The 144,179-nt window shown below is 40.5% G+C and overlaps 3 protein-coding genes across 7 annotated transcripts in view; 2 read left to right on the forward strand and 1 right to left on the reverse strand.

Annotated features, from left to right (window-relative positions):
* Nucleotides 1-1,213: 1,213 nt before the first annotated feature.
* On the forward strand, nt 1,214-86,254 carry ASB4 (ankyrin repeat and SOCS box containing 4). Of its 2 annotated transcripts, XR_008717579.1 has the most exons (6): nt 1,214-1,463; nt 12,603-12,902; nt 57,361-57,851; nt 65,037-65,226; nt 78,156-78,269; nt 79,444-79,459. XR_008717579.1 is itself a non-coding variant. In XM_055589764.1 (5 exons), the coding sequence occupies exons 1-5, from the start codon at nt 1,277-1,279 to the stop codon at nt 79,630-79,632; spliced, it is 1,281 nt and encodes a 426-aa protein (XP_055445739.1). In that variant the 5' UTR covers nt 1,214-1,276; the 3' UTR covers nt 79,633-86,254. The 2 variants fall into 2 exon arrangements, 1 of the variants encoding a protein (XP_055445739.1); XM_055589764.1 differs by lacking the exon at nt 65,037-65,226 and having other exon boundaries at nt 79,444-86,254.
* A 10,113-nt stretch (nt 86,255-96,367) lies between these two features.
* Nucleotides 96,368-116,980, forward strand: LOC129658495 (histone H2B type 1-F/J/L-like). Of its 4 annotated transcripts, XM_055589445.1 has the most exons (4): nt 96,368-96,425; nt 100,456-100,500; nt 104,798-105,176; nt 116,744-116,980. In XM_055589445.1, exons 2-4 carry the CDS (start codon nt 100,473-100,475, stop codon nt 116,829-116,831), a joined length of 495 nt encoding a protein of 164 aa, XP_055445420.1. In that variant the 5' UTR covers nt 96,368-96,425; nt 100,456-100,472; the 3' UTR covers nt 116,832-116,980. The 4 variants fall into 4 exon arrangements, 3 of the variants coding, with proteins under 3 accessions (XP_055445420.1, XP_055445422.1, XP_055445421.1); XM_055589447.1 differs by lacking the exon at nt 116,744-116,980 and having other exon boundaries at nt 104,798-105,180; XM_055589446.1 differs by lacking the exons at nt 96,368-96,425; nt 100,456-100,500 and adding an exon at nt 101,771-102,566.
* A 16,466-nt stretch (nt 116,981-133,446) lies between these two features.
* The window catches only part of PDK4 (pyruvate dehydrogenase kinase 4), a 12,997-nt gene continuing 2,264 nt past the window's right edge, over nt 133,447-144,179 (reverse strand). The window contains exons 3-11 of the mRNA XM_055589765.1: nt 143,248-143,319; nt 142,318-142,502; nt 142,058-142,144; nt 141,532-141,609; nt 139,685-139,761; nt 137,589-137,687; nt 137,292-137,402; nt 136,896-137,009; nt 133,447-135,440 (exon numbers count right to left, since the gene is read on the reverse strand). Coding sequence (XP_055445740.1) covers nt 135,297-135,440; nt 136,896-137,009; nt 137,292-137,402; nt 137,589-137,687; nt 139,685-139,761; nt 141,532-141,609; nt 142,058-142,144; nt 142,318-142,502; nt 143,248-143,319 — 967 coding nt within the window. The 3' untranslated portion in view covers nt 133,447-135,296. The remainder of the gene's footprint in view (nt 135,441-136,895; nt 137,010-137,291; nt 137,403-137,588; nt 137,688-139,684; nt 139,762-141,531; nt 141,610-142,057; nt 142,145-142,317; nt 142,503-143,247; nt 143,320-144,179) is intronic.

Raw genomic sequence — 144,179 nt, forward strand, 5'->3', positions numbered from 1 at the left:
TAAAATTTATGTTACTAATTATACTACAGAAAGTTTACACCAGTTCTGACTCCCACAGACAATATATAAAATGTGATTTCTTTGTGTTCAGATTAACACTGTCATAATTTTTCTAATTTGTAGTGATGCATACATTTAAAAATTGAGTGTTTTTCTCTCTTACTTTATGTTTGGAAAATTTTCAAACTCATAGAAAAGTTGAAATAATATAACAGTATCTGAAATATATAATTTTATTATATAATAGTAAAAAAAAAATCATGGTCATCTTAAGTCCCTCATTAGATTTGCCAACTCTTAATTTTTTGCCACTTTTGCTTTTTCTGTCTCTACACACTCATTTCACTTGCTCACTCATGTATCTATGCATGTATGTATGTGTGTATATATACATATATATGCATTTAATTTTATACTTCTGAATTATTTGATAAGAATCTTTAGACACCATGACAGTTTACCCCTTAAGAATAAGAATATTCTTCTACATAACCACAATACTTCTACCACACCTTAAAAAATTAGCAATAACTCTATTATCAAGTAACATTTAGTCCATATAGTCCCACAACCATACCAAGATAATCTTTTCTAACTGATTTTTTAAAAATACAAGATTAAATAAAGTTTACTCACTCATTGCATTTAGCGGCTTTGTCTCTTTAGTCTCTTTTTAACCTAAAATAGTCCCCTACCACCATTACCCTTCCCCGCTTTCTTGCATGATGTTGGAATTTTTAAAGTCTACAGCACTTGATAACCTTCTGTTTGCTTTCAAATGTGTAGGACCGTGCTTGATTTTGCAGGCTCATATTGCAAAATTATTATAGGTTTTCAGAAGCACATGTATCAGCAACTGTAATAAATTTTCATTTGTGGCTATTGGTTAATCATTGACTCTCCAGTTGGGCACCAGATGTTTTTACAAAGGGGGAAAAAAGCATTAAGAGCCTTTAAATCTTACACTATTACTCTGATTGTACAAGAAATAATGATGACATTTCAGTCTCTGAAATACATTGCCAGGATTTCCCTTCATATTGACACGACATGTTATTCAATGAATTAGTAAAGAACCAGTTTAAAAGACCTGCGAGTGCAGTGACAGCCAAGAAGGATATTTTGAAGTTTGAAATGATCCCTATATAAATAGAACGGATCAGCATAACTTTGGGATAAAATTAGCTGAGAGTTTGTGGGCTCTGTAGCATGTGCCTGTTTGGTTGGTGCTGCTTGCCTGATAAAGCACAACAAAGCTTCCAGAGAGACAGGAAGGATGGACGGCGCAGCTGCCCCTATCACGAAATCTGCAGCTGCCAAGTTAGTTAAGAGAAATTTCCTTGAGGCTCTAAAGTCAAATGACTTCGGAAAATTGAAGGCCATTTTAATCCAAAGACAGATAGATGTGGACACAGTTTTTGAAGTTGAAGATGAGAATATGGTTTTGGCATCTTATAAACAAGGTAAAAAATTATAGGTGTAATTGTAAAATCGATAGAAAATGGATTTTTTGTTTTAATGTGCACCATTAGTCATCCAAGGTAAACTGGTAGCTCTTATTGTTTCTTTAAATATATGTTTAAAAATTATTTCTAATATAATAATTTCTTTCTCTTTAAACTAGACCAAATCAGGAGCTGATATATGTATATATGAATATATTGTTTTCTTTACTTTCCTTCTCTTTTCTTTCTATATCCCTGTGCCTGGAATTTGAAATCTTGGATAAAAATATTTAGTAATGCAGTTTTCTTCTATTTCTAGCTTTTCTTCTTCCTATAAGTGCATAAAGCTTCTCTAGATTATGGCTAAATAGATTGCTGAAATCTAATCCAGTCACTATGACTGGCTTGGGAACAGGCTACTAACTTTGTGTTAACAGGGCCCTTAAAGATATATCATCTCTATGTGCACTTGAAGGAAAAAGGATTTTTGCCCCACTTGGAGGGTTAATAAATGGGTAAGGCTACATACACCCTGATGCACCTTTATGATCCTTGTCATTTTAATGAGTTTTCAATTCAAGTAGAAAAGGTAAAACCAGAAAAGCCAAAAAGTTACCTTTTTTTCTGTGAGTATAGTGAAAGCTTAAAATTGTAGATTTACTTATTAAAGAGTACCTACCTTATGACGAACTAAGGATAAGAAAAATTAGAACCAAATTTCTTTTATCAAGGGATTTTCTGGAACCCATGCTTAATAACTCAGAAATAAATTAGAAGTGAGCAGACTCTGATTTCCCAAATCAGCTAGTTAATGGGGGAATTTGAGTAGCGAGGCCATCTGGTGAGCAGACTGCAAACAAACACCATGTTCAACATCACTTCTGTTTAAACAAAATAGAGGATAAGGTCTTGTGTGCAGCATTGAGAGAGAGATAGCAATTGGTTTTTTATGTTTAAAATACTTTCTGTTTGTATATAAATCATCAGCATGATCAATTTTCAGAAATGAATACTAATGGTATATATTTCTATATTAAAACACTGTCAGTTCTGAAGGAAGCATGGAATAGCTGAAGCAAGTTAGGGTTTATAATTTTTACTTGAGGATTTTATTATAAATTGGCATTGCTATTTTGACTGGAAAATAAGGAAGGGGTCTGCGTTTTCAAAAGTGGTTGATAGACGCTCTGTCGAGAAGAAAAAGTGTATACTATATGATTAGATTACTTTCATCTTATGTATTTGTTTAGTGAAAGACTTTCTGAATGCCAAATACATTTTAGGTATTTTTAAAAACTTATATTTAAGCCTAGAGTAAAATAACTTACATCCAAGTCAGCAGGTAATTCGTGTGACCCTGAATTGTGAAAACTGCCTTTCCTTATCTCCTGAGCATGCCAAATTGCGTAGATCATGCAAAGGTTCTGAGGTGATGAGAAAGGGAGTTTTAGAGGCAGTTTACAGAGAAGGATGCTGTTTCTCTTGCTTCCAATGGTGTCATCATCCTTGAACGAGAAAAAAATGCACTTTAAAATCTTTCTGTCCATATGAGCCGACTCTCTATGGTTTTCATAGAACTAAATTTTCATTCGATCTAATGGGTGTTTTCATAGGACTGTGGGGATGGGGCTTTCAATTAGACAGAAAGCAAATTACACTCTCTGGTTTGGGGGAAAAAACCAGAGCCGTTCCATTCCTATGCATGCCAGGTGAATGCAAGAAATGATAGAATTTGTGGTCATATCCTCAGAGTTTATGCAGAAAATCATGAGTGTTTGTGCACATGTGTGCATGTCCACGTGTACCTATAGAAAGAAATCCACTTACTCTCTGTTTAATATGAATATGGGTATAAGACTCTGTCGCTTCAATCTTAATCCCATTTTCTTCAAAGTTTCTTCAGATATTTTCACTTGGCTTCCAGCCTAATTATGAAACCTTTGCTTTTAGTCACGAATGGAAATGAAGCATAGAATCCTAGTTGCTAGCCAAGCAAAGTAGACCTAAGTGGCTATATCAATTTCTAAGTCACAGAGGAATTCTCAAGGACTAGTGTAGTGCTGAACAGGTTACACTGGTCGTTTGTTATTTAGTTAGAATTAGTTCCTTTCTGAATAATTCTGATGAATGAGACCCTTTTCTGTGTGGCCCTGAGTGGTATGTGACTGGATTAAACTTTGTGAGACTTTATTAAATCACAGCAGACTTCTTGGATGTTGAATGCTGTTGAATTGTTATGCGTTAGTTTTTTATTTTTTAAAGCACTTTTGAAAAGTTCTACAACAGAAAAGTGTGCAAATCGTAACTGTGCACTTGATTAATTTTCACAAAATGAACAAACATCTGCAGCCAGCATCCAGATGAAGAAATAGAATGTTACCAGCTTACTCTTAAAGTGTGGCAGTCTTCAGGTTTTAGCTGCTCAGTCACTCAGTCATGTCCGATTCTTTGTGACCCCATGGACTGTAGCCTGCCAGGCTCCCCTGTCCTTGGGATTCTCCAGGCAAGAATACTAGAGTGGATTACCATTTCCTTCTCCACAGCTTTTAGTTATTTTTGGCTTAATTGGCATGACAGTGTATAAAATCTAGAACATAATATGCTTCCTTTAAATTTGGTTTGTGTAACTAGTAATGGAGTCTATACTCAAGGTTTGATTGTCCTGGGGAAGATCAACAGTGGTACAATTAATCCCAAATAATTTTTGTTTCTTTTAGGATATATTGTAGCACTTTACATAAAATTTTTTAAAGTGACCACATTTTTACCTAAATTATGGTATGTTTAAGCCAGTATGAAAATCACTTTACATTTTTTGTAAAGGCAACTCAGAAATCTGTTGGTGAAGAAATCAACTTGGAATCTTAACATTGCAACTCCAGATCCACAATCTAAATGGTATACCAGTAATCAAAAATTGACCTCCTAAGCAAGTGTAAAGTATGGACCTGGTGAGGAAAGTAGAGCAAAGTGTCTGGAAATTCACTTCTGCTGCCCTGTCTCGTTGAGCAGCTTCTCTCACCTGTGAGACTGAGAACAGATTTAGAAGCTAGCTTCTAGCTCCAGATGGTGGATCCCACCTAGCCCCAGCCCCTAGTAATGATTCTTTTAAGAAAGACTGTATTTATTTATTTATGGCTGTGCTAAGTGTTCATTGCCGTACAGGCTTTTCTCTAGTTGCAGCAGGCAGGGGCTCCGCTCTAGGCGCAGTGTGCGGGCTTCTCGTTGCAGTGCGGGCTTCTCTTGTTGTGGAGCATGGGCTCTAGGGCTTGTGGGCCTCAGTACTTGTGGCACATGGGCTCGGGAGTTGTGGCTCGGGGGCTCTAGAGAACAGGCTCAGTAACTGTGGTGCATGGGCTTGGTTGTTCTGCAGCATGTGGGATTTTCCCAGACCAGGGGTGGAACCTATGTCTCTTACATTAGCAAGCAAATTCTTTAGCACTGAGCCACCAGGGAAGCCCAATGATGATTCTTGGAGACATCTCGTTCTATTTTTTCAAGTATTTTAAGCTTCATAATCAAGTCTTCAGATAAAATTATGTTTTATCAATTAAAAATATGTGTCTAACACTTTGTAAAGCAAACATTCTGGTTGGCATTTGCATTATCTCCTGGAGAATGACAGATATATGGGTCTTAAAATGAAAACAAGTAAGCGAAATGACATCTACCAGCTGACCACTTTAAAATGGGAATGATGTGAAGTAAAGTTAAATAACGAACAACTCTTAACTCCCAAATACAATAAACAGTTGAATAGTTAGGAGATGTCAATGATATACTTTATTATGAGTGAAGCACACAACACTCATAGTGAAAACAGGCCTCTAAGAAAACTCAGAGTTATTCTCAGTTGGTGATCTCCATACTGGAAATGTGAATATCCATAAAGCTGTTTCCAGAGATTTTTCTCACCGCATGTTTTGATTCTCCTTCAGGTGTATGAGCCTTGGCTCATTAATGTTACAAGAGGAGTATCATACTTATCTCTTTGGTATGAAATTCCCTAGTCAGCAAGGTTAATCAGAATCCTTTTATTAATCAGTATAATGCACTTTAAGTACTTCATTTATGGCCCACAGTCACAGTTTCTTTGGTTGATAGTCATGCTTTTAATTAAAATAGCCAATGACTGATTTCACCGAAAAACTTTCTGGCAGGTAATCTATCTACTAAGTAGCAAGAGCCTTCCAAATATCTTGAAAGCTCTTATTTTCACTCTGTTAATGAGTAATCTTCTTATCACCTAATTTTCCTGTCTGCTAGAAATTCACTCTCCGGCTTTCTTATTGTCATCCTAGGGTTCTTTTCCTTTCTTAGATGTTCAAACATTTTTCTTTTAAATTTTACATTGCAAGCTTACTTTTTTTTTTTTCCCCCTCTCCAGGGGGAACTCTGAGATTTATCCTGAAAATATTAGCTATTAAAAAATAGCCAGGAATTGTGCTCCAGTCTATAATCCATCAGGACTGTGTAAATACGTGGACAGAGCAGAGCAAATGTCTGCTAATCCAGCCATGAGCATCGTGTGTAACCTTTGGCTGTAATAACAGAGGCTTCTCATGTGTGGGGTTCTTTGGACTCAGATAACATTATAGCTGAAAACTGTGGCAGATCTAGGGCTTAGCTAAAGGTTTACCAGAAATGTGTACATCCTCCCAAACACTGGAGCAGAACCAACCCCCTCTTTCAAAAGATGGCCCAAATATTTCGCTCCTTACCCTCTTTCCTGAGCCAGCAGGTTGTCTACTGAATGACTCTGGTTTCTGATTTAAATTAAACACACATACAAACACACATGTGAGAATTGGTCTGCATAGTTTTGTAGCAACATAACTCCATTCCTTTACAATTTTTGCCTAAAAGTGATATCGGTTTGGAGGTAGACTGCATGTAGCTTTCAGATCATTGATGGCAACTTAGAGATTTGTTGTTGCTGTTCAGTTGCTAAGTCATGTCCGACTTGTTGCAACCCCATGGACTGTAGCACACCACACTTCCCTGTCCTTCACCATCCCCTGGAGTTTGTTCAAACTCATGTCCATGGAGTCAGTGATACCATCCAACCATCTCATCCTCTCTCATCCCCTTCTCCTGCCCTCAGTCTTTCCCAGCACCAGGGTCTTTTCTAGTGAGTCAGCTCTTCGCATCAGGTGGCCCAAGTATTGGAGCTTCAGCATCAGTCCTTCCAATGAATATTCAGGGTTGATTTCTTTTAGGATTGACTGGTTTGAGATTTGGGGAGATTAATTATACAAACATGGGCACTTCCTGCTACTTAATCTCTGCAAGATATTTATCCTCATCTGTAAAGGGGAAGCTTTGTCAAGACACCCTCTTAATCTGCATGCTGATTATCTACAGTGTTATGAAGGGGAAATTATATAAGCAGATTATGTGTCTTAGTCTGGGAAAGGTAAAAAAGTAACTATAGATGCTGTAAATCCAAGTGGGCATGGCCTGTATTTGAGAGTTCTTTCTGGGATTTTTGCCTTGGAGAAAGAATCTGCATTTTCATCTCTTTCCTTCTCAGTTAAGCTCCTTGCTCAGGCAGAGCAAAGCAGAGGGCATCACTGCACATAGACTGCAGACCTGGGGTGAGAACCAAGTGGCTTACATTAAGGGGAGGCAGTACCTTCCTTACCTCTGGCTCTATCAAGGGCTTTGTTCCTGGGTTTTCCTCCCCGCCACCCTCCAACACCTCATCCTGTGTGCAGTCTGAGCATATAGTCAGAGGGCAGCCTGGCCTCTGCAGAGGTGAGCAGAGGGAGCCCTTTGAAAGACAAGTGCTGAGAGTGCATCACATTCTGAATTCTGAAGCCCTAGGACAATTCTGCTGTGGAAAGAAGAGAAAGTGTGAAAGAGACTCTGCCCAGTTAATTAACTGTATTTCCGTCATGCTGTGACCATTGGGGGTCACATTTTGGAGGAGAGATTTTGATCTCTTGACATACCAGCATTGACACCAGGGCGTTAATAAGTGCTGCATCACTGTGGTGTTTGATTATGGCATCACTTCATGTTTGTGAGTGTGGGTATGGGGGAAAGCATACTCCTGTTTGTTGCTACAGTGACCCGTGGCCGCAGCCTCATTGAAAGTGGAGATTGTATGTGGGTGGCCTCTTTGCTGTGGGCTGCTGCTTTCTCTGTAGTGGGCTTTCCTGCTTTGCAAGGGCTTGAATTATCCAGAAACTCTGCCCCACTACGCCCTCCCCCACCAAAGTTCTTCAGTGCAGCTTCAAGATACACTGCGAGGGACCCTGGTCTGCATCTGACAATCTGTCTTCTTCCCAATCTCTCCACTAAGCTCCCCTGGGGTACCAGCTCAGGCATCTTGCTGTCACCCACCTACAGGAACATTCTTAATGCCCAGGTTCCTTTCTAAGAGAGGTGAGTTGTAGGTGCAGTTTGATTCAAGGAGTCAGCTGAATTCCAAGACCTGGCCCTCTCTGAGCCCAATTTACTGGTTAATGGGTATGATTATGGGAGACACAGATGTAACTGACTAGAGGCCAAGGATGGCTGATTCATGTAGTAAACAGGCAGGATAGATTCTCTAGGTGCTATTGGGAATTTAGGGGGAAGAAAAAAAATCAACAAGCAAATGTATTTCCATATCAAAGTGTGACATACTACAGATGAATTCAGAATCTTCTTTCTTTCCTCATGATTTGTGAAGCTGGGTTGGCACTACACCTAGTCTGATTCCACAAAGACAAAGACAGATGGAAACCCTGCATCGCAGATACCCTGAGTCCGTTAGCTTGGACTGAAGCAGGCATCTTATGGCTCTAGCAGGCTGAAAAAGTGGCAGTTTTCTCATCTGCAAAATGAAAGGCTTGGACTGGATAACCTTCCCTCCAGTGCTAACATTCTGTGTTTCTTTGATTTTACATCAAAATGGTGTTTTCTTAATCAGCTCTCTGCTGCTTCCTTTCTGAGATCATTTTTCTTCCCATTGCAGAAGCAAACATGAGTTTCCAACCAGTTGCTGCGTAGAGCTGCCTAATCTTTGCTGCTAATCGGCAGGCAAAACACATTCTGGTTTTCAGATCCAGAACCAGCTTATTTGCAAGAGAGTTAGAAGAGGCTGTCCTTTGCCAATTGCTTGTAGAGGAAATTTGAGTATTAAGATGACTAGGTGAATTGAGAGAGTAACACTGAAACATATACATTACCATATGTAAAATAGACTTGTTGTTAGGTCGCTCAGTTGTGTCTGACCCTTTGCGACCCTGTGGATTGCATGCAGCACGCCAGGCTTCCCTGTCCTTCACCATCTCCAAAGGGAATTTGCTGTATGACACAGGGAACCCAAAGCCAGTGCTCTATGACAACCCAGAGGGGTGGGATGGGGATGGGAGGTGGGAGGTGGGAGGGATGTTCACGAGGGAGGGGACATATGTATACCTATGGCTGATTCACGTTGATGTATGACAGAAACCAACACAATATTGTAAAGCAATTATCCTCCAATTAAAAATAAATAACTTTTTAAAAATGGGGAAAGTTAAATCATGTCATCGGCAAAAAAAATCACAAAAAAAGATGACTAGATATTGGTGTTATGTGATTCATTCCTTATCAAAAGCAGGTTGCATACCATTATAGCTTAATAACTATGCTTGGAGCATGGATTTGGCATACACAATTAAATGGAAATGTATATATGGATACATGCAAATGTATTGTATATACTTATCTGCATATCTATATGTGCATGTCTGTTTGCACACACACACAAACATAGGCACAGGGTTGATCCTTCCCAGCCCAGACTGTCTGTGACACTATTTGCCTCTGCCAGGGAAATTCCATATCACCAAACACCTTCCCTTTTCAGTGTCTGAAATCTGGAATTAGTATCTTAGAACTTAATTCTTTTGTATGAATACAGATTCCTACATAAGTTCAGATAATCCTAAGAAGGTCATACTTTAAACAATCCTCAGTCTATTAGACCTTCGTGTAAATTAACTTTGGATTTCTTTTTAAAGAACATCTTTGGATAAGGGAAGAGATGGAGAAAGAGAAAGTGAAATGATCCTAGAATTTCGAATGAGATGAAGAGATTAAAATGTGTGTGAGAGGGAGTGTGTGTGAGTGTGTGTATGTGTGTGTATGTGTATGTGTCTGTCTAGGTTGGAGGGAAGGCTGTAGAAAAACAAAATGAGCTGAGAGTATTCATTCCCTTAGGATTAATCAGCATTGTACATGACCTCTTTAAATTATTTCCCCCCCCTGGACAGGGGCACCTAGTTTGTTTTAATTTTATTTTTATAAATAGTAGTACACACACAAGGGACTAAATATAAAAGCTCAAAGGGAGCATTCAAGGACAAGTAAATCTATGTTATTGTCCCCCAGCCCAGTTCTTGGAGGCCACCAGTGCAACCAGTTCCTTGTGTTGGGTGTTTATAAATATTTTCTTACATATTAGCATTTATGCACACTCTTCAGCTCCCTGCTTATCTCACTTGATAATGTATCTTGAGATTTTTCCATATCAGTATACATAGGACTGCCCCCTTCTTTATGATAGCTGTATAGTGTTCCACGGTGTGGATGTACATGCTTTATTTAAACAGGTCCTATTGATGAAGATTGAGGCAGTTTCCTATCGCTACCCATTAAGAACAATGCTGTAGTGCACTGTATGTTGTCCTGGGTCAGGTTGCCGAGATCCATAACTCCCAGGAACTTCGTACTCTTCATAAAGAGTTCACTGCAAGTAGTGTTGCTGGGAGTTGTGTAATACAGTGACCCTTATATGGCATTTCACACATGAATGAATGTACTTGCAGGATAAATACCCAGGAGTGGCACATAGGTAGCACTTTCCACTTATATGAGAGAATTTTAATACCTGATCACCAGGCTCACCTTTAATGTGGTCATCATTTCTGAGTGCCTTGCAAATGCTCATTTTTGTTGCCCAGAAGTGCTCACAATATTTTAGATTTATTCTGATTTCATCTATCAGTGAAGAATACAGCTTTTACTTCTTTTGTTCTGGGTGCTACAGTTTTATTAATGTAGTTAAAGATTGTACCTGCTTTTGGGCAGCTTTATCTCAGTGTTGGCTCATTTTGAGATTATTGTCAACTCAAACCCCTAGGTTTTTCCTCAAATAAATTACCATTAAATCATAATCTTCCTATCTTGTACTTGTATAGTGGAATATTTTTACAACCTAAAAGCAAACTTCTGATTTACTGAAGTTAAAATGTATTTTGTTGTTTCAGCCCTAAGTTTCTTCTGAGCTGTCAGGTTATATCTACATCTTCAAATTGCCATGAAATATTTCATCTTTCTGTACCTGTTTTTCATTCCCCACTCATAATGAGCATGATGCCATGGCTCTGGGTATTGACATTGAAAAAAAAATGTTTATAAAGTTATCTCTGATGAGCCTAGAGCCTATTACACAGAAAGAAGTAAGTCAGAAGGAGAAAGACAAATATTGTACATTAACTCACATATCGGAGAAGGCAATGGCACCCCACTCCAGTACTCTTGCCTGGAAAATCCCATGGACAGAGGAGCCTGGTAGGCTGCAGTCCATGGGTCGCTAGGAGTCGGACAGGACTGAGCGACTTCACTTTCACTTTTCACTTTCATGCGTTGGAGAAGGAAATGGCAACCCATTCCAGTGTTCTTGCCTGGAGAATCCCAGGGACAGGGAAGCCTGGTGGGTTGCCGTCTATGGGGTCACACAGAGTCGGACACGACTGAAGCGACTTAGCAGCAGCAGCAGCAGCAACTCACATATATGAAATCTAGAAAGCTGGTACCAATGATCCTGTGTACAGGGCAGCCAAGGAGACACAGACATTAAGAACAGATTTTTGGACTCAGTGGGGGAAGGAGAGGGTGGGATGATTTAAGAGAATAGCACATTACCACGTGTGAAATAGATGGCCAGAGGGAGTGTGATGTGGGAAGCCAGGGCTCTGTGACAATCTGGGGGGATGGGGTGGGGAGAGAGATAGGGGGCTGTTGAGAAGGGAGAGAATACTCGGTATGCCTATGGCCAGTGCCTGTTGATCTATGGCCAAAACCATCGCAATATTGTAAAGTATTATCCTCCAATTTAAATAAATAAATTCAAAAAACATAGACACACAAAGTTATTTGTGTTACAGCTTGTCAAGATGGCAATTTTGGGACACTTGGAATAAAGGACTAGCTCAGTGTTTAGAAGTCAGAGGTAAGAGGGAAAAAGGAAAGAGAAAGAGAAAGAAGAGGTGAGAGAGAGAGAGGAGTTGGGGCGGGGCGGGGTGGGAGAGTTCCAATAACTAATGGGAAAAATTTAAGATCTCAGTTCTAGAAACAACTGTGGTTCTCCTGGCCAGTTAATTTGTGTATATGCTTGTGCTTGCAGGCATCGTTAATTGTGTGACACGTCATGTTTTCCTGTTTATTTTGGCTGTGGGGAAGTTCAGAGGAAAATTTACAGTGTGGTTCTAGTGTATGGAACACAGTTAACACAGTTTATATTTATTTTGGGCACCTATCTGACCCAGGACCTCTTTTTACTTTCCTACCTTATTTTTCCCATTGCTCTTATTTTGTAGATCACTTTTTAAAAATCTTTTGTGTAAAATTTGTAAGCTGCTGTAAATTCTTTAATTCTTCTTTGGAAAGAGGTGTTGTATAAACTGATAGGCAAATAAAATCTTGGTGTGACAAATATTCTAAAGACGTCAAATACATTCACACCTTAGCTTGACAGCAGCAACAACTAGAGGGGAAAAGCACTGTGATGGAATGAAAATTACAAGCTTGTAACAGCTTTGAAATCACTCAAGGTAATGATTGGGAGTTTAAAAAAATTCTTTAATAAGCATCTCATGTAAGATAAAATGCAATCACATAAATGAAGTCTCAAACAGAAATACTTTGGACAGGCAGGAAGGTAAAGTAAACAAAGGAACAAGATAACAGGGAATAGTAAAGACAGTGAGAACTCGAGAGCCCCAGTCCTGTTTAAATAACCCAAAGAGGCTACTAAGCTAAACATTAGCAGATCCAACAGGTGCTAGTTACAAGTTCCAAATAGTTCCCCCAGTTTTATAAATGTGTAGAAGTCCCCACTAAGCAGGGAGATATCCTAGGCTAATCCGAAGCTAAGCTTTCTTTCCCTTTCTTTTTCAGGTTATTGGTTGCCTAGTTACAAATTAAAGTCTTCCTGGGCCACGGGCCTGCATCTCTCTGTCTTGTTTGGTCACGTGGAATGTCTTCTGGTGCTCCTGGACCACAATGCCACGATCAACTGTAGACCCAATGGGAAAACCCCTCTTCACGTGGCTTGTGAAATGGCCAACTTGGATTGTGTTAAGATCCTCTGTGATCGTGGAGCAAAGCTCAATTGCTACTCCTTAAGTGGACACACAGCTTTACACTTCTGTACAACTCCAAACTCCATCCTCTGTGCCAAGCAGCTGGTTTGGAGAGGTAAGCCTATCTGGGTGGCTGACCTTGTCATCTACTTGCGTGGTTATGATTTTGGAAATTGGTGATCCTTACTTATATCAGGCAATGTAATTAATAGTACATATCTCTATGCATAAAGCCTAATCTGGGGGCCCTAGAAATACATAGAGAGATGGATGGTTGTGTTTGCCCAGGTCCTTTAGTGATGATCGCATTGAAATCTTACTACTGTTTTAACTGTAGGAGTCTTGTTAATCTACACACTTATTTAACAAATACTTATTAGCTCCTGTGATGTCAGGTAATGTGCTAATAAGTAAGTAAAAAGAGAAAACAGTTTCTGCTCTCTTGGAGCTTATGTTCTAGTATGGGAAGTGAATATTGAGAAAATAAATTCATAAGTACATAATTATAAATTGGGAAAGGGCAAAACAAGGTGGTATGAAAGAGACTGTCAGGAATAAGCTAGTATAAAATGTATAAAGATTTCTCTAAAGATACAATATGTAAGCTGAAACTTTATAATGAGAAGGAATTGACCTTTAAAAACAAGAACAAAGAAGAAAAGTCTAGGTATAGGAAATAGCAAGTGCAGAGTTGTTAGGGGGGCAAAAACCTTGGAATACTCCAGAAATGGAAGCAGGCCAGTATGGGCCAGAGCATCATGAGTGTGTGGTGGGGCGGGAGAGGCTTGAGGGTAGAGGAAGTGCTACAGCATGACATGGGATATATGAGATTATATACGGCCTGCTGGGGGCCGTGTATGGGGTTCAGAAATGGAGCCGCTGAAAAGTTTAAAGCAAGGCAATGACATAGATTAACTGACATTTAAAGTCATCTGGACTTATTCCGAAGTTGGGTTGGAGAAGGCCAAGAGTGGAAGCAAGAAGACTAGCAAGGAAGCTCTCACAATACTGTGGGTGAGAGGGGATGATGATTTGCACTGAGGGACATAGAAAGATCAGGAAATGGATCTGCAATGTGTTTTAGAGGCAGAATTGGTAGGATTTGGACATGGACTAGATTTAGGTTGCTAGTCAGGGGGTGGTGACAGAAAAAGAAATTTCAAGAATCATTGCCAGGTTTCTGGCTTTAGAAAATGGGTGGATAGTGATGCCATTTTTAAGATGGAGAAACTTGAAGAAGAAATGTATGATATGGGAAGATTGTTATATCTTTAAAAAAAACCCCAGATTTTATGGGATTTCTTTCTTTATTCATGTTTGGCAGCTCCGGGTCTCCATTGCTGCATGCAGGCTCCTCTCCGGTTGTGGTGCCTGAGCCTCGCATTAGCTTCTCTCGGTGTGGAGTGTGGGCTCTCAGGCCACAGGCTTCACTAGCTGCAGCCCTCGGGCTCAGTAGTTGGGATTTGTCGCTTAGTTGCCCAGAAGCATGTGGCATCTTCTTAGACCAGTGATTGAACCCATGTCCCTTGCATTGGCAGGCAAATTCTTAACCACTAAACCACCAGGGAAGTCTCATTATATCATTTTTTTAAAGTCAAATTTACAGAGATAATAATTTATAAGCTGTAAATTCACTGTTTTTGAGAAATAGATAGTCGTGAAGCCATTCACCACAGTTATCTCAGGAAATCCCCTGATGCCCTTGGTAGTTCATTTCCTCACTCTACCCCCACTTCTGGCAACTATTGACCTGTTTTCTGTCCCTTTAACTTCATCCTTTCAGAATGTCATATTAATTAAATTATACAATATTTAACCTTTTGAGTCTAATTTTTCCAGTTTAGCATATGCATTTGAGATTCACCAATGTGATTGCACTCACCAGCAAATCAGACCTTTTTATTGCTGAATAGTATTCCGTGTATAGATGTAACACAGTTTATTGACTCCTCAGAAGAGGGGCATTTGGATTGCTTCTAGTTTTGGTAATTCAGAAAAAAACTGCTATAAACATTTGCATCCACATTCTTGTGTGGACATGTTTCATTTCACTTGGGTAAACACCTAGGAGTGGGGTGATGGGTTGTTATGGTAAGTTTATAAGAAACTACTAAACTGTTTTCCAAGGCACTTGTACCATTTTACATTCCTACCAGCAGTGTATAAGAGTTCCCGTTACTCTCCATCCTTGTCAGAACTTCATCATGTCAGATTTTTTAAAACTGTTTTAGCCATTATAATAAGTATATAATAGCATCTCATGTGGAGAAGGCAATGGCACCCCACTCCAGTACTCTTGCCTGGAAAATCCCATGGACGGAGGAGCCTGGTGGGCTGCACTCCATGGGGTCGCTGAGGGTCGGACACGACTGAGCAACTTCACTTTGACTTTTCACTTTCATGCATTGGAGGAGGAAATGGCAACCCACTCCAGTGTTCTTGCCTGGAGAATCCCAGGGACGGGGGAGCCTGGTGGGCTGCCGTCTATGGGGTTGCACAGAGTTGGACACGACTGAAGCGACTTAGCGGCAGCAGCAGCAGCAGCATCTCATGATTTTAATTTGAATTCCCTTAATGACCAAAGGGGCTTCCCAGGTGGCGCAGTAGTAAAGAATCCTCCTGCCAATGCAGGAGGCACAAGAGATGTGTGTTTGATCCTAGGGTCAGGAAGATCCCCTGGAGGAGGAAATGGCAACCCACTCTAGTATTCTTGCTTGGGAAATCCCATGGACAGAGGAGCCTGGCAGGCTATAGTCCATAGTGTCACAAAAACTCAGACACCACACACACACACACACACACACACACACACTGACCAAACACATTGCATATGTTTTTGTATATTTATCTGCTAGCTAAGTATTCACTTTGACGAAATATCTGCTCAGTTCTTTTTTTTTAATGGGCTGTTTTCTTATTATTGATATGTGGGACTTCTTTTTGTTGTTGTTAGTTTGTTTTTTAATTAATTTGTTTTTTTAATTGAAGGATAATTTCTTTACAGAATTTTGTTGTTTTCTGTCAAACCTCAACATGAATCAGCCATGGGTATACATATATCCCCTCCCTTTTGACCCTCCCTCCCATCTTCCTCCCCATCCCACCCCTCTAGGTTGATACTGAGCCCCTGTTTGAGTTTGCTGAGCCACACAGCACATTCCTGTTGGCTATCTATTTTACATGTGGTAATGTAAGTTTCCATGTTACTCTCTCCATACATCTCACCCTCTCCTCCCCTCTCCCCACATGCATAAGTCTATTCTCTATGTCTGTTTCTCCACTGCTGCCCTGTAAATACATTCTTCAGTACCATTTTTCTAGAGTCTGTATATATGTGTTAGAATACAACATTATTCTTTCTCTTTCTGACTTACTTCACTCTGTATAATAGGCCCTGGGTTCATCCACCTCATTAGAACTAACTCAAATGCATTCCTTTTTATGGCTGATTATTCCATTGTGTATATATTCCACAACTTCTTTATCTATTTATCTGTCGATGGACATCTAGGTTGCTTCCATGTTCTAGCTATTGTAAATAGTGCTGCAATGAACAACTGGATACATGTGTCTTTTTCAATTTTGGTTCCTCAGGGTATATGCCTAGGAGTGGGATTGCTGGGTCATATGGTGGTTTTATTACTAGTTTTTTAAGGAATCTCCATACCGTCTTCCATAATGTGTTGGAGTTCTTTACATATTTTGGATACTAGCCCTTTATAAATATGTGTTTTGCAAATATTTTAATTCACTCTTTGGCTTTTCATTTTCTAATGGTGTTTTTAAAAGAGCAGAACTTTTAAAATTTTGATAAATTCAGTGTTTACATCTTATGGTTTGTGCTTTCTGTGTTCTAGCTAAGAAATGTTTGATTAACCCAAGTAACAGATTTTCTGCTGTGTTTTCTTCTAGAAGTTTTATAATTTTAGGTTTTGCTTTTATGTCTTTGAGTAATTTTGAGTTATTTTTTCACATATGGTGGGAAGTATAGGTTAAAACTCACTGTGTGTGTGTGTGTGTGTGTGTATGGATGGCCAGTTGTTTCAACATCATCTGTGGAAAAGACTATTCTTTCACCATTGAATTGTTTTGATATTTTTCTCATAAGTCAATTGGCCAAATATGTATGGGCCACTGATCTATATATCTATTTTTTTGCTAATCCTCCTCTGACTTGGTTGCTTTATATCTAGTCTAAAAAGCACATAGACTGAGTCCTTCTAGGTTAGTTTTAAACATGAAAGGTTTCAGACCTCTCTGAGACAACAAAGCAAATAAGTCAAGGATGTACTTGATATAAAAGTATAGATTTCAGAAAAGAACTCTGGACTAAAGCATTAGGTTGAGGAACCATTAGCCTATAGATTGTATTTGAAACCAAGAAAATCAATGCACTCACCTGGAAAAATGGGGTAGAAAGATGAAAGAACTTAGGACCAAGCTCTGACAAATTCTTATGTTTAGATGTTAGCAGGATGAAGAGGAGGCAATAAAAGAGAGTGGAATGATTCTACCTTTGATTTCTTTTCCTTGTGATAACCACTTTCCTCTCTCTCTATTTTTTATTTCTAAGAGTGTGTTAAAACATATTCCACACTGGAAAATAAAGAGGGAAATGGATTCGCAAATGAAATTGGAGAAAACCCAAGAGCATTTTTGGCATCAAAGAAACTAAGAAACAGGCAGATTTGGGAATGGAAGAATGGTCTGCTGTACTGATAGCTACTGGGAGGTTTAATTAGGTGTTCATTGGATTAAGAGAGTTATTACTGACAAAAATAGTTTTGGTGAAATGGTAGGTGCAGAAGCCAGATCAGAAGGTATGAATGGGAGGTTAGAAGCTAGAGATGGCATATGCTGACAATTCTTAATTTTGGCTGCAAATGTGAGCATAGGAGTAGCATGATTGCTGACGGGGATTAGGGTGTATCATACTAGACTGTTATCTGCAGTTGAAGATAAAAGGAAATGTGTATATGCTGGAAATGATTTATAGAAAGCAACAGTTGAAGATGCATGAGACGGGATAACTGAAAGGTCTAAATGTTAGAGAAATTGAGATGGTGTGGAATCCAGAGACCGTAGGGCACATCCTCATTTTCAGCGGGCAAGCCAAAGTAAAACATGGCTTTAATGCCAGGGCACTCGCATATTTGGTTGTTGTAAGATGAGGGGGTCCCTTTCTGATGCAAAGTCATCAGCCAAAGTGAGAGTAGAAAGATTGGAAATGTATCAAGAGGGGGAAGATATGGAAAGATCATGGGGAAAGAATGGGAGAACATGCTTGAAGATGTTATGATCTTCTCAACCTGTGAGGATTCAAAGGAAAAAAAAAATCAGCCTGGCATATTCTTCTTCTTGCCTGCCCTGGGAGGAAGGGCCTAGTGCAGAGATGCTCAGAGAAGGACAGGCATCCTTTGGAGCATGGGGCCATCACCAGTTTTCATAGTTACTTGTACATTTATTTTTAGTTTTTATTTTTATCTATATTTTAATCAATTTAAACTTTTAAGCTACTTTCACAAATTTTGGAAAAAAAGTTAAGAAATACATTTATATATGATTTCTTTGGAAGGAATGATACTAAAGCTAAAACTCCAGTACTTTGGCCACCTCATGCAAAGTGTTGACTCATTGGAAAAGACTCTGATGCTGGGGGGGATTGGGGGCAGGAGGAGAAGGGGACGACAGAGGATGAGATGGCTGGATGGCATCTCTGACTTGATGGACGTGAGTCTCAGTGAACTCCGGGAGTTGGTGATGGACAGGGAGGCCTGGCATGCTGCGATTCATGGGGTCGCAAAGAGTGGGACACGACTGAGTGACTGATCTGATCTGATCTGATATATATATATATAATATATTTGTTTAATTATTGACCTTTTATATTGCTGTGTTTTCATCAACTACAGACTAATAGCAAGCTGTCAACACTGTCTCTCCTCTGAGTTATCGACACAGTTATCCCACATGTCCTTTATCCTTGTGGGCAGAAGAAGACCCAACTAGAGAGGTAGGAGGAGACGGAGCCTGGTTTCCTGTAGGCTGAGACAAAGCATTAGATTGATAACAATCTTGGAGAACGAGCGGAAGGAAGTCCATCAAAGATAGCTCCCTCTTTACCACCACTGCATCAAAGGCTGAGCCACAACAAGAAAGATAGATTAGGAAAAACAAAATGTTCAACATGTGTGGCAAATAGATTATAAAATTAAAAAGTAGTCCTACAACTGAGGAAAACATTTGGGACAATGTGACAAAGGACTCATACCCTTAATATATAAAGAAACTTTAAAAATTAAAATTAGGAGAGCAACTAAGAGGAAAAAGAAAACCAAAGGGACCAAGAACGGGAATAGGCATTTCAGAAAAAGACAGGCATATGAACAATAAATAAAGCTGAGACAATAATCATCTGTATTGGTGATCAGTAAAATGTCAATTAAAATAAGAATTGGATGCTTTTGTTTTATTTATTATGTTAACAAAGATACCAGAGATGATAATACGTGTGCTGACAAGCACGTGGGGCAGTGCTCTTACACAGGCTGCTGCTGCTGCTAAGTTACGTCTGTCGTCTGCCTCTGTGCGACCCCATAGACGGCAGCCCACCAGGCTCCTCCGTCCATGGAGTTTTCCAGGCAAGAGTACTGGAGTGGGTTGCCATTGCCTTCTCCGCTTACACAGGCTAAGTGGAGTGAAAACGTGTATGATTGAGGGGAAGATCAAAAACTCACAGCTTTTTCTAACTGAGAAATTCTGCCTCTAGGATTAGGGACTAGTTCAGCACCTTTTGACTCATTGCTCTCATTGATGTAGAGCCTCAGATTCAGACTCTGGATATATCTCCAAACAAAATTATACAGAGTCAAAGAGATAACTGATGAGAAAAAAGACACTTACCATGTAACAGAATTGTGCTCGGTCACATGATCTGTAGTACACTAGAAATTGAGCCTTTCTCCTAATTCTATGAGTCTTCAAAATAGTGTGGTTACAGTGTATATTACTGTATATTTTTTCAATGAAAGCCGTGATTGGTTAAGGAATACATTTAAAATATGCCAGAATTTAAAAAGACATATATTGGCATTTTTTTTAAGATACTTAATGTCTCAAAAAATTTGCCTAATTGTTTTTTTTTCCCTCAGGTAGTCATTTCTATTACTGAAAAACTTAAAAATACTTGCATATGTAATAGAAAAAATTCAGTTCAGTGAGTCGCTCAGTCATGTTTGACTCTTTATGACCTCATGGACTGCAGCATGCCAGGCTTCCCTCTCCATCACCAGCTCCTGGAGCTTGCTCAAACTCATGTCCATGGAGTCAGTGATGCCATCCAATCATCTCATCCTCTGTCATCCCCTTCTCCTGCCTCAATCTTTCCCAGCCTCAGGTTCTATTTCAATGAGTCAGTTCTTTGCAGCAGGTGGCCAAAGTATTGGAGTTTCAGCTTCAGCATAAGTCCTTCCAATGAATATTCAGGACTGATTTCATTCAGGATTGACTGGTTTGATCTCCTTGTTAAGCTGTGTTACTTCCATATCATAAAGACATTTTAAAATGATGTTGTAAAAGAATGTTTATTAACACAGAAAGGTTTTTAAAAATAAGTTCATAAGACAGTATGAACTCCATAAACTTATTTTTCTAAAAATTAGATATGATTATGCATATCAGAAAATAATATCCAAATTATGAGTCAAATTTGGTAGCGTGACTAATGTTTAGCTGTAGCTAAGCCACATCAAAAAAATTGTTTTGTTTGTCAGATTCAAATTCCCATGATAAATATGCTTTAAAGTTGGTACCTGGAAAATATATCAGAACAAAATAAAACTGTAAGTCAGGTAACTGAGAAACATTTCACCCATTTTATGAATGGAGAAACAGAGAAAAGGAGAAGGAAAAGTACTTGGAGGTAGATCTTCTAGTCTGGAAATTCTAGAAAACCTTCAGCATCTTGCAGCCTTTCTTCTGCATTTTAATGTCTTCAGTCTCTTGGGCAGTGCTTGGCACATGGGGAGTACTCAATAAATGGTCTCTGACTCATCTGGGAAGGACTCCAGGAGCCCTGAGTGCACGGAGGGAAACCACGCCCATCTAGTAAATAGAGACTGCTAGGTTCACGGCTAATGAAGTGCTGCTATTGGTCAGTTTTAGCCTTTCAGTCTCTAGAGACATAGACGGAGGGGATGAATTTTCTCTCTCCCAGACTATGTGGTGTAGGCACTTTGAAAAGTCACATACATCACTGTGTAGCTGGACAGAGGGAATTGACACAGCACACAGGCAGGAAAATGAGGCAGGCTAACATTGAACTCGGGACCAGAGAAGTCCATTAGAGGAAAACCAATGCCATGGCAACTGGAAACCCATGTAATTTCATTTGCTATTTAATGGGCTCTTTGTGGAGAAGTGCTCTTTGTGGAAAAGGCTAATTGAGGCCAAAAAATTGCATGCAATTTTCTCTTAAAGGATTTTCCCCGATTTTTTCAATGTTGCAGAGCTGGCTTTGTTCTCAAGCAGGGTTTTGTCTGCTATTTTTCTGTTTGCCTTCCTACTTAATGCCCCCCATCTTCTGGCCTTTGTTTCCTTTGGTATTAGTATAATAGTGTTCATCAGTTGAGAGGGCTTATTTACCTCAGTGAAAATGTCCTTTCTGTGAATCCTGCCTTTCCCTACGAATAAAGAGAGTCAGGTCAGGTTTAGCTGGCTGAAAAGAAGCATATTATTTCTACCTATTCCCTTTCGTAAGAGGAAAATGAAAGCTACTTGCTTTTCTCTGCATGAAGCAAATCCTGACAGTTGGAGGAAAATTTGTTACTGCAGGAAAGCCATAAAAATTCAAATGTTTCCTAGCAGAATGTAGCATGAGGGCAATGTAAAGGAGACCATGCCTTTTATAAGACTGTCCCTGGCTACTTGGTGGGACAGTGACACAAGGTACCCACATTAGGAAATTCCCTATTCAGCGATGTGAACACAGGGCGACAAGATGTCATTGGACCTCACTTTAGTCAAGAAATAGATATGCCTGCTTGACACACACCTTGCTCACTAGTCCGTCACCTCTGTCTTTCCATCTCTCGGGTTACACATTGTAGTAGCAGAAACCTGACCCTCCTGGTCACTTGCAAACAACCTTGGGGACCTTTGTCCCATCTGCTGCATGGTTAGTACCACCTGCACAACATGAATTTAATATTTTCTTTAAATTGACATTATTATTAAGTTTAATTTTAAAGGAACCTTTATATCACTATAAAAATTGATTCATCATTGTAAAAAATAATGCCAAAACCCCTTGCCAAATATAGAGGGTAGTAGTAACAGGGCTTCCCTGGTAGCTTAGATGGTAAAGAATCTGCCTGCAATGTAGGAGTCCTGGGTTCAAACCCTGAGTCTGGAAGATTTCCTGTAGAATGGCATGGCAACCCACTCCAGTATTCTTGCCGAGACAATCGCATGGACAGAGGAGCCTGCCGGGCTACAGTCCATGGGGTGTCAAAGAGTTGGACATGACTGAGTGACTAACACTTTTCCCTTTCTCTTTCAATAGTAACAGTAAATAGTGGGCGATCAAGTTCTTGACCTCTCTCTACCCAGAGACTTTTTCCTCAGCTTGCAGAGAATGGCTTTAAAAAGCCACATCTTCTGGGTGTTGTCTTTCTGGAAGCATTGTCTTCAATCCTCCTGCTCTGAATGAGTGAACTTGAAATTTGTTTGCAGACTGTCTCTCACACCCAGTCAAGCAGCAGCCTTTCCAGCCCAGTAAAGAATGTCCCATGTAAAATCATGGCACATTTGGGAAGACATTGACTTACACAGGGCTTTGTAAAGTTTGTGGTCTATTTAGAAGCAAATTTTAGAAGCCTCCTCTTTAGAATTAGGAGTGAAATAAATTTACTGCTCTCACATCTCAGACCCCTGTCCTAGAGGTCCTAGCTGACACAAAGAGAAAAGAAAACAAGATGTAAGAAAATTGGAAAGCAAGGAAGTAAAACAGCCATTATTTCATACAACATGTTTGTCTAGATTAAAAAAAAAAAGAAAATATAAGATCAAATGGTTAGAATTCATAATTGAGTTTAGAAAGGGTACTGCCTTTGAGATCAATTTACAAAAATCAATCACATTTCTGTACACCAGAATCAAGCAGTGAGAAATTATAAGAAAAGATGTGATTTATAAAATCACAAGAAATTTAAGGGGCCTAGGAAATATATTCAGCAAAAGGTGGAACAAGCATAAAAATTGATTAAAAGACATTAAGAGGATACTACATTTATTATGAAAAATATATTTCTTGATTACTCCCTCCTCAGAGGCAACCACTTTCACTTCTTTTAGCTGATTAGTTTGATATTTATCTCTATATCGCTAAATAAATACCATTTATTTATGCACAAAATTGAAAAGAGTAAGTAGCAACGTAAGCAGTTTTCTGATAGTCTACTGATTTATCATGATGGAAGTTGAGGATCTGGCTCCTTTTTCTCACTGCCCTCCCATACACATACATTTCTTAGTCTCCATTCTCATAATATAATTGCATTATAATATGAGGCTTGTAGTAAACTAGGATAGCCATTTCTTCTTTTTACAGCATTTTGCCCTGGATTTGTGTATTATTTTCTGCATTTGTGCCTTTTTTTTCCTACGAATCATCACTATTTTAACCCCCAAACCTTTTGCCAATTGCTTTAATCTTTTCTGAAAATATTTCAATTCAACGGGTATTTCATCAGTTTTATTTTTTTGTGAAAAAGTTCCTTCTGGAGACAACAGATCTGCTCCAAAGACTGCCATCCTGGATCTCCATTCTTCAATGTCCTGGAGAGTCCCTTTGCCTCTTGCTGTGCTGGATTTCCTGTTTCCTGGATTTTGGGTCTTTCTAGGTCATGGTTTGTTGCCTGTTTGGGTTGAGTACCTCTGTTAGTAGGTTTCTGAGAAAAGGTGCAAGAAACTGCTCATGCATTTATTCCACCCGGACTTGGCACAGAATTCTAAATTGATAATCATTTTCCTTTAGAATGATGAAGGCATTTCTGCATTGCCATTTTATTTCCTCCTAATTTCTTTGCAAAATTCAGACTTAAATTGAAGAAAGTAGGGAAAACCACCACACCATTCAGGTATGAGCTAAATTAAAGCCCTTATGATTATACAGTGGAAGTGACAAATAGACTCAAGGGATTAGATCTGATAGACTGCCTAAGAACTATGGACAGAGGTTCATGACATTGTACAGGAGAACATCCCCAAGAAAAAGAAATACAAAAAAGGCAAAATGGTTGTCTGAGGAGGCCTTACAAATAAGTAGCTGAGAAAAGAAGAGAAGCTAAAGGCAAAGGAGAAAAGGAAAGATATAAGCTTCTGAATGCAGAGTTCCAAAGAATAGCAAGGAGAGATAAGAAAGCCTTCCTCAGAGATCAATTCAAAGAAATAGAGGAAAACAATAGAATAGGAAAGACTAGAGATCTCTTCAAGAAAACTAGAGATAACAAGGGAACATTTCATGCAAAGATGGGCACAATAAAGGACAGAAACAGTATGGACTTAACAGAAGCAGAAGATATTAAGAGGTGGCAAGAATACACATATACACAGATCTATACAAAAAAGATCTTCATGACCCAGATAGCCATGATGGTGTGATCACTGGACTACAGCCAGACATCCTAGAGTGCGAAGTCAAGTGGGCCTTCACTGCAGTTCAGTTCAGTTCAGTCGCTCAGTCGTGTATGACTCTTTGCAACCCCATGGACCGCAGCACGCCAGGCCTCCCTGTCCATCACCAACTCCCGGAGTTTACTCAAACTCATGCCCATTGAGTAGGTGATGCCATCCAACCATCTCATCCTCTGTCATTACCTTCTCCTCCTGCCTTCAATCTTTCCCAGCATCAGGGTCTTTTCAAATGAGTCAGCTCTTCTCATCAGGTGGCCAAAATACTGGAGTTTCAGCTTCAACATCAGTCCTTCCAAGGAACACTCAGGACTGATCTCCTTTAGAATGGACTGGTTGGATCTCCTTGCAGTCCAAGGGACTCTCAAGAGTCTTCTCCAACACCACAGTTTAAAAGCATCAATTCTTCAGAACTCAGATTTCTTTATAGTCCAACTCTCACATCCACACATGACTACTGGAAAAACCATAGCTTTGACTAGATGGACCTTTGTTGGCAAAGTAATGTCTCTGCTTTTTAATATGCTATCTAGGTTGGTCATAATTTTTCTTCCAAGGAGAAAGCATCTTTTAATTTCATGGCAGCAGTCACCATCTGCTGTGATTTTGGAGCCACAAAAAATAAAGTCTGACACTGTTTCTACTGTTTCCCCATCTATTTCCCATGAAGTGATGGGACCAGATGCCATGATAGTTTTCTGCATGTTGAGCTTTAAGCCAACTTTTTCACTCTCCTCTTTCACTTTCATCAAGAGACTCTTTAGTTCTTCTACACTTTCTGCCATAAGGGTGGTGTCATCTGCATATCTGAGGTTATTGATATTTCTCCCGGCAATCTTGATTCCAGCTTGTGCTTCTTCCAGCCCAGCGTTTCTCATGATGTACTCTGCATAGAAGTTAAATAATCAGGGTGGCAACATACAGCCTTGACGTACTCCTTTTCCTATTTGGAACCAGTCTGTTGTTCCATGTCCAGTTCTAACTGTTGCTTTCTGACCTGCATACAGATTTCTCAAGAAGAAGGTCAGGTGGTCTGGTATTCCCCTCTCCTCAGAATTTTTCTCAGTTTATTGTGATCCACACAGTCAAAGCCTTCATAGTCAGTAAAGCAGAAATAGATGTTTTTCTGGAACTATCTTGCTTTTTCAATGATCCAGCAGATGTTGGCAATTTGATCTCTGGTTCCTCTGCCTTTTCTAAAACCAGCTTGAACATCTGGAAGTTCACGGTTCATGTATTGCTGAAGCCCGGCTTGGAGAATTTTGAGCATTACTTTACTAGCATGTGAGATGTGTGCAGTTGTGTAGTAGTTTGAGCATTCTTTGGCTTTGCCTTTTTTGGGACTAGAATGAAAACTGACTTTCATATGAACAGAGTTTTGTTCAGCACAGCCTATGCATAGTACATATTGATTGTTGAATGTTTATTGAATGATCAGTTCAGTTCAGTTGCTCAGTTGTGTCTGACTCTTTGTGACCCCATGAACTGCAGCATACCAGGCCTCCCTGTCCATCACCAACTCCCGGAGTCCACCCAAACCCATGTCCATTGAGTCCGTGATGCCATCCAACCATCTCATCCTCTGTAGCCCCCTTCTCCTCCTGCCCTCAATCTTTCCCAGCATCAGGGTCTTTTCAAATCTTTGCATCAGGTGGCCAAAGTATTGGAGTTTTAGCTTCAATATCAGTCCTTCCCATGAACATCAGTCCTTCCATTGAATGATCAATAAAGAACAAATACTAGAACTAGGAAGGGAGGACAGTGTGATTGAACCAGAGCAAATCCATGACCATTACTGTCAAAATGACTCTGAGTTTATGGTCTGTTGCACTCACTGCTTGTTTTCCCAAATGAAGAGAGCAAGTTGGGATGAAGGGAAAAGTCAGAATTGTCAAGTACCACTGAAAAATCTAGTAAGTTGAGAGTTTAAAAGTTCCTTTGGATTCAGTGACATGCAAGGACTTGGAGATTGTAGCAAGCATTTGAGTGACATATGGATGCAGAAGTTAGGATGGAGGGGATTGATAATAAAAAGGAGTCTGAGTGCGAACAAAACTTTTAAAGAGAGTTTGTGAGGAGGAGGCAAGACGGCAGATAAAGAAGAAGATGGTGCTGAGAAATTTTTTTTTCTAGATGGTAGGAAACAGATCATTTAAAAAACTGATGTCAGAATTCGCTAGTGAATCAGACACTGAGGACAAAGGAGAGAGGAGGGATATTTCATGGTGTGAGAATCCATTAAGTATGGGGAATGAGGTTGGGAACCAGGCAGAGGCATATGACTCTAAAGGGAAGAACACCTCTTCTTGCCTTGTAGTTGGAGGCAAGAAAAGAGAGAGAATGGAAGTTGACATGGGGTAGTCAGGCTTCATGGAAGTTTTCTCTGAAAGGTATCTTTATGTAAAAAAGAGGTGAGGAAATGTAAGAGTGAAGAGAGAGGGGAAAGGGTTGAAAGGTTGAGCAACTTAAAAAGGTTTGAAGTAATTATTATGAAAAGTGGGGGAATAAACTGAGTAGAGAAATACTGACGTGCTGGGCAGTCTCAAGGACCCAGCTGAGTTTTTATGTTTGACCTTAAGGTGATACCAGTCTTGTACAGGTGGCATTGCATCTGTATGGTGTGATTTTTGCCACATAGCTCTTAGCTGCTTGGGTGCAGGTGCTGAGAGTGTAGATAACTGGGTTCACTCAGGATTAAGTTCATTCATAACACCAGGCAGACGCTATGAAGAGTAGGAGGTAGTTTAAGGTTTTGGCAAAAGAGTGATTAAAATGATGGGGAATGGAACTCAGCTGGATAGGAAGGGGTGTGGGGAGGCATGTAAGGAATGTCTAATGGACAAAGAGACCGTGGAGAGGGGTTCCAGTGAAACTAAGATGCAAAGATAGGCAGTTATGATCAGAGAATTGGATTGGGGAATTTGTGATTTTTTTGTGGGCATGCTCAGTTGTGTTTCACTCTTTACAACCCCATGGACTAACCCACCAGGTTCCTCTGTCCATGGAATTTTTCAGACAAGAATACCATAGTGGGTTGCCATTTCCCATGTAGTGGGTTGCCATGGGATCTTCCCGACCCAGGGATCAAACACATGTCTTCTGAATCTCCTGCATCTCCTGCATTGGAAGGCAGATTCTATACCACTGAGCCAACTGGGAATCCGTGGAGACTGAAAAATTTCAGGTAATGACTCAATCCAGGTACGACTATAGGTAGGAGTCACCACATCAGAAAGGAGGAGAAAGTCATAGAAGAGAATGAGATCCAGAAACTGAGAGACAGGGCATTAAATGGTCATCTGAGTGATTGTTAAGACAACCCAGAATTTGTGTGGAGGGGTCATGTGAATTAGGTGCTGAAATCTTCAGAGATTGATGGGGAGATAAATGTATTCAGAAAGGAAGGTAGGTGGTATCGATGAAAAAGCAGGGCCCCAGAGAAGCAGTGGTGTTCCTTTTCTTGGTTTTTGTTTTTTCAAAAGTATTAGAGAATAATTGGAAGCAGCAATGGGGAGTCAGATATATGAAAAAACACCCAGCTATATACTGAAGGCCAGAGTTAACCATCCCGCATGCCTTCTTTCAGCTTGGAACCAGGCAAACCTCCTTTGGTTGCCATGGTGACCAACACCCTGTCTCTGGGCTCATTAATCCTGTGTTCCAAGCTAAGCACTTAGCGATAGGTTCTGAATAAATGCAACAAAGCTCTGCATACTGAAAAGGGCACATTCATGTTAAGCAGGGGAAAAAGGTTTTCAATTTCATTCATTAAACTGGAGTAAATAATTTAATATCTTCGTGCGTCAGTCCTCCTAGCTAATGAATAAGGATAAATGCTTAATGGAAAATCTAGCCTAATAAAGTTAACAGCATCAGCTTTATATAAAAAGGAAATTGATGTTGCTGGTATATATGCATATGAAGGGGAAAATGGAAAGAAAAAAACATATATTAAGTGTCTGTGATGTGGAATGTCAGGTACTTTAAAATAAAATGTCTCATTTAATCCTCTCAACCGCCATGTGAGATTGTTCTTATTATTCATATTATTTTCTTCATTTTATAGATGAGGAGCTGGAAACTCAGAGCAGTTAAATAAGGCCCCAGTTAACACAATCGGTAGACTATAACCAGGCCTAACTCTATCTGATTTGGCTCCATAGTGGTTGGTCCTACAGTGGCTTGCTAAAAATTGTGTACGGTTGATTCTTCTGGGGCTTTTGGCTATTTAAAAAGTCAGGAGAAAAGTTTGTGCTAAGGTGACACAGCCTATATAAAAGAGAACTTTAAATGCTGTATTAGAATTCCATTAGCTAAAAAAAACCCTTCACTATCATAAGATGATTTTAAAGGCTCTTGTTGGAAAAAAAAAAATTAGAAGGTAGTTGGGTATATTAAATATATTTAATTAAAAGTGGTGAAGAACATTTCTTCCAAAACGCCCCCTTGCCTCCTCAAAGTAATCAGTCATCCCACTTTGCCATTTGCAAGTCCATGGAAGGTACATGTACATATCTATGTTTATATATATGCTAAAAAGTAAATTAAAAAAAGAAGGTTTGGAATTGCAAGATCCTCAACACAGAAGCTGATTTTTTTCTTCTCAATATCATGCCTTCATGTGGGTTTTCCGGCTTGGCTCCAGCAAAGGTATAGATAAAGTGATGGACAAAGATATATTAAAAATCCATTAATTCGTTTGCCTTAAAATTAAAGTCTTTTATTTAAAGCAACACTTTGATCAGTTTCTAATTTCTGCTTCTAATACAGCAAGGTTTAAAATAAACGGAAACAACTGGGCCCAAGTTAGATATCCCTGACACTGAACTTAGCTGTTAGCACTTCCTTTTAATTCAAATACTAATTGTTTTGGTCTCAACCATATGACTATCCTGTGTCTATTTTCTTAAATTTGGGTAATTGCCCCAGACTATTCCCAAATGTTTCTTCAGAGGGAAAGTGTTAATTTTGGCCCTCTCTCCCATTAGTGTTAGAGTTTTCCTTTTTCAACTGGCTCTCTCTACTTTAAATTCTCCTATCAAAAGGGGGAAAAAAAAAGCCATATGTGACCTGAGTTGTAATTTTTCAGTCTGGTTATTTTATTTTTGTTTTGTAACTAGAAGCATCAGAAACCAGAAATTGAAGAATGACATTTCCTTGGGCCTCCCCTGCTTTATTTTTATTTTTTTCCTATCAGCACTTGTCTAATTTGTTTCTTACTTAGAGGAGGCTGGATCTTATTATCTTCTGAACAGTTTAAACACCATTTAGCAAAAGATATCAGCTTTATAAACAAGAATGTAAGTATTTTCTTTGTAATCTCCTTAAGTAATAATTTATGGAGGATAACCTAAACAGTTTTAATAGGAGACTCCTGGGGCCAGATCTGGAGGTGAAACGGTTAAATCAAACAAGACCCTGGTGCTTCCATCTCAATTTTCCATTAAAGCTAACCAAGAAAACCTCCAAACAGAGAAAATAGCAAAAGCAGCAGAATTGGAGGCTAAGAATCAAGCATAAGCTAGCTTCCTGAAGACGTTCCTACTAATTAGAAAGCTAATGGGAAGGGAGCAAGAGTGGACCCCCTCTTTTCTGAGATAAAACATCTCCTGGCAATCACAAAAGGTATTGCCGACCCCCACTGAGAGCCACCGATGGCTGAATACTTGTGGCGAGGCCCCTAGAGCACCCTTCTCCTTTGTTTCCCTGTGCCTTAGAAGTACCAGCAGCCCTCTGAAACTCTCTTCAATCAAGAGGGCCATGCCAAGCAAAGAACCAAGTGGGAAAGGCAGAAAGTAAATACACTTCTTGCAAACAGAGTTGAATTAACCTGGGTTGGGGCAGGAGGAACAGACTGAATAAGAGCCCTGGGGAAAGATCGGCGTGGACTTAATAATAACTGGATATGGTGTTTCTCTTGCATGCCTGGCATTTTATCCATATTCTCAATTAACCCTCATAACTATCTTATGAGAGTAATACTATTCTTTTCATTTACAAATTAAACAACATTGTGCTTTAGACGAGTTGCTTAATGCTAAGACCGGGTTTTGAATGCAGGATGACCTCAATGCAGAGCACCTGCTTTTTCCACCAGGTGGGGCTGCCTCTCCTTTGCTACTCAGAATCCTGCCAAGAACAGAACCTAGTCTGGGGACAGCCATGCTGCCCAGGTGTGAATCTGTCTCCACTGTGGGCTGGATGTGTCAGTCAGTAAACCAGCTGCTTCCTCAGCTCCTCCTGGAACTGCCTTGTTCACAGCCCCTGGTGAAGGGAAGGCTTAAGTTGTTAAGTTCAGTAACACTGGATCCTTCCCCGCCACAGCCCATTAGACCAAGGGTGGTATGCAAGCCAGGGAATTCAAATACAACTTGATATATAAAGATGAACTCAAATATAGTGCATAAGAATGTAGTTCTGGAGTAAGATTTGTTCTTGTTCAGTCGCTAAGTTGTGTCTAACTCTTTGCAACCCCCTAGACTGCAGCCCCGGAGAAGGCAATGGCACCCCACTCAAGTACTCTTGCCTGGAAAATCCCATGGGTGGAGGAGCCTGGTAGGCTGTAGTCCATGGGGTCGCTAAGAGTCAGACGCGACTGAGTGACTTCCTTTTCACTTTTCACTTTCATGCATTGGAGAAGGAAATGGCAACCCATTCCAGTGTTCTTGCCTGGAGAATCCCAGGGGTGGGGGAGCCTGGTGGGCTGCCGTCTATGGGGTCGCATAGAGTCGGACACGACTGAAGCAACTTAGCAGCAGCAACAGCAGACTGCAGCCCACCAGACTTCCCTATCCTTCATCGTCTCCCTGAGTAAGATTGCCTGCATTCAAATTCTGACCTCCTTCCCGTTCACTTCCTGCCTGAGAGAGGGCCAGATTTAACCTCTTCGAATCTCAGCCCTCATTTACTAAATGGGGAGATTGATAATTATCCAAGGTGATTCTGGGTCCAAAAGTTTGGGAAGATATATGTTAAATTAGACAGTTTTCCTTACCATAGGACTTTTCAGAATCCTTCATGTGCTTATATAAATTGTGACTATACCAAGGGGCACAAAATTACTAATTTATTGAACTAAGAGCTTTCATTTTTAGTAAACATGCCCCAGAACAAGTTTTGGGAAATACTGGCTTAGAAGAGTGAGATTGGGGTTTATGGCTAGAAGGGGAACTCATATTTGGTACATCAGGCACTGACTTAGCCCTGTGTACATCAATCTCCCCTCCAGCTTCCCTTCCAAGGGCAAATCCTATCTCACTATAGTAGGCAGATAATGACCCTCCACAGTTGTCCACAGGCTAATCCCTGGAATATATGAATATGTAAACTTATACGGCAAGAGGGATTTTGCAGATGTGACTGAACTAAAAACCTTGCAATGGGGAGATGATATTGGATTGTCTGAGTTGGCTCATATCCTTAGAATTGGAATTTCTCTTCTGGCTGTGGTCAGAGGAAACCTAACTATGGTAGGAAGTTTAGAAAGATTTTATGTGAAAAAGATTACATACATCATTGCTGGCTTTGAAGATGGAGGGAGAAGTTATGACTCAAGGAATGTGGATGTTCTCTAAAAGTTGGAAAATTCAAGAAGACAGATTTTCCTAAAGACTATCACACTGACTCCTAATCTTGGCAGACTTATATTAGAGTTTTCCAAAGAAACTGAACCAATGTTGGGTGGGAGGGGTTAGGAGAGATTTGTTTTAAGGAATTGACTGATGAGATTGCAGAAGTACAAGGAAAATTGAAGTTTGAGATCAAGGCAGTCTGGAGCAGAATTCCTCCTTCTTAAAGGGCCCATAGTCCTTTCTTGTAAACCTTCAACTAACTGGCGAGGCCCACCCACATTGTGGAGAGTAACCTGCTTCACTCAGGGTCTACTCTGAGTCTCCTGTGTGCTTAACCACCCAATCATGTCCAACTGTTTGTGACCCCATGGACTGTAGCCCTCCAGGCTCCTCTGTCCATGGAATTTTCCAGGCAAGAATACTGGAGTGGGTTGCCATTTCTTCCTCCAGGGGATCTTCCCCATCCAGGGATCAAATCCACATCTCCTGTGTCTACTGACTTAAATGTTAATCTCATCTGAAAAAACACCTTCACAGAAACGTCCGGAATAGTCTTTGAGCAAATGTCTGAGCGCTGTGGCCCAATTAAGCTGTCACATAAAATTAACTGTCGTACCTACTAAGACCTGTGTTAGACTTCTGACCTACGGAGCCATAAGAAAATACATTTGTGTTGTTCTGGGCTACTAAATGTGTGGTAATTTGTTACTGCAGCAATAAGGAACTGATACACTCACCTACTACCCATTAAGCATTGCCATCAACTGTAATCTAGTCATTTCCTACGGAGGACCTGATCATTTGTCTCAGTTTTTGTCCATTTCCCAAGTTCCTTCAACAGGGATGGATTTCAATTCTGACATAGATTGCCAATCCAAATTCAGCCTCGGCTCCTGGACCTCCTCAATGCTAAAGACCTTCATCTCACTCCAGTTCAACCACCCACTCCTACTGTGGCATCCTGGCTCTTTACATTGCTCCATTATTTTCACTCCCTGTCTTTTCAACCGTCACTCCCTCAGTTACACCTTCCCAGTTCTTCAGTGATATAGTCACTCCAGTTCCTTGCACCTCACTTTAATCCAGGCCTCCCAACCCTCCTAGCTTTGCTTCTTTTTCCTCACCCTGTGTGTCCTGATTGATGACTGGAACTACTGTCTCACCAACATTATGCCTTCTTTGACACAGCAGGGCTCTTTTGAGCAAATATACCTAATCTCTGCTTATGTTAACTATCTACAACAATATGTTTAAAGCTAAAACAAAAACAAAAACAAAAAACTTTTAGCCACAGCTATATAAACTAAATATATCAGCAAACTGTAAACAAAAAACTGAATGAAATTTCTACTAATTACATCATCAGAGGAAATGGATTGGGATATACATTTTTGATGAGCTGTTACATACTATCTCTTAAACAGAATAGGACAGGTACCACCCCCCTTCAAGGTTAGGGAGAGAAGTTGACTCTAATGTTCACTATCTGGCTTCATGGATTCCTTCCCCCCTTAATTTCTTCATCAGTCTATATCCACTGAGAATACAAACTCACAGCATGCCACATGTCAGGAATTAGAGAATATCTTGTATTCTCAGTTGATTAGTCACTACCTGTCTTACAGAGCTCTCAAGTGTGAAGACAGTAACAAGAAGTCCAACTGGGAGGCTATGAAAAATACACTGGCCCACAGGGAAGGAACGTTACCCTGACAACTCAGGAAAAGATAATTCTGCAACTGCTTTCCCACAAGAAATAGAAAGATTGAAGCCTTCTGCTTTAGCTCCATTTAAAGTTTGAAGGGAAAGTGGACTCTAAGAAGCCTAAGCAGAGAAAAAGGGATAAATACAAAGGGAACTGTGAGTAATAATTCCCTCACCCATCATCCCCAGTTCAGTTCAGTTCAGTCACTCAGTCATGTCTGACGTTTTGCGACCCCATGGACTGCAGCATGCCAGGCCTCCCTGTCCATCACCAACTCCCAGAGTATATTCAAACTCATCTCCATTGAGTAGGTGATGCCATCCAACCATCTCATCCTGTGTCGTCCCCTTCTCCTGCCTTCAGTCTTTCCCAGCATCAGGGTCTTTTCAAATGAGTCAGTTCTTCGCATCAGGTGGCTAAAGTATTGGAGTTTCAGCTCCAGCATCAGTCCTTCCAATGAATATTCAGGGATGATTTCCTTTAGGATGGACTGGTTGGATCTCCTTGCTGTCCAAGGGACTCTCAAGAGTCTTCTCCAACACCACAGTTCAAAAGCATCAATTCTTCGGCGCTCAGCTTTCTTTACATGTCTAATGGAAAAACCATAGTTTTGACTAGACAGACTTATGTTGGTAAAGTAATGTCTCTGCTTTTTAGTATGCTGTCTAGGTTGGTCATAACTTTTCTTCCAAGGAGTAAGCGTCTTTTAATTTCATGGCTGCAATCACCATCTGCAGTGATTTTGGAGCCCCCCAAAATAAAGTCTGTCACTGTTTCCCCATCTAATTCCCATGAAGCAATAGGACCAGATGCTGTAATCTTAGTTTTATGAATGCTGAGTTTTAAGGGAACTTTTTCACTCTCCTATTTCACTTTCATCAAGAGGCTCTTTAGTTCTTCTTCACTTTCTGCCATAAGGGTGGTGTCATCTACATATCTGAGGATATTGATATTTCTCCCATCAGTCTTGATTCCAGCTTGTGCTTCATCCAGCCCAGCGTTTCTCATGATGTACTCTGCATATAAGTCAAATAAGCAGGGTGACGATATACAGCCTTGACGTACTCCTTTTCCTATTTGGAACCAGTCTGTTGTTCCATGTCCAGTTCTAATTGTTGCTTCCTTACCTGCATACAGATTTCTCAAGAGGCAGGTCAGGTGGTCTGGTATTCCCATCTGTTTCAGAATTTTCCACAGTTTGTTGTGATCCACACAATCAAAGGCTTTGGCATAGTCAATAAAGCAGAAATAGATGTGTTTTTGGAACTCTCTTGCTTTTTCGATCATCCAGAGGATGTTGGCAATTTGATCTCTGATTCCTCTGACTTTTCTAAATCCACCTTGAACATACGGACATTCACGGTTTATGTACTGTTGAAGCCTGGCTTGGAGAATTTTGATCATTACTTTGCTAGTGTGTGAGATAAGTGCAATTGTGTGGTAGTTTGAACATTCTTTGGCATTGCCTTTCTTGGGATTGGAATAAAAACTGACCTTTTCCAGTCCTGTGGCCGCTGCTGAGTTTTCCAAATTTTCTGACATATTGAGTGCAGCACTTTCACAGCATCATCTTTTAGGATTTGAAATAGCTCAACTGGAATTCCATCACCTCCACTAGCTTTGTTTGTAGTGATGCTTCCTAAGCCCCACTTGACTTTGCATTCCAGAATGTCTGGCTCTAGGTGAATGATCATACCATCATGATTATCTGTGTCATGAAGATCTTTTTTGTATAGTTCTGTGTATTCTTGCCACCTCTTCTTAATATCTTCTGCTTCTGTAGGTCCATACCATTTTTGCCATTTATTGTTCCCATCTTTGCATGAAATACATGCTATGAAAGTAATGCACAAAATTCTCTAAGCCAGGCTTTAGCAGTACGTGATCTGTGAACTTTCACATGTTCAAGCTGGTTTTAGAAAAGGCAAAGAAACCAGAGATAAAATTCCCAACATCCACTGGATCATTGAAAAAGCAAGAGAGTGTCAGAAAAACATCTATTTCTGCTTTATTGACTATGCCAAAGCCTTTGACTGTGTGGATCACAATAAACTGTGGAAAATTCTGAAATAGATGGGAATACCAGACCATCTGACCTTCCTCTTGAGAAATCTGTATGCAAGTCAGGAAGCAACACTTAGAACTGGACATGGAACAACAGACTGGTTCCAAATAGGAAAAGGAGTACGTCAAGGCTGTATATTGTCACCCTGCTTATTTAACTTTTATGCAGAGTACATTATGAGAAATGCTGGGCTGGAGGAAGCACAAGCTAGAATCAAGATTGCCAGGAGAAATATCAATAACCTCAGATATGCAGATGACACCACCCTTATGGCAGAAAGTAAAGAAGAACTAAAGAGCCTCTTGATGAAAGTGAAAGAGGAGAGTGAAAAAGTTGGGTTAAAGCTCAACATTCAGAAAACAAAGATCATGGCATCTGGTCCCATCACTTCATGGTAAATAGATGGAGAAACATTGGAAACAGTGGCTGGATTTATTTTGGGGGGCTCCAAAATCACTGCAGATGGTGAGTGCAGCCATGAAATTAAAAGATGCGTAAGGAAAGTTATGACCAACCTAGACAGCATATTCAAAAGCAGAGACATTGCTTTGCCAACAGAGGTCCATCTAGTCAAGGCTATGGTTTTTCCAGTAGTCACGTATGGATGTGAGAGTTGGACCATAAAGAAAGCTGAGTGCTGAAGAACTGATGCTTTTGAACTGTGGTGTTTCAGAAGACTCTTGAGAGTCCCTTGGACTGCAAGGAGATCCAACCAGTCCATCCTAAAGGAGATCAGTCCTGAGTATTCATTGGAAGGACTGATTTTGAAGCTGGAACTCCAATATTTTGGCCACCTGATGTGAAGAGCTGACTCATTTGAAAAGACCCTGATGCTGGGAAGATTGAAGGCAGGAGGAGAAGGAGACGACAGAGGATTAGATCGTTGGATGGTATCACCTACTCAACGGACATGAGTTTGGGTAAACTCCGGGAGTTGGTGATAGAAAGGAAGGCCTGTCATGCTGCAGTCCACGCGGTTGCAAAGAGTTAGACACGACTGAGCGACTGAACTGAACTGAACAGTTGAATGACAGTAGCAGCATGCGTTTTTTTGTTGTTGTTTTGTTTTGTTTTTAGTGAAAACACCATCCAGTCATAAGATATGGTCTGATATCATGAGCACAAGATTAGAGCAAAGTAGTATGATAATAGTACATTTTCCAAAGTCTGAGTTATTTAATCTTATCTCTGGCTACTTTACTAAATTTTAATCAATATTTTCTTTTTTGGGGGGAATAAAAAGGATAAAAAATTAAAACATGTTTAAGGTGACTGAGCTCAGTGCCTGCATGTGGATTGCTCACATCTAGAAAGATATCTTTTCCTTAAGGCTGAGTAAATTAAAAATAAACTGAAGAATAAATAAACATAGGCTCTATGAGAAGTCTACGTCCCAAGGGAAGAGAAGCAATAATCGGATGCGTCAGCAGATAAGCTTTGATATGAAAAAGATTTGCTTCAGGAGATAGAAGGAAATAGTTCATAATATTTGCTTCCTGTTTTCAGTTTGTTTTTTAAAAAAAAACAACAACAGGTAGCTGTTAAAAAAGAAGCAACTTCTTATGAGAACAGATTGTGTCTTAAATGACTTGGTTTATTGGCTGTTTATAAAGCCAGGCTGTTCTTCTACTCCATCACTGGCCTTTCTTCAGTCCTGTTTTCCTGGATTTGTTTCTCTTTTTCATGTTTAAAAGTTTGTGGGGTGGGGTAGGGGGGGCCAGGGTTCAGTCAGACAAACTTTTCTTATCTAAACTCACCCTGGTGATCTAATCTAGTGTCATGACTTCGAATATCATCTGGTGGTGCTCCCTCCCAGGCTTGTATCTCCCAGCCTGACTCTCTCCTCTGAAAATCAGCTTGCCTATCCTACATGTCTAACCCGCCTCCACTGGATGTTGGATAAGCACCTCAAGCTGACCATGTCCAGACTGCACCTGGGTCTTAGCCCGTCTTAACGCGTGCCATTTTTATAAATGGCAGTTGTATTCTGCCAGTTGCTCAAGCCAAAAGCATTAGGAGAGATCTGTGTTTCCTGACTTTCTGTCACACCTCATACCCTACAAGACCTGTTGCTGTAGCTCTGGTCTGACCACTTCAAACCACCCACACTGGGACCACCTTAACCAGAGCCATGCCATTCTTGTCGGCTACAATAGCAGACTTCAAATAGTTTCCTTGCCTTTGCACTTTCTTTTTTTACAGTCTACCCTCCACACAGGCAGTCTGAGTAATCTTTACAAAAGATGAATCAGATCTTTTCACTCTCCAGTGCTTCCTCCCATATTTAGAATATCAAGTCTTCCCTGCAGCCTTCTGTGCCTGACCTCATCTGATCCCTGCCTGCCTCACCAATGCTAGTTCCTACTGCTCCCTCTGTTACTCACCTCTTTTTTTTAAATCTCTGATTCATCCACTATTTTATTTCTTTAATTAATTTTTATTGGAGTATAGTTGCTTTTCAATGTTGTTCTAGTTTCTGCTGTCTGGCAAAGTGAATCAGCTATGTGTTGACATATCTCTCTTCTTTTTTGGATTTCCTTCCCCTTCAGGTCACCACTGAGCATTGCGTAAAGTTCCCTGTGCTATACAGTAGGTTCTCATCAGTTATCTATTTTGTCCATGTGTACGTGCTAAGTCACTTCAGTCGTGTCCGACTCTTTGCGACCCTATAGACTGCAGCCCGCCAGGCTCTTCTGTTCATGGGATTCTCCAGGCAAGAATACTGGAGTGGGTTGCCATACCTCCTCCAGGGGATCTTCCTGACCGAGGGATTGAACCCACATCTCTTATGTCTCCTGCACTGGCAGCAGGTTCTTTACCACTTGTGCCCCCTGGGAAGCACATAGTGGTGTGTGTATATCAATCCCAATAAACCTCTTCTGATGCTTGTCCTTGCATTTTCTGAACACATCACAGTTGTTCTTACCTACATCGGAACCTTTTCCTTTGTTGCCTTCCCTTTGCCAGGAAAGCTTTTCTTCATGATTTTCAGATGGTTTACTTTCTTGCTACACAAAAGTCAGGTACTACCAGAGCCATTAAGTGAAAATTTTCATTTTCTTCCCTCATCATTCTCCATCACTTTACCCAGCTTTATTTTTCTTCATAATATATCATTACCTATAATTTTATCATATATATATGTTACTTTTTGTCTGTCTGCTTCACTTGCATGTGAAGTCCGTGAAGTTAGGGACATTACCTGTCTTATGTCCCAGAGCCTTGAACAGAAGCTGGTACCTAGTAGAGTCTCAATGAATATTTGTTGCATTAATGAATGTATCAAGCAGTAGGAACACAAAGGCAAATAAAAAGAGCATCTGCTCTCCAGGATCTTAAAGTGAGGAACCCAAACTTGTTGTTCCTTAGCACTCTAGATAAATTTTTATAGCGGAGGGACAGCCAGCACAGTCAGGAGTAAGGGAAGGTTTTTTTAGAAGACATAGTGCTGAGCCTTTAAGGAGGAGTAAAGTGAATGAGTCAAAGAAGAAATTCAAGTCATTTCAGGTCAAGGAAACAACATAAGCAAAGGCACGTAGGTATTTGCACAGAACTGCAGGATGCTCAGTAATTAAAGCAAAGCGTGAGAAAGAAGACAGCAGGAAAGAAGCCTGGAGAGGAAGAAGCTGGACTGTGGATGGCTTTATCTTGTATGATGACAAGCTTAGACTGTATTGTACAGAAAATGGAAAGCCATCACAGGCTTTTATGAGACAGAGCAATACGGTCAGATATGCACCTTGAATACCTTACTCTCGGAATTATGGAGGGTGGGTCTGAGCACATGGCAGGCAAGAGGGCAAATGCAGATATACAAGCCAGGCAGTGGGCACAGGGTTGGAATGAATAGTCAGGGGGATGAGAAGGGACGAGGAATGGAGTGTGAATTTCTGACTTTCACTTTGATTCACTGGGGCCAAAGCATTGCTGTTTATTGAAATATAGCTTATATGAATAACAGGGTAAGAAGGAAACGAGTTTGGGACATGTTAAGTTTTAATGCTCAATGAACCTCCAACTGTTTTTGTTCAGAATGCAGTTGTATCTGAAACTCAGGGGTTAGCTCAAGACTGGTTTTATATATATATATATATAATATTTATATATTTATTTGGCTGTACCAGGTCTTAGTTTAGCTATGCAAACTCTTAGTCATGGCATGTGGGATCCAGTTTCTTGACCAGGAATCAAACCCAGACCACCTGCATTGGGAGCCCAGAGTCATAGCTGCTGGACAACCAGGGAAGTCCTAAGACTGGTCATCTATTTTTTAGCAGCTTTATTGTGATATAATTCGCTTATATACAGTTCATCCATTTTAAAGTGTGTAATTCAGTAACTTTTAGTATTTTCACAAAATTATGCAACCACCACCACAATCAATTTTAGAACATTTTATCACCCAACAAGAGAACTGTATCCTTAGCAGTTATCCCCCCTTTTCCTTCAACCGCCACTCCCCACCACCTCAATCCTAGGCAAGCACTAATTTACTTTCCATTTCTATGAACTCGCCTGTTCTGGACTTTTCATATACATGGAGTCATACAACGTGTGGTCTTCTTTATCTGGTTTCTTTCACTTAGCCTAGTGTTTTCAGTTTTGAAATGATGAAATGAAACAATGTGTTACTGCTTTGTTCCTCTTAATTGCTGAATGATAGTCCATTGTATCGATAGGCCACATTTTGTTCATATGTTTACCAGTTGCTGCATGTGTGGATTGTTTTATGTTTTGGCTGTTATGAAGAATGCTGCTATGAATAGTTCCATGTAAATGTTTGTGTAGACATATATTTTCATTTCTATTGAGTAAATGCCCAGGAAAGGAATTGCAGGGTCATAAGGTAACTCTGTGTTTTAACTTTTTGAGGAATTGCCATACCGTGTTCCAAAGTGGCTGTACCATTTTACATTTCTTACCATCAACGTATGAGAATTCTCATTTTTCTATTTCCTGACAACAATTGGTACTATCTTTTTGCTTGTTTCATTGAAGTATAATTGATACACAATATTATATGTTACAGGTGTACAATATAGTGATCCACAGTTTATAAAGGTTATACTCCATTTATTATTATAAAATATTATAAAATTATCAAAAAGTGGTCCTGAGAAAATTGGACAGCTAACTGTGAAAGAATGAAATTAGAACACTCCCTTAACACCATACGCAAAAATAAATTTTAAATGGCTTAAAGATCTCAGTGTAAGGCCAGACACTACAAAACTCTTCAAGGAAAACATAGGCAGAACACTCTTTAACATAAATCACAGCAAGGTCTTTTTTGGCTCACCTCCTAGAATAATGAAAATTTAAAAAAAATAAACAAATGGGATCTAATTAAACTTAAAAGCTTTTGTACAGCAAAAGAAACCATAAACAAAAGACCACCCTCAGAATGGGAGAAAATATTTGCAAATGAAGCAACTGACAAGGGATTAACCTCCAAAATATCCAAACAGTTCATGCAGCTCAATACCAAAAAAAAAAAAAGAAAGAAAGAAAAAGCCACAATCTGAAGATGAGCAGAAGACGTACATAGATATTTCTCCAAAGAAGACATACAGGTGGTCAAGAGGCACATGAAAAGATGCTTAGCATCACTAATTATTAAAGAAATGTATATCAAAACTACAATGAGGTACTACCTTACACCAGTCAGAATGGCCATCGTCAAAAAAATCTACAAACAGTAAATACTGGAGAAGGTGTGGAGAAAAGAGCACCCTCCTACACTGTTGGTGGGAATGAAAATTGATATAGCCACTATGGATAATAGTATGAAGTTTCCTTAAACAACTGAAAATAGAACTACGATATGACCCAGCAACCCCACTCCTCAGCACATGCCTGAAGAATACCATAATTTGAAAAGATACATGTGCTCCATTGTTCATTTCAGCACTATTTACAATAGGCAGTATATAGAGGCAACCTAAAAGTCCATCAACAGATGAGTTGATAAAAAAGATGTGGTGCGTACATACAATGGAATATTACTCAACCAAAAAAGGAACAAAATTGTGCCATTTGCAGAAAGGCAAATGGGTGGTCCACCCATGTGGATGGACCTAGAGAGTGTCCATACAGAGTGAAGTAAGTCAGAAAGAGAAAAACAAATATCATACATTGATGCATATATGTAGAATCTAGAACAAATGGCACTGATGAACCTATTTGCAGAGCTGAAATAGAGACACAGACATAGGGAACAAACATGTGGACACCAAAGAGGGGAGAGGCAGGGATAAACCGGGAGACTGGGATTGACATAGACACACTACTGGGTGAACCATGTTAGACGCGTGATCTCCAAAGAAGATTTGGCTTCAGGACCAGGCACCAGGCTTGATCACCCAAGAGCTTTTGTGTAGCCAAGTTTTATTGAAGTATAAAAGGGGACAGGGAAAGCTCCTGACATAGACATCAGAAGGGAAACGGAGAGTGCCCCACTCTCTAGTCTTATCAAGGCCTTATATACTTTTACCAGGCCCATTCCCTTAACATACATCTTAAATTAACAAGATTAGAACTAACAATAGAAAGGTCTCACCAGACCCACTCCCACAAGTCTTAAAATAAGGGGATTAGAACTAACAGAAAGATCTTACCAGACCCACTCCCATAATATACATTTTAAGATGACACGGGATTAGGCAGAAGGTTCTCAAGAAGGAGAAACATGTCCTCAAGTAGGATACATTGTTGTTATATAATCCTTAGTACACAGTTTAAGATGAATTGTTTTGTTGTGATACATTGTTGTTATATAATCCTTAGTATAGAGTTTAAATTGAGTGTTTTGTTTCGGCTCCGGGCTTAAAAAAAAGGAAATGTTTGTCCTTTTCTCCTCCTTGAGAACTCCAGACCCCTATCTCCTCCTCAAGAGCCCCAGACCGCTCTCTCCTTCTTGGGGACCCCAGACTGCTTATCAACATACCTAGGAATTGTCTCTCCCACTGCTATGTATAAAATAGATAACTAATGAGAACCTACTACATAGCACAGGAGAAAAAAAGGAAGGGACAATCTTTGTAGGACATAAGTTAATCTTAAAAATTCATTCCAATATACAGTTGGTACAGACAAATGCTGTTTGATTCCATTCACACGATATACTCAAATTCATAGAGTCAGAAGCTACATTGGTAGATGCCCGGGGTCGGGAGGGGGTGGTGGGATGGGGAGGAAGAATGGGGACTTAGTGTTTAATGTGGACAGAGTTTTAGTTTAGGAAGGTGAAAAATTCAGGAGGCTGATGATGTGGCAGCTGCAGAATAATGTGAGAGTAGTAGTGCCGCTGAAACGTGCAGTTGCTGCTGCTGCGGCTGCTAAGGCGCTTCAGTCGTGTCCGACTCTGTGCGACCCCATAGACAGCAGCCCACCAGGCTCCCGCGTCCCTGGGATTCTCCAGGCAAGAACACTGGAGTGGCTTGCCATTTCCTTCTCCAATGCATGAAAGTGAAAAGTGAAAGTGAAGTCGCTCAGTCGTGTCCGACTCTTCGCGACCCCATGGACTGCAGCCCACCAGGCTCCTCCGCACATGGGATTTTCCAGGCAAGAGTACTGGAGTGGGGTGCCATTGCCTTCTCCGAGAAGTAACTACTGCTCATCTATATCTCTTTCCCTCCAGGCTCATGGAAGACCACACTTTCTCGTCTAGTCCTCTTACAGTTCAGCAAGATCAGATGAGCCTTTTGACTAGTGTCATGTGAATAGAAGAAATGAGTCACTTCCAGGTGTAGGCAATGTAAAGCCCACATAGGGTTTTTAAAGTCCCTTTCTGTCCATGTTGTTGTGGTATTGGAGGAAACCTCAGATAGCAATGGGGAAGCCAGAAGACCAAGGTAACTTGGATTCCTGGTGTTCTGTAACTACAGTGGACAATGTGAGAGGGATAAACAAACTTTTATCATATTCAGCCACTGAAATTTGAGCATTATTAAGAAAGTGAAAGAAAGCAAAAGTCTCTCAGCCGTGTCCGACTCTTTGCGATCCCATGAACTGTAGCCGGCCAGGCTCCTCTGTCCCTGGGATTCTCCAAGCCAGAATACTGGAGTAGGTAGTCATTCCCTTCTCCAGGGGGATCTTCCCAGGTCTTCTGCATTGCAGGTGGAAGACCTGGGTTCTTTACCAGCTGAGCTTCCAAGGAAGCTCTCTAGCTACCAGGAGTGTTCTTATAACACTATAATTTAGTCTATCCTGATTAAATCCTAGCCTAAGGAAAATTAAGAATACATTGGCAATCAAGAAAGAGTTGAGCAGCTTCACTAAGGGAAGGATAGAAATGTGACTGGGCAACAAGAACCAGTATTTCAAACTGGGTTCAACAGGGTGGAGGTATATGAACCTTCAACAGGGAAGCCACAGCAGGCAGGACCAATAAGATATTTGGTAATGGTGATATTAACACAATTTGCTCTGGAAGATATAGGAATTGTGAGTGCCGTCATGTTGGATCAGTCATCTGCAAAGATATTGCAGAGTGATGTCAGGACAGATAAAATAAAGACTGAGTCTGATACCTGTGTCTGGTGAAAACGGGAGAGGGACCAGGAGCTTGTGAAATGGTAGGTGAGAGTATAAAGAGTAACCTCATTGGGTGACATAAACCTTGATTGATGAGGGGTTGCACACAAGGCTGAGAGAGTGATGGTTCAGAAGCACCACTGTTGATCTAGAAGAAGGCAGGTCTCAACTCCAGACCTTGGAGAATGTAAGTATATAGAAATGGGGCTTTAGGGGGAATGCCGTTTCATTTAAGATTTCATTTAAGATAAGACTAGGAAAGATACAGGAAAATGAATTTGCCATAGACTGTAGATTGAAAGGGCGAAATTGAAACGAGAACAAAGCAGGCTGCTGGAAATGTGCTTTGGTGACAGTTAATAACAAACTTGACACCGCACAAAATTGCATCCTGACAAAGAAGCAGACTTGAGAAACAATTGCAGAACTTGCAGAAAGTGAAAAGCCCTGAATATGAAAAAATCTCATCTTTGAATAATAGGTGTTTCTAAAAAATGCTAACTATTAATCATAAGCAAGACAATATATGTAAAAATCCTAGTGAGTGCTTGAAAAATAGCGGACATTATTAATATTTTCATAAAAAAACACTGAACAAATATGCTGTCTTTTTCTGCATAAAAGCCTATGCATAACCCTAGCATGGTTTTAAACCGAAGCTGGTGAATTTCAAGCTAATGAGGAAGAAAGTGTCTCAGATAAAACTATTAGCTACTTAGGATTCTAAATTTCTACCTGCAGTTAATAAACTGAAGAAAATTCCTTCTCAAATCCTTACTACTATAACCCGTAAGAATGTTTTCTCCACATTTCCATCTGTTCTTAAATATACTGCAGGCCTCTCTAACCAATGAGACTAATTACTGTTCATTTTGTTTTACCACAGTTGGTCTAAGAAAAGTGTAATATTTAAAGGTGATATTAAGAAGAATGCCATGAGTAACTTACCACTTTTTCACTCCTGCATTTAGGATAGGAGTTTAAAAAACCATGAAGGGACTTTTTTTTTAATCATTGACCATAACTTGTTAGAGGGTGATGAACATTTTGAGCAAAAAAAATTTATAGCTTTCAATACATATAAAAATGTTTCCTTTTTGAGTATGACCAAAACTTTAAAACAGGGTAGTAGAAAAAAATTTCTTGTATAAAAGCCAGTTATTTATGTGAAGATGAAATAGGTGAATTTGGTTCCTAGTAAAAATAAATGAAAAATAAAACTTGAGCCTAGATATAGCTTCAATAAAACATCAGCTTTCAACGATGAAAATAGTACAAGTACACAAACAGTGAATAAATAAAAAGTAAATTGCTTGTTTCATTGAGCATAATACCCTCCATGTTGTCACAAATGGAAATTTCATCCTTTTTTATGGCAGAGTAGTATTGTTGTGTGTGTGTGTATGAGAGAGATGCTTAGTGAAATAAGTCAGGCAGAAAAAGACAAATACTGCACTTTTCACTTACACATGGAATCTAAAAAACAAATATAACAAAACAGAAATAGACTCAGGGATACAGAGAATAAGCTAGTGGTTAAAAAGGGAGAGGAGAGGAGAAGGGACAAAGTAAGTGAAAGGGATTGAGAGGTATTAATACAAGCCAGCAGTTACAAACTAAATGCCACAGAGATGTAGTGTGAAGCACAAGGAGTGCAGTCAATATTTTATAGTAACTTCATATGGTGTATAATCTATGCAACTATTGAGTCAGTCTGTTGCACACCTGAAACTAACTAATGTTGTCAGCCAATAAATAAAGGTAGGAAAGAAGGAAGGAAGCCAGTAGCCAGGCCTCGTGGTTATATTACATGTAACCTGTATCATTACAACCTGTTTTATTTTCTATATTGTGTTTGTCACTGTCTGAAATTGTCTTGTCATGTACTTACTCCTGTGCTTCTTTTTTCTTTCTCAACTACTATGGAAATTCCCTGGTGGTAGGGGTCTTGATCCTTTTTCACACTAGTCTGTCTCTGTTCCTGACACAGAACAGGCTGCGTGAATGAATGGATGAATCTTGAGATGAACACTTGATCCTTGTTAGCAAAGAAAGCATCTCAAAGAATATGGATGAAATGTTCACTGTTGGGACCAAAGGTGTAGTAGCTTAAGGAGAAGTCAGAAGCCCAGAGAATTCTGAAAGCATGGTACGATTTCTCATTTTTGCTCCTCTGACCTAAAGGAAAATGAAAGAGGCTGGACTGAAGATAAGGAAAAGAGAACATTTTAATGTAGAAACGAGACAAACCACTTCCCAGTGGCATTTATGCCACAGTATTTTATCAAATAATAAGGTGAAGCCCTAAGTTGAGGGATAATTCAGAATTTGAGAGTGTTGCCTTGACAGAGGGTGGTTGGCTCTCCAATGTAGGGTGCTTAAGGAAGTTATGCACAGAGAGAGCAGAAACAAAGCATAGAACTAGCAGTGTTCACCTTGTCTCTACCTCTTGCAGCCGGCTGAAGGTCTGAACAAAGCAAAGACAGTCAACAGTGTACAAGTTCAGTTTTCTAGGAGAGAAAGGCAATGGCACCCCACTCCAATACTCTTGCCTGGAAAATCCCATGGATGGAGGAGCCTGGTAGGCTGCAGTCCATAGGGTCGCTGAGGGTCGGACACGACTAAGCGACTTCACTTTGACTTTCCTGCATTGGAGAAGAAAATGGCAACCTACTCCAGTGTTCTTGCCTGGAGAATCCCAGGGACAGGGGAGCCTGGTGAGCTGCCGTCTATGGGGTTGCACAGAGTCAGACACGACTGAAGTGACTTAGCAGCAGCAGGAGAGAAAACAAGATAAACTGGTGGAGGGAAAGTCAGAGAAGAGTAAGACTCAAGAAGATTGCACTCTATTGTTTCAACTGTAACAAAAGGTTTGCATTTAATAGAAGGCTTGGATAAAACTGTCTCCATCAAGAGTTAATAAACTAAGAGACTATTCTGTAGATACAATGACTGAATGTGGATGACTGTCCATTCCCCTCTGATACCAACTCCTGCGCTTTTGTTTTATAAGTTTATTATTTCACTTTTTGCTTGAGTTTTATTTACCTGAAATTTAACACACACATACACAAACATACACACACTCAGACACAAGATCCAATTTGTGCTTCCACAGCATTGTTAGTCTTTGGTCCCAATATTTTATTAGATATTCCGTTATTTCTCCACTGACTGCACTGCCCCTTCTGTCATTCCAGATGCTTTCTATAAGTAGGTTTGTTTCTAGGCTATATGTTCTTTCTCATACTCTATTTTAAAAATTGAAGTTTAGTTGATTTTCAGTACTGTATAAATTTCAGGTGTTACGACATAGTGATTCACAATTTTTAAAGGTTACACTCTATAGTTGTTAAAAATATTGTCCATAATCCCTGTGCTGTACAATATATCTTTGTAGCTTATTTATTTTATACATCACATCGTAGTTTGTACCTCTTAATTTCCTACCCTCTACTCCCTTGCCTCTACCCTCTTCTCTCTTCCCACTGGTAACCACTAGTTTGTTCTCTGTATCTGTGAGTCTTGTTTCTGTTTTGTTTTATTTATTGATTTGTTTATTAGATTCCACACGTAAGTGATAATATATATATATATATATATATATATACACACACACATACACACACAGTCACTACACGTCCTTTATTCATTCTTTTGTTGTTGAACACGCAGGTTGCATCCATAAATTGGCTATTGTAAACAGTGCTGCTATGAACATTGGAATGCCTGTATCTTTTCAAATTAATGTTTTCATTTTCTTTGGCTATATACTCAGGAGTGGAATTACTGGATCATATGGTAGTTCTATTTTTGCTTTTGGGAGGGACCTCCATACTGTTTTCCATAGTGTCTGCACCAATTTACATTCCCACAAATGGTAGGGACCTAAGAGAAACAGAAGATATTAAGAAGAGGTGGCAAGAAGACACAGAAGAACTGTACAAAAAGATCTTCACGACCCATATAATCACGATGGTGTGATCACTCACCTAGAGCCAGACATCCTGGAATGTGAAGTCAAGTGGGCCTTAGGAAGCATCACTATGAACAAAGCTAGTGGAGGTGATGGAATTCCAGTTGAGCTATTTCAAATCGTGAAAGATGACGCTGTGAAAGTGCTGTACTCATATGCCAGCAAATTTGGAAAACTCAGCAGTGGCCACAGGGCTGGAAAAAGTCAGTTTTCATTCCAATCCCAAAGAAAGGCAATGCCAAAGAATGATCAAACTACCGCACAATTGCACTTATCTCACACACTAGTAAAGTAATGCTCAAAATTCTCCAAGCCAGGCTTCAGCAATATGTGAACCGTGAACTTCCAGATGTTCAAGCTGGTTTTAGAAAAGGCAGAGGAACCAGAGATCAAATCGCCAGCATCCACTGGATCATTGAAAAAGCAAGAGAATTTTGGAAAAACATCTATTTCTGCTTTATTGTCTATGCCAAATCCTTTGACTGTGTTGATCACAACAAACTGGAAAATTCTGAAAGAGATGGGAATACCAGACTACCTGACCTGCCTCTTGAGAAATCTGTATTCAGGTCAGGAAGCAACAGTTAGAACTGGACATGGAACAACAGACTGGTTCCAAATAGGAAAAGGAGTACGTCAAGGCTATATATTGTCACCCTGCTTATTTAACTTATATGCAGAGTACATCATGAGAAATGCTGGGCTGGATGAAGCACAAGCTGGAATCAAGACTGATGGGAGAAATATCAGTATCCTCAGATATGCAGATGACACCACCCTTATGGCAGAAAGTGAAGAAGAACTAAAGAGCCTCTTGATGAAATGAAAAAGGAGAGTGAAAAAGTTGGCTTAAAGCTCAACATTCAGAAAGTTAAGATCATGGCATCTGGTCCCATCATTTCATGACAAATAGATGGGGTAACAGTGGAAAAAGTGGCTGACTTTATTTTTATGGGCTCCAAAATCACTGTAGGTGGTGACTGCAGCCATGAAATTAAAAGACGCTTAAGCCTTGGAAGGAAAGTTATGACCAACCTATACAGCATATTAAAAAGCAGAGACATTACTTTGCCAACAAATGTCCATCTAGTCAAGGCTAAGGTTTTTCCAATAGTCATGTATGGATGTGAGAGTTGGGCTGTGAAGAAAGCTGAGTGCCTAAGAATTGATGCTTTTGAACTATGGTGTTGGAGAAGACTCTTGAGAGTCCCTTGGACTGCAAGGAAATCCAACCAGTCCATCCTAAAGGAGTTCAGTCCTGGGTGTTCATTGAAAGGACTGATGTTGAAGGTGAAACTCCAATACTTTGGTCACCTGATGTCAAGAGCTGACTCATTGGAAAAGACCCTGATGTTGGGAAAGATTGAGGGCAGGAGGAGAAGGGGATGACAGAGGATGAGATGGTTGGATGGCACTGCCAACTTGATGGACATGGGTTTGGGCAGACTTCAGGAGTTGGTGATGGACAGGGAGGCCTGGAGTGCTGCGGTTCATGGGGTTGCAAAGAGTCGAACACGACTGAGTGATTGAACTGAACTGAACTGAACTGAGGTGGTGTTAATTAGAGTTTGCTTCAATACCTGGTAGGATAAGTATACCCCTTTCATCATCTCTTCTTTCCTTCTTCTTTTTTTTTTTTTTTTTTTTTACAAAATTGATTTGTTCATTACTTTTTGAAAAATTATGTAAAAAATCTTTGAATTACATTGCAATTATAGGTTAATTCAGGGAGAATTGCCATCTTTTACCCTATTGAATCTTTCTATTAATGAACATAGCAGTACTTTACATTTAAGTCCTTTGCCTTCAGTAAAGTTTTTATCATATTCTCCACAGTGATTTTGTTTATATCCTAAAAAGTAAACAAGAAAAACATAAGCAACTCAGTGAAAAATGGGCAGAGACTATGAATAGGCAATTCATATAAGCTAAAATCTTGTTGCCTGTAGACATATGAGAAAACACTACTGCTAACAAGGGGAATGCAAATTAAATCAAAATACCATTTCATACTAATTGGCAACCATTAAACAGTTCGATGGTATCAAGTGTTGGAAATGATGTTGAACTTTTAAACTCTACTGATGGACATATAAATTGATATAACACTGATGAGTATAATATGGTTGAAAATGTTCATATGCTACTACTACTAATTCAGTTTCTCTCTATAAAGAAACTCCTGCATGATTTAAAAGATATTTGTTATTATAAAATGCTAAAACAACTTAAGTGTCTTTAGCAGAGAGATGGCTAAACTGTAATTAAACTGTTTAATTACACAATATAAATCTGTTCAGCTGTTGAAATGGAAAAAAAAAAAAAAATCAGCTCTCTGCTCAGAAACAGAAAATGGCTGACAAAGGAGGTTGCAAAAGTGAGTACCGCTTATATGGTTTTTAGGAAAACAAAATAAAAGTGTTTATGTTGTTTATGGATACGTATGTGAGTAATGGGCTTTCCAGGCGGCTCAGTGGTAAAGAATTCACCTGCCAGTGCAGGAGACAAGGGTTTGATCGCTGATCCAGGAAGATCCCCTAGAAAAGGAAATGGCAACCCACTCCAGTATTCTTGCCTGGGAAATCCCATGGATAGAGGAGCCTGGTGGGCTGCAGTCCATGGGGTTGCAAAGAGTCAGACACGACTGAGCAAGTGTATGCACACACACACACACGCGAATAATAAAAGAACAAAAATTTACAAATGACAAAAGTCAACTTTAGAATAGTTACTTCTGAGGTGAAAGAAAAGGAGGGAAGAAAGAAAAGGGCTGGCTTTTTTTCTGTAAAAATTTTTCTTAGAAAAAAGAAAATCAAAGCAAATATAGCAAAGATTAGTATCTGTCAAATATGGATAGAGGTATATAGAATCACTGCAGATGGTGACTGCAGCCATGAAATTAAAAGATGCTTACTCCTTGGAAGGAAAGTTATGACCAACCTAGATAGCATATTCAAAAGCAGAGACATTACTTTGCCAACAAAGGTTCATCTAGTCAAGGCTATGGTTTTTCCTGTGGTCATGTATAGATGTGAGAGTTGGACTGTGAAGAAGGCTGAGCGCCGAAGAATTGATGCTTTTGAACTGTGGTGTTGGAGAAGACTCTTGAGAGTCCCTTGGACTGCAAGGAGATCCAACCAGTCCATTCTGAAGGAGATGAGCCCTGGGATTTCTTTGGAAGGAATGATGCTAAGGCTGAAACTCCAGTACTTTGGCCACCTCATGCGAAGAGTTGACTCATTGGAAAAGACTCTGATGCTGGGAGGGATTGGGGGCAGGAGGAGAAGGGGACGACAGAGGATGAGATGGCTGGATGGCATCACTGACTCGATGGACATGAGTCTGAGTGAACTCCAGGAGTTGGTGATGGACAGGGAGGCCTGGCGTGCTGCGATTCATGGGGTCGCAAAGAGTCGGACACGACTTAGCGACTGATCTGATCTGATCTGATTATATTTTCTGAGATTGTATTTTTAAGTTCCTTCATAATTTTTTTTAAAAAAGCTTAGATTTAGCACTGATGTAAAAATAGATATTTAGATGTAGTAACACAGTAGATTTCTAACCTAACTCCATTTTACATATATAAACATAAAATACTTTTGAATTGTAAATAAACATGGAAATTTCCAGGAATAGAGCTATGCAGCTAATCAAGGCAAAACTAAACCAAGATTTCTTTTCTTATTTGAAACACCATTCATTATGGCAATGACATGTGTGGTATTTGAGTTATGGTACAAACCCCTGTGTCAATTCAACGATATAGTTGCTGGGAGTCTACATATGGATTCAAACAAATAAACATTTCATGAGGTCATCTAGGATAGTCAATAACTTATTAAAATGTATACTACATCATTGTAATTTATATTATTTTTAATAATCATAACTATACAGTTATGATGATCAGAAACTACTTTTTTTTTTGCCTTTACATGTTAGCTAGGTACTAGATTTATTTTTAAAAGATTACATATGAAAGTGGATAATGTATATTATTTATGAATTTCATTGTGGAATAGAAAAGGCACGTCTCAGAGGGTTGCAAAGCACTGGTCTGGCCTCAAATTCCATCTCCCCACTTACACACAAAAGTTTGTAAAAAAAAAATCGGCAAGAAATCAAGTCCATCAGGACAAGGAGGGAGGCAGGCGCCAGATTAGGGATGGAGTCAAGATGTGGCTTCATTGAGTCTGGGAAGATCAAGCAGTGACAGTTTCTGCAGTAACCAAGGCCTGCCCCGACTCCCACGTGGTTTCGGAGGTGGTAGAACTTGGCGGGGAAGGTGGGTTCTTTGGAAAGCGCGCTTCTGAGGGCCAACTCATGGCCTGTAGGAAGTAGCAGAGCCCAGCAGAGGGAGCCATATGATGATGGAGCACGGGTGATCGGCCCGGCAACAAGTGGGTGCTTGGAGGTAGTTTAATTTTACTTGGAAAAAAGGAAATGTGAGGTCTCATAACTAGGATTCATGTAATTGATTCTGTCTGTTGAAGGGTCAGGAAAGGAGACTATCATACAGTATGGGAGAACAGAAAACATTTAATTTTGACTGACACTGTGTTCCTCCTGTGGGACCGTGTCCCTGCTCTCCTGGCTTCAGGGGTATCAGAGTAATTCCTGTGGCCAGTGTCCTCTCTGTGGCACTCTTACCCTATGTCCCCTCTGCATCTTATTCTCAGTGCACACAAATCTGTTCTTTGCCTACCGATGAAGTCTAAAAAGTCCTGGTTCTTTATAAAGCAATGCAAATTAAAAATTTTCTCTGTCTCATTTGCTACCATTTCAGACTAGTTCTGGAGTCTATCTTGCATAAATTAGAAAGTTCATGAAGGTCTTTCTCTCATTAGAAGTTACTTTACCCCAGAAATAACTTACTGTTCTTCCCTAAAATGAAAATTGCTACAAATTTTGTGGGGCTATAGTTTACAGAAATATAAAGAAAACTTTTCAAGAAACAGACTGTATTCCCATATGAAAAGACTCTATATTGTAAAAATGTCAATTCTTCCTAAATTGGTAAGCACACCACAATAATTTCCACATGAATTAAATGTTAAATGTTTTAAAATATATACAAATTAAATTGTAATTAATCTGGCTAACGTTGAATCCTCTAAGAGGAGTAGGGCATTCTAATACCAAAAACAAAAACAAACACACACACAAAAATACAACGGGATTTTCTGATACCATTTTTTACTTCTAAAATTGCAAAAAAATTTTAATTACATAACTACATACTAGGTGAGTAAAACAGCATTCATGCATCAATGAGAGATAGTTCAGTTCAGATCAGTCACTCAGTCAGGTGACCCCATGGGCTGCAGCACGCCAGGCTTCCCTGTCTATCACCAATTCCCGGAGCTTACTCAAGTTCATGTCGATCAAGTCTCCCTTTAAATAGCTCAGATGTTTCAGCTTAATGATTCCATTTTGGGGGAATATATGCTAAGGAAATAATCTTAAAATTTACACATAAATTTATCAATTGTAGCATTAGTCATAAGATCAAAACTTTGGAAAAAGTCTTTACATCTAACAGTAGGGTAAACTGACTCTGTGGAATATTATGTCATTATTTTAAAATGATATTTTAAATGATAGCATAACAATATGGAAATGCTTTATAATAGTAAATAAAAAGCAATGTTTGTTTAAAAATATTGAAATATATCTAAACTAATTGTTAATTAAGGAAACATAACATTCAAACACAATGAGGTATCACTATGCACTCCCATACTGGCTAAAATTAAATAGATTGAAAACCCCAAATGTTGATGAGAACCCTCACACATGGCTTATGGGAGTGCAGACTGGTACAGTTCAGTTCAGTTCAGTCGCTCAGTCGTGTCCGACTCTTTGCGACCCCATGAATCGCAGCACGCCAGGCCTCCTTGTCCATCACCAACTCCTGGAGTTCACCCAGACTCACGTCCATCGAGTCAATACCTATTTAAAAACATCTAATGACATCGGGGGGATGCCCCGGAGGAGGGCATGGCAACCCACTCTAACATTCTTGCCTGGAGAATCCCATGGACAGAGAAGCCTAGCGGGTTACAGAGTCAGACATGACTGAGCAACTGCGCACACACACAGACACAATACACATTATATATTATGTTATGCTGTGGGCTTCCCAGGTGGTGCCGTGGTAAAGAGTCTGCCTGCCAGTGCTGGAGACGCAAGGACATGGGTTTGATCCCTGGGTCAGGAAGATGCCCTGGAGAAGGAAATGGCAACCCATTCCAGTATTCTTGCCTGGAAAGTCCCATGGACGGAGGAGCCTGGTGGGCTACAGTCCATGAACCACAAAGAATCACAAAGAGGCAGACAGGACTGACTGAGCGACTGGGTGTACACACAAACACACAGTGTATTAATATATATATATATATTATTATGTATTATAATATACACACAAACACTATGTGTATATTATAATACATAATAATATATATTATATATAATAATACATAATATTATATATTATGGGTGGAATGGTATCCCCTGTTTGCCCCCTAAAAAGAAGATATGCTGAAGTCCTAATGTCTGGCAGGTCAGCGTGTGACCTTGTTTGGATACGGGGTCGTTGCAGATGCAATTCATTAAGATGAGTGGAGCAGCATGGGCCCTTGTTGCAGTACGTCTGGTGTGTCTGTAAGAAGACTGGCGTCTCTGTAAGAAGGCAGCCTTGTGAAGAGACAGACAGGACCAGGTGAACATGGGGGCGGCCCCTGGAGGATGCATCCACAGCCAAGGCACACCAAGGGTCGCTGCCATCACCAGAAGCTCAGAGCGGGCACGAGACAGAGTCCCCCTTTAAACTCTCTCAGAAATAGCCACCTTTATCAACACTTCAATTTCACTTGTGATCTCTAGACTCGTGAACAACTTTCTGTTGTTTGTAGCCACCCAGTTTGTGGCATTTGATGTGGCAGCTCTAGGAAGCCAATACACATTTTCACATTAAAGATGTGTATATTCTTTTAACATTCCCAAGAATTTATGTTTATGGTCTCTAATTTCTTGAATAAATCACAAAATTTAAAATAGAAGTAGTCAAATCATTCTACTTTCTATGTAGCTCGTGGAAAAGTTCACTCAAAGACACAATTCAAATATAAAATAAGGCTCTCCTATTCAGGAAAACAAACCATTCAGTATATCTAGTTGTAGCAAGAGGTCAAGGATCCATTGTAAATGTCCAAATACATAAAAAAAAATAAAGGATGTGGTTTGTTCCAAGTTGGCCTGTGAATTTCACCCTGACCCTCTGATTCCCTTTCTTACTGGAAATTCTCCAGTGTCTGAAGTGACCCCGCACTGGCTTCTGGGAAGACATTCATTTCATTTCACTCCAGAGCACAGAAGGGCTGACCTGAAGGGAGATCTGACCCAGAGCTGCTCCAGGGTGGAATCCTGATGAACACGGATGGCAGATCTTCATGAGGGACTATCTTTGCTTATAATTCTGCTGTCTGAAGTTAGGAGCAGAGACAGTCTCAGAGTTTACAGAACAATGTGCTCTCAGAAACCTCACTAGGGGGTGGATTTTGTATTAGACAGCCAGCAAGCTGGTAGGAGTATCCCCTTTCTTAAATGTGTTCCATATGATCAGAGGATGCCGTGAAAAATGGCATAAAGAAGCAACACATGGAGAACAGATTTTTAAAATTAACAAAATGCAACATGATTTCTCCGTTACTTTCAAGTTTTCAAATATCCAAAGACAGCAAAGCAAACAAAAAAAATTTAAAGAAAAATAATGAGGTAGAATGGCACAGTGGTGAGAGATTATGAAGCCAGGCTGTCTGCTGTCAAACTTCTGTTCTAGTGCTTCTTAGCCTAGTATAGTTATTAGCCTAAGTACGAATTTCTTCATCTGTAAAATTGGGATAAAAATGCACCTCCTGCAAAGAGTTGCTAGGAAGATTCCATGAGGAATATGAAAAGCATTTAGCTCAGAATTTTGTACATGGCAAGTGCTTAATAAATATTAGTTGCTACCTTAATAATAATAATGATAAAAGTCTTCCCAGATTTATCCTTGAAGTAACTATAAACATTTCCAGTAAAACTGATTATAGAGTAGACCCTCTGGGGTCATTTAGCTTACCCCAATTAAACTAGGATGAGAGGAAAATTTCAGTTTCTCAGATTGATCATTCTAGTACTTAACTTTCCTATTAGAAAAAATAAAATTTACTCATTTTCTTGGTCTGTTAAATAAGTGGTTGGATTAAGTAATTTCTAAGGAGATTTCCAAGCACTCATAATTTGCATTTCTAAATAGCCATTGTCGACGATAAATTGCACATATTACATACAATCTTTAATTGTTTTTTGTTTTTTTTTTGATGAGTGTTTTATTTTCCCAGCTTCTATTATTTTCCTTTCAAAATGTGACCTTTACTCTAGTTTGGTCATCAGAGTATTTATTTTTGTTCTAGGTGTGTTCCAAAGGAGCCTCATAGAATTCAGTGGCTTGATATTGTCAGTGTTCAGTCAGAAGACTGAATTTCTATACCACTAAAGTTCCCTTGTACCAAGTTTTTAGGTTTAGCTGCTTGGGAAGAAAAAAAAAAATGATATTTAAGAAATCTCATCAAGAAATTGATGACTTTTGAAGCCACACATGTAACATATAAGCCTCAAAGGTAGTGATATAACCTTTATTTATTTTTTGAATACTTGCTATTTTATTGATAAAAGCTATTTGGTTATCAGAATCACTTTGTATTTCCCAATCCACCTAGGAGTAGGAACTAGAACTGAACTAACAATGCTGCGTTGCACAGTCCCAATCCTTCCTTCTCAGGCCCACTCTCCCAACACCCCATATATTTACTGCTTGCCCAGAAGGTGGCACTGTCCTTTCAAAGCAGTGGCTCCCATGGGGTCCAGAAACGGAACTTGGAAAAATGGGTAGTCGGAAGCAGCGGGAAAAGGCCTGTTTAATGAGCCTTGTGAGTAATGGTAAAATATGTTTAAATAATTGTCTGCTTCAACCTGGCTTTCTAGGGGCGAACGTGAACATGAAGACCAACAACCAGGATGAGGAGACGCCCTTGCACACGGCTGCCCACTTTGGCCTCCCCGAGCTGGTAGCCTTCTACGTGGAGCACGGGGCCATCGTGGACAGTGTGAACGCCCACATGGAGACCCCTCTGGCCATCGCAACCTACTGGGCCCTCCGCTTCAAAGAGCAGGAGTACAGCCGAGATCATCACCTCATCTGCCGCATGCTGCTGGACTACAAGGCGGAGGTCAACGCCCGGGATGACGACTTTAAATCTCCACTCCACAAGGCAGCCTGGAACTGCGACCACGTGCTCATGGACATGATGCTGGAGGCCGGCGCAGAAGCCAATCTCATGGACATCAACGGCTGCGCTGCCATCCAGTATGTGCTGAAGGTCACCTCCGTGCGACCCGCCGCCCGGCCTGAGATCTGCTACCAGCTGCTGCTGAACCATGGGGCTGCTCGGATATACCCGCCACAGTTCCATAAGGTGAGCCTGCCGCGTGCAGAACTGGGCGGATGGGCAGCAGGGTGATGGGGACTCAGAGGGTGGCTCAGTCTGAAATCTCCAAGTCACTCAAGCCTGTTGGAGCCCTGGCTAACTGCTTCTGACCTTCAATCTGACCTTCCATTTGTGTATCTACCCCTAGCTATCTCAGCCTGGTCCACATTTGTTTGAAATCTGGGCTGAGAGCAGAGAAAGAGCAAGAATAGCAGGTAATTGTCCATGGCCTGTGTGAACACCAGTGAACTGGTAGCGGCTTCCTGGGGGACTGAATGGGCAAGTTCAGAAGGATACTGTGCCTCTGCAGAAGCGGTGAATGGCGCCACACGTGCACACGCGGCTCTTCCACAGAATGTCTGCCTATAGATGACAGAGCCTGCTTTGGAACTGGTTTGAATACAGGAAAGGGCGGCTCAGTTTTCTACTTTAATGAAAACTAACATTTATTAAGAACTAATAGTTAATATTTATTATAGATTATAAATTATATTTATTAAGCACACTTATAAGTCATCTTACAGTTCTTAATTTAATTCATTTAATTCTGTAATAATCTGATAAGGTATATTATATTATTATTCTATAAAGGAGGAAACTCAGGCACAGAGTAGTTAAGCAATTTGTCTGATCTCACACAGTGGCACTGTAGGTATTCAACCTTAGTTCACTTGGTGCTAGTCTTTAATTTTATAATATACTACACAACCTTTATTTTACATAGTATTTATTGATAATTTCTAATGGGCTGCTGCTGCTGCTAAGTCACTTCAGTCATGTCAGACTCTGTGCGACCCCATAGACGGCAGCCCACCAGGCTCCTCTGTCCATGGAATTTTTCAGGCAAGAGTGCTGGAGTGGGGTGCCGTTGCCTTCTCCGTCTAATGGGCCAGTAGGGACCAAATATTAACAATATTGGCAAGACTAATACATGGTCACTACTCTCAGTTAGCTTAAGATCTAGCTGGAGAGACAAACACGTAAAGAGGTAACTTTAATATTTCATGGTAAATGACGAAGTAGAGGAGTGAAGGGTTCTATAGCGCATGGGAGAGTTTAGCATTAAGTTGATGATGGTAATTAATCTGGAAACCAAAATGCCTTTCACCTAAAATAAATCGAATGATAACGTACCTAGGACCCCACTCATCTGAAAGAATTAACAGGCAGCAGAGGACTTTTGTGTGCTCATGAATGCAGGGTCACAGAAAGCTAGCAGACAGAAGTTTTACCAAATTCACAGCCAGCTTCTACCTCCTACCTCGGTAAAATGTCTGAAGTCCTGCAGTGTGAAGGTTAGTTGGAAGAAAAGTTCCACTAAAGAATTTAGGGGAGGTGCACTCAGCACATTCCATACAGACAACCCACAGACATCCCAGCGCAGATGTGATGAGTTTGGTGATTCCTGAGCTCTCAGGAAGGAATTTTCTTTTGGTTGTCGGTGTTTCAATGGAGGACTTTTTTTTTCTTTAGAATTGTATGTAATTCTCATAATGTCCTGGAACTCTATCAAACTTTCATAGAGAATTCCAAGAGGTTGTGGCTCAGCTGGTAAAACAATCTGCCTGCAATGCAGGAGACCTGGGTTCAATCCCTGGGTTGGGAAGATCCCCTGGAGAAGGAAAAAGCTACCCACTCCCGTATTCTGGCCTGGAAAATCCCATGGACTGTACAGCCCATGGGGGTCGCAAAGAGTTGAACACGACTGAGTGACTTTTACTTTCACCTTCCAGAAGATTATGGTGATTAGAAATAAGATAATAAATAATGTTACAATAATATCTTTTGTTGAGTTCTAGATAGGCTTTATACAGATTATTCACTTTTATTATCATAATAACCTCTGAGGTAGGCGTTGATATTATCCTCATTTAAAAGGTGATGTAATTCAGATACTTTTCTAAAGTCACACAGAGTAAGTGGTCAAGCTCATTTATTTTTTACTGAACTGTGTATTTCCTTTTAAAAAATTATTTTTTATTGGAGTATAGTTGGTTTATCGGAGAAGGCAATGGCACCCCACTCCAGTACTCTTGCCTGGAAAATCCCATGGATGGAGGAGCCTGGTAGGCTGCAGTCCATGGGGTCGCTGAGGGTTGGACACGACTGAGCGACTTCCCTTTCACTTTTCACTTTCATGCATTAGAGAAGGAAATGGCAACCCATTCCAGTGTTCTTGCCTGGAGAATCCCAAGGACGGGGGAGCCTGGTGGGCTTCCGTCTATGGGGTCGCACAGAGTCAGACACGACTGAAGCAACTTAGCAGCAGGTAGCAGTTGGTTTATAGTGTGTTAGTTTCTGCCGTATAGCAGAGTGAATCAGATACATTCATTTATTCAACAAGATTCACTGAGTACCTATTATGTGCCAGGAACTGTTCTAGGAGATGGAGACAGAGCCATGAATCAAACAAGGGCCTTCATGGAAGTTACTTTCTAGTGGGAGGTAGGAAAAAACAAAACAACAAATGAAATAAATACACTCTGATATGTTAGGTGCTATGGAGATAAGTAAAGCAAGGTAAATAAAGTAAGAGACTGTGGGGTTTCTTTGGTTTATGTACATGCTATTTTTACAAAGGCTGATTAGAGAAAATGAGAATGTGAAGAAGCAAGTCATGTGGATACCTGGGGGTGGGCAGAGGTGGGAGGGGAGCATTCTAGGCATAAAAAAGCAGGTGCAAAGATTCTGAGGTAAGAGGACTAAACATGTTTGAGGAAGCCAGAGTGCCTGAAGTGGGGTGAGAAAGAGGAAGGAGAAGTCGGAGGGGCTTATGAGAAGGTGGTTTGCAGACCATTTATATGGCCTTGTAGGCTGTGCTAATGGGCTTCCCAGGTGGTGCTAGTGCTAAAGAACCCACCCGCCAATGCATGAGACATCAGAGACCTGGGCTTCTTCGCTGGGTCAGGAAGATCCCCTGGAAGAGGGAGTGGGAACCCATTCCAGTATTCTTGCCTGAAGAATCCAATGGACAGAGGATTCTGGCGGGCTATAGTCTAAGGGGTCGTAAAGAGTTGGACATGACTGAAGCGACTTAGCATGCATGTACTGCTTGAATATAGGTGACATTTCAAATAAGATGAGTGCTAAGTTGCCACTGGACTAGACAACTAGCCTAGTTTTACTGGGGACCTCCACAAGAGTTATTTTGGTGGCACACTGGTGAGAAAAGGTTAATCAAAATGGATTCAAAGGAAAAAGGGATAAACGGAAGTGAAACCAGTGAAGAATTGGAAGCATTTTCTTAAAATGGAAGCGTAGCTAGAAGGGAATGATGGCTGATATATTTGTTGACTGATGGGAGTGCTCTAGGAAAGGGAGAAAAACTTTTTGCAGGCAATTACTTGAGCACCACCTTGATTTGGAGACAGAAGATGGGGTCTAGGGCCCAAATGGAGGTGTTGTTCTTAGCGCAGACAGTTCATCCATCATCACTTCAGTTCAGTTCAGTCGCTCAGTCGTGTCTGACTCTTTGAAACCCCATGAATTGCAGCACTCCAGGCCTCCCGGTCCATCACCAACTCCCAGAGCTCACCCAAATTCATGTCCATCGAGTTGGTGATGCCATCCAGCCATCTCATCCTCCATTGTCCCCTTCTCCTCCTGCCCCCAATCCCTCCCAGCATCAGAGTCTTTTCCAATGAGTCAACTCTTTGCATGAGGTGGCCAAAGTATTGAAGTTTCAGCTTTAGCATCAGTCCTTCCAATGAACACCCAGGGCTGATCTCCTTCAGAATGGACTGGTTGGATCTCCTTGCAGTCCAAGGGACTCTCAAGAGTCTTCTCCAACACCACAGTTCAAAAGCACCAATTCTTCGGCGCTCAGCCTTCTTCACAGTCCAACTCTCACATCTATACATGACCACAGGAAAAACCATAGCCTTGACTAGATGGACCTTTGTTGGCAAAGTAACATCTCTGCTTTTGAATTTGCTATCTAGGTCGGTCATAACTTTCCTTCCAAGGAGTAAGCGTCTTTTAATTTCATGGCTGCGATCACCATCTGCAGTGATTTTGGAGCCCAGAAAAATAAAGTCTGTCGCTGTTTCCACTGTTTCCCCATCTATTTCCCATGACAGTAGAAGGAAAAGCAGTGCCTGTGTACCCAGATGTGCGGATGTTGGTAGATATGTTAATAAGAGTTTGTACAAGTTCTATTAAAATAGCTTCTGTTTTCTCAATGAAGAATGAGAAGTGGATGGAGATGAGGTTTGAAGGCTTAAGGCAAAGGTGAAGGTGTGAGATGTTTATCATGGGGAGCAAATGGACTTGGGAAATATAGGAGGGTTGCTGGTTGGCTCAAGCCTATTAAAGGTTAATAGTCATGTGTTTGATTCAGAATGAGGTCTGTCTGACTCCTGAGCCTAAGCCCTTAGATTTAGCAGTTTCCACTGTGTTTTCTGATATTACCCACGAAGTGTAATTAAACCTGAAGGATCACAACACAAGAAGAGACCTAAAGAGGTCATTATATTTAATTCTCAAGACCTTAGGGAGAACTAATGCTTTTATTGTGTTTGCAAATCTCCATGAAGGCAGATTCTACGGCCTTCCCTTCCTTGGGTATCTCGTGGATTTTGGACCCCTAACCCTACTCCAGCATCCCTTCCTTTTTTTTTTTTTTCTTTGGGAAATCATCTAAACTAATTCTCTACTTCTTATTCCTTACCTGGAATAATTCATATGCATCCTAGCAAATTTTTACATCTTTGTGAAATCAACCCTGAATATTCACTGGAAGGACTCATGCTGAAGCTGAAGCTCCAATACTTTGGCCACTTGATGCAAGAGCTGACTCATTGGAAAAGTGCCTGATGCTGGGAAAGATTGAGGGCAGGAGGAGAAGGGGGCAACAGAGGATGAGATGGTTGGATGGCATCACCAACTCAATGGACATGAACTTGGGCACACTCTGAGAGATAGTGAAGGACAGGGAAGCCTGGTGTGCTACAGTCCATGGGGTTGCAAAGAGTCAGACACGACTTAGCAGCTGAACAATCAGTTTGTACCTAAGGCTTCCCTTTTCCCACATCAAAGTTTGTATTTCTCGCAAGTTTTTAGCTATTACGTATTTTTGCCTGTGGATCTTGGTCAAGGTATGTCTAAAAATACAAGAATTAGAACAATGCTTAACCCTTATATTTTCTTTATAAAATTTGAAGAAAGACTGCTGCCTAAACAGCCTGGAAAAATATTCATAAAATCTAATGTTGAAGGCACCTGGTTGGCCTCAGTTGTTAATTCTTACCTTCCTTGCAATTTCCTCATTGACCAATGGGCTTTGGAATGAAAAAATACTTTTTTATAATAAGTTTTGATGCAAGCACCTTAGAAATAAAGTCAATTGGTCATATTCTATGATAAATTGAACAACTTTTATTCAAAGTACAGTGATCCATAATTTTTAGCTACGAATATCTACTTCTTAGTTTGCACCCATTTTCTGGATCATTCACACTGGTATCTGCTGCTGCTGCAGTTTGTGTCTGACTCTGTGCGACCCCATAGACAGCAGCCCGCCAGGCTTCTCCCTCCCTGGGATTCTCCAGGCAAGAACACTGGAGGGGTTGCCATTTCCTTCTCCAATACATGAGAGTGAAAAGTGAAAGTGAAGTCGCTGAGTTGTGTCTGACTCTTAGCGACCCCATGGACTGCAGCCTACCAGGCTCCTCCATCCATGGGATTTTCCAGGCAAGAGTACTGGAGTGGGGTGCCATTTCCTTCTCCACATATGAAAGGTTCCTATTTAAAAATTTTACCTCTGCTTTGTCACTCATAACTAGTGAAATTCATTCTAGACTTTGCCATGCTATACATATCAGGAAAGCATAGAATTTGGAGGGGGAGGGACGTCAGATAAATTTGTGACTGCCACTCACGTGAGTGTGATTTTGAATGAATATCTTACTTCTTGAGCCTCAATTTCCTCCCCTGTGAAATGGGTATGCTCTATGCCTTGGCAATAATATGCAGACTGATTCCTTCACTAGAAAGTAATGAACCTTACTCACAGTACATCACAAATATGCTCAGAGCCCAGAAGATGGTGTCAAACATATTTGTATTTTTTTCTGGAGTCAATTTCAGTTCTTGCAAGGTCCCTCCCCCAATTCCTCACCCAACCTTCATCCTGCATCTATAAATACCTTCCCCTTGGACTACCTCCATTTTTTTATCTCCACCCAAATCTCTCTCTTCATAGTGGGACTTCTAGAAGACACACACACAAAAATCGGTGTCTTTCTAATATGACTCATTTCATAAAGCATAATTTTGTGTATATTTATGTTCTAAGGCCATCTTCCTTCCAGAGAAGAGGATAGAGAGAGACCAAGGGCATGGAGGTGCCAGAGAGACATACCTTGCCACTTTATCCATGAATAATTATAGCCTTCTCCTAAGGTTGCTTTAAGAATGAAACATGCTAATATTTAAAAAGTGCTTATCATTTCTGGTCATGTGTGTGTGCTAAGTTGCCTCAGTCATGTCCAGCTCTTGCAACCCCATGGACTGTAGCCCGTCAGGCTCCTCTGTCCATAGGATTCTCCAGTTAAGAATACTGGAGTGGGTTGCCAGGCAACCATTAAATAAATAGTAACTGTAACTGCTGTTACCATTACTTATCTGTTGAGCAGTAGAATCAGTTTCCATATGCCTGGTTTGCCCACAGGGGTTTCCCAGGAGAGACAATGTATGAGAATACCTAAAGACTAAATGTTGAGTTTTATTCTGAACCCCACTGCTGGTTGACTTCATTGGAAAAGACTCTGATGCTGGGAGGGATTGGGGGCAGGAGGAGAAGGGGACAACAGAGGATGAGACGGCTGGATGGCATCACCGACTCAATGGACTTGAGTTTGCGTGAACTCTGGGAGTTGGTGATGGACAGGGAGGCCTGGCGTGCTGCAATTCATGGGGTCACAAAGAGTCAGTCGGACATGACTAAGTGACTGAACTGAACTGAACTGAAAACAGGTCTCTGCAAAATTAAGTTGTTCAGTTGCTAAGTCATGTCTGACTTGCTGTGACCCCATGGACTGCAGCATGCCATGCTTCCCTGACCTTCACCATCTCCCCGAGTTTGCTCAAATTCATGTCCACTGAGTTGGTGATGCCATCCAACCATCTCATCCTCTGTCCCTGCCTTCTCTTCTTGCCTTCAATCTTACCCAGCATCAGAGTCTTTTCCAATGAGTCGGCTCTTCGCATCAGGTGGCCAAAGTACTGAAGGTTCAGCTTCAACATCAGTCCTTCCAATGAATATTCAGGGTTGATTTCCTTTAGGACTGACGAGTTTGATCTCCTAACTGTCCAAGGGACTCTCAAGAGTCTTCTCCAGCACCAAAGTTCGAAAGCATCAAAAGTAAGTAAAAGATCCTTGTCTCATTTCCTGGTAAGAATCTCATTAGGGATTGAGTTGCTGCTTCCCATCCCCCCAGGAGCGTGGTGCTGGTGGGGCGGAGCCACAGGTGACTCCAGATGGTGGAGGGAGAATCTGGTCCCATAGAATTGCTTCCTCCTGGCTCAAAATAGAGGGAAGTGGCTTCTGAAAGGTTTCCTGTGGGGCTGCTGGTCTGGAGAGCGGCAGTGGTCAAGCTAGAAACACACCCGCCTCCCCTTCCAAACTTCCTCTTCAATTTTAGAGTCAAAGTGGTCTTCACCAATTGGGAGAGGTCTTTAAAATTTCCAACATCAAACAATTGCTGCTTCAAAATAAAAGGCATTCTGCCTGATTCCTAAAGATTTCTTTCAGTTACTTCCAGACTTTCTTGGCTAGACCTCTGGTGAAAGAGAATGAAAGCGCTTCCTTCTGGGATTGGAGATCTTGAGCATTTCAATTTTAGAAAGAAATCCTATCAGAATGTTACCTGTGGAGGAAGGGAATGTGACTATATTAAAAGCCCTGAAATTGAGATGTTGCCCTCTGGAATTCCCCCTCGGCTTGTGGTGCAGAAAGGATTGGTAGCTATCCGGATCTGCCTACAGCTCTGGACAGTAGAACATCCCTCTCCTTGACATGTAACTTCTTGAGGCTGGTAAGACAATTATAATGACAAACTGTATTGAAACTGAAGTTAATGCTTTTTAAAAAAGTGCCAGACTAGAGGGGACAGGTCTTTAAATGGAGTTTCTGTTCTCCCACAAGGAATCTTCCAAATGTGAAGAAGATCTTAAGTCCTGTTCACAAAGGCAGTTTTCTGAGAGAGAACAGCAAGGGAAGTAGGAAGAGGGGCTTAGTAACTGTAGGTATAAGTTCTCATTGTGGCCATGTGATTTTGAAGTCCCTTAATCTTTCAGAACCAAGAGAAAACAAAGATTAAAAATATCAGCTTTCCAGGAATGTCTGAACAGTGAGTAAGGCATGTAAATCGTTGAGGCTAGTAAGGTGCACAACAAAATTTCTTCCTTTCCTTTTCCTCCCAAAATGTACTCTTGGTCCATTGTAGGAGTCTTCCCTACCAGCCTTACTTCAGCAGCTTCACTCACCTGTAGAATAAAATACAATTACATGTTCCAGGGAACACTGTCTGTGGTTGCCATCTTATTCAGTTCTGTTGTGCTCCTCTGAGTTCCTCTAATTTGGCCATATGCTAAAGAGATTTAAGGATTCAGTTGGCTACTGGTAGATGGTTGGTATTTTAAACACTTTTGTTGCTACCCAATAGACCGAATAAGAGAACTGGCCCCTTTCCAAAGGAAAACTAGAGAAAAACTATTCAATTTACTATGCAGATGCTTCAAAGTGATTTAGAGCAACTACTCCACAGCCTGACTTTCTAAAGAGAAAGTCATCTTTACAACAAGTATGACTGACTCATTTATCCAGAAGATAAAGTGATTTGTTCTCTTGTGGATGGGGAATTCGGTTTCCTTATTTACAAGGAACAAGGTCAGAGCTGAAGATGCTGTCTTCCAAATACAAAACAAATTTGTAGAGGGTGTATTTCACTGAAAGCCACCCGTATGTAATTTATGTATAAATTACATAAGGGGGAAAAAAAAGAATTATAGGGCCTGTAATTGCTTTCCAGGGTACAGAAGGACATTTGATTTTTTTTTTTCCCTTCAGCATAATTCAGAAGGAAGTGATACCCCAGGGAGCCAAGACTGGGTTTTCTTATAGGCCAAGAAAGACATTTTCTGAGGAAGGAAAAGGTGTGTAAAAGTTTGGGGAAGGTAAAGAAGATTTCTGCCATTGAACCATTCTGCATATGAAGCCCAGGGTATAAGCAGTCTCTTTGATCATCAGGTATTTTTCTGCACACAAAGATGTCAATATAAAAGGGCAGACATCGCTTTAGAATTTCTCTGCTGAAGTGGCTTACAGGTGGTACTTGTATTGGAAGGGTGGCAGGGAGGTTTACCTTGAATCTGTTTTCTGATTTATGCTTTTAGGGGTCAGATGATGAAGGGAAGGGTCTTAAGGTCTCTCCAGTTGCCACCTTTTGTCCAACTCTTCTTCTAAGAAGGGAGACTAGAGACCCCGGACATGTGCAAAAGGTGAAGTCTCCCGGGTTTGCAAAGAGAAAGTGGAAGCTTCTACCTTCTGGGTCCACACCAGCCCCTCCTCATTTGGTGATCAAGGTTCCTGGGAGTCACCATAGAGTGATGGTTTAGAGTTTGCTTTCTCAAGCATCTCTTTTTTGTTGTTGCCTGGTGAAATGTTTACTGAGGCTTAAAGAAGGCATGTCCAGCTGTCTTAGTTCTGGAAGAAGCTAGACGTGGCAGCTCACAGAGTTGGGAGGCTGTCAGGCTAAAAGGAGCCTTTCCTGCTGTGAGAACCATCTTCTGTCAGCAGAAAACTTATTAGTCAATGTAAGCAAAACCCAACGCGGCAGGCAGTGGGAGCTTCAGACGTTGTGTGTCTCAAGACGGATGTTTCAGGACTACTTGACATTTTTTATCCTATGAAAGGTTAGTTATATCCGTGTGATATATGGGAGTATGCCAGGTGCAAACTGAAGCACCAAATGTATGAAGTTAGGCTCCTGAACTGTGAATGAATTGTATTCCTGTATACAGGTGGCGCTAGTGGTAAAGAACCCACGTGCCAGTGCAGGAGACATCAAAGGCCTGGAATCCCTGGGTCGGGAAGATCCCCTGGAGGCGGGCACAGCAACCCCTCCAGTACTCTTGCCTGGAGAGTCCGATAGACAGAGGAGCCTGGCAGGGTACAGTCTACAGGATCACAGAGAGTCGGACATGACTGAAGTGACTTAGCACAGCATCCATAACTTAGTTTGAACTGTTTCTGAATAGAGGCTGGGAATAGGGCTGCCACACAAAATATAGGATGCTCAATTAAATTTGAAATTCATCAGTAAAAAGTAACTTTTAGTATGAATATGTCCCATGCATTACTGAGGCCATATTTATCCTAAAAACAGCCTCCATGATTATTATTATTTGCTAAATCAGGAAACCCTAGGTGATAAAGCGTGTGTTACAAGAGGAGAGTTAGCTTTTGGCCACATCTCCTTTGTGTTCAACGTGTTGGCAGGCAGCGGGAGGTAAGGAATTCCTAAAGCCGGATTACCTGTACTGGGCGTGTGAGCACTGTGTTTTTAAGCATAACCAGTGTGGTTTCCATGAAGAGTGAGTGTAGCCTGGGAATTCATGCAGCGCAGAAGTCAGTGTTCTGAATGGAGACCTGAACTACAAGCTGCCTGACTTCCCCATGCTCTTTGTTTTCGGAATTCCTGTACAAGTGTATTTTTGACTCGGGCCTTGGATTGATTTCAGCTGGCGTCTACGTCCTGGTAACTCTTAAATTTAAATCTTCATTGTGGATTATTCATCTGATTACCTGCGTACTTTTCACCATGGTATATTCTTCCAGAAAGGATGTATCTGGGAGTCTTTAGAGAAGGATGTATAAAGAGGTCTTGAAGGATGATATTTTCATTATTATTATTAACATCTTTGCATTAAAAAGGGAATTATTTTGAAATTTCAACAAAATCCAGCCTATAATTACTGTAATGATTATAATAAAGAATGTTTCTTGTTCCAAATATCTGCAATAGGATTTGTACCCATAAACCATTCATTTCACTGGTCATTAATAAGGATTAAAATAAGGTTATCAGACTACATTTGAAAGGGCACTAAACTCAGATGAAGGCCTAAAACCATGCTTTCTCTTTGTGTGCTTCTTGGGGTTTCAATTTTCTTATCTTCAAGTTAAAAGTATTAGATAATCCCTAGGGTCCTTTGCAACCCTCACAGTCTCTGATGGTGTTATGGTAGCTTATAAACTAGTGTTCAGAGCAGTCAGTCAGCCTCAGGTTTTGTCTGTCTCTCTTCCATAGAGCTGCATATCTGCCATTCTCATCCCAACTACAGAAAAGAGTGACCACATCTGCCTCAATTCCCCAAGACCAAGGTCCTAGAATAATTACCTCCCCACCTTGACAGCCATGTACCCATAGAGAAATCCTTCTGGTTACATTTTCCATAGACTCAGAAATGCTGACTCTTCAGAGGTCCCGTAGCAATGGATGTCTGACTCCAACCCTTAGGGGTTGATGATACAGGATTATTCTTTATTTATGTAGACCTAGCTGAAATATGGTCAGCATCTCAACTTTGTGCACTGTACCCAGAATATGTATGTGAATGGATCTTCTCATTGTAGTATTTATGTTGTGCACATTTGGAGCTCACCACTGGGCAGGATGATTCTGATGCCTTAGCTGGTTTGGAGCTTCGGTATGCACATTTAGTCTGCACTGCAGTTCTTAAATACAGGGACAGTTGAAAGCAATTGTGTGCTTGAACTGGCTTGCTGTAGCTTGCGAAAAATGTTTATTAAATTACCAGGAGTTTTGTGAGTTGATTGTTAAATGCAACCATTATTAAAAATCAAGTCATAACAACCTACAACAAATAAAGCATATTAAAAACAAAAACTCAAAATGTATTATTAATACCTCCTGATTATTTTACTCTGCACGTCTCTGCTCTTGATATTATTTGCATATACGGGAGCTGTTTGATGAAAACATATGATGATGTTACTGTACACCTCTTCCCTACCATATATTCAGAGACCTCATGTGGGTCACTTTACATAGGCCATGACGCAAGTGTTTACATCACAGAAACCAGCAAATGTTACCATTCAGACCTTGACTTATTTCTTTGTTGATGTCTAAATTTCCAAAATTAATGGAGAGAATGTTACTAATGCAGATTAAACTTAAAACTTTGCGGTGTGTGGTGTCTGTAGCTCTTACATTGTGAATAGTACAAAAAATTGAGAAAATCTGCTTCCAGTATTCAAAAAACCCTTAAATGCTTCCACATAAAAGTCCTTATGTCATTGATGAATGAGTGACTTTCCAATGTGTGTCTTCATTGTTTCCCATTTGTGAAGCAATTGCTACTCAATGTAATAAAAATATCAACGGATATAAACATAGGAACTACAGGCACTCTCCAGTTGCAGACACAGACTAGCTCTGAACACAACTTATGTCTATACAAAATTGATATAAAAAAGTTAAAGCATTTTGAGAGCACCAGTTGGCCTTAGGGAATAGAAAATAAATCATATTGGATATTTTGTTATTTGTAAATTGTAGGCTTCACATTCTTTATATTAGCAAAACATAAACTTATATACATATAGATATGTGTACAATTTTTTTTTTTTTTTTTACAAAATGCCCGTTGAACATTTTCTAGCACACAGTTGACTTAAACCTCTACTTGGTAGAGCCCCTTCTGGTTAGCCTGTTTGTGAGGACTGACATAGTCCTCAGGTGAGGCCATGCTTCCTAAGACCATACCATGTGAAGCAGAAAAAGCTTTTGAAAAAATTTCAATATTAATTTATGAGAAAAGTGCTCCAGAAAGAAGGCATGGAGGGAATATGCCACAATATAATAAAGGCCACATATGACAGACCCACAGCTAACATCATATTCAATGGTGACACGCAGAAAGCATTTCCTCTAAGATTAGCAACAAGACATGGATGGCCACTCTCACCACTTTCATTCAACTTAGTTTTGACTTCTGGAGTCACACAGACCTGAGTTTGAATCCTGTCTCTGTCATTTACTAGCTAAATACACTTGAGTTTATATTCTTTCTGCCTTTGATTTTAAGTCTGTCATGAAGAGATAATTATAAGACTAAGTACTGGAGTTTCAGCTTTAGCATCATTCCTTCTAAAGAACACCCAGGACTGATCTCCTTTAGGATGGACTGGTTGGATGTCCTTGCAGTCCAAGGGACTCTCAAGAGTCTTCTCCAACACCACAGTTCAAAAGCATCAATTCTTCGGTGCTCAGCTTTCTTCACAGTCCAACTCTCACATTCATACATGACCACTGGAAAAACCATAGCCTTGACTAAATGGACCTTTGTTGGCAAAGTAATGTCTCTGCTTTTGAATATGCTGTCTAGGTTGAGAGTCCCTTGGACTGCAAGGAGATCCAACCAGTCCATTCTAAAGGAGATCAGTCCTGGAATTTCTTTGGAAGGAATGATGCTAAAACTGAAACTCCAGTACTTTGACCACCTCATACGAAGAGTTGACTCATTGGAAAAGACTCTGATGCTGGGAGGGATTGGGGGCAGGAGGAGAAGGGGACGACAGAGGATGAGATGGCTGGATGGCATCACTGACTCAATGGACGTGAGTCTGAGTGAACTCCAGGGGTTGGTGATGGACAGGGAGGCCTGGTGTGCTGCAAATCATGGGGTCGCAAGGAGTCGGACACGGCTGAATGACTGAACTGAACTGAACTGAACTGAACCTCATAGGGCTGTCAGAAAATTCAGCATATATTTAACACAGGCCATGGCACATTTAAGTTCTCAAAAATGGTAGCTATAATTTTTTTCCCTATGTCCTCTCTCCTGCCTAATAGGATTCATCAAGCTTCAGACCACAGTCCTCTACCTTTTCTGTTTATATTCATTTAGAGTGTAACTGGGAGAAGGCAATGGTACCCCACTCCAGTACTCTTGCCTGGAAAATCCCATGGATGGAGGAGCCTGGTAGGCTGCAGTCCATGGGGTCGCTAGGAGTCAGACACGACTGAGCGACATCACTTTGACTTTTCACTTTCATGCATTGGAGAAGGAAATGGCAACTCACTCCAGTGTTCTTGCCTGGAGAATCCCAGGGACGGAGGAGCCTGGTGTGCTGCCGTCTATGGGGTCGCACAGAGTTGGACATGACTGAAGTGACTTAGCAGCAGCAGCAGCAACAGGCTCAGTGTAACTGAGCCTGACCAGCACATTCTGTGGTGATTCACAAATCTCCTCCTCCATCTTGACCTTCTCATTAGGGTATCTATTCATGCACATTTTATTTATTTATTTATTTTTTTATGCACATTTTAAACCAACCTAGGACGTAACACAGGACATACCTTCTGTTCATTGTCTGACCATCCTCAGATTAGAATGCCCTTCCCGTTTCCTCATTTCCATGGATGGTACCCTATTTGTGCTTGATCTCGGGTTTCAAAGCTGCATTCTATACTCTCTGTATCTGATGAGTCATTAAACCCTACTTGTTCTTTCTCGCAGCCTCAGTTACCCTTCCTGCTCATGACTAACAGGGAAGCTGGCTGACGAGCCATCTGGTGCACTCCCATGCCTTGATAGCCTTGTTTTTCCCTTTGTGGTCATGGTGCTCAGGAGACACTGATGATCTTTTAACTAATAAGTTAGTCTTTTATTATTTACTGGCATGCATTGCTTTTGAACTCTTTGAAATATCTATGTCTTTTTCTCTTCAACTAGGCTGCAAGCTCCTTGAGGACGAAAGCAGGATATGAACTCAGAATTACTGTCACAGTGCTTAACCCAGTGCTCAATAAAGGCTTCCCCATGGGATGAATTGATTGAATATAACCCTTTCTTATTAAGAGTATGTTTTTTGTTGTTGCTTGTTTTAGCCACTAAGTCACATGTGACCCTTTTACAACCCCAAGGACTGTAGCCTGCCTGGCTCCTTTGTCCATGGAATTCTCCAGGCAAGAATACTGGAGGGGGTTGCCATTTCCTTTTCTAGGAATATGTAGTTTTCTAGATATCATAGCTAGATGTAAATATGTAGCTTCCTAATGCCTGTTAGGTCGGTCCCAAGCTCTTCAAGCCGACCTTCTAGTTATACTGTCAGCTGGCCCCATCTTACCTGCTCTTAACTTTATCTTCCTGAAATGGGCCCTTCAGTCAGGTGACCTTGGCACACACACACATAACTGGGTATTAAAATGACCATCCTTCCATCTTAGTTTTCTCTGAAGTCCCAAGACTTTGGGTACTTACCACCTCACACAGAAAAATGCAATGCTACACCACCTAAGAAGGACTTGTAAAGGAGGTGGGAAAAACCAGTTTTGTGACTTTTGCCCAATAACAATAGCTGGAGGTTCAGAAGGACCAGGAAATTAGGAAGAAAATTTCCTTCAAAAAGTTAATTAAGTGCAGAGCCATGCCCACTTTCTAATGGTAGGCATACTGGTTTATCATAAAGGGTAAAACTCGGGAATAGACAATTAGAGGTGATACGTCGGGCAAGGCATGGGGAGGGTGCACAGAGCTTTCATGCCCTTTTGGAGCACGTCACCCTCCAAGCACTTTGATGTGCTCACCCACCTAGAAGCTGCCTGAAACACCATCTTTTAGGGAGTTTCATTAGGTGTGACTGATGAAATCATTGGCCACTGGTGGTTGAACTCAATCTCCAGCCCCTCTGTCTTTCCCTGGTGGTAGAAAGCAAGGTGTGTAAAAGTTTCAAGCCTCTAATCAAGGATTGGTCTTTCCAGTAACCAGTCTACATCTCGAAGCTCTCTCAGTTCAGTTCAGTTCAGTAGCTCAGTCATGTCCTGCTCTTTGCGACCCCATGAACTGCAGCATGCCAGGCCTCCCTGTCCATCACCAACTCCTAGAGTTTACCCAAACTCATGTCCATTGAGTCGGTGATGCCATCCAACCTTCTCATCCTGTCGTCCCCTTCTCCTCCTGCCTTCAATCTTTCCCATCATCAGGGTCTTTTCAAATGAGTCAGTTCTTTGCATGAGGTGGCCAAAGTATTGGAGTTTCAGCTTCAGCATCAGTCCTTCCAATGAATATTCAGGACTGATCTCCTTTAGGATGGACTGGTTGGATCTCCTTGCAGTCCAAGGGACTCTCAAGAGTCTTCTCCAACACCACAGTTTAAAAGCATCAATTCTTCAGTGCTCAGCTTTCTTTATAGTCCAACTCTCACATCCATACATGACTACTGGAAAAATCAAGGTTTGACTAGATGGGCCTTTGTTGGTAAAGTAATGTCTCTGCTTTTTAATATGCTGTCCAGGTTGGTCATAACTTTCCTTCCAAGGGGTAAGCATCTTTTAATTTCATGGCTGCAGTCACCATCTGCAATAATTTTGGAGCCCCCCAAAATAAAGCCTATTGTCATTTCCATTGTTTCCCCATTACCATGAAGTGATGGGACCAGCTGCCATGATCTTAGTTGTCTGAATGTTGAGCTTTAAGCCAACTTTTTCACTCTCCTCTTTCACTTTCATCAAGAGGCTTTTTAGTTCCTCTTCACTTTCTGCCACAAGGGTGGTGTCATCTGCATATCTGAGGTTGTTGATATTTCTCCCGGCAATCTTGATTCCAGCTTGTGCTTCTTCCAGCCCAGCGTTTATTATGATGTACTCTGCATATAAGTTAAATAAGCAGGGTGACAATATAGAGCCTTGATGTACTCCTTTCCCGATTTGGATCCAGTCTGCTGTTCCATGTCCAGTTCTATCTGTTGCTTCCTGATCTGCATACAGATTTCTCAAGAGGCAGGTCAGGTGTTCTGGTATTCCCATCTCTTTAAAAATTTAAGAATTCTTAAATTCTTTCTAGGAGCCCCATTAAGAGTTACTTCATTAGCATAATTGAATGATGTAAAGGAGCTCCATTAAGGAGCTCTGTGTGTTAGGAACCAGAGCAAAGATCAAGTATGTATTTCTTGTTATCCCACATCCACTGCAGCTTGAAATAAGCCTAGACTATGGGAGAGGAGAAACTTCTGAATAAAATTTAGAGTTTCAGTTATTAAAGTAAAATCAACATTTTTATTACTGAAATGACATTTTTCTCCTGTCTAGAAAAAGGTAGACACAGGTGTGAGTCCTGCCCAGGGTGTCATGTCAGAAATGGAGAAGGGTTCTAGGCAGTGAGTTAGTGTGAGCAAGACAAGGGGAAATATTAAAGTGGTGTTTTCTTTATACCCTTTGAAGCGAGTCTGTTTCAACACAAATGTTATGTTTGCTGATGCTACATGTGTAGACGGGTCTCTAAGGGCATGCAGGCAGGCTTGACTGCATACACACACATACACACCCCTTTCTACCATTTAGGTTCTACTGTTGCACTCGTCTCCTCCAAGAAGTCTTTTCTGGTTAGCCCAAATCACACAGCTCTCCTTCTTGGAATTCCTATAATTCCTGTTTTTCAAACCTAACACTTACATATATGAACCAACCATACATCTTCACTGATCTTTCCTTGTTTCATTTATGTGTTTTGCTTCTCATTCTTATAGTAAGCCTCTCACCAGAAACCAGTATATTTTACTCCTGGAATATGTCTTCTATATCCCTCCATTGTCACTTAATAAAGGCTGCATGATTGATTCGTCAGATGTGTCCAGATTTCATGGTGACATCAGAGGTTGGTTAAATATTCAGTTTAGTCCAAGATCAGATCAGATCAGATCAGTCCCTCAGTCGTGTCCGACTCTTTGTGACCCCATGAATCGCAGCACGCCAGGCCTCCCTGTCCATCACCAACTCCCGGAGTTCACTCAGACTCACATCCATCAAGTCAGTGATGCCATCCAGCCATCTCATCCTCTGTCGTCCCCTTCTCCTCCTGCCCCCAACCTTTCCCAGCATCAGAGTCTTTTCCAATGAGTCAACTCTTCACATGAGGTGGCCAAAGTACTGGAGTTTCAGCTTTAGCATCATTCCTTCCAAAGAAATCCCAGGACTGATCTCCTTCAGAATGGATTGGTTGGATCTCCTTGCAGTCCAAGGGACTCTCAAGAGTCTTCTCCAACACCACAGTTCAAAAACATCAATTCTTTGGCGCTCAGCCTTCTTCACAGTCCAACTCTCACATCCATACATGACCACAGGAAAACCCATAGCCTTGACTAGACGAAACTTTGTTGGCAAAGTTATGTCTCTGCTTTTGAATATGCTATATAGGTTGGTCATAACTTTCCTTCCAAGGACTAAGCGTCTTTTAATTTCATGGCTGCAATCACCATCTGTAGTGATTTTGGAGCCCAGAAAAATAAAGTCTGACACTGTTTCCACTGTTTCCCCATCTATTTCCCCTGAAGTGGTGGGACCGGATGCCATGATCTTCGTTTTCTGAATGTTGAGCTTTAAGCCAACTTTTTCACTCTCCACTTTCATTTTCATCAAGAGGCTTTTTAGTTCCTCTTCACTTTCTGCCACAAGGGTGGTGTCATCTGCATATCTGAGGTTATTGATATTTCTCCCGGCAATCTTGATTCCAGCTTGTGTTTCTTCCAGTCCAGCGTTTCTCATGGTGTACTCTGCATATAAGCTAAATAAACAGGGTGACAATATACAGCCTTGACGAACTCCTTTTCCTATTTGGAACCAGTCTGTTGTTCCATGCCCAGTTCTAACTGTTGCTTCCTGACCTGCATACAAATTTCTCAAGAGGCAGATCAGGTGCTCTGGTATTCCCATCTCTTGAAGAATTCTCCACAGTTTATTGTGATCCACACAGTCAAAGGCTTCGGCATAGTCAATAAAGCAGAAATAGATGTTTTTCTGGAACTCTCTTGCTTTTTCTATGAGCCAGCAGATGTTGGCAATTTGATCTCTGGTTCCTCTGCCTTTTCTAAAACCAGCTTGAACATCAGGAAGTTCACAGTTCACATATTGCTGAAGCCTGGCTTGGAGAATTTTGAGCATTACTTTACTAGCGTGTGAGATGAGTGCAATTGTGCGGTAGTTTGAGCATTCTTTGGCATTGCCTTTCTTCGGGAGTGGAATGAAAACTGACCTTTTCCAGTCCTGTGGCCACTGGTGAGTTTTCCAAATTTCCTGGCATATTGAGTGCAGCACTTTCACAGCATCATCTTTCAGGATTTGGAATAGCTCAACTGGAATTCCATCACCTCCACTAGCTTTGTTCGTAGTGATGCTTTCTAAGGCCCACTTGACTTCATATTCCAGGATGTCTGGCTCTAGGTCAGTGATCACACCATCGTGATTATCTGGGTCGTGAAGATCTTTTTTGTACAGTTCTTCTGTGTATTCTTGCCATCTCTTCTTAATATCTTCTGCTTCTGTTAGGTCCATACCATTTCTGTCCTTTATCGAGCTCATCTTCGCATGAAATGTTCCTTTGGTATCTCTGATTTTCTTGAGGAGATCCCTAGTCTTTCCCATTCTGTTGTTTTCCTCTATTTCTTTGCATTGATCGCTGAAGAAGGCTTTCTTATCTCTTCTTGCTATTCTTTGGAACTCTGCATTCAGATGTTTATATCTTTCCTTTTCTCCTTTGCTTTCACTTCTCTTCTTTTCACAGCTAAAACCTAAAGCTCAATCTTCCTGTCTCCTGGTGGAAATGCTGGCTCCTTGGACTCAGCTGTTTTTGGTGGTGGTGGTGGTGGTGGTGGTGGTTGCCCAATGAACTGTTGAACAGAGCATGCTAATGAAAGAGCTAATCTTCATTCAGTCTTTCATTTATTGCTGATGAAGGTGAAAACAGCAGTGAGTGTAGTTTGGAATATAACACAGGTCCTCTTTAGGCGTTGCGCTGGGAAGATGCCTTTGATCAACATTCGCGCTGCTCTATAGTTTGCGTTACTTCATAGTCACCAGTAGGCTTAAGTTCTTGGTTTATGAATATTCAGCTTTTTGCTAATAAAACTTTCTATAGAACTAGAAGAGTTTCCCAGACCTCTGGAAGTATATTTTGAGATCAGCCTCTCTCAAAATTGCTTCAGTTACGGGCAGGGCATGCATTTCATCAGACTTCCATCTTGTTTGTTAGCAACCTCTTTTTTACTTTGTCCCAAATGATGAAGGAAATAAGTCTTATGTTTTTGATCCTCCCATCTACCACAGGAGCTGGCAGTGTGTCTGAATACTCAAAAGCTTGAGACTTTGTCAGAGCATTTCAGGGCTAAAAGGAGGCTTATAGGTCCATGAAGCCTTGATGTCTCTGTGAGTGGAATGGATGAGTCATATATGTGCACTGAACAAATAAAACTCTACGGTGTCTCCGTAGGTGATACAGGCCTGCCATTCATATCCCAAAGCAATTGAAGTTGTTGTGAACGCCTATGAACACATCAAGTGGAACGTGAAGTGGAAAAGAGCCATCCCTGATGATGACTTGGAGGTAAAGCATCCATTCACTTCCTCTGGTTTTTCACTCCCCAGGACTTCCAGAACACAATGGAAGTACAGGAAATTCTAATTTAAAAAAAAAAAAAAGGGTTTTGAGAATGCTTTAAGAATTTGAGAATGCCACTCCAATATGAGACAAAGGATTATAAAATGCAGGTGTGAGCATAGATAAATAAATAGGTATGTAACACTTGGGAGCATCTTGGGAATTTCTCCATTAAGGGGCAAGTTGAACAATTGTATAAAGTTGACAGTTTTACTTTCTTCCCCATCAATTTAGATGAATTTAACAACAACAACATCATTTGGGATTGCTCATATAGCATTTTTACCAGAAGATTAAACTGTTTTGTATAGATTATGTCGCTGACTTTAATAAATTTCTTTGTATAGATTATTTTCATTCACTTTTAAATATCCTAAAGTCTTTAGTAAGCAGGTAACAGAGTATTAAAAATGGTGGGACTTCCCTGGCAGTCCAGTGGTTAAAAGTCCATCTACCAATGCAAGAGATGTGGGTTCCATCCCTGGTCTGGGATGGATCCCTGAGATCCTACATGCTGCAGGACCACTAAGCCTGTGCCCTGCAACTACTGAGCCCCAGCTCCAGAGCCCTCAAGCCAAACCTATTGAACCGTGACTAGAGAAAGCCCACATGCCACAAAGAAGACCCAATGCAGCCATCAATAAACAAAGAGATAGATAGATGGATAAAATTGTGGTAAAAATGTGTATAACATAAGATTAAAAAAAAAAACTTTGTGATGACTCATGCAGAAAGCTTTGCAAAGCTGCGTCCTCATGCCACACATGGACTTCGCTGCCTTTGGAACCAGCTATTTCATTAGCCTTCTGTTCTTGGCTTTAGCCACCACATCTGTCCCCAACATGGGAGAGGTGTTGGCCACAGAGTGCAGAGCTCACTGGGCTTAGAGGCCAATGGCTGAAATGCAATGTTATTCTGCTACTTATTAGCTGCCTGTAGCTTTGAAAAGTTGCTTAACCTGTCTTAGCTTTATTATTCATGTTTAATTTTGCCTCACCATCAGAGACTGTGGAAAGCTGCCATTAGGTATAAAGTAGGGACTAAACACATCACTGTTGATTTCTATTGATGTAAACGGTGAGGCTTTTCTGACTTTAACATGTCTTGCCTTCCTTTTCAGAGACACTGGGATTTTTACCACTCTCTCTTCACCGTGTGCAGTAACTCTCCAAGGACTCTCATGCATTTATCAAGATGCGCCATTCGAAGAACGTTACACAGCAGATGTCACAGAGTAATTCCTTTGCTTTCCCTCCCATTGTCATTGAAAAAGTACTTGCTTTTAGAGCCGGAGGGAATCATTTATTAAGCCTTATGAGGCAGAAGTTCCCAATCCTAGATCTTTAAGTGGACTCGCTGGGTAGACACAGTTTGCATAAATAAAATGGTACTTGGGTTGATTATAACACCTCAGGGATGTCAAAACACTTTGCAAACACTGTGTCATTAATCCTAGGGTATCATGGTGAGGGGAAATAAACAAGAGGTAAAGTGAAGGTATTCTCAAAAATAAGAGCAGATTCAGAAGGTACTGACGTAACAATAATAATGTGTACAGTGCACTTACTTGGTACCTGCTATAATGTTGTAAAAATTTTCGTATTATCTCATTTGAGAGGGGACCCAGGTTTTCTTACAACCAATCTCATTTTCTCTCCCTTATCAGTAATAAGTTTACATCACCCTTCAGTTGCCAACAAGCAAGGCTCTGTGATAGGCCTCTTAATCTTTGTGTCCTCCACCCTCTCCCACTTAGCAGAAATTACTGTTGCTAGTTTTGCCAACCCCTTTCCCCATACCGAGCTCCTCAACTTACTTTCAGTGAAGAAAGCGTGAGCAGAGTCAAAACAAGGGGATCTTAGAAGCAAATTAGAAGTGAAAAACAAAGACGTATCCACTTGAAAGTCAAAATATTCATGTTAATGCACTGTCACTGAGCCAAAGACCGGAGATGCAAAGGTGAATCCGAAGCAAGGACTCCAGCCTTCCAGGACGTCGTCATTTAGCAGAGGATCCAGACATTTCAGCTGGGAGCTGCAGTGGCAGGTGTTGGGGGCAGGAGCACAGATGCAGGTTCATTCTCGGTGCTCGCCTTTCAAAGTCATGCTTCTGATATGAAGTGTGGTTTTCTTTGAAGCCTGACGATAAAGAGTGAAGGGATAGTGTGAAGCAGAGGGGATCTCTGGCTGCTGTGAGTGTGCATGGAAAAGGACTCACCTTCAGTTTCCTGGCACGTCTAGATATTTCTATTTTCGTTATCATTTGCTGCCTTGTACTGTCCCAGGTTCCTTGGGGAAAATATTGCATACTCGATGGCTCCCATGTATGTGACAAAGAAGTTTTAGAAAATGTGTGTGAGGAAATGTATGAAAGGACTTAGTTTGGTTACTTCAGTCTTTTCATGTAAGAGAATGACATTTCAGAGCATTTTAGCTAGAAGATGAGAATTTTGCTGGTGATGGCTGGGTGCAGAAAGCACATAGAAACACTTTGAAAATAGTAGGAGCTTGAGAAACTTGGAAAGGCTAGTGTGTCAATCAGGTTTGTTAACAGTTTGCAGAAAGAGGAATGTAGATGGCTAGCCTTTGGACTTCATGGTTTATGAGGCCACTTTTCACTGCACGTATTTGTTCTTGCTAGTCACTTTTAGATATGCTCAGAGGCTTTCAGCATTATGTTTTAGAGCTTAGATCAGAAGTAATTAAGCACAAATAAACCTATTTGCCAGTTGTGAGCAGGGTTTTTTTTCCCAGGGCTGGGGCATATGTACATGTGTATGTTTCTCCATCTTGTTCAAGGTTACAGGCTTGAGTTTTGAGTAGAGATGAAGTCAAATATTCCACTAGCCTGCCACCTAGACGGTGCTTCACATCTTGGGATTTGCATCCTCCTGGTGCTGTGTAGGAAAAATAATGTAGATGCAATAATCTTTCTAAAGTATCAGTTCTACTCAGATATTTTGGGAGGAATATTTTGTACGAAAATGAGATCTGTATTATGGAATAGAATACTGTATATGTGTGAACTAGTCATATAAAACATGATCCTTGAAAAGAACAAACAGTTTACATGCAGCAAGTGGTGTAGAACACATTCTAGAATGCCAGGTGGAGCTGTTGCCCACCCCCCACCCAGTTTCAGGAGTATTCTGGAGAAATATTTGTGATGCTGACTTAAGCGGTAATGCTGAGGCTGAGGACGAAAGGAGAGAGGATGTTCCCTGCCTGGGGAAATAACGTTTCTCCAGCTGCCTGCTGTGCTTAGACGGTCTGTGTTAATCTGGTGTATGATACAGAACAACTTGTTTTGGATGGTTTATTTGTAGATTTAAAATTGTTTCTCCTCACCTTTGAACCTTCATTTAGAGGACTTAAATAAAGCTCTTCCCTTTCCTTTCATCTTTGTGAGTTATCTGTTGATAAGACTTTTTCTTATCGGACTCCTCTGCAGTTAGACTAAAGAACTCTACATGATTCATTGCTTTCTTCCACACTGAGAAAAAAGAGAGAATGAGAAGATATACCTGTAAATAAATAATATTTTCAAAAGAAAGTAAAGGGTAAACAAATAAAAAATGGGTGATTGCTTTGAGAACAAAAAAAAGTGTTTTAACGATAATAAAGAAATTGTGCTGAAGCGTAGTCCTCTGTCACCCTCTGTCCTCTTGGGTTTCTGATTTCTTTTCATTCTCATCATTCAAGCAACCATGAGCAGGAGCAACAAAGGAAATTATATCCTCATGATATAATTGAAAAAGAATCTTTCACATGAAAGAGAGTCTTTGAGATGAGGGAAAAACCACCCTTTCTGTTTTCTCCCTTCTTAGGAGCCAGACACACAGGTTCTGTTTTTAACTTACCTGGTGTTACACCGTCACTGTCTTCCATCCCAAACCCAGTGGTTTCCAATAAAAAATACGGCAGTCAAAAGCCGACTCTAAGGATGAAAAAAGTAACAAACCGTTTGCAGTGGCTTATCAATACTGGAAAAAAAAAACAGCTGAGCCTTATATTTTTGTTACTCAGCTGATTGATTGTTTTCAACTACACACTTTCAAAACTTTTTAGAAAAATCCAATGATCTATTTTTTTTGAAACGTAGACACCAGATCTAATAGATGGAAGGAATTCATTGTCATTTTCTTTGGGGTATGAACAGAGGCACTACAGTGAAGTGTTAGAAGTTTTGGCTCTGGTGCCTTCTAAGTTTTCATCCTGACTCTCAGCCTAATTTGACCTGTTATCTGGGGGAAATGACATGCTTGCTCCATGCCTTAGTTTCCTCATTTCTAAAGATGCAAATGGTAGTGGCGCCTACCTCATAAAACTTTTATATGATCACTTTGAAGTGCAGGGAAGGAAAAGTTTTACTTGACCCTCTTAGGGTCCCTGACTGGGTCTTGAAAATTAAACTGACAAAGACAGATTAACAGGAGGAAAGCGCATACATTTAATATGTTGCACATGACATGGAAGCCTTTATAAGGAAATGAAGACCCTGAAGAAACAGCCTTGAGTGTTTTCATGCTAGGTTTGATGGTAAGTGGGTAGTTGTGTAGAAATATGATAGATTAAGGACTATGAGGTCAGTGTGGTAAACTAGGGGAAGCCTGGGAATCCTAACTATTCATTAGGATTCTTCTGTTTTAATTAATTTTTGCTTTACTATGCTGTGTTAGTTTCTATTGTACAGCAGAGTGAATCAGCCGTACGTATACACATGTCCCCTTCTTTTTGGACTTGCTCACCATTCAGGTTGCTACAGTGCATTAAGTAGAGCTCTCTGAGCTATACAACAGGTTCTCCTTAGTTACCTATTTTATACATAGCATCAATAGTATGTATGTGTCGATTGCTATCTCCCAATTTCTCCCACCACCGCTTTTCCCCCTTGGTATCCATGTATTTGTTCTCTATGTCTGTGTCTCTCTTTTTGCTTTACAAATAAGATCATCTGTTCCATTTTTCTATGTACATTAATGTACGATATCTGGTTTTGTCTTTCTGACTTACTTCCCTCTGTATGACAGTCTCTAGGTCCATCCATGTCTCTGCAAATGACCCAGTTTCATTCCCTTTTTATGGCTGAGCAGTATTGCATCATTACGAGTCTTCTTGATGACCCTTTGTCTTAGAAGATAAGGGTGCTCCTTTCCTCCAGATTTAGGGAGAACACCTCCTGAAGGAGGGTTTTATGACCTATTTCAGGGAAGAAGGGGCAGGGATGGTCAGCATGATCTGCCTGTTTTTGCCGTTTCCTTGAACTCCTTCAGTCTAAAACAGTCACTATGCCAAGGTGCCACATATGGGAATGGTGTGTCTAACCCATCAGAGGGTTAAATCTTTAGTCCATTAAAGAACACAGAGCAGGGTATGGCATTCAGTAAGGACTTTAATATTATTGTTGTCCTTGTTACTGTCATATTCATTATCATTTAGGGAGAGCTACCTACCACTGAGTAACACTTTAATCGAGTGAAGCTGCAGCTGAAGGTGACATGTGCTAGATTTCTGTTCACTTCTGGAACTGCTTGTTGAGCTTCTTCTATGTACCAGGCACTTTGCTGGCAGCTGGGAATCAACAGACGAGCAGACAAACCAGGTCCCTGACCTTCTTGGGGTTTTTTGAGTTGGGGGCCAGAGATGGAAATGACACTGATGTGGAGGATTAGCAAACAGGCAAACTGATTAATTTGTGAAATTTTGCCCTTTTTTAAAGTGAGTTTATCAAGGATGCAATGACTCCTTTTGCCATTTCCTGAAGGCTGCGGAATCACTTTATCATGTGGATAAAGAGTGTCAAGCAGCTGTTTCCATCTTCACTGAGGGAAGAGGAGGAAGTTATCTTGCTAACAGGAGGAGTATAGATTGGCAATTCAGATTCCCAGCAGTGAGGGTTACTGCACATCAGAGTGAATGCACAGGAAGGCTTGGAGGATTTAATTTAAGTATTCTTTCACTTTCAAGGGTTTATTCAGTACTAATACATGTATGGTTCTGTGCAAAATATGGACAGAAGAAGGGAGTGTTGATACCAAATTCCTGCAAGGTTCACTTTCAGTAGCTCAAGGTTTTGTGTGTTTTTTTGGTCTATTTGTTTGTGTTTTTACTGAGTGGTAAGAATAAAAGGTATACAGTGGGTTTTTTAAAGTTAGATGCTATCTAACGGAGCTGTTTTTCTGTCAACCTGCCATAAAATGGTTGATTAGAAATGATTTTCAAAACCTGTATTTCAGTGGCAAATTGCCTTCCTCCTATATTTGGGCTTCCCTGGTGGCTCAGAGGGTAAAGCGTCTGCCCGCAATGCGGGAAACCCGGGTTCGATTCCTGGGTCGGGAAGATCCCCTGGAGAAGGACATGGCAACCCCACTCCAGTATTCCTACCTGGAGAATCCCATGGACGGAGGAGCCTGGTGGGCTCTATATATAGTCCATGGGGTCACAGAGAGTCGGACACGACTGAGAGACTTTACTTTATGTTTGGTTACACTTGTCACCAATGAGAAGCATTGTGTGAAATATGAAGAAACAACCTCCAAGAAGCAGTTGATTCTTTTCTCTTTTTTTTCTTTTTCTTTTTTTCTTTTTTAATTTTAGCGACACTGAGTTGATTAGGTGTGCTGAAATTTCTTATTTAGTAATAGGTTTTCTCAGATAGAGGTATGCCTCAATGATATTGTATAACAACTATGCAAATATATGCTAATCCAGCCAAGGAAATAAAATAATGATGCTACCTTGTACTTCTTAAATTAAAGACACCAGTGGATTCGCTCTTAGCACTTAATCAAGCGTGGAAGATTTGACAAAGCAGAACTGTCCTTATGTGGTGTTTTGGGTGGCTTTGAAGTAGAAGTTAGGAGCAGAGGTCTTCTCAAGCTCCCAGTGCCCATCATTGCCCAGAGTCACAAGGGAAGATATTTACTCACGGCCCCATATCAGATTTCAGGGAACCTGAAAGTCTCTGATTGAGAAGAGGTGGAAATTAATGGAGATTATAGTCAATTTAATTTAGGAAGCAAGACAAATAAACTCAGCTGCCTTTCAGAACACAAATTCTCTCTTTCCCCTGTTCAGGGTCCAGCAGGATGACTTTAATGGGCTGCATCAGCCAGTCTCCTTCCCCCTGTCTTCTTGGTGGTTTCACTCAATGGGAAAACCATCAGGAGGCTGACGAGCAGGAGGAGATGGAGATGGGGACACTTCCTGGCTCCTTCCCTGTTGGGCCTTCTCTTGATGGTGGATGAATTCCTTCCTCAAGGCCACAGTTCGTGTGATGAGCCCTTCTCCTAAGCTACTATTGTCCTGGATGAAATTCTCTTCAGTCACCCTTGAGTGTGCAGTTCATTTCTTGTTGGGATTTTGGCAAATGCATAAACCACGCATAAGACCGTGATAAGTCAGTGAGGTGTCCGGGGTGGTCCAGACGGTAGGTGCTGTCGGTGTTGGGGGAAGAGAGGGGTTACTGGGGACCAGTGGTCAGGTCAGTGGTCTTGAGCTGTGACCTGAAGAAAGGGAGGGTTGGGTAATAATTTGAGTAAAAATAGGGCAGTGGAAGGGGTGGAGCTTAAGGTGAGTAGCCTCGGTGAAGCCATAGAACTGTAACATACAGTGAGCATTTACTATCAATTAGACAAGCTTGGTGCAAGTAAAAAATGAACATTTGTTGTAGAGAGTGGAGAGTGAGGTTGGCAGGGCTGGGTGGGATCAAGTCAGGAGATATCTTTAACCATGTGGAAGCACCGTGGGAAATCAATGGAATATGATTATTATCATAATTATTCTTTTCCACCCCTATAGCTTTAACAGTAATAATAATTATGATACAACTACATAACATATATTTTATGATTTTCAGAGCATCTTCATGATGCTTAATAAATATAACTGCCTTTACCATTACCTTCAACTCTTCTTCCATGACAAAAAAATTTACAATTCTGAAGATTTAGCTGTGAAGAAAAATAGCAAGCATGAGATTAATAAACTCTTTTCTTCCCATGTAAAACACTCCAATCAAATGGAATACTTTACTGGAGCAGAAAGGAATGATAGCCTTGCATTTTTTTAAATATCAAAAAGCTAAAGAATTTTTTAAATTGGGAAGTGTTTTTAAAAAAGGGAAACCTTTCTTCCAGTGCAAAAGAGGATAAAGGGAACAGACACAAAATTGGGAGTTTGAGCACTGTTTATAATTCTTGCCACAGCAGTGTTCAACTGGTAAATTGTTTACAGAAGCACTGGCATAATTACAGCCCTTCAGGAACCCCAGAACTCCCAGTACTGCTGAAGTCAAAGGAACAACGAAAGGCTTCTTCATAAGGTGATCCATCAGGGAGCGCTCAGGTAGCACTGACTTGTTTCTAAGTAACTTTGACTGATTCTACGATAAAGATACATACAAAGAAACTGCAAAGCTTTGTTCCCATGCATTAGCAAAACAGGGTGACATGGGAGGAAAAATCTGAATTTTGGAATCCAGTAGTTGAGTTTTAATCTTGACTGTGCTACTTAATATCTGTGTGAACTTGGGCTAGTTTCTTAACCCATGGGTCAATTTCTTTATTTGATTAACTAGTGATTAACTATCTGATTTGGGAACTGAATGAAATGATACATGTAAAGCATCTTAAGTGTCTGGTGTTCAGTTGAACCCTAATTAATGTTCAGATGGTGCATGAGTCTACTTAGTGGGAGGCATTATCTAGAATATACCTGAGAACATGTAGAGCTTCTAAGACATGCGTGGCATGGACCATGGGCTTTTTTTTTTTTTATTGCATTTTAACTGCAACAATTTTTTTCTTGTGGTACCAAGTCTCTGAAGCAAACTGTTCCAATCCGACTTCATTATTGGTTCTCTGCTCTTGGCAGTTTGACCTGAAAGAGGCAGTGTAGGAGAGTGTTCTCCCTACTGTGAATCAGAGCTTTGGAACTACCATCAGGTCTCAATTCTAAAAATAAACTCAAGATGACTTGAAGACTTACAGATGAGGTATGACATAAAAATCCTAGAAGAGAACATTAGGCAAAACATTATTTGACATAAATTGTAGCAATGTTTTCCTAGATCAGTCTCACAAAGTGAAAGAAATACAAGCAAAAATAAACAAAGGGGACCTAATCAAACTTATTAGCTTTTGCACAGGAAAGGAAACCATAAATAAAACAAAAAGACAACCTATGAACTGGGAGAAAATATTTACAAATAATGCAACCTACAAGGGCTTAGTTTCCAAAATATACAGATAGTGTAAATAGCTCTCTCTCTCTCTCTATATATATATATATATTTTTTTTTTTCAAAAAGCCTAATCAAAAAATGGGTAAAAGACCTAAATAGACACTTCTCCAACGAAGATATACAGATGACCAACAGGCACATAAAAAGATGCTCAACATCACTAATTATTATATGCAAATAAAAACTATGATGAGGTATCACCTCACACCAGTCGGAATGGCCATCATCAAAAAGTCTACAAATAATAAATGCTGGAAAGGGTGTGTAGAGAAGGGAACCTTCCTATACTGTTGGTTGGAATGTAAACTGGTGCAGCCACTATGGAGAAGAGTATGGATGTTCCTTAAAAAAGGAAAGATAGAGTTATCATATGATCTAGCAATCCCACTCCTGAACATATATCCAGAGAAAACTCTTTATTTCAAAAGGATATGTGCAACCCCAGTGTTCACAGCAGCACTGTATACAATAGCCAGGACGTGGAAGCAGCCTATGTGTTCAACAGATGAATGGATAAAGAAGATGTGGTATACGTACACAATGGAATATTACTCAGCCACGAAGAGAAGGAAACAATGCCATTTTCAGCAACAATGGATGGACCTAGAAATTACCATTACTAAGTGAAGTCAGTCAGACAGAAAAAGACAAGTATTATATGACTTCACTTATATGTGGAATCTTAAAAAAATGTTACAAGTGAACACATTTACAAAATAGAAATAGACTTACAGATGTAGAAAACAAGCTTATTACCAAAGTGGAAGGAGGGGGAGGGATAAAGTAGGAGTTTGGAATTAGCAGACACACATATAGAACATATAAACAACAAAGTCCTACTGGATAGCACAGGGAACTATATTCAATATCTTACAATAAACTGTAATGGAAAAAAGAAGTCTGAAAACGGAATCACTTTGTTGTACACCAGAAACTAACACAACATTGTAAGTCCACTATACTTCAATTTTTTTTCCAGTTTTATTTTTTTTTTAATTTATTTATTTTAATTAGAGGCTAATTACTTTACAATTTTGTATTGGTTTTGCCATACATCAACATGAATCCACCACGGGTGTACACGTGTTCCCAATCCTGAACCCCCCTCCCATCTCCCTCCCCGTACCATCCCTCTAGGTCATCCCAGTGCACCAGCCCCAAGCTTCCTGTATCCTGCATCGAACCTGGACTGGCGATTCGTTTCTTATATGATATTATACATGTTTCAATGCCATTCAATTTAAAAAGTTAAAAAAAAAAATGCATCTCTGAAAAAAACCAAACTGGAAAGCTCAAAGAAGACAAAAAGATCCACAGCAAGTTTCATTCATCTCCTGGTTACGGTTTCAAAGAAACCTGCTCTGCCCTTTGATCTGAGAATAAGGAAGAGGTCTTAACACCACAGTTTTCTATCCTGTTTTACATAATCCGGAGGAAAAATAAAATTGCAGTGAGTTTCTCTCCGTGTGGCATGGAAATGGACAATTTCATTAGTAATTCCATTCGTCTGATTTCTATTTTCTGTCCTACTTCCCTCTCGCCCTCTTTCTCTCCTTTTCCCTTCCCTTCTTGTCTCTCATCCTCATTTTTTAGCGTCCTTGTTGCCTTTGCTTGGCCAGGATCTCAGTGTGGGCTATGCAGGGGCAATGCTTGTGAAGTCCTAGTAACTGTCAGTCATTGATGAGACCAGTATCTCCTGCAACTTTGCTTCGGGATGCATGAAGGTGACACATAAGTCATGCAGAAACTGGGACATTTGATGCTTCTTTCTCCCTGTCTAATTCTTTGATTCCTTGTTTTCAGTCTGAAAGCCACAATTATGGAGGAATTTGTTTTCTTCTTAGCAATAGATTACAGGTTAGAGATAAGGGTCAAGCTTGAAGCAAAAACTACCAAAGAGGTGATGAGAAAAGTTTCCAAGATGAGACCTGCATGATTCAGGTCTGTCTGCCTTGGCAGTGTCAGAGAAGGGGCCTGGTCACCCAGTCTCGGTTCTTAACATCCCACATGCTGCTGTGTGTGTGCTTGCTAAGTTGCTTCAGTCGTGTCTGACTCTTTGCAACCCTATGGACCGTAGCCTGCCAGATTCATCTGTCCATGGGATTCTCCAGGCAAGAATACTGGAGCGGGTTGCCATGCCCTCCTCCAGGGGATCTTCCCCACCTCTTATGTCTCCTGCATTGGCAGGCAAGTTCTGCCAATCTCTTATGTCTCTTGCATTGGCAGGAGATCAAACCCGCATCTCTTATGTCTCCTGCATTGGCAGGCAAGTTCTTTACCACTCACACCACCCAGGAAACCCACATATTGCTGCACCATTAGACAACTCTTCAGTGAAATCTTGTATTTCCTTTCAGAAAGAGCAGAAGAGTTGCTTCCTGAGATCATCTAGCAGCTAGCTTGCCACATGGATGAACAAAGCAAGTCAGCCACACTGGATCAGAATTCCTCTCTGCCACTCACTCCCTCTGAGACAGTTTCTCTCTTTGCAACTAGGGGCAGTAATCGCCTCATTGTAGAGTTGATGGGAAAGTAAATAGAAATGAGCATGTTTAGTACCATGCCAGGCACATAGTTAACATTTATGAAGTGGTGATTATTATTATCATAGTCCTATCTGCTTGTATTTTCCAGCTGAACTCTGTAAGTTTATAAATGACTTGTGGGACTTCTCTGGTGGCTAAGTGGTAAAGAATCCACGTGCCAATGCAGGATGGCCATGTTCGATCCCTGGGTCAGGAAGATCCCGTGGAGAAGGATATGGCAAACCACTCCAGGATTCTTGCCTGGGAAATCCTATGGGTAGAGGAGCCTGGCAGGCTACAGTCCATGGGGTCCAAAGAGTCAGGCACAATTTAGCAAGTAAACAACAACAACAAAGTGACTTGTAGACCCACGCATGTTAGAAACGTTTAGACACACACACGTGTCTAGCAAACAGGTGAGTAGAATGCATGGATACATCTATTCAAGAATATGCCATCAGTATGCATTGCAGTGCACAGGAGGAAATCTGTGCATTTCTAAACATAGGACACATCTAAATAAATTTATGGGTCGTCTCACAATGTGTTGATATTTGAGATGGTCTTCAATAGTCCTTACATTTTCTTTTCTGCCTTGGGACAGGGCTGACTAACTCATTGAACATGTTCTGCCTCTATATGTATAGTTTACCTTTCTTATTTAGATATGCAGTTCAGTTCAGTTGCTCAGTCATGTCCGACTCTTTGTGACCCCATGGACTGCAGTGCTCCAGGCTTCCCTGTCCATCACGAGCTCCTGGAGTTTACACAAACTCATGTCCATTGAGTTGGTGATGCCATCCAACCATCTCATCCTCTGTTGTCTCCTTTTCCTCCCACCTTCAATCTTTCCCATCATCAGGTCTTTTCCAATGAGTCAGTTCTTTGCATCAGGTGGCCAAAGTATTGGAGTTTCAGTTTCAGCATCCGTCCTTCCAATGAGTATTCAGGACTGATCTCCTCTAGAATGGGCTGTTTGGATCTCCTTGCAGTCCAAGGGACTCTCAAGAGTTGTCTCCAACACCACGGTTCAAAAGCATCAATTCTTTGGTGCTCAGCTTTCTTTATAGTCCAACTCTCACATCCATACATGACCACTGGAAAAACCAAAGCTTTGACTAGACGGACCTTTCTTGGCAAAGTAATGTCCCTGCTTTTTAATATGCTATCTAGGTTGGTCATAACTTTTCTTCCAAGGAGTAAGTGTCATTTAATTTTATGGCTGCAATCACCATCTGCAGTGATTTTGGAGCCCCCCCCAAAATAAAGTCTGTCACTGTTTCCATTGTTTCCCCATCTATTTGCCACGAAGTGATGGGACCAGATGCCATGATCTTAGTTTTCTGAATGTTGAGTTTTAAGCCAACTTTTTCACTCTACCTGGTGCTTAAATTTGAGCTCTCCTGAGATAGCAGAAGGGTGGCATGTCCCTTTTCCCATCTGTGGCAGGCAGTTCTAACCAGTTGAGATACTCATTCCTGTTGAACACAGACGCAGCCACTGAATCCTCCTCGATATGGTGTGTAGACCACTGCCGCCAGTGCTCGCAGTTGATGGGCAAGATTAAACTTTTGTCATCTCTGGGTTCTATTTTCAAGATTCTCACAGACTCATGGTCATATATTATGTAAATAAAAAGCTGGAAGAGATAGAAAGAAGGTGATAATTACTGGCACAGATTTTTTGTTTTCATTTTTTGTTTCTTTTCTGTGTGTGTGTGTGTGTGTGTGTGTGTAAGTATAGAATTTTTTTCAAGTGTTTGTTGAGCTGGTCCCTGTAGCAGGTGCTGGGGATTCAGAGGTAAATAATAATAGTCAAAGTCCCAGACCTCATGGGGTCATTTTAAGAAATACTAGTGCCCACTCCCCACCAACTCTTTAAAAAATCTTAATAAGCTAATTAGGTTAATTATACATATGAGTGATGTTAAGGGACTCATATCATCAGTCTGCCTACTCTCTCCCCAACTAAGCTATAAGCTTCTTAAAGGAAAGAACTTCTGTTTTTCAAAAGATTAAGGTAAAATTTACATACATCAAAATACACAATCTTTATATAATTGGATGATTTTTTATAAACATATATAGCTGTGTAATCAATACTCTAATAAAGAACACATATTACCCCAGAATGTTCCTTTCTGCCTCTTCCTAATAAATCCTCACATCCCATAGGCAACATCATGTTATTTCTATTACCAGATGTTAGAATGTTCCTTTCTGCCTCTTCCTAATAAATCCTCACATCCCATAGGCAACATCATGTTATTTCTATTACCAGATATTAGATTTACCTGTTCTTGAATTTCATAGAAATAGAAATATATAGTATGTATTCCTTGATGTCTAACTTCTTTCTCTCAACAGACTATTTTGGAGATTCATCCAGATTTTCCCACATATCAGTATTTTGTACCTCTTTCTTGCTTAGTAGTAATTCCATTGTATGAAAATACCATAATATGTTTGGGCTTCCCAGGTGGCACTAGAGGTAAAGAGCCCACCTGCCAATGCAGGAGACAGAAGAGACTTGGGTTCAATCCCTGGGTCAGGAAGATCCCCTGGAGCAGGGCATGGCAACCCACTCTAGTGTTCTTGCATGGAGAATCCCATGGATAGAAGAGCCTGGCAAGCTACAGTCTATGGGGTCACACAGAGTCGGACATGACTGAAGCTACTTAAAACACACACACACACACACACACACACACACACACACACACGCACACACACACACCACAATATGTTTATCCATTCTCCTGTTGATAGAGATTTGGGTTATTTCCAGTCTGAGGTAATAATGGATGATGGTTAATTTTATGTGTCAACTTGGTTAGACTATGATACCCAGAGGTTTGGTCAAACAGCAATCTAGGATGCAGCTGTGAAAGTATTTTTTTAGAAGTGATCAACAGGCTTAGAGTGTACTCATACTCATTATACTCCATATTATGAAGGCAGATTATCCTCCATAATACTGGTGGGCCTCATACAGTCAGTTAAAGACCTTGTAAGAAAAAGACTGAGGTCCTCAGAGAAAGGATTTCTGCTTCCAGACTGCCTTCAGATTCAGAATTAAAGCATTAACTCTTATATAGGTCTCCAGGTTGCCCTGAAGACTTCAGATGAGAATTCCTACAATTACATAAGCCAATTCTTTCAAACAAATAAAATCTTTCTCTCTCTAAATACACAGCCTAGTGGTTCTGTGTCTCTGGGGAGCCTTGACCAACACAATGGACAAACTTGCTATAAACATTCTTGCTGAAGTCTTTTTGTGGACATGTTTCCATTTCCCTTGGGTAAATATCTAGGCGTGGAATCGAAAGGTCAGTCCGTGGGCATATATTTAACTTCATAAGAAAGTGCCAAACGGTTTTCCAAAGTTAAGGACATTTTTTCACTCCCATCAGCAATACATGAGAGTTCTAGCTGCTGCACATTCTTATCAACATTTAGTGGTGTCAGGCTTTTTAATTTTAGCTGTTTCAATGGGTGTGCATGGATATGTATTTGTAGTTTTTAATTTGCATTTCTCTGAGAGCTAATCATGTTCAACAGCTTCTCTTGTGCCTACTGGGTGTTTGTTTATCTTCTTTGGTGGACTGCCTGTTCAAATATTATGCGATTTGTTCCTTTTGAGTCTCAACTGGTAGCATTTCGTAGGAGTTACACAACTATTGAATGAATAAATAGAAGAATATTATATCCTCTATTATCAGTGATTATTCTGAAATGATTATTAAATCTTTGTCCAGTTATTTATAATGCTTCTAAAGTGCTTCAGTAATGCCTGACACATAGGCAGCAGCCGACATTTGTCAGCTACTAATACCATCCCTATTTTTTGTGAGGAATTGGAGATCAGAAATATTGTGTGACTTAACCCAGTTTACCTGGTTACTAACTGTCAAAAACGCTCCTCAACTCTGGGTTCTGTAATTTCACTTTTTTATTTTTTGTTATTAATAGCTTGACCATTTAAATATAGGATTCACCATTAAATGTGTTACTTCATTTTTCTCTTGACTGTTACTTATAGCACATCTATTATTGCAAATACAATGGTGCCGATCATTTTACTTGTATTTAACACATTTAAACACAATGATTTCGGGCTCCAAAATCACTGCAGATGGTGACTGCAGCCATGAAATTAAAAGACACTTGCTCCTTGGAAGAAAAGCTATGACAAACCTAGACAGCATATTAAAAAGCAGAGACATTACTTTGCCAACAAAGGTCCATCTAGTCAAAGCTATGGTTTTTCCAATAGTCGTGTATGGATATGAGAGTTGGACCATAAAAAAAGCTGTGTGCTGAAGAATTGATGCTTTTGAGCTGTGGTGTTGGAGAAGACTCTTGAGAGTCCCTTGGACTGCAAGGAGATCCAACCAGTCCATCCTAAAGGAAATCAGTCCTGAATATTCATTGGAAGGACTGATGCTGAAACTGAAACTCCAATACTTTGGCTACCTGATACGAAGAACTGACTCATTTGAAAAGACCCTGATGCTGGGAAAGATCGAGGGCAGGAGGAGAAGGGGACGACAGAGGATAAGATGGTTGGATGGCATCACTGATTCAATGGACATGAGTTTGTGCCAACTCCGGGAGGTGATGGACAGAGAAACCTGGCGTGCTGCAGTTCACGGGCTCGCAAAGGGTCAGACACGACTGATTGACTGAACTGATTTAATTTAACTCATTTAATTCTCACTACAATCCTACAATCCTGTTATGAAAGTACTATTATATTTATTTTAGACAATGAAACTGTAGCACAGAGATGTTATGCAATTACCCAAGATCACATAGCTAATTAAGAGGTACAGGCAGGATTCAGGCTTGGTCGGTCCCATACCAATACCCAGGTGTTTTGTTTTGCTTCTAAACCATAATATTCTACTGTTTCTTATGACAAGAATAATTTTGGACAAGTTGAATTTGAGGGGTTAGTGAAACAGCAGGATAGAGAAGTTCAACAGAGTTATGACACACTTAGAAGAAAGTTATTGACAGAGATGGGGGCAGGGGGACCGGAGAGGAGAGTATGGTAAGACTGTGCCTGTGTGTTCAGTAAAGTACAGTGCAAGACCATTCTAGAAAAGGTGTGTTAGGAGTGGTTAGAGAAAGTGCTGAATATATTCAAAGATGGACAAATTCTAACAGTTTGATTCCAGAAAGTTCTATCATGGCCCCCATTTTTTATGGACCTGCCTTATCTACAAGGAGAGGCCTATAATGATGAAGTCTTATAATCTGCAATACTTTGTCCCTGAGATATTCCACAATATTTTGGCTGCTGTTTGCTGTTAGAGTCTGAGACATGTGGACCTGGGTTACCTGCCCACACGGCCCAGGAGCTCAAAGCCATTCTGATCTCAAAGCCATTCTGATCACCCCTTTTCTTTTTACTGGAAACCTCAAACACCCCCTCAAGTGTCCATTAAGTCAGGCTGACTCATTTCTCCTTCTGCTCAGATTTCACTCCCCTGAAAAGGCCATCTGAGGAGCAAGGAGTGAGTCAGTCCCATCAAGCTGGCAGTGCCCAGGGCTGGAGCTTAATTGGCCTTATCTTAGCTCCCACAGGGTAAGTAAGCATGCCAAGCCAGAAGATCTAACCCTGGAAAAACAGGCGCACACACGTAAAGGAGGCCTCTGTGACCTTAATGGGAGGTTAGCTGAAAGTCAGTCTATATTTGCTCCTGGCAACAGAATATTTATTGAACCATGGGCTACAAGGCACATTTAGTTTCCCTAAAAATTCATCTCTGCACTGGATGTTTGGGCATGTCAGAAACATCAGGACTTGCACAGCAGGTCTGAGCCAAAGTCTTCCTCTTGACAGTCCAGAGAGGCAGTGGTTGACAAGGAGTGACTAAGCCAGGCTGTGCCTACTGGGCTGCACACACAAACATGTTTTTGAAGCCCTGTATACACTCAGCAGGAACACCCTGTTCTTTCTGGCTGGTTGCCAGACACTTATGAGAGAGTTAGCTCATTGCCAAGAATAGACACCAAGGCCTCTCTCCTGCCCCAGAAGGGGACCCTGTGTGGTGCTGGGTGGCCACCACCACCCCATCCCTACTCCTCAAGCCTTCCAGACCTAGCCTACAGACTGTTTCCCTGCACTTCTCAACCCCTTGGGTAGTTTTTAAATAATTACTAGAGACTAGTACATATCCCTGGGCCACTGTAGTTGTGCTATTCAAAGCCAAATGCAAATATATTCCTTGTTCTTTCGTTTGTTTTGCTTCTCTTAGCCCCAGGCTGTGAACCTTAGAGGCAACATCAGAGGAGAATAACCACCAGTCTTTTCCATTTCATAAAAGGTACAGACTGCGCTCCCACACTAGCCCTCTGCTGTAGTTCTGGCAAGGAACACAAAGCTTACTTGAAATTCAACCAGTGCAGGCAAAGTGTTGAAAAAACATTTATCTTCTCTCAGAGGTACTCCTCCCCAGAGTCTTCCTAAATCCTCAGTGTCTCCATTTGGTTCAGCTCTATAGTCAAATATTAAAATTTTTTTTCCTCTATGAAGTGCCTAAAAGAGGCAAGTGTCCATTTTAAAATAAATATTTTAAAATGAGTTTTTTAATATATTCCCTATATTTGTATAGGATATAGCTTCTTGTTTAAAATCTGCTTGCAGAGTTCTCTAAGTTTCAAAAATTCAACTGCTTTTTGGTCTATGGAATTCTGATTAACTAAGATAAAACTGCATGTCGTCAACTACCTGAAATTTTGGCATTTACTCAATCCATGCACCCACCCATCCATCCATCCCTGCACTCATTCATTCATACTATACTTTCTGAGTTTGAAGATCCTAATAAGTAACTCATCAGCCTTTCTAGCACTAAAGTTGAGAACCTATAGTAATTAAGAGATGATAAATGTCACACAGATCCTCATTGCTTATTAAGCAACTTAAAATAGAAAAGCTCAGGAGAGAATGATCTGTGTGAGAGTTAAAGATCCTGCCATGGAGTGATTTCACCAACCATATGCAACTGCAAAATATAGAAAGCCAAGCCCAGGCAGGATAAGTTCATTCTGTGCTTAGGACCTGCTAATTGGTTTCACATGTATGTGCATGGAACCCTCCTGGGGCTAGATTCCAATATGGGGAGAGAAATGAAGTAATTCACTGAAAGATACATCTGAGTCAGACTGAACGAGCTGTTATGACACTGAGTTGTGGTTATAATCAGGGTTGGTGGGAGGATGACACTTTATTTAGGGAGGTATTGATGGTCCAAAAGAACTGACCTTGAATGCTATTTCTCTACTTCCTAAGTGTGACCTTGGCTTTTCACATTATTTATTCAGTAAGTATTCACTGAGCCCTATTATGTGCCAAATGGGCTTCCCCAGTGGTGGTGGTTCAGTAGTAGAGAATCGGCCTGCAATGCAGAAGATGCAGGAGACGCAGGTTCAGTCCCTGGGTGGGGAAGATCCCCTGGAGGAGGGCATGGCTACTCACTTCAGTATTCTTGCCTGGAAAAGCCGCTGGACAGAGGAACGTGGCGGGCTTCAGTCCATAGGGTCACAAAGAGTCAGACGCCACTGAGGCAACTGAGCACACACACATGTGCTGAGCATGGTGGGAGGTGATGGAAATATCCTTGCCTTTACAACATAGTACTGATTGTTTTTGGGGCTTCACTCTCCTAAGGCATAACAATAGCTATCTTTCAGAACTGTGTGGAGTTCACACATAACTCTGTATGTATGATAAGATACTAAGAGGGACTTATTGTCTCTAACTGGCAACTTGGCTCCAAATTTGGGGACAAATAGATGATAGAGGACAAAGAGATGATTGGGATTTATTAAGATGCAAATTCTGCTGCCCTCGTTATCACTCTCAACTCACTTACCTTGAGAGAACGATTGAATTGTTAATCTTCAGTTTTAGAAAGAATTCCATGTCTTTTCCTTCCTCCCTTGGAGGGTGGTCCTTCTAAAATAAGCCAATGGGGGTGCCTCAAGAGTGATTTGTAGAGATTGGGAAGGGGGTTGCCCACAAGAAGTTGAGCCTGGAATCTCATTTGTCAGTTGGATACCTACTTATGCAATGAATGGATTTGCTAAACTGCACTTTGTGCCTATTTGAGCAAAGGGAAAGAGGTTTATGGGGAAAACTCGGGGTAAAGAAAATGGGCAGGAGGGGAATAGGGCACATTTTCATTATCTGGCAGGAGTGGATACCATGGAAAGCGTGAGTTACTGTGATGGAACCACACCCCGAAGTGTGACTAGAAGAGACCCCAACAGTAAAAGTCTGTAGGGTGGATTATATAGGGACAGGAGTTGAGGGAGATTGGAAAAGGTCCCCTGGAGCTGGTTTTCCCATGAGAGGTGGCCTCTCAGTGATGAGCCTGCCAGAGGGTCTTCCTAAGAGTCATCAGGTGTCCCTCAAGAGGTGCAGCATTTGGTTGGCTGCCATGAGGGAGGGCAGAACTCACAATGGTACCCAGTAAGTATTAAAAAAGAAAGTTTCTGTTCCCTTTGAGAATGCTGCCTCCCAGCCTTCAACACAGCAAAGGACTCAGAAGATTTCGGGGGGCAGGTTGGGGGGGTTGAGGAACAGGGGGTGGGGATCAGGAAGACATGCCCCCTCTCCTTGCCCACATTCATGCCTCAGCATTGTCCCTGGATCCAGAGAGGAGATGGACATTTAAATTGGATGAAAATGAAAGTGGAAAGTGCTGGGGTATGTCTTTTAGAAGCTGAAAAGATCAGGAAATTGGCATCTGCTGGAGATGCCATAAAGTCTTGGGAAGGGGGGATTCAATGGAGCATGTTTTAAAGCAGTGATTGAAGAAAAATAAAACCCTATGAAGTTTGAACCCTGGTGAGTTCACAGTATTCAATAAACTGCTGACAAATGTGAAGTGCTTAGCAAACAGTCACTGCTTCACAAATGAAAGATATCATTACTCCTAGTCACCTAAAGAGAATAAATACTCAGAAAATGTCCATGTGTTTCAATATCAAAGAGCAAGTAAGATGCTCACTTTGTATTTTTGCTTTAAGAGAGACATAGTATGTTCATGATGTCTTCTGTTTTCCTCATGAAGTTCTTCTCAGGATGTTTTCTGGATTGTTTCACCACATTCCTTTTGCTATTTTAGGCATTTGCCTTTATATTTCATAGACCCTCTCAGGGAATGAGAGGATCCTAAAGGTCATCTGAAGCTGAAACTCCAATACTTTGGCCACCTCATGTGAAGAGTTGACTTATTGGAAAAGACTCTGATGCTGGGAGGGATTGGGGGCAGGAAGAGAAGGGGATGACAGAGGATGAGATGGCTGGATGGCATCATCGACTCGATGGACGTGAGTTTGAGTGAACTCCGGGAGTTGGTGATGGACAGGGAGGCCTGGTGTGCTGCAGTTCATGGGGTCACAAAGAGTAGGACACGACTGAGCGACTGAACTGAACTGAAAGGTCATCTATTCCCACCTCCAACTTAGGTGAAGATAAAATACTATTTAATTATTAGAAAGATACTTCAAGTTCTTAAAAATGAAGTATCTCGTACGGGGGTGCAATAAAGCAATTTCTGCAGACTTAGTACACAACGAGGAAATCGAAAGTCCTGATGTGGTGAAGCAGAAGGAAGAGGACACCGGGCTTGCTAGGCACAGAGAGCCAGAAGACTCCAGCAGTGTTCCAGTTCATGTGCTATCAACCCTGCTTAGCACCCATTTCCTCAGCTATAAAATGGGGGTTGCGACAAGGACCACACCGAATCATGATGATTAAGTGAGATGATTATGTAAAGCATGGAACACAGTGCTGGGAACACAGCTGAGGCTCAAGAACTGTTTCCCCCTTTCTGCAGTTGCAGGGTCAGAAGACACCTCTGGGAAGAAGAAATCATGAGTTATTCAGAGAGAGAGGGATTGGGAAGGGGAGTATCAGGAAAAATCACTAAACTTTCACTTGCACAGTCGACTAGAGCTGGTACTCAAGTGCCATTATTAACAGGAACCACAATATCATAGTGACACTATTGGAGTAGAATGACATACTGGTATTTTCATATTTATTTCATAATGTATTGATAGCCTGGTATTAATATCTTGTTTATTCAAAAACAATGTTCAGAATTCAGCAAAATTTTCAAAAATCATTGAAACTAAATATTTGGTAGATTTCCCCTATAAAATGTATAAACATATAACATGAACTAGGTTTCAAAAATTAAATATTAAACATACATTATCATTCTAATTTGAATTAATAGCAAGAGAAACAATAAAGATACTTATACTAAATAAATTAATATTATAAAAAGTGAAGAAAATAAATCCTGAAAATTAACAATGAGTTATTTGACTTTTTTGCAGGTCTGATCTTAAGAACCATGTGTATCAATGGTATCATCTTTGACGGTGAGCCAAATTTGGGGGCAAATTTTTCTAGCCACTAGAAAAGCTTTTTCATATTTTATACTAGCTGGATAAATAGTTAAGAGATAAATATAAACTAAATCCAAACTTCTTTCTCAGCATCTTTTACATACAAGTAATCTTATTTCCTGGGCTTCCCAGGTGGTGGTAGGGGTAAAGAACCGCCCTGCTAATGCAGGAGACATAAGAGATTCTGGTTCGATTCCTAGGTTGGGAAGGTCCCCTGGAGGAGGGCATGGCAACCCACTCCAGTATTCTTGCCTAGAGAATCCCATGGACAGAGGAGCCTGGCAGGCTACAGTCCATAGGGTCGCAGACTCAAACGTGACTGAAGCAACTTAGCACACACATACAATCTTATTTCTGTGTGCTAATCTTTTAAAACTTTTTACTTTTATTAAAGACTTCAATATTTTTATTAACAGCAAGCTGTAGTTTTTGTTTCTAAGGCCCAGCAGTCGATTTGCAAGATCCCTGGTTCTTAGTTTCTGCTATGAAACAAACAGCCTTTGTTCAAACAAACAAAACAAATCAATCAAACAGATAAGGAGTTTCCACCACTGAACCCTAATTGTTTTTGCTATCAACTTGGCCCCATTCGTAGATATCTTGAGGGTAAGACTATGTCTTTGTTCTTTATAATTCTCTTTTAGGGAAGCTCTCCTTCTTTATATATTCAGATTAATGCTAAAAATAAAATTTAAAAATACCTCTTTCAAGAAGTAGACCTATAGAGAATTTGATCTGGGAAAATCTGTGCTAAGAGTTATACTCTTTTTCACTTACAAGCCCAAATACCTTGAGAGATCATAAAGCCTCCATGTAAATGCTGGGTTTAACTCTTTAGGTACTTCTCAAGACATAAATAATTCAGATTTTTAAAATATTGAAATAATGGTGTTATTATTATCAGATTGGGTGTTTGATACTTGACGAAGTATCAAAGCTTGATATACTGGAGTTCTAGAATATTGCAATTCAACACTATAGTCACTAGTTTAAATCATCTTGCTCAGAAAATTTTCCTTCATTAAGGTAAGTGTCTAAATTCCATTTTTAGAGTAAGTCCACATTGATTTAAGGCAGATGTTTACAGGGTCTATTTAAATACATGAATACACCTAAGATGTCCATTCCAAGTCCAATGCAATGGACATGAACTTGGGCAAACCTCCGTAGTGAAAGAGTCAAACACGTCTGGGCGACTGAACAACAACCAGGTGTCCTCACTTTAGTCGTTAATGAGAGGGATGCAGACCAAGTCTGTTGTTTTTCAAAGCTGAGCAGTGGACAGAGAACTGCAGGTAGGAGGAAGAGAATTATGATTGGAGGGTCAGACCCAGGAGGGAGGGGCAGTAGATTGGCCCTAGAAAGCCTGGGGCTGCCTCAGGGAGACAAAGGGGCCTGGAAGAAATGCTGATGCAGGCAGGGAAGAGTCAGAGGGTGGCCAGAAACCTTCTCCAACACGTTTACACTGGGCAGTTTGTGGCAAAGCCACTGTATTAAGTGTGGCCGAGAAAATGCATTTTTAAAAAGTGACAGTCCAGGCTTTTAACAGCTTGAGGAAGGGAGAAAATCAGACCTGATATTGTTATTGATCCTCCCAAGTCAGTCTCCAACAGAAGTCCTGCTCTGTGTCACTGGGGCCAACAGAACAAGACCCAATTTGTATGAGGAACAGATGAAAGCTATACTCTGATCAAGGAACGGAGTGGTGCCAACTTGCCTCTAGAACACACGCGCACCTGGACAGACCGCAGTGGGCGGGGCTGCGTTCCTGGGATCCTGCCGGCGGGGGAGGAGACGAGTTCTCCCGCAGTCGGCACAGGTGTGCGGCTCAGACTCCAGATGACAGCGCCTGAGCCGCGCGCGTCTCTGCGCAGGCCCGCCGCCGCCGTCTTGACTATCGGTGTCTTGCACAGCGGTCTGTGCCTGAGCCACGCAGGTGCTGAGATGTCCCCGAGGCCACTTCTCACCAGGACCTCTGGGTCCAAAGCGCCAAGTTTGAGACCTCTGCACGTGAAACTAGATGAAGCGCAAGAGAGAAGGTTAGACCTTATTTTAGCACCTAGACGCCATCTTATTTTTTTCCTGGGACCGCAGTGGGCTTTGCCGGTGATGGCGTGCACACAAGAAGTGAAGAAACACACAAATGCATATAATCAGAAAATATTTAGGAAAAAATTAATAAATGAGGTTGGGTAAGAAGTAACAAAATGATTAGTGAAATATGGGTTTCCTTAAAGGGGAATATTTTGAGCCAGGTTTTGAAAAGTTGAATGTTGTTGGCAGGAAGAAAATGTCTTTCTACACTGAGGGACTGGTATATACGAAGGTGTTATCTTAGCTTGGGTTCCTGAGAAAGGGTCTGAGGTTAATCTTATGAGCGTTCGCTTTCCTTTGGAATGCAATCCCAGAGAAGCAAGAGAGACACAAAGGAAGGCTAAAAATAAATTTTAAAATGTCAGGGAGATTTAGTTATAGAACATTCAAATGGTTGCTCAGTTATGCAGAACACCTCCAGAGAGTGATCTGCATCATGAATTCACAGCATCTCAGAAAAGGAGGAGAGAAGGGTGAACAGTTTATTACCGACGCCTTTCTGCCTACTATTTCTCATCTCTGGTTTGCCAGAGTGTTAACTTTCCCATCTTCCCACCAGACAGCTGTTGTGGTTTCTGCCATGATAGGAGTGATGGAGGTCATATCAGAGTCTGGCTTTTTCTCTCGAGGATTTGCAGTGAGGCTGAGATAACCAGGGTTAAATGATGAGCCTTCGAGGTTTTATAACTTTTGCAATGGCATGAGCCAGTCAGCCATTTGGCCTGCTCTCAACCAGAAGTTGGATCAAGCAGCACTCGAGTTGGGGACAGATGATGCTTTGTGGGGGGCTTCTGCGGTGGCCCAGTGATAAAGAATTCATCAGTAATGCAGGAGACTAAGGAGACGCAGGTTTGACCCCTGGGTTGGGAAGATTCTCTGGAGGAGGGCATGGCAATCCCCTCCAGTATTCTTGCCTGGAGAATCCCATGGACAGAGCAGCCTGGTGGGCTACAGTCCATGGTGTAGCACGGAGTTGGACATGACTAAAGCGACTTACCATGCATGCTTGAGGCCTTGTGAATGTGAGGAGACTTAGGAGTTTGGTCTGGTCCAGGGATGAAAATGGATGGTGAAAAAATAAGCATATGTAGGGGAATAGGTCCCGGGCTGATGGATGATTTATGGTATCCTTTGGATGACATTTCAGGAAGCTAGAATTTATAAGTTGATCTGAGTTTGAAATTTGCCCAGTTTGTTTTGCTTATTATGATTGATAGTATGATTTTAACTATTCAGTAATCTTTTCAACTTCCTTCCTAAACTTCAGAGGCTGGAAAGGTAAAACTAACACTTTTCAGATTCTGATGCAGCTAGAGTTCTGGAGATGATTCAGGTTGTGTCTAAAAGATGCAGTCATGACGCACTTGAATTCAGAACTGAAGGAGATGGCAATAAAAGTATTTATGATGCAATTGTAGCAGGGATTGAGTGTGTAGACAGGAGCCAGGATCAGACTTCCTATCATGGCCCTGCCTAAGGCTTCCAGCTGGCTCAATTGTGTGGTGTAGCTTTGGAAATTTCTCCTGGATGCTCAAACTGAGACTGTTTCTCTCTTAATTAATTTATAAGCTTTTTAATGCTCTATTAAAACAAAACAAGAGAGCTTCCTTGGTGGCTCAGATGGTAAAGTGTCTGCCTACAATGCGGAAAACCCGGGTTCAATCCCTGGGTCAGGAAGATCTCCTGGAGAAGGAAATGGCAACCCACTCCAGTATTCTTGCCTGGAAAATCCCATGGACGGAGGAGGCTGGTAGGCTACAGTCCATGGGGTCACAAAGAGTTGGACACAACTGAGCCACTTCCAGTCCATTTTTAGGTCGCTGATTCCTAGAATGTCGACATTCACTCTTGCCATCTCTTGTTTGACCACTTCCAATTTGCCTTGATTCATGGACCTGACATTCCAGGTTCCTATGCAATATTGCTCTTTACAGCAGCGGACCTTGCTTCTATCACCAGTCACATCCACAGCTGGATATTCTTTTTGCTTTGGCTCCATCCCTTCGTTCTTTCTGGATATATTTCTCCACTGATCTCCAGTAGCATATTGGGCACCTACTGATGTGGGGAGTTCCTCTTTCAGTATCCTATCATTTTGCCTTTTCATACTGTTCATGGGGTTCTCAAGGCAAGAATACTGAACTGGTTTGCCATTTGTTGGGTGTTGTCATTATAGACGTGCCTGAACCAGCTAAGTCTGCTCCTGCCCCTAAAAAGGGCTCTAAAAAAGCTGTGACCAAGGCCCAGAAGAAGGACGGCAAGAAGCGCAAGCGTAGCCACAAGGAGAGCTACTCCGTGTACGTGTACAAGGTGCTGAAGCAAGTCCATCCAGACACTGGCATCTCGTCCAAGGCCATGGGAATCATGAACTCCTTCGTCAATGACATTTTCGAGCACATCGCTAGTGAGGCATCGTGCCTGGCGCATTACAACAAGCACTCGACTATCACATCCAGGGAGATCCAGACCGCCACGCGCTTGCTGCTACCTGGGGAGCTGGCCAAGCACACTGTGTCCGAGGGCACTAAGGCTGTCACCAAGTATACCAGCTCCAAGTAAGTATAATATGCCTTGCCGCTGTTAACGGAGAAGGCAATGGCACCCCACTCCAGTATTCTTGCCTGGAAAATCCCATGGACGGAGGGCCTGGTGGGCTGTAGTCCATGGGGTCGCTAAGAGTCGGACATGACTGAGCGACTTCACTTTCACTTTCTTCAGTGGACCACATTCTGTCAGATCTCTCCACTATGACCCGCCCATCTTGGGTTGCCTCACAGGCATGGCTTAGTTTCATTGAGTTAGACAAGGCTGTGGTCCTAGTGTGATTAGACTGACTAGTTTTCTGTGAGTATGGTTTCAGTGTGTCTGCCCTCTGATGCCCTCTTGCAACACCTACCGTCTTACTTGGGTTTCTCTTACCTTGGACATGGGGTATCTCTTCAGGGCTGCTCCAGCAAAGTGCAACCGCTGCTCCTTACCTTGGACGAGGGGTATCTCCTCAACGCCGCCCTTCCTGACCTTCAACGTGGGAAAGCTCCTCTAGGCCCTCCTGCACCCGCACAGCCACGGCTCCTTGGACGTGGGGTAGCTCCTCCCGGCCGCCACCCCTGACCTCAGACTCGGGGTAACTCCTCTTGTTGCCGCCCCTGACTGCAGCCATGAAATTAAAAGACGCTTACTCCTTGGAAGGAAAGTTATGACCAACCTAGATTGCATATTCAAAAGCAGAGACATTACTTTGCCAACAAAAGTTCGTCTAGTCAAGGCTATGGGTTTTCCTGTGGTCATGTATGGATGTGAGAGTTGGACTGTGAAGAAGGCTGAGCACCAAAGAATTGATGCTTTTGAACTGTAGAGTTGGAGAAGACTCTTGAGAGTCCCTTGGACTGCAAGGAGATCCAACCAGTCCATTCTGAAGGAGATCAGCCCTGGAATTTCTTTGGAAGGAATGATGCTAAAGCTGAGACTCCAGTACTTTGGCCACCTCATGCGAAAAGTTGACTCATTGGAAAAGACCCTGATGCTGGGAGGGATTGGGGGCAGGAGGATAAGGGGATGACAGAGGATGAGATGGCTGGATGGCATCACTGACTCGATGGATGTGAGTCTGGGTGAACTCCGGGAGTTGGTGATGGAAAGGGAGGCCTGGCGTGCTGCGATTCATGGGGTCACAAAGAATCGGACACAACTGAGCGACTGAACTGAGTTCAGTTCAGTTCAGTCGCTGAAGTTCAGTTCAGTTCAGTCACTCAGTCATGTCTGACTCTTTGAGACCCCATGAATCGCAGCACGCCAGGCCTCCCTGTCCATCACCAACTCCCAGAGTTCACTCAGACTCACGTCCATTGAGTCAGTGATGCCATCCAGCCATCTCATCCTCTGTCGTCCCCTTCTCCTCCTGCCCCCAATCCCTCCCAGCATCAGGGTCTTTTCCAATGAGTCAACTCTTTGCATGAGGTGGCCAAAGTACTGGAGTTTCAGCTTTAGCATCATTCCTTCCAAAGAAATCCCAGGGCTGATCTCCTTCAGAATGGACTGGTTGGATCTCCTTGAAATCCAAGGGACACTTCACTTCAAAACAAAACAAAACCTATTTTGCTTAAATCACTTAAGTGAAAGTGAAAGTGAAGTCACTCAGTTGTATCTGACTCTTCGTGACCCCATGGACACCAGGCTCCTCCGTCCATGGGATTTTCTAGGCAAGAGTACTGGAGTGGGTTGCCTTTTCCTTCTCCAGGGAACTTCCTGACCCAGGGATCGAACCCAGGTCTCCCGCATTGTAGACAGACGCTTTACTGTCTGAACCACCAGGGAAGTCTCCAGTAAATCACTTAAAAGGGTAGTATTCTAAGGAAATGACTGTTGATACACTCATAATATTTTTTAAAGGTTTGCCAGAGAAGTTCTTCCTCTCTTACCCACTGGACTGCCAAGAAGTTCCCAAACCATTTTTATTATGAACCCAAATGCCTTTTAGGATTCAGTTCAGGTCAGTCGCTCAGTTGTGTCTGACTCTTTGCAACCCCATGGACTGCAGCATGCCAGGCCTCCCTGTCCATCATCAACTCCCGGAGTTCACCCAAACTCATGTGCATCGAGTCAGTGATGCCATCCAGCCATCTCATCCTCTGTCGTCCCCTTCTCTCCCGCCTTCAGTCTTGCCGAGCATGGGGGTCTTTTCCAACGAGTCAGTTCTTTGCATCAGCTGGCCAAAGTATTGGAGTTTCAGCCTCAGCATCAGTCTTTCCAATGAATATTCAGGACTGATTTCCTTTAGGATGGACTGGTTGGATCTCTTTGCAGTCCAAGGGACTCTCAAGAGTCTTCTCCAACACCACAGTTCAAAAGCATCAATTCTTCAGTGCTCAGCTTTCTTTATAGTCCAACTCTCACATCCATACATGACCACTGGAAAAACCAAAGCTTTGACTAGACGGACCTTTGTTGGCAAAGTAATGGCTCTGCTTTTTAATATGCTATCTAGGTTGGTCATAACTTTTCTTCTAAAGAGCAAGCATCTTTTAATTTCATGGCTGCAGTCACCATCTGCAGTGATTTTGGAGCCCCCCAAAATAAAGTCAACCAGTTTCCACTGTTTCCCCATCTGTTTGCCATGAAGTGATGGTACTGGATGCCATAATCTTAGTTTTCTGAATATTGAGCTTTAAGCCAACTTTTTCACTCTCCTCTTTCACTTTCATCAAGAAGCTCTTTAGTTCTTCACTTTCTGCCATAAGGGTGGTGTCATCTGCATATCTGAGGTTATTGATATTTCTCCTGGCAGTCTTGATTCCAGCTTGTGCTTCATCCAACATGGCATTTTGCCTGATGTACTCTGCATATAAACTGAATAATTAGGGTGACAATATACAGCCTTGATGTACTCCTTTCCTGATTAGGAACCAGTCTTTTGTTCCATGTCCAGTTCTAACTGTTGCTTCTTAACCTGCATACAGATTTCTCAGGAGGCAGGTCAGGTGGTCTGGTATTCCCATCTCTCTCAGAATTTTCCACAGTTTGTTCTGATCCACACAGTCAAAGGCTTTGGCATAGTCAATAAAGTAGAAGTAGATGTTTTTTTGGAAGTCTCTTGCTTTTTCGATGATCCAACAATGTTGGCAATTTGATCTCTGGTTCCTTTGCCTTTTCTAAACCCAGCTTGAACATCTGGAAGTTCATGGTTCACGTATTGCTGAAGCCTGGCTTGGAGAATTTTGAGCATTACTTTACTAGCGTGTGAGATGAGTGCAATTGTGTGGTAGTTTGAGCATTCTTTGGTATTGCTTTTCTTTAGGATTGGAATGAAAACTGACCTTTTCCAGCCATGTGGCCACTGCTGAGTTTTCCGAAATTTGCTGGTGTATTGAGTGTAGCACTTTCACAACGTCATCTTTTAGGATTTGAAATAGCTCAACTGGAATTCCATCACCTCCACTAGTTTTGTTCGTAGTGATGCTTCCTAAGGCCCACTTGGCTTTGCATTCCAGGATGTCTGGCTCTAAATGAGTGATCATACTATCATGATTACCTGGGTCATGAAGATCTTTTTGGTATAGTTCTTCTATATAGCCTTTTAGGATAGAGAAGCCTTAGAAATGGACTCAGATGCCCTCTTTGTCTTGTGAGCATTTTGATAAGTCTGACTTTAAGATTTTAGCCAAAAGCCTTATAGATGTAGGCCAATTATTTGATGCTTCTGGGTCTATTACCTTCAGCATACCTTCCAGATAAAATATGAAATTAGGGAGAAGTTGTTGCACGTTTTGTTAAGGTTCTTTTAATGTGTGATCATGACCAAGAAATCAAATTCATTTAGGTACATTCAAGCTTCTGTTTCTTCATGGGCATTAGCTCTTTGTGTGTGTGCTAAGTTGCTTCAGTCATGTTCGACTCTTTGCAACCCCGTGGACTCTAGCCTGCCAGCAGGCATGAATTCAACCCCTGGCTGGGGAACTAAGATTCTGCATGCCATGTGGTCAAAGAAAATGTTTTTTCCCAATAAAATGTTTTTTCCTAATAATGTTAAGAGGAAAAAGCATTTGAGACTAGTGCTTGTTTGAGACTGAAGCAATGTGCAAGAAACAAAAGTGATGTATGTAACTAAGTATTCAAAATGGTTTTTAACAACATTCCAGAAAATGTTTTCCTCACAAAAACTTTCTCACCCAAAGGAAGAATGATTATTTGCAAAAATCTCAACTGACAAATTGAGCGACTGCACAACAACAACCACCAAAAGTAAAATTCATATCATGCTGAAATAATTTAAAAGATATGCGTTGTTTTCCAGATCCTTACCAGTCAAAGTATAGCCCATGGGCCAGAACCATTAGCATCATCTGGGAATTGTGAGAAATTCAGTCTCTGGCCCCTTCCAGGCCTACTGAATTAGAATCTACATTTTAACAATATTCCCATGTGATTTGTAAGCACATTAGAGTTTCCAAAGTCCCATTTTTGATATTGAAGAATTGTTCATAAGGCCAGTTGTTGAAATGATTCCATTTAGCATTTAAATTGGAGAAGGCAATGGCACCCCACTCCAGTACTCTTGCCTGGAAAATCCCATGGACCGAGGAGCCTGGTAGGCTGCAGTCCATGGGGTCGCTGAGGGTCGGACACGACTGAGTGACTTCACTTTCACTTTTCACTTTCATGCGTTGGAGAAGGAAATGGCAACCCACTCCAGTGTTCTTGCCTGGAGAATCCCAGGGACAGGGGAGCCTGGTGGGCTGCCGTCTATGGGGTCGCATAGAGTCGGACACGACTGAAGCAGCTTAGCAGCATTTAAATATGTCCAATGTCTAAAATGGCAAATGACCATTGAAGTGAAGTAAAGTGAAAGTCGCTCAACTGTGTCTGACTCTTTACGACCCTGTGAACTATAGCCCGCCAGGCTCCTCTTTCCATGGGATTCTTCAGGCAAGAATACTGGAGTGGGTTGCTGTTTCCTACTCCAGAGGATCTTCCTGACCCAGGGATCGAACCCTGGTCTCCTGCATTGCAGGCAGATTCTTTACTGTCTGAGCTACCAGGGAAACCATAAATGCCTATTCAGTTCAGTTCAGTTCAGTCGCTCAGTCGTGTCGGACTTTGCAACCCCATGAATCGCAGCACGCCAGGCCTCCCTGTCCATTAAGGATCAGCAGATACTTATTTGTGTCCCTGTCAATGCTATTGTATGTGGATTATTAATTTAGTCAACTTTTATTGTTATCACGAGGACTCTGTTTTATTCATTGGTATTTCTTGAGCTTCTTAAAGTGAGAAACAGTCCTTACTTTTTTTTTTAACTTACTCTTGTAGCTAATTGTTTTTCTCATTTTTTTGTTGTTCTTTCAGTTTCCAATGATGGATTGTCATTTAAAGACTCCCCAGAGTCTTACCAAATGCCCTCGTTTGTTCTGGCAGACCCAGAGGCATTTTCTCTGTTCCTTCTTGCTTATAGAACCATGATTGGCTCAGTGTCAGGATATTTTTAGCCCGAATCTAAGCAAATCATGATGGTCTTGTGTCCCTTTACCATATTCTGAATTTCCCATCCTTGTTTATAACTAAGGTGACTGAGACCTGACCAAAAAGGGAAAAGTTGGAGGCTTATGGGAAAGCCTTTATTCCCTAATAAAAACAACAAAGGTGAAAAGGTAGCTTGCTGGGCCCTGTAATTGCTTCTTTTAACCTAAAAGACAAGATGCCTAGTGCTGTGAGTGTCATTTTGAAACCGTGATGTGATAAAAATAAGACTTGCTGAGAATGGTAGAGAGGAAGAGTAGAAAGAGCCCAGTTCCTCTTGACAAGATTGAATCAACACTCATGTCCTGGACTCAATTTCAGGGTGTGGGTTATGGAAAAACAAAACAAAGGGAACAACAAAACAAAACCCACTCCTGCCTCCAAACCCCGCCTGCTTAAGATTTGATTAGTCTCTTTTGTTGTTATTTGCAATTGAAAGTATTCCTAACTGGTACAGATAAGGAGGGCTTACTATAGTTAGGGGGCTTCCCAGGTGGTGCTAGTGGTAAAGAACCCACCTGCCAATTCTAGACATAATTCTAGAGACGTGGGTTAGATCCCTGAGTCAGGAAGATCCCCTTGGGGAGGGCATGGCAACCCACTCCAGTATTCTTGCCTGGAGAACTCCATGGACAGAGGAGCCTGGTGGGCTACAGTCCAAGGGGTCACACAGAGTCGTACACGACAGAAGCAACTTAGCACTCATGCAGGTGCTAGAGTCAGAGAATTACTTTGTAAGGGCAAATGGTTTTGCCCTCTATGGCTTATGGCACTATGTAGGGAGGCAACACAGAGGATTAGAAGAGCTAGATTCTGCTGTTGGCCTCTACCCCTTTTAGCTGTGAGAAATTGCAGCCTTGCTTTACAGAAACATTGCTCTGCTATTTACAATGTGAGTGTCAACTCCCAGTGCTTTCTTTTCTAGCAAAAGAAAAGGAAAGAACTCAAGGAAAAGAAAAAAAAAAAAAAATTGGTTAAGTTCTGGAGATTTTTTTTATGTAAATGTATGAGGTTGTATAAAACTTGCCAGAGAGATGTTTTCCTTGTTATTCGTTGTTTCCTGAAACTTAGGCTTAATTATAGTATCTTCCCAGTAGCATGTTTTGATGGACATAGTGATTTTCTTTCTCTTTTGGGGATGAAAGAGAAAAGTAAAACTTCAGGAAGATTTTCTTTTAAAGCAATAGCCCTCTTTTCTAAGGTAAACAAACTGTTATGGTGACTCAAGACCTATTTCCTCATATCGTGTTTTAAATACAGGATGTAAAAAGTCACATCTAGGTCCTGTTAGGAAAATAGGAACATTTTGAGAAAAGTACCAGAGTAGCGTTCCATGTCTTTTATGTCTGGTAGATTTTAGGTAAAATTTGCTACAGACTTCTCAAACTGGTAAGTTTTGATAGTCCCTAGATAGACACCAAATGGTTTTAATCCACCTAATGCTTTAAAAAATTTGAGTTTGTTGCCAGCAACTCCTCTGTTTTCTGTTCCACCTTACAGTCCTACACTTAGATTTGCTCCATCTCAGAAGCCCTGGCACTCTCTTGGTGCCAAAGTTGCATTAGGGTGAATGGTGAGATCAGTGCTGGTGGGTGTCATGGATTGAATAGTGCTCCCATAAAAGATGTTGATGTTCTAAACCCTAGCATCTGTGAATGCCCCCTTACCTGGAAATAAGGTCTTTGTTGATGATCAGGTTAATATAAAGTAATTAGGGTGGGTTCTAATCCAATATGACTGTATCCTTATACAAAGCGGAAATGTGAACATAGAGACAGAAGGAAGATAATCTGAAGATATAGCAGTCATGCCATCTATAAGCCAAGAAACCCCCAAGGCTACGAGAAGCTAGGACCAGACTAGCATGGAACAGATTTACCCTCACCTTCCTCAGAAAGAACCAACTTCTGACACCTTGATTTGGAACTTCCAGCCTTCAGATCTATGAGACAATCAATTTTTATTGCTTAAGCCACCCAGATTGTTGTCTTTTCTTATAGCTGACCCTGGAAACTCATCGAGTGGAGGAAGACCTTCACCATTCTGATAGCAGAGTTCCAGCCAGGGCAACATGGAACCCAGTGCTTAACAAAAGTTTAAGTCAAAGCACTTGTAGTATTTTTTTAAACAATTATCTTTTAAAAATATATTTCTAATTTATTTAGGAATAAAAATGTATTTCTAATACAATTTTTAATATGGGTGGGAACTGAGCTAGAAAACAAATCTGAGTGAAAGAAAACATCCTATACTCAAAATTTCATAATTGCATCTTTCTTTATTGAGGTTCCATGCTCCTTAACTGGTTTATTACACCCAGATTAACCCTGCAGAACATGTTTTTATAATGTCCACCTTGTTAGACTGCCATTCATTCCCTGAAATTTGTTTCTCTTTTAAATGTAAAAGTCAAAAGGTATTTTATTTTAATATTTCTTTGATCCTAATTTCCCTAGACCTCTGCCAACTCTGACTTTAACATGTTTGGGTCTTGCCTAAACTCAAAGTGGACCTCCACAACCTTAGCAAAACTCTTCTAGGAAAGTCTATAACATTCCTTAATATCTGCCTCACTGTATAAAAAATTCTTTCTGGGCTCCCCTTGAAACTATATGTCAAAACAAATGTGTTTATTCTTGCATTATCCTTAGTAAGAGATTAAAAGCTATGTAATAAGATAAAACTATGTCCACTGAGGGGAAAGTTTTAAGTTATTCTCTAGTCTTCACTAAATAACCATAGTTCCTCTAATCTTAAAGTTTTAGCTTTCAACTTTTAGTTATTTGAATTTGTAGGCAGGGGGCCCTCATCAATTTCTCCATGTTAAGATAAAAATCACCAAACTGGAGATGAATTATTAAGGCATCAAGAAAAAATATCTAGTATGCATGTCGAGAGGAAAGCTTCCCACAGTAAAATTTCTAGATAGAAGTTAAAGTTTCTGTAGACTGAGCTGCTCAGATTAAAAGAATATAGCAATTCTTTTATACTCCTTATAAAAGAAAGTACAAACACATGGTGAAACTATTTTTCTTGCCATGTCAGCATTCCTTTGAGAGGAAAGAAAGAAAATGTTTTGTTGGGAGTTCTTCAGTTTAGCTCTACAGAGACTTAAAAATGTTTTGACTTTCAAAGGCACTTTTACAGAGCTGTAAAACTGCCTGTCTCCTCTCCAGATTATCCTGTATGCAAAGGCAGCGCTAATTTTTATAAAATGCTCCTTTGATCATTCAGTTCCTTGGTCAAATTGATTATGGCTCCCTACTATTTTTCAGATCATGTCTTATACTTTTCAAGATCTTTGATATGTATACCCATCTTTATTTCATTTTACCCCACCATACAATTCATCACCTTTGTTTTATGGCCTTTCTCTCCCTCTGTCAACTCCAACACATATGGGTTTATAAAGATACTCACACACACATACACCCGCCTGTGCTCCATGTATATTCTGGTCCTCAGACTTTTACTAACACTTTTCTTCTTTTCTGCTGTCTGCTTGTACCTTTTTCTCCTAGCTGGATCCTAAATTTCTTTAAAGGCTCCATTTCCTTCTAGGAAGCACCTCTTATTACCTTTATCTACATTGTTGTTCTTGTTCAGTCACCCAGTTGTGTCCAACTCTTTCTGACCCCATGGACTTCAGCACACCAGGCCTCCCTGTCCGTCACCATCTCCCAAAGTTTGCCCAAGTTCACGTCCATCACTTTTGTGATGCCAGGCAGCCATCTCATCCTCTGATACCCTCTTCTCCTTCTGCCCTCAATATTACCCAGCATCAGGGACTTTTCCAATGTCAGCTGTTTGCATCAGATGACCAGAATACTGGAGTTTCAGCTTCAGCATCAGTCCTTCTGACAAGTATTCAGGATTGATTTCCCTTAAGATTGACTGGTTTGAACTCCTTTCTGTCCAAGTAATGTTCAGGAGTCTTCTCCACCACCACAGTTCGTAGGCATCAATTCTTTGTGCTCCGCCTTCTTTATGATCCAGCTCTCACACCTATTGTGACCACAGGGAAGACCACAGCCTTGACTGCGGACCTTTGTGGGCAGAGTAAAGTGTCTTCTTTTCAGCCTCTTCTGTCTAGGTTTGCCATAGCTTTCCTGCCAAAAAGCAACCGTCTTCTGATTTCACGGCTGCAGTCACCATCCTCAGAGATTTTAGAGCCGAAGGAGAGGAAATCTGTCACTACTTCCACCTTTTCCCTTTCTATTTGCCATGAAGTAATGGGGCCAGATACAGTGATCTTAGTTTTTAGAAATTTGAGTTTTAAGCCACCTTTTTCACTCTCCTCCTTCACCCTCATCAAGAGGCTCTTTAGTTACTCTTTGCTTTCTGCTATTAGAATGGTATCATCTGCATATCTGAGGCTGTTGATGTTTCTCCTGCCTGTCTTGATTCCAGCTTGTAATCATCCAACCATGGCATTTCTCATGATTTGCTCAGCATATAGATTAAACAGAGTGACAGCAGACAGCCCTGTCGTACTCCTTTCTCAATCTTGAACCAGTCAGTTGTTCCATACAGGGTTCTAATTGTTGCTTCTTGACAATACAGGTTTCTCAAGAGACAGGTAAGATGGTGTGGTATTTGCATCTCTTTAAGAGCTTTCCACAATTTATTATGATCCACACAGTCAAAGGCTTTGACATAGTGGATGAAATAGAAATAGATGTTTTTCTGGAATTCCCTAGCTTTCTCTGTGATCCAGTGAAGGTTGGCAATTTGATCTCTGGTTCCTATTCCTTTTCTAAACCCAGCTTGGACATCTGGAAGTTCTTGGTTCACATAATGCTGAAGCCTAGCATGCCAGATTTTAAGCATGACCTTACTAGCATAGCATATGTGTGTGATTTTCTGATGGTTATCACATTCTTTAGTACTACCCCTCTTGGGAATTGAGATGAGGATTGACATTTTCCAGTCCTGCGGCCACTGCTGGGTCTTCCAGATTTCCTCACATATTGAATGCAACACCTTGACGGCATCATCCTTTAGTGTTTTGAATAGTTGTACTGGGATTCCGTCGCATACACTAGCTTTATTAACAGCGGTGCTTCCTTCACTTGACTTTGCTCTCCAGAATGTCTGGCTCTGGGTTGCTGACCACACCATTGTAGTAATCCAGTTCATTAACATCTTTTTTGTATAGTTCTTCCGTGTATTCTTTCCATCTCGATCTCTTCAGCATCTACTAGGTCTCTACTGTTTCTGTCCTTTATTGTGCCCATCTTTGGGCAAAATGTTCCCTTGATATCTCCCATTTTCCTGAAGAGATCACTAGTCCTTCCCCTTCTGTTGTTTTCTTTTAGTTCTGTTCATCAAAGAAGGCCTTATCTCTCTGCTGTTCTTTGGAAATCTGCATTTAGTCGGATATACTTTTCCCTTTCTCCCTTGCTTTTTGCTTCTCTGCTTTCTTTAGCTATTTGTAAGGCCTCCTCAGATAGCCACTTTGCCTCTTGCTTTTCTTTTTCTTTGGGATTGTTTTGTTCACTATCTCCTGTATAATATTATGGACCTCCACCTGTAGTTCTTCAGGCACGCTATTTACAAGTTCTAATCCCTTGAATCTATTCATTACCTCCACTGCATATTAATAGGGGATTTGATTTAAATTGTACCTGGCTGGTCTGGTGGTTTTACCTGCTTTCTTTAGTTCAAGCCTGAATTTTTCTATGAGAAGCTGATGACCTGAGCTACAGTCAGCTCGAGGTCTTGTTTTTGCTGACTGTGTACAGCTTCTGCATCTTTGACTATAAAGAATGTAATCAATTTGATTTCTGTATTGACTATTTGGTGATGTCCATGTGTAAAGTTGTCTCTTGTGTTGTTGAAAAAGGATATTCTCTTTATTCAATGATTTTGGATAATGATTGTCTACATTTGGACATCCATTTTCTCATCCTTGCTTCTGATTTAGATTGATGCTGTCTGATGCTTGGTTAAATGCTACTTCAGAGGAATTTCTAATTTTTGTTGTGAACATACAGGCTGCTATAATTTTCAAGCTTCCTTTGCATCTTTCACGGTCCTGAACAATGATAGAGCGTATATCCAATTTCAGCAGCGTATATCCAATTTCTCCCTTTTTACCTCTCTATAGGGAGCTGCAGCGAGGACCCGATGCAAAGCACCCATATGTGAGGAGTCTTACCTGCCAAAATACCCACCAACCCTCTTCTCTTGGGTAGGCCAAGGCAACTAGGCCACTATAGCCATCGCCATCTCTGTGGATCAAGAAGAGTCGGAATGGATCTCCCCAATGTTGTATCTCCTTCCCCTGTCTCCAAGTCTGAATTCTGTGAGACTCAGTCTCATGGAATAATCAAAACTAAAATAGCACTTCTTCAAATCTGTATTGTTTGTCATCCTTTGAGGCAACACCCTCACTTTATGATCTTTTGTGTGCTCACCTTTATAGAACTCACCTCCTTTGACAATATCACTTCTTTTCCAAACTCTTGTTATGTCTTCTGGAACTCAGCCCTACACACTGGCTACCTGGACATTTCTTTACTTCATTACATTCATACAAACTGGACTTTTTCCAAATCACTTCTTCTGAAGGTCTCCTAACACAGATATGGGTTCATCGAATTTATCTATAAATAATGAGTTACTTGTGACTTCAGCATCTAGAGGACTAGATTTCAATCATGTGTTCATAAATACTCCAAGCTTTCATTGCCTCTTTATTTTTATTTTACCTATTGGGTGAACTCACTACCATAGGTGACTGTAACTCTCCATGTTTTCCCTGCCTACATGGAAATCAGAAAACTGCAGCCCGTTCAAGGTGTTAAGAAAAATTTTTTCATGTCTAAATATTTGTTTAAAAAGCCAAGAAAAATATATGAAAGAGACCATATGTAATGCACAAAGCCTAAAATATTTGCTACCTGGCCCACTTTAACAACCAAAACATGATCCATCTCCCCTCGCATGGTTCCCTCTTGTAATAGAGGACACGTTTGTCCCCCTCGCTAGTGAAAGTTTTGCCACCAGTGCTCTTGACTCATCCTTTCCTGCTATGGTGGACGTATGCCTTTTGTTTCTACCATCCTTTCCTTTGGGGAAACACCTCTACCCATTTTGTGTTATCTTTCCCAGTCTACATGGCTTGAAAAGTGAAAGTGTTAGTTGCTCAGCTATGTCTGACTCTTTTTGACCCCATGGATGATAACCTGCCAGGGTCCTCTGTCCATGGAATTCTCCAGGCAGGAATACTGGAGTGGGTAACCATTCCCTTCTCCAGGGCATCTTCCCAACCCAGAGATAGAACCTGGGTCTCCTGCATTACAGGCAAATTCTTTACTGTCTGAGCCATTAGGGAAGCCTCTATATGACTTAAATTGGAATAATTATCACCACACCCCTCTTCCTCTAGCCCCATAGATAGGCACATGATTGAGCCTTGGATGCTTAGAACATTTCAACTCCATATTTACAGAAGTTGATTCTGAAAAAGGCATCTGATCAAAGCTGGGTCTGGAGACATTCCAGGAGTTGTTCTGGAATAAGATGCTTACACTGAGTCCACTCCAGAGAAACGTCCCCAACAATGGGTCCTGCTGCCTGGTCAATAGAATAGACTGAATTCTATTCAGAAGCAAAGGAAAGCTTTGTTGTTTGACCAAAGAATGGAGAGGGGCAAGCTCTCACTCTAGAGCACATGCTGTCCTGGACAGATCAGGAGTGGGGCTACTTTATAGGGTTCACAGCAGAGGAGAGGGTATGGAGTTCTGGCAGGTTGGTTGTGGCTCCAGATAACAGTGCTGAGTGCACGGTCTGTGTACACAGCCTGCTGCTGCCATCTGGAATTGTGGAGCTGTGTACAGCCTCAGGTTGAGACCTCTGCACCCAGCCCCACATGAGTAAGTGAAACTGGATGAAGCACAAAAGAAAGGGGAGAAAAAAAGGGTCAGACTTTTTTATCCAGATCCTATTTTTATTTCCCAGGAATTGTTAGTGGGCTTTGCTGGGACAAAACTTGTCATATCTCCCCAAGAGGTATTTATTTACCTTCCAAAGGTAAGAACCCAGCATCCTTCCTATTCTTCCCTGAAGGACAGTTTGTATACATTAGGGAGAAGAATTTTTTCTCACTGTCTCACAAAGGGAGGACGGGGAGGGGACAGCTGTTCCTCTTCTTGATAAACTCTCAAGATTCCTTGGGTTCTTCATCTATAGCACAGATCCCAATTAGTATGAGGTGACATCTGCTCTTAGCGAATCAGCTTAGAAGGGAGAAACGTTGTGGCCAGGGGAGCTGATACGGTTTTTACTGTGTTTTTAGTTGCCAAGTTGTGTCTGACTCTTTGTGACCCATGGTCTGTAGCCCACCAGGCCCCTCAGTCCATGGGGATTTCCCAGGCAAGAATACTGGAGTGGGCTGTCATTTCCATCTCCAAGGGATCTTCAGCCTGCATCGCCTGCAATGGCAGGCAGATTCTTTGCCACTGAGCCACTAGGGAAGCCCAGTTTTTACTATAAATATGTATAAATAGTTTGTCCTGTCCCAGAAATCCTGAATCTAACTCTCAGGATAATATGGACAATAAAAATATTAAAACACATCAATATTTACAAGCCTAATTTCTATGTTCACAAATAGACTATAATGTCCTTGAACTTAGGGATTATTGTGATGTATTACAGTATTCCCAGTGCGTGACAGAATGTTCAGTTCAGTTCAGTTCAGCCGCTCAGTTGTGTCCGACTCTTTGTGACCCCATGGACCTGCAGCATGCCAGGCCTCCCTGTCCATCACCAACTTTCGGAGTTTACTCAAACTCATGCCCATTGAGTCAGTGATGCCATCCAACCATCTCATCCTCTTTTGTCCCCTTCTCCTCCCACCTTCAATCGTTCCCAGCATCAGGGGCTTTTCCAATGAGTCAGTTCTTCACATCAGGTGGCCAAAGTATTGGAGTTTCAGCTTCAGCATCAGTCCTTCCAGTGAATATTCAGGACTGATTTCCTTTAGGATGGCCTAGTTGGGTCTCCTTGCAGCCCAAGGGACTCTCAAGAGTCTTCTCCAACACCACAGTTCAAAAGCATCAATTCTTCGGCACTCAGCTTTCTTCACAGTCCAACTCTCACAGCCATAGATGACCACTGGAAAAACCATAGCCTTGACTAGACGGACCTTTGTTAGCAATGTCTCTGCTTTTGAATATGCTATCTAGGTTGGTCATAACTTTCCTTCCAAGGACTAAGCGTCTTTTAATTTCATGGCTGCAATCACCATCTGTAGTGATTTTGGAGCCCAAAAAAATAAAGTCTGACACTGTTTCCACTGTTTCCCCATCGATTTCCCATGAAGTGATGGGATCAGATGCCATGATCTTCGTTTTCTGAATGTTGAGCTTTAAGCCAACTTTTTCACTCTCCTCTTTCACTTTCATCAAGAGGCTCTTTAGTTCTTCTTTACTTTCTGCCATAAGGGTGGTGTCATCTGCATATCTGAGGTTATTGATATTTCTCCCAGCAATCTTGATTCCAGCTTATGCTTCCTCCAGCCCAGCGTTTCTCATGATGTACTCTGCATATAAGTTAAATAAGCACAGTGACCATATACAGCCTTGACGTACTCCTTTTCCTATTTGGAACCAGTCTGTTGTTCCATGTCCAGTTCTAACTGTTGCTTCCTGACCTGCATGGCAGCATGTGGTGCTTAACAAATATTTGTTGATTGCTTGTTGAATAAATTAGACATTGCCTCAATGTCTAAAGAATGATTAAGTTTCATTCAGTTGAAAGTCTGAGTTGGATTAACATTTCAAGCTTCTAATGTATCTGCAAGTAGGTAGGAACTTCTGATAATATTGTCTGAAGAAATCCAGTGGCCCACAGCTGGTCAGTTAGGCTCTGTGTGATGAGGTCAGTGGCAGTGTCCCTCTGCCTTGTAGATTAGCTATGCTAAACTGTTCTTTCTCAAAGAAGAAATGTATTCTCCAGCGTGAAGGCTCAGGTGTATAGAGTGCCTTGAATCAAACTCCAGCTCTGTCCCATGATAGGGGCAACTTACTGGACTGCTTTGTGGCCCAGTTTCCTATGTATAAATGGAGTAGGATAATAATACCACAGATGCTGTGAGGATAAAAGGACTGCATTTATGCAAAGGAGTTAATGATGAGTTGTTGTGAGGGAAAATGGGTTGGTTAATGTAAAATCCTTAGAAAAATATCTGCTGCATAATAAATTCTATAGAGTTTTCTTTTTTGCCTACTTATTGTTCAATTTAAAGCTTCCCAGCTGGTGCAGTGGTAAAGAATCTGCCTGCCAATGCAGGAAATGCAAGAGAAGCAGGCTCAATCCTTATGTTGGGAAGATCCACTGAAGTAGGACATGGGAACCCACTCCAATATTATTGCCTGGAAAATTCCATGGACAGAGGAGTGGGGCAGGCTACAGTCCATGGGGTTGCAAAGAGTTGGACATGACTGAGTACACAGACACATACACACACACACACACACACACACACACACACACACACACACACACCATAGACAAATATACCTTCTCGGGGAGTTAAATATTCACCATGATAAAGGAATTTGGATTCTTGATATCGTTGACCAGTCATATCATGAGTGCAAAATACAAAAGATTGTTTTTTCAGGGCTTCCCTGGTGGCTCAGATGGTAAAGAATATGCCGGCAATGCAGGAGACCCGGATTTGATCCCCAGGTTGGGAAGATCCCCTGGAGAAGGAAATGACAACCCACTCCAGTATTCTTGCCTGGAGAATCCCATGGACAGAGGAACCTGGTGGGCTACCGTCCATGGGGTCACAAAGAGTCAGACACAGCTGAGCAACTGGCACCTTAATTTTTCAATGTTCAATTTAAAAGGACTCAGAGAAGAACAAGTATATGAAACCAGTTTTTCTTCTAATACATGAAATAAATATTTTCAGCCAATGGGAATAATAGTTTGAAAGACCAAGTCAATATTGTAACCAGTAGATGAAATTGTTTCTTCAAGTTCAGTCCCTAGTTTTATTCCTAGGGTAAAAGTTTTATCCCTAAAATAATTTCTCCCAAATTAGTATAATCCTGCTTGTAACTATCTGGACCAGGTAAAAATAAGACTCATAGCTGACTCTATACAGAATGCAGGATATATTTTCAGTTACAAAAAAAACTATTATTGTCAGACGTTCCAGGAAAAATATAAGAAAATATTTTCTACTTTCCAATAGGCCAGAGAACTGTTTTCAAAACCTTTTTTAAAAATGTGCTTGCTTTTGTTATCATTTGGAATTCTGGTTTCACAAGATGAAATATGATATTTAGAAGGGGAAAGAGGCTGCCTGGGGAACAACTGAAGCCGAATTGTTATTTTTTTGGTTTAAGTCTCTTTTCATCCATTCGATGAACAATTATTGAGAGTGTGCTTCGGGCACAGTGCTGTGTGCTTGTTTATATGTGCAGTGAGCCAGTCTCTTCTCCATATTCTGGGAGGAACAGTCTTGTGCAGAGCTCTCAAAGAGACCCACAAAAGTTAATGGATCTCATTAGCTAGCACATGGCAACACCATCCAGCCAGGTTTTGGTTGGGCAGCATTCCTAAAGAGGTCAAGGTCTGGGTTTGATCTCTACCTGAACCCAGATTTTAGCCTCACTCAGCAATTTCAGGTCAACAGACCATACTTTGACCCCCAAAATCTAATCCCAGTGTCATAATCAGGCAATAGGGTATATTGGGGCAAATTTGTTACTATCAGTGATACTGCACGCTCATACTGTATGACCGCATATCTGAAGAACATTATTTTTATTTTTATCAACTCATTTGTATCAGAACTTAATAGAAGGATCCAGTATCTATTACTTGAAAACCATTATGGATAAAATAGCTAATATCTATGTAAATTTTATTATGTGTCAAGAACTGTTATGAATGTTTTACATATATTAGCTAATTTTAATTTTCACAGCATTCCTATAAGAAAGATGCTATAGTATTATCCCCATATCAAAGATCAGAAAACCAAAGTAGAGAAAAGTTATGTAACTTCCTGTGGCTATTAAGTGGCAAAGCTGGCATGGAAGTGTAGGCAGCTTGGCTCCAGAATCTTCATGCCTGACCCGTATGACAAACTTGGATAAGAACCCTCTGTTTTCATTCATCGGTCATCATACTACAGGTTCTCTCTTCAGCTATTCAAATATTAAATTAATTTCTCATTTGAGAATATCATGCTGGTTACTGCCTTGTACCTCGTCTTACTATTATCTTTTGTCTGTTTAATTGGGGGATAATTGCTTTACAATGTTATGTTGGTTTCTGCAGTACAATAACTATACAGCTATAATTGTATACATCAGCTATAGCTGAATCAGCTCTAAGTATACACACATCCCCTTGCAAGAGCAAAAGAGCCTCGCTCCCTCCCACCCCATCCAGACCCTCTAGGTCATCACGGAGCACAGAGCTGAGCTCCCTGTGCTGCGCGGCAGATTCCCAGTAGCCGTCTGTTTCACACAAGGCAGTGTGTATATGTCAGTGCTACTGTCTCCCTCCCTCCCTTTCCTTCCATGCTGTGTCCACAAATCCATTCTCTATGTCTGCATCTCTATTCCAGCCCTGCAAATAGGTTCATCAATACCATTTTTCTAGATTCCATGTATAACTGCATTGTTATCTTGTAAATAAACTGACAGTGAGATGTATGATCTTAAGATTTCAGTCAACAGAACTGGTTTGATCCTTTTCCTGTCCTAGTAAATGGCTCTTTGATGCCCCAGGTACAAACATCTAGACATTCAAACTATATTCACTTGAGCACCAATATAGCAATACATTTCCTATCTTCTCCCTGGATTTTCTGTTTTCATGGTCTTCTTCTCACTGTGTGTGTTAGTCATTCAGTCATATCCGACTCTTTGCAACCCCATGGATGGTAGCCTGCCAGGCTTCTCTGTCCATGGAATTCTCCAGGCAAGAAGACTACGGTGGGTTGCCATTTCCTCCTTCAGGGGATCTCCCTGACCCAGGGATTGAACCTTGGTCTCCTGCATTGCAGGCAGATTCTTTACTGTCTGAGCCATCGGGGAAGCCCCTTCTTCCCACTTGTTCCCCCTAAGAGTGTCCTCTTTCCACATAGTCACTTTGGCCTGAAATCATCTTTCCTTTTTTAAATTTCTATAGTAATTAATGTTAAAGAATATTCCTGGCTATGTATGTTGGGAATTATGGTGTCTCCTCTCTTATTGACTTGAACTGTTAGTAAACTCTTTGGTCATGATTCAGTTTCCCATGTGTTTGTGTCTCTGTAACTCTCAGCTCCCTGGGGACACAGACCTAGTTTTAAGCCTGAAATAAAACGTTTAAGTTAGTTTGTATGTATATATTACAGCCATGATCCATCTGGAAATTAACATGGATCCTTCCCAGGTTGAGAAGAAATGCTGAGGGCCCTTGATAGTAAGATGGGTGGCTTTGGTTCTAGATCAGTAGAATAATCTGCTCAATCAGGAATTGTTTCATTGATTTCCTCTGTCTTCCCAACACATCAGAAATATATTAATCAAGGAATATTTTTTATATCTACAATACAGGAGACAGGCTTCACATCATGGTTTTTATACAGGTGTGTGTTATACATGGTCCTGGATTGCAGGGAAAACACAATCTAATTGGGTTCCTGGATTTTATACCTCTCTATAACATTTAACAGGCGACCTTAGGAATTAAATCATAAATACTGAAATGGCCCTGCCCATGTGAGAGCTTAGGGGAGGAAGTTGGGAGAGAAGGCACTTTGGACTGGGATGCTCAGTCCATGGAGAGGGGTACGAGTTGGGTCTAGAAGATTGAGTAGCATTTAGAAAAAAGGCAGAGAAGAAAAGAAGGGCATTTACAGTGATCAAAAGGAAAATGTTTGTTGCATATTTAGAAGACAATATACTAAACAGTTCAGTAACAGAATATATAAATTGTAAGATTGGTTATATTGGTTGGATTATAGGAAATTATAGATATCTGATTCTTAGGCACTTGAAGGTAGCAAAAGATTCTGAGCTTGACAGTAGTATTATGAAAAGCCTACTTTGAACTGAAGAGAAATTGGAGGCAGGCTGTTCAGTAAAGAATTATTAGAAAATGTAGATTCAAAAACTGCATTCACTCATGGACCTAGAGATTATCATATTAAGTGAAGTAAATCACTTATATGTGGAATTTTAAAAATGATACAAATGAACTTATTTATAAAACAGAAACAGACTCACAGATTTAGATAACAAACTTATTGGTACCAAAGGGGAAAGGGATAGGGATATTAGGAGTTTGGGATTAGCATAAACATACTGCTGCTGCTGCTGCCAAGTCACTTCAGTCGTGTCCGACTCTTTGTGACCCCATAGACGGCAGCCCACCAGGCTCCCCCGTCCCTGGGATTCTCCAGGCAAGAACACTGGAGTGGGTTGCCATTTCCTTCTCCAATGCATGAAAGGGAAAAGTGAAAGTGAAGTCGCTCAGTCGTGTCCGACTGTTCGCGACCCTGTGATAGGACTGCAGCCTATCACGCTCCTCAGTCCATGGGATTTCCCAGGCAACAGTATACTACTATTTATAAAATAGATAGTCAACAAGGACCTATTGTGTACCACAGGGAATTCTACTCAATACTCTGTAACAACCTATATGGAAAAGAATCTGAAAAAGAATAGCTGTATGTATATGCATAATTGACTCACTTTGCTGTACACGGAAAACTAACATAATGTTGTAAATCAGTTATATTCTAATATAAGATAAAAATTAAAAATAAAGTTCATCACTATTGTATCTTTTAAACTTTATTATTCATTCATTCACTTTGTGAGAGTTCTTTCCCTTCCAGTTTTATTGATATACAATAGACATACAGTACTGTATATGTTTAAGGTGTACAACATAAGGATTTTATCTATATACATCATGAAATAATTACCATGATAAGTTGGCTGAACATCCATCATCTCATATAAATGCAATTAAAGAAGCAGCAAAAGTGTTTTTGCTTGTTACAAGAATAGACTCCAAGACTCTAGAATTAGAAGTGTCTTCCTTAAGCAACTAGAATTCATTATTATTTCATACAGGTAGATGAGAAAACTGGGACTCAAATAGGTAAGAAGAATTGCCTAAGAACATGGTATAAAATTTTCATTTTTGCATTCCAATTTTTAATTCATTTTTAAGTCACAAATTTATAATTTCAAACATATTTTGTTATTCTTAAAAGTGAATTAAAAAAAAAAAGACTGAGTTAAGGGCAATTCTACCAAATATCAAAGTACATTTTGGGGGCTAAACACATATTAAAAGGTATAGTTTTAATGGAATTGATAAAAAAAAACTCAAGACTTTGCCATTTAATAAGCTATGTGTTTTATATATTAAAGTATCCTTTTACATTTATAGAAAATAATATGCTAATAAATAATTCCTAGCTATATTGCATTATTTGACAACCACTTCTGTGTTACTCTCATTATACTGAACGATGGCAGTAAACATGAAAATGATGTCTCATAATTTGTTGATAAATTTTATTATTTCCTTGCTGGATATATCACTAAGACAGCTCACATCATTTTCACATCATTTAATAGATTCAACATGTTTTCAAGGCTACTGACATTTCTGTTGGTTTTGAGTGGCTTTTAATGTTTATTTGCACTTCAGTAGGAACTGAAAAATCTCATTAAAAGACAGTTGCTTATTTCCATTAAGAGGCCATGAAATATGGATGGTGATATTATTTTCATCCAAGGTGAACAACAAGGAAGAATACTAATAAAGTCTGAAATACCAACCCATTTGCTCAAGAAATTTCCTTAGTAGTTATAACTTATCCATTATTTACTTTCTTTGAAATATGTGATAATTTTTAATGGCCAGAGGGCTCCAATGGAGAGCTACATTAAACAAGATCAATTGCAATTTATCTGGCTTGGAAAAATATTCCAGAATTTCTGCAGTGTTGTAAAACTTTTAAATACCATTTAAAGCTTAAAATCTTATAAAATTTGATGTTCAGCTCAGTTCAGTCACTCAGTCATGTTCAACTCTTTGCGATCCCATGGACCACAGCACACCAGGCCTCCCTGTCCATTACAAACTCCCAGGGTTTACCCAAAATCATGTCCATTGAGTTGGTGATGCCATCCAACCATCTCATCCTTTGTCGTCCCCTTCTCCTCCTTACTTAAATCTTTCCCAGCATCAGGGTTTTTTCAAATGAGTCAGCTCTTCACATTAAATGGCCAAAGTATTGGCATTTCATCTTCAACACCAGTCCTTCCAATGAACACTCAGGACTGATCTCCTTTAGGATGGACTGGTTGGATCTCCTTGCCGTCCAGGGGAATCTCAAGAGTCTTCTCCAACACCACAGCTCAAAAGCATCAATTCTTTGGCGATCAGTTTTCTTTATAGTCCAACTCTCACATCCATACATGACTACTGGAAAAACCATAGCCTTGACTAGACAGACCTTTGTTGGCAAAGTAATGTCCCTGGTTTTTAATATGCTGTCTAGGTTGGTCATAACATTTCTTCCAAAGAGTGAATATTTTTTAATTGCATGGCTGCAGTCACCATCTGAAGTAATTTTGGAGCCCCCAAAAATAAAGTCAGCCACTGTTACCCCATCTATTTCCCATGAAGTGATGGGACCAGATGCCACGATCTTTGGTTTCTGAATGTTGAGCTTTAAGCCAACTTTTTCACTCTCCTCTTTGACTTTCATCAAGAAGCTCTTTAGTTCTTCGATTTTTGCCATAAGGGTGGTGTCATCTGCATATCTAAGGTTACTGATATTTCTCCTGGTAATCTTGTGCCTCATCCAGCCCAGCATTTCTCATGATGTACTCTTCATATAAGTTAAATAAGCAGAGTGACAATATACAGCCTTGACATACTCCTTTTCGTATTTGGAACCAGTCTGTTGTTCCATGTCTGGTTCCAACTGTTGCTTCCTGACCTGCATACAGATTTCTCAAGAGGCAGGTCTGGTGGTCTGGTATTCCCATCTCTTTCAGAATTTCCCACAGTTTATTGTGATCCACACAGTCAAAGACTTAGGTGTAGTCAATAAAGCAGAAATAGATGTTTTTCTGGAACTCTCTTGCTTTTTCGATGCTCCAGCGGATGTTGGCAATTTGATCGTTGGTTCCTCTGCCTTTCTAAAACCAGGTTGAACATCTGGAAGATCACAGTTCACATATTGCTGAAGCCTGGCTTGGAGAATTTTGAGCATTACTTTGCTAGCGTGTGAGATGAGCGCAATTGTGTGGTACTTTGAGCATTCTTTGGCATTGCCTTTCTTTGGGATTGGAATGAAAACTGACCTTTTCTGGTCCTGTGGCCACTGCTGAGTTTTCCAAATTTGCTGGCATATTGAGTGCAGCACTTTCACAGCATCATCTTTTAGGATTTGAAATAGCTCAACTGGAATTCTGTCATCTCCAATAGCTTTGTTCGTAGTGATGCTTCCTAAGGCCTACTTGACTTCGCATTCCAGGATGTCTGGCTCTAGGTGAGTGATCACACCATCCTGATTATCTGGGTCACGAGGATCTTTTTTATAGAGTTCTTCTGTATATTCTTGCCAGCTCTTCTTAATATCTTCTGCTTCTGTTAGGTCCATACCATTTCTGTCCTTTATTGAGCCCATCTTTGCATGGAATGTTCCCTTGGTAGCTCTAATTTTCTTGAAGAGATCTCTAGTCTTTCCTATTCTATTGTTTTCCTCTATTTCTTTGCATTGATCACGGAGGAAGGCTTTCTTATCTCTCCTTGCTATTCTTTGGAACTCTGCATTCATATGGGTATATCTTTCCTTTTCTCCTTTGCTTTTTTCTTCTCAGACAGCCATTTTGCTTTTTTGCATTTCTTTTTCTTGGGGATGGTCTTGATCCGTCTCCTGTACAATGTCACAAACCTTTGTCCATAATTCATCAGGCACTCTATCTATCAGATCTAGTCCCTTAAATCTATTTCTCACTTCTACTGTATAATGGTAAGGGATTTGATTTAGGTTGTAACTGTATGGTCTAGTGGTTTTCCCTACTTTCTGCAATTTAAGTCTGAATTTGGCAATAAGGAGTTCATGATCTGAGCCACAGTCAGCTCCCGGTCTTGTTTTGGCTGACTGTATAGAGCTTCTCCATTTTTGCCTGCAAAGAATATAATCAGTCTGATTTCAGTGTTGGCCATCTGGTGATGTCCATGTGTAGAGTCTTCTCTTGTGTTGTTGGAAGAGGGTGTTTGCTATGACTAGTGCATTCTCTTGGCAGAACTCTATTAGCCTTTGGCCTGCTTCATTCTGTACTCCAAGGCCAAATTTGCCTATTACTCCAGATGTTCTTGAATTCCTACTTTTCATTCGAGTCCCCTATAATGGAAAGGACATCTTTTTTGGGTGTTAGTTCTAGAAGGTCTTGTAGGTCTTCTTAGAACCTTTCAACTTCAGCTTCTTCAGCATTACTGGTCGGGGCATAGACTTGGATTACCGTGATATTGAATGGTTTGCCTTGGAAATGAACAGAGATCATTCTGTCATTTTTGAGATTGCATCCAAGTACTGCATTTCAGATTCTTTGGTTGACCATGATGGCTACTCCATTTCTTCTTAGGGATTCCTGCCCACAGTAGTAGCTGTAATGGTCATCTGAGTTAAATTCACCCATTTCAGTCCATTTCAGTTCACCGATTCCTAAAATGTCAGTGTTCACTCTTGTGAACACTGTTTGACCACTTCCAATTTTCCTAGATTAATGGACCTACCATTCCAGGTTCCTATGCAATATTGCTCTCTCCAACATGGGACTTGACTTCCATCCCCAGTCACATCCACCACTGGGTTTTTCTGCTTGGCTCCATCTCTTCATTCTTTCTGGAGTTATTTCTCCACATTTAACACAGAGTTTAAATTGCTTTTAAATGCAGGGATGCTGTTCTAAAGACAGAGGTTATTTAATGTGTTTATTCATGTATTTATCCAGGAAACATTTATTGAGTATCTAAATAACTGTCATAGCTCAGTTGGTAAAGTCTCTGCCTGCAAAGCAGAGGACCCCGGTTCGATTCCTTAGTTGGGAAGATCCTCTGGAGAAGGGATAGACTACCCAGTCTAGTATTCTTGGGCTTCCCTTGTGGCTCAGCTGGTAAGAATCTGCCTGCAATGTGGGAGACCTGAGTTTGATCCCTGGGTTGGGAAGATCCCCTGGAGAAGGGAAAGGCTGCCCATTCCAGTATTCTGGCCTAGACAGTTCCATGGACTGTATAGTCCATGGGGTCATAAAGAGTTGGACATGACTGAGCGACTTTCACTCACTTTACGTAAGTAACTGTGATGTAAAGTGAAAAGTGAAACATCCCCCCAAGAGATGTATGGATAGAATGTTAATGGAGATAGAAGCCTGCTGCTCCAACTGTTCAAGGTGGGGGGCTTGGCAACCTCTTACAGGAGCTCCTGTGAACTTATGAAAATTCCTCAATACTTTCATTAAGACAGGCCAACGTGATTTGGCGATTCCATGCACATTTGCAGTATTGGTACATATCTAAATGTAAATATAGTACGTGAAAATGTAGTAGGAGAATAAATAAATTTTAAGGCCAATGCTTAAGCTATTAGCTCACAATGATCTCTCCTTGCCCATGTTATTATAGTTAAGATCAAATACTCTTACCATTTTGAACCAAATTTGAAATTTGGGAGAAATGTTATAAAAATAGTTTTAATGAAAATTTAGTCCGCTTTGTTGAACTTGAAAATTCAAAAAGATGTATGTGTGCATAAACAGAGATTTTGGAACTTGAAGTCTTTCAGTTTTTATGGAAATATAGATGGAGCTCTGAGCCCAGGGCATGGTAACAGCCTACCTCCCAAGTAGCTTAATTCAATGGAAAAGTTAGTTGCTCAGTCATGTCCGACTCCCTGCAACCATATGGACTGAGGCCCACCAGGCCCCTCTGTCCATGGGATTTCCCAGCCAAGAATACTGGGGTGGGGAGCTAAATCCCATGTATGTATGTGTTCCTGGGCTTTCTTTGGACACAGTGTGGTACTTCCTTGATAAAAAAAGAAATGAAGGGGAGTGTCACTGATTAAGGGCTTAGGTGTAGGTTCTTTAGGATCTAATGCTGTAGGTTGATGGTATTTTTTTATTCACATATGATTATTCTTAGAGATACCAAGAGAACATTTCATGCAAAGATGGGCACAATAAAGGACAGAAATTATGTGCACCTAACAGAAGCAGAAGATATTAAGAAGAGCTGGCAAGAATACATAGAAGAACTATGCAAAAAAGATCTTCATGACCCAGATAATCACAATGGTATGATCACTCACCTAGAGCCAGACATCCTGGAATGCAAAGCCAAGTGGGCCTTAGGAAGCATCAAAGCTAGTGGAGATGGTGGAATTCCAGTTGAGTATTTCAAATCCTAAAAGATGATGCTGTGAAAGTGCTGCACTCAATATGCCAGCAAATTTGGAAAACTCAGCAGTGGCCACAATACTGGAAAAGATCAGTTTTCATTCCAATCCCAAAGAAAGGCAATGCCAAAGAATGCTCAAACTACCGCATAATTGCACTCATTTCACATGCTAGTAAAGTAATGCTCAAAATTCTCCAAGCCAGGCTTCAGCAATATGTGAACCATGAACTTCCAGATGCTCAAGCTAGATTTAAAAAAGGCAGAGGAACCAGAGGTCATATTGCCAACATCCACTGGATCATCAAGAAAGCAAGAGAGTTCCAGAAAAACATCTATTTCTGCTTTATTGACTACACCTACGCCTTTGGCTGTGTGGATCACAACAAACTATGGGAAATTCTGAAAGAGATAGGAATACCAGACCACCAGACCTGCCTCTTGAGAAATCTGTATGCAGGTCAGGAAGCAACAGTTAGAACTGGACATGAACAACAGACTGGTTCCAAACTGGGAAAGGAGTACATCAGGGCTATATATTGTCACCCTGCTTATTTAACTTATATGAAGAGTACATCATGAAAAACCCTGGGCTGGATGAAGCACAAGCTGAAACCAAGATTGCCCGGAGAAATACCAATAACCTCAGATATGCAGATGTCACCACCCTTATGGCAGAAAGTGCAGAAAAACTAAAGAGCCTCTTGATGAAAGTCAAAGAAGAGAGTGAAAAAGTTGGCTTAAAGCTCAACATTCAGAAAACTAAGATCATCGCATCTGGTCCCATCACTTCATGGGAAATAGATGGGGAAACAGTGGAAACAGTGACAGACTTTATTTTTGGGGGCTCCAAACTCACTGCAGATGGTGATTGCAGCCATGAAATTAAAAGACGCTTGCTCCTTGGAAGAAAAGTTATGACCAACCTGCACAACATATTAAAAAGCAGAGACATTACTTTGCCAACAAAGGTCTGTCTAGTCAAAGCTATGGTTTTTGCAGTGGTCATGTATGGATGTGAGAGTTGGACTATAAAGAAAGCTGAGTGCAGAAGAATTGTTGCTTTTAAACTGTGGTGTTGGAGAAGACTCTTGAGAGTCCCTTGGACTTCAAGGAGATCCAACCAGTCCATCCTAAAGGAGATCAGTCCTGAGTGTTCATTGGAAGGACTGATGCTGAAGCTGAAACTCCAATACTTTGGCCACCTGATGCGAAGAACTGACTCATTGAAAAAGACCCTGATGCTGGGAAAGATTGAAGACAGGAGGAGAAGGGGACAACAGAGGACAAGATGGTTGGAGGGCATCACCAACTGAATGGACATGAGTTTGAATAAACTCCTGGAGTTAGTGATGGACACGGCTTGCTGTAGTCCATGGGGTCGCAAAGAGTCAGACTTGACTGAGCAACTGAATTGATGATTACCCTGACAAGATTTTAGTATTCAGTAATGGCAAACTCATTCCACTAATTGTATTTTATTCTAATTGCTTTTCTTTTTACCCTCCCTCCCTTCTTCTCTTCCTTCCTTCTGCTTCCCTCTCTTCTTCACTCCCTCCCTTCTTTTTGTTACAAACTCTGCAATAAGGGCATTATGGAGGTGAGCAGAGAAGGTTGTCAAATGATAAAATAGGATTAAATTAGTAAAGAAAGAGTGTGAACTTAACAAAGATAAAACATGTCACCACTTAATTTAGTACTTCTGTCATATTGCTACTGTATTATTGTTCATATATTTAATCTATAAATTGTTTGGGAACCTAAATTATCTAGGCAATTATTTTGATACTCTACTGTATTTGCAAATACAGTCACTAAGTGAGACTTTAAAGTAGATTTATCCCAAAAATACAGAGAATACATGCATTACAAAACTGATTATTTAATTTATTCATGTAGATAAACATACATTTTTCTATGTGTTATTGGGGCATAACCAAGAAAGCAAAGGACAATCAGAAATTTCTGGAATGCTATAAGGTGTTTATCTTTCATTTAAAAATTAAGATTTTAAGTTTTCCAAAACCAATATATAAATGAGGTTTGATGTAAAGTGAGGAAAACTTTTACCTCAAATTCTTCTTAGTATTTTCCATTAATTTAAGAAAAGCACTTTAAAAGATTACATCTATCATTATAATAAAAAATATTTATTATAAAAATTATCACATTTCTTTGTACATAACCTAGACACAAAAACACAATTTATACATTTATAATTTAAGTGGGCCTGAACATTCAGTTTCCATCCACTAGGATCCGAAAGCTCTTTCACGATTTCACAAATACCAATATGGACTATTTCTGTTTTATAGAGCTCCATTTACACATTTGATGTTACTGAGATACCAATATTTCTTTCTCTAGTGTCTTAAAGACAGTTCACAGTATTTGGGTAACTATTAATCAACTGCTTTAATTCTTTTGGTAAACACAAATATTTACATGCAAAAATGTTTAGATTTTTGAAAAGTCGAATATTCTATTGCAAATAGTTGTATATAGTCAATAAATGCATGAGCCAGAGTCCCATAATCAAGAAAGTCACCTCCAGGACTTCTGATGATAAAATCTGAAATCCACAGCAAATTGTTCGAGCCTTCTATGGCCACTACCAGAAGCACCACAACACTAGGCCGTGAGAAAATTAAACACAAATGTTAAATCCAACATATAGATGGTACTCATTATTTTACAAAACAGAAAATGCTAGCTGGTGTTTTTTTTTTTTTTTTTTAATATTCCGGTTTCACAAAAGAGTCTAAGCCTATTATCTTGTAAGAGTGAAAAAACCCCTGAAAGAAACCAAACTGTTTTGAAAAACACCAATTCATCCTCGTCAATAATTTATCCATGATAATATGGGTCATTTCTTGAAATAATTTATGGGGAATATAGCAAGATGCTTGCCTTCGCCTTCCCTCCGTCCTCCTTTTCCATCTTTCTTCTTTCCTTCCTTCTTTCCTTGTGTTTCTTCGTTTCGTCTCTGAGAGGAATGTGCTAGACTGCCCTGTCCACCTGCACATTCCACCTGAACTCCCCCAAAGTGCCATACGCTTTACAGCTTTCATGCATTAGCTCTCATTCACAACAATTTACAACTGAAAGCACCCGTCCATGGCATGAAAACCTCTTACCCGCAGGCTATTTGTTAAAAATACTCCCAACTCCAGGAAGTATTTAAATTCCAATGTTCTTGAACCATTTGTTAATTACAATTTTTTATCAGATGTTAGTGGTGGAGTGTAGAGAACATAATTAAATATATAAAAATATATATCTCTTTAAGCCTAGAAAATAGATGCCTTTGGATTTCCACCACTGCAGGGTGGAGAACAGCCCTTCCTACTGAGTTAGATTCTGAATGCCTGATATCTTTCCCTAATACTGGTTTTTCCAATCTACTTCTGTTTCATTTATAAGCAAAGAAAGGTGAGGTTTTGCTATCACTTTGGCAATTCTTCTCCCCCTCCAACTGCCAACATCCAGAATTCAGTGCACATTTTAAATTCAGCCAAGACATATGCACCTTGCAATAAGTGCTCACCTTTTATCTGAGGTGTGAACAGGAAAAGCAACATAGTAAAGGCACTGTATATATCAGAAGGGGCTTTCTTCCGAGTTTTTACATAGACCCAGGCCTTGGCTGCAACTTTGAATAAAGCGTGTTGGCTCATGTGTCCTCATTCAAAGTAAATGTTATTTTAGTCACTGACTTTTCACGTCCAGAATGCATAGATATTTATGAAATATATGTTTACATACATTTCTAATCATACAGTATAAAATAAGCCCTCATCCTTTGAGTGGCAGGAAAGTACTGCCGTAAATACCAATATCTGATGACATCCATCAGTGGCCTAAAGTATCAGTCGGTTGAAACTGCTAGCCTTCATCTTCCCTTCTCACTCATTCCCCTTTTTGTTGATGGTAAACAGGCTTATTCCTTCTTCAGGATTTGACACAAACTCATACATTATTCTAAGTTAGGAGAATAAAGAGCTGGCCAGCTGTTAGTCCTGTGGTCCTGCACTGTGCTCGCCTGGGTCACAGAAAGGAACTCTCTTCCGGTCACATCAGTGTTCAGATCAAGGAGTTTTTGTTGCTGTTGCTTGTTTTTGAGGAAACGAGAGTTCACGGGCAAACGTTCAGGAAGCAGCCCTGGCACAGACCCACTTTGATCCCTTAGCGTGTCCGCGAGACTCTCCTCATGCAGCCACTTTTTCCTTCGCCAGGTTCTTTGGTTCCTTGCTTGGGATACACCAGTCTCCAGCCTCGCTGCTCGTCTGATAATGTTTGAAGGCTGATTTGTTAAAGACTGGGAGTTTTTCTATGGACTCAGAAGACAGAGCCTGAAAGAGGGAAAAATCAAACCAGAGAGATGATTCAATTGTTCAAAAGAAACTCAGAGGTAAGCATTCAAACATTCAAATACATTCTTTTAATTAATTTAGTAATAAAAGCACACCAAGAGTCCATGGTATGGTAGGCACTATATGAAAGAAAATTGAAAAATAAATATTATCTATACCCTATAGGTGCTGAAACAGTATAGATACAATTATAAATTGGGAGGGCAGGAGGAGAAGAGGGTGGCAGAGGATGAGATGGTTAGATAGCATCACTGACACAGTGGATATGAGTTTGAGCAAACTCTGGGAGATAAGTGAAGGACAGGGAAGCCTGGCATGCTGCAGTCCATGGTGTCACAAAGAGCCAGACACGACTTAGCGACTGAACAACAAAATAAATTAGGGAACAGTATTTGTGTTCAGTAGTTACACATGCCCCTTATCTGGATATTGCTAGTGTCATGCTGCTGCTGCTACTAAGTCACTTCAGTCGTGTCCGACTCTGTGCGACCCCATAGACGGCAGCCCACCAGGCTCCTCCGTCCCTGGGATTCTCCAGGCAAGAATACTGGAGTGGGTTGCCATTTCCTTCTCATAGAGTTGAATAAAAATACACAAATAGGTTTTCCAGGCAAAATGTCTGTATATGTAATAAACTGAGAGTCCTAACCTGATACTATGGATCTATTAAAGTCTGATACTGTAGATCTATAATACATTAATCTTTCTCAATACATTGAAGACATTTTTACTGTTTAACAAATGAATACATTAACTATTTCAGGTGTCCTATGACCATGTAGTAAATACTTCCCTTGCGCAGAACAGGAGCCTGGAAGCTTAATGTTTTAGTTGCTAATGACTGTGAATGTATTTTCATTTGAACTAGTTGGCAAATGATTAACCAGAATCAGGACAGTGACCTTAACAAATAAATTGAGGCTTTATCACAAATGGAAAAAACATGTACCGAGTTTTAAAGTTTAAACAGGAAGTGCCAGGCACCCCATTGACAGCTTCTTAGCTGTCAGCTTTCCTTCCCCTGGATTTCTAATAAGGTCAGCTTAAGGTCTTGAGTATCTTGTCTTCTAGGCTGAAACATTATTAGCATATATGCATTTCCCACAAACCTAAGTAAAACAGAACTACAGCTATTCTCACAGATGTCAAGCAGCCTTGAAAAATTCACGTGAGCATCTCCTCATTCAGAAACTACTGCGCTTCTTGGGAAACCATTTTGCTTCATTGAGGCAGGTAGGGTTGCCTCACTTCCTTTTTGGCATATTACCATACTAAATATTAATCAGTATATTTACACATACCAAACATAAAATGTAATGGCTTGTGGTCAATATTTGTGCTAACTCAGTTTGGTGTATTCACCATGGACCACAGAACTCAGAAGCAATCTTTTCAGAAATATGCTTTTTTTTTAATATTTGATTTAAAGGTTACCTTTAAGTAGATGATAGCATCAGTTCCGTATCCTGGCAAAGAGTAGAGATTTAGATCTCCTTGAAAGTACTTGGCATAGAGACGAGAAATCGGTAAGCCGTAACCAAAACCAGCCTGGAAGGGAAAGATGAGTTACTGATAAAGAAGTGAACACAATCATAGAAATACAAAATATATTCCCTGATACTGATGTCCTAGAACTTAGACACATATCTTCTGCTTCCAATCGGAAACCCTTTGGATAACTGTTTCTTAGTTGGCTTTATCATTCCTTCTCATATCCCCCATGCCCAGTTTAACTAAACTGATTAATTTGCCTAAATACATCCTTGTAATCCTTCCTCTACATTTAGAACTAGGTGGCTGGGGTGAACTTAGCCATTTAATTGGTCTTACCAGTGGAGCATTCCGGGAATTATCCATCACAGGCGTTGGTGCAGTGGAGTACATGTAACTGAAGAGACGGTCAATGACTCTCAGGGGAACACCACCTCCTCTGTCTGAAATCTTAAACAAACAAGTCATCAGAGCTATATGCTAAAAACAATGTATATTTGTCTATACAAAAATGTCTTGTCTTCACCTGGTGTACATGACTTTGATCTGTAGCTCAAAGCAGAGAGCTTTATTATTATTGACTCCTTTTTAAAAATTCTCTTAAGAAGGACTCAAAAGACAAAACAGAATAGTTACCTTAATTGTAAGATCTTCTTTCCCCAAGACAACAATCACCTCAATTGGTGTCAGGGAAGGCCAGTTTTCCTGGTGTTCAACTGTGGCCCTCATTGCATTCTAAAGAAAACAAAACCACAAGGTATTCAGTGGCAGAAGGATGAGGGACAATAAATAATTGTTTTTATGTTTAAAATGAAAGCACAGAGGGTAATTCAAAGTTCTTATTTTACTTTTTTAAGTTAGGAGTAAAATAGCTCTGTGAATAGCCATTTATGAATGTGTCATGCAGGATGTATAATAAAAAATATTCATTTATCATGTAATATAGCTCTTGGGAGTAATGTCTAATGGAAAAACAATTCTGCTAGCTGTCAAGTTCTTATTTGTAAGCTTAATTTAAATGTAGAAATTGGTTTTTATAGTCCATTTCCTGGCTCTCTCTTTTCTGACTTTCCATTACATTTTACATCTTAGCACCAAAGACTATTATATAACAAATAAACAGTGAATCATTGAACCAATTTATTGGCTTTTATAAAATTTGATGGGAAAATGCTGTTACTATGTTAAAGGATAGTAAATAATTCTAAATTAAATTTCAATCTGCATTTGATTATTATCTTAACTTTTACCTATGATGGCAAAATAACTATTATGAGTTGAACCGTTCAATTTTAAAGTAAATCAAGTCAACAAAAAAGAGTCTTTGTCCTTTAACAGAAAGAAACCCAAATAAGTTTTCAGACAGCTAGATGAATTTCATACAAAGTTTGGTTTATTTTACCCATTTTTCTCCTACCCTTCTGTTAGGTTATCTGCTTTCCGGTTTCTATATAACAATGTTAAGTTCTAATCATTAGCTGAAGTGAAATAAAATAGATCAGATGTTTGTAGTACAATCAATACCTCATTGCACTAGTATTAGAATAAGTTAGGAAATAGTGGGTTCTCTGAGTTATATCAGAGGCAGATTTCACATTTCTTTTTTTTAAGGCTTCCTCCTCTCCAGGCCAGGGGACTCAGGAACCATCACAAAGCTTCAAGTGTTTTTCTATCTTTTGGTGTAAGGATAGAGTTTTAGTGTGGGCTTAGAACCTGGGACAGGATTTGATCCTTAGTACCTGACTATCACAGACCTGTAACAGCCACATCCTCTAAGAGCTTGTTAGAAATGCACATTCTCAGGTAGAGGGTATCAGAATCTCTGAGATCGGCAGAAGAATCCATATTTAACAAGGCCTCTGGTGACTGTAATGCACACTAAAGTCTGAGAAGCACTATCCTTCTGTTTGGGCTTCCCAGGTGGCTCCAGTGGTAAAGAACCTGCCTGACAATGCAGGAGATGCCAGAGACGCAGGTTCGATCCTTGCACTGGGAAGATCCCTTGGAGGAGGGCATGGCAACCCACTCCAGTATTCTGGCCTGGAGAATCCCATGGACAGAGGAGCCTGATGGGCTACGGTCCATAAAATCACAAAGAGTCGGACAGGACTGAAGTGACTTAGCACACACACACCGTACTGTCCTGCTATGAAAAGTGTGGACCGTGGACCAGCGGCATCAACTGTCAGCTTATTAGAAATTCGGAATCTCAGGCCCAATCCCAGACCCACAGCATCTGAATTTTAGCAAAACTCCCAGGTGATGCACATTCACATTAAAGTAGATCACTGAAAGAGCTGACTGTCCTCCGAATATATTCTAGTCATAGACGGGGGCCCTGCCACCTCCAGTCATTCTGGACCTGAATTTCTGGATTTGGAGTTGGACCGGCCATAGGGGTGGAGGTAAACAGGCCTCGGTCACTGAAGTATTTCACCCCATGACCTTCCTTAATGAATGCATGAATAACTAGTGCTCTGTTGGACACTTGAATATAATGGGAACAGGGAGCGTGACATAGTGGGTCATATTGTACATTCTCAAATACATGTTGATGCTACAAGGAACTGCATGTACCCTTTCAAACATTAACTGTAGCTTCTTTCTGTTAGAACACAGAAGCATGCTTGGGAGAAGAGAGTGAGGCTCCTGTTCAGTAAAGGATGATAAATGAAATAAAAATGTAACCAGTGAACTTTTTTAAAAAATGCAATTATTGTGAAGTGTCTTACCTTGAATAATTCAAAGAGCATATGGTGAAGGTGAGATGGAACATACACAATATGAATTGGTTGGCCTGGAAATTTTACTAGAAAAAAATTAAGCTCATTTAGAATTGGGAAACAAATATTTCATTAAAATATATTGTCATATCTATTTGATTAATATTTTAGATTTGAACAGCATTGGGATACTCCCCATCCTCCTCTAAAATCCTACCTTAGAACCTTCCCTTCCAAACAGTAAACACAGCTGGCTTATTTTCAAAATGTTATTACAGTTGCTTCTTAGTGCTCTATGATTTAATGTTTGCATTTCTGTACAAATACATAAAGCCAGATAAATGTAAAATGAGGATGCTCTAAATTAGATTACGTGGATTAGTTATTTCTACTTTCAAAACTTTTGTATTGAACACTTGCAGAGTTAAAATTATATGCATTTTAAGAAATAAGAAAAATAAATGTAAAAGTCTACAATAACATCAAAATTGATGCTAGCAGCAGCAGCTGTAATTTTCATATTTTTAATGCATGGGAAAATAACCCATCTGGTTATTCTCGATTTTTGTGAATTAAACATAAAATCCCATAGGCTAACTATGCTTAAATTTCACCAAGAGGCTACAGAAAACAGAAACAAAAACCTCATAATACTCTGAATAGAAAAAAAAAAAAGTATTATTCTTCAGTGGTTCAGGCCTTGGCAGAGTTTGAAAACAAGGTCTGGCACAATTTCCTCTTTATTTCAGCGAACAGTTCAAGCAGTTTATCTGCAAGTATTATGCAACATTTCTGTTAATGCTGAGAAATATTTTTCAGTCCACTCCTACTTTTAGTTTAGCCATCAGTTCCATTTCCCTTTCCAAAATCCATGAGCTAGGGTACTCTTAATTTGAGCAACTTGATTTAAATTCTCTCCACCAACAAATATTGTTCCTGTATAATAATTACTTGAAAAAGATGTTTTCTTTGAGTGGCAAGGAGAAGGTTATTCCAATTTAAGTGTACGGTCTTGCTTTGAGAAGCAACTATGGGATAAGATAAAAATAGTGCATTGCACTCATCCTGTAATTACTTGAGGCAGTGTGGGAAGCCCTTCTGAAGTATGTTCTGCTTCCAAAACCATGGTGTATACTTACATGAAAAATTTTTTTTTAATTTTTGGTAAAAACATTTAACATGAGATATACCTTAAATATTTAACTATGCAATACTGTGTTGTTAACTATAAGAGCGGTGCTGTAGAGCAGATCTCTAGAACTTATTCATCTTGCATAACTGAAACTGTATACCTACTGAATAGCAGCTCCCCATTTCCCCTCTTCAGCTTCTGGCAACCACCATTCAACTCTCCACTTCTATGAGCTTGACGATTTTTGATCGTCACTTATGTAAGTGCAGGCACATAGTATTTGTCCTTCTATGACTGGCTTCTTTCTTATAGTACAATTTAAAGTATTTTTGTTTTCAGGTCTGATAAGTAACCTCCTTAGGAATATATCTCCATTACCAAGTGGTTCCTCCTACTCTGCCTGCCTTATCCCCACATTCTGAAGTTAGCAATCTTTCTTTGATCTAGGATACTGGAACTTAGCTGCTGCCCTAAATCCTACATTATCTGCTCAAACCACTCTTCTTTATGAATTGTCTTTAGCAACTGAATATACTCAATTGGAACTTTCCAGTTGAGATAAAGAGAGCCTTGGCTTCAAAAAAAAAAAATAAGTGTAAAAATTCTAGGCAAGTTCAGAAGGGAAAAAAGGAACACAGAAATTGCTTTGTATATACAGGAAGAAATCATACTGGGAGAAGACTGAATTTTCTACAGATTAAAATATATCTAATTTATAACTTACCATTCACTTGTGTTAGCTTTAATTCTGGAGATGTTAAATAATACTGATCACAAAGCATCTTGGAACACTCAAAGGCATCTGGAATGGAAGTGTGTTTTTCATAATGATTAAGTGAATTTATGCCAAGTAAAATTTTCAAGTGATCATCAATGTATACACTACCTTTTACCTAAAACAGTCATTAGAGTTCAGGTTTATGTATATTAAAAATACCTTTTTAATATTTTATTGGAAAAAATGACAATGTTTAAGTTATAGCTATTGCTACAGGAATATGTGCACGTCAAAGATCAAATACAATATGTGAGAATGTGGCACATTAGCTACTGATGTTTGGATTTTTTATAATGAATATTTAAATACCTGACTCTCAAAAGTAAAGGACCTTCATTACAGAATTTATAAAAACATAAAAGGAACACGCTGAATATGAATTCATTCAGAGAGTCACCTCAACTGACTAGATGGTGTACATTTCAGATAGTGTGCATTTTCAATAAGGGAGGTGCAGAAGCCTACAAATTACCTTGGACCACTGCCGCCACATCACAGTTTGGATCAATGCTTCCAATGAGGCTTGGGTTTCCTGTCTGTAAGTCACTAAATATAAGGACTGTTGAAAAATAAAAACAAAGAGCATCATTATTAAAATCAGGATAATAATGATTAGAACTACCACTGAGAAAGGATGTGACCCACCAAGTAGTGAAGTATCTAGTTAGAGCACAGCTTACATTCTCCACCCATCCCTATATGTATCACGACTATCGTGATGAGCTAACTTACTGTGCTGGTTCATCAGCATCCGGGTAGAAATACGATTCATGTAAAATCGATCCAGGAAATACTGAAGATTTTGATTGGTGACTGGGTCAACTGTACAGGCATCTTTATATTCTAGGATTCCTTGTGCCATTGTGGGAATTACATCATGGTGTCTATTTCGAACTTTGATGAGAGTATCTACAAAACTAAGCCAAAATACATTTATGGTTAATAGAGGTTCAAGTAAGTTTCATTAATTTATATTTCTTAGATTACTTCAAAGAAGGTTAAAGCTTTTTACAAGTACCCATCTAAACAAATCAAATGATAAAATGTTTGGATGAAGCTTTATTTAGATTCTCACTACAGATTCTTTGACTACAGTAGAGGAGATGGTTTCATAAACAGATTTATTTTGCTTTTAGCTTGCATGTGAAAATACCAGCTCTGTGACTGGTGTTTTCATTCTAGTTGCTCACTAAGGCTTCTCTTTTAAAAAATAATAATTAAAAAAATAAGTCAGATTGGAGATGGCTCTAAAATGCCATTGTGAAAGAAACTTCAAATTTCTTGTCAGATTGAGAAAAGAATCTTATAGCTAGAAACTGTCAGTTACTCTGAAAGAAAATGTTTACTCTCCAGTGACACTGTCATGCGTTAGTATTATGTGATAGGAAGTCCTTCTACAAATCTGATCATCATACTAAATTTATAATAAAAATAGGGTTCCTTTTCCAAAAAATCCTCTACATATTTCATTCTCAGAATCATGTTCAATGCCATTTTCTCTATTACTTTTAAAAACCAGCAAGCCAAAACTTGTCATTTGTAAGGGGGTAGTTATTTACTATTCAGGACAATACTATAAATTATCCTTGAAGTTAGTTCTAAAAAATAATATGATGTTTATAATCAAAGTTTTAGACACTTGTCCTAATGCATGACACTTACTCTGATAATGCCTTTTGGTCCTCTGGACTTTTCTCATGGAATTCCACCAACTCCATCAGGCTCTGCATATACCTACAAAGCAATAGATGTGCTTTAAGTTTTAAAATGGAATAGTCAGTTACAGGTGGCTGAAAATAGATTGCTTCTTTCAAAACATTTGAAGAGAGAAAGTATATTTAAAATGAAAACTTTCTTCCAAGACATTTGGAAAACATTATGTCTTAGAAAAAAGAAAACGATTTAACCCTCAACTTAATAACTTAAAATTTTAACTATCCCAGATCACTAGTCAGTTTTCTGTTTTGCTTGTCAGGAGTCTTTATTTTTATAGCAAAATTGTTTAGAAACAACTTTTACAGGAAGGCTTCATGCTTTTTTCCTACTGCATTCATAGGAGAGTAGAAGTCTTGAAAGCAGCAGTACATATTAGGAATTGAGTCTGTGTTTCAGACTACAGCTGTTTAATGACTGTATAATACATATATTCCTTAAATCAATAAACAGAGAGCTGTGCAGAAGGTGGGTTAGGGTGAAGGTCTGGTATATATCTGCCTCGGTGAATAACCTGGCTCTGTTCTCTGAAAATCTGCTGCTTTGGGTTATCTACTCTCCCTAACTCAGTGTTTATTTTGAAAAAGAGATCATAACTGAACTGAGTGCTGGCTGTGGGCCAGGCACTGTTCTCAGTGCCTTTTACATGGATTACCTCATTTAATTGCACCCAAATATCCCTTTGAGGCATCATCTTTATTCTCCTCCAAAATAGATGGGGGGGGGGGGGTTGTTGAGGCTTAGAGATAATAGAGATACTAACCAAGGATTTTTACAACTAAGAAGGGACAGAGCTGGGATTTGAATCCAGAGGCTGCTTCATTAGTTGGTTTGTAAGCAATGAAGATTAGTGAGTGAGTGAGTGAAAGTCGCTCAGTCAT

This window comes from Bubalus kerabau, chromosome 8 (genome assembly GCF_029407905.1).
Source record: "Bubalus kerabau isolate K-KA32 ecotype Philippines breed swamp buffalo chromosome 8, PCC_UOA_SB_1v2, whole genome shotgun sequence".
In the NCBI taxonomy this organism is placed as follows: Eukaryota; Metazoa; Chordata; class Mammalia; order Artiodactyla; family Bovidae; genus Bubalus; species Bubalus kerabau.

Excerpts from the sequence above, each read along its gene's own strand:
- ASB4 (XM_055589764.1), top strand. The coding sequence starts at position 1,277 with ATGGACGGCGCAGCTGCCCCTATCACGAAATCTGCAGCTGCCAAGTTA. Across the intron at positions 57,852-78,155 it reads ACCCGCCACAGTTCCATAAG|GTGATACAGGCCTGCCATTC; the intron begins GTGAGCCTGCCG and ends GTGTCTCCGTAG. Across the intron at positions 78,270-79,443 it reads TCCCTGATGATGACTTGGAG|AGACACTGGGATTTTTACCA; the intron begins GTAAAGCATCCA and ends CTTCCTTTTCAG.
- LOC129658495 (XM_055589445.1), top strand. The coding sequence starts at position 100,473 with ATGTGTATCAATGGTATCATCTTTGACG. Across the intron at positions 100,501-104,797 it reads CAATGGTATCATCTTTGACG|ACGTGCCTGAACCAGCTAAG; the intron begins GTGAGCCAAATT and ends TTGTCATTATAG. Across the intron at positions 105,177-116,743 it reads ACCAAGTATACCAGCTCCAA|GGAGCTGCAGCGAGGACCCG; the intron begins GTAAGTATAATA and ends ACCTCTCTATAG.